The 140287-nt window shown below is 36.0% G+C and overlaps 12 protein-coding genes across 21 annotated transcripts; 4 read left to right on the top strand and 8 right to left on the bottom strand.

Annotated features, from left to right (window-relative positions):
* Positions 1-5946: 5946 nt before the first annotated feature.
* LOC110782437 (gibberellin 20 oxidase 1-A) lies at positions 5947-8501 on the bottom strand. Its single transcript, XM_021986589.2, has 3 exons — positions 7818-8501; positions 7239-7560; positions 5947-6616 (listed from the first exon to the last, which is right to left on the bottom strand). The coding sequence occupies exons 1-3, from the start codon at positions 8393-8395 to the stop codon at positions 6323-6325; spliced, it is 1194 nt and encodes a 397-aa protein (XP_021842281.1). The 5' UTR covers positions 8396-8501; the 3' UTR covers positions 5947-6322.
* Positions 8502-27787: 19286 nt separating this feature from the next.
* Positions 27788-39612, bottom strand: LOC110782438 (phosphoglucomutase, chloroplastic). The gene is made up of 22 exons (XM_021986590.2): positions 39321-39612; positions 38266-38331; positions 37911-37955; positions 37704-37796; positions 37574-37626; positions 36522-36573; positions 36367-36435; positions 35408-35476; positions 33825-33947; positions 33692-33744; positions 33209-33287; positions 33058-33122; positions 32920-32987; positions 31898-32016; positions 31728-31802; positions 31318-31433; positions 30243-30384; positions 29624-29705; positions 29496-29542; positions 29306-29383; positions 28192-28297; positions 27788-28097 (listed from the first exon to the last, which is right to left on the bottom strand). Exons 1-22 carry the CDS (start codon positions 39528-39530, stop codon positions 28030-28032), a joined length of 1878 nt encoding a protein of 625 aa, XP_021842282.2. The 5' UTR covers positions 39531-39612; the 3' UTR covers positions 27788-28029.
* Positions 39613-41853: 2241 nt separating this feature from the next.
* LOC110782439 (probable fructokinase-7) lies at positions 41854-47914 on the top strand. Its single transcript, XM_021986591.2, has 7 exons — positions 41854-42265; positions 43335-43528; positions 44446-44658; positions 44755-44952; positions 45418-45555; positions 45678-45794; positions 47480-47914. Exons 1-7 carry the CDS (start codon positions 42232-42234, stop codon positions 47624-47626), a joined length of 1041 nt encoding a protein of 346 aa, XP_021842283.1. The 5' UTR covers positions 41854-42231; the 3' UTR covers positions 47627-47914.
* Positions 47915-48105: 191 nt separating this feature from the next.
* Positions 48106-49622, bottom strand: LOC130469243 (uncharacterized). Its single transcript, XM_056838292.1, has 2 exons — positions 49488-49622; positions 48106-49201 (listed from the first exon to the last, which is right to left on the bottom strand). The coding sequence occupies exons 1-2, from the start codon at positions 49611-49613 to the stop codon at positions 48338-48340; spliced, it is 990 nt and encodes a 329-aa protein (XP_056694270.1). The 5' UTR covers positions 49614-49622; the 3' UTR covers positions 48106-48337.
* A 5237-nt stretch (positions 49623-54859) lies between these two features.
* On the bottom strand, positions 54860-65964 carry LOC110782440 (uncharacterized). Of its 10 annotated transcripts, none has more exons than XR_008929666.1 (8): positions 65673-65952; positions 64608-64748; positions 61157-61210; positions 60817-60870; positions 58666-58744; positions 58484-58574; positions 57633-58109; positions 54860-55271 (listed from the first exon to the last, which is right to left on the bottom strand). XR_008929666.1 is itself a non-coding variant. In XM_056838297.1 (7 exons), the coding sequence occupies exons 2-6, from the start codon at positions 64695-64697 to the stop codon at positions 58013-58015; spliced, it is 411 nt and encodes a 136-aa protein (XP_056694275.1). In that variant the 5' UTR covers positions 64698-64748; positions 65673-65964; the 3' UTR covers positions 54860-55271; positions 57633-58012. The 10 variants fall into 10 exon arrangements, 6 of the variants coding, with proteins under 6 accessions (XP_056694275.1, XP_021842285.1, XP_056694272.1 ...); XR_002531927.2 differs by having other exon boundaries at positions 64479-64748; positions 65673-65951; XR_008929665.1 differs by having other exon boundaries at positions 60817-61210; positions 65673-65958.
* A 5309-nt stretch (positions 65965-71273) lies between these two features.
* LOC110782442 (uncharacterized) lies at positions 71274-77287 on the top strand. The gene is made up of 7 exons (XM_021986595.2): positions 71274-71497; positions 71590-71621; positions 72490-72587; positions 72983-73065; positions 75587-75664; positions 75745-75843; positions 76787-77287. The coding sequence occupies exons 1-7, from the start codon at positions 71408-71410 to the stop codon at positions 77051-77053; spliced, it is 747 nt and encodes a 248-aa protein (XP_021842287.1). The 5' UTR covers positions 71274-71407; the 3' UTR covers positions 77054-77287.
* Positions 77288-87187: 9900 nt separating this feature from the next.
* Positions 87188-88502, top strand: LOC130469245 (uncharacterized). Its single transcript, XM_056838298.1, has 2 exons — positions 87188-87620; positions 87702-88502. Exons 1-2 carry the CDS (start codon positions 87231-87233, stop codon positions 88500-88502), a joined length of 1191 nt encoding a protein of 396 aa, XP_056694276.1. The 5' UTR covers positions 87188-87230.
* A 12788-nt stretch (positions 88503-101290) lies between these two features.
* On the bottom strand, positions 101291-104792 carry LOC110782443 (uncharacterized). The gene is made up of 3 exons (XM_021986596.2): positions 104269-104792; positions 102950-104163; positions 101291-102351 (listed from the first exon to the last, which is right to left on the bottom strand). Exons 1-3 carry the CDS (start codon positions 104555-104557, stop codon positions 101590-101592), a joined length of 2265 nt encoding a protein of 754 aa, XP_021842288.1. The 5' UTR covers positions 104558-104792; the 3' UTR covers positions 101291-101589.
* An 11366-nt stretch (positions 104793-116158) lies between these two features.
* On the top strand, positions 116159-119170 carry LOC110782444 (uncharacterized). The gene is made up of 4 exons (XM_021986597.2): positions 116159-116387; positions 117701-117948; positions 118567-118774; positions 118897-119170. Exons 1-4 carry the CDS (start codon positions 116301-116303, stop codon positions 119017-119019), a joined length of 666 nt encoding a protein of 221 aa, XP_021842289.1. The 5' UTR covers positions 116159-116300; the 3' UTR covers positions 119020-119170.
* Positions 119171-120137: 967 nt separating this feature from the next.
* LOC110782286 (peroxidase 66) lies at positions 120138-122224 on the bottom strand. Its single transcript, XM_021986403.2, has 3 exons — positions 121938-122224; positions 121180-121368; positions 120138-120878 (listed from the first exon to the last, which is right to left on the bottom strand). Exons 1-3 carry the CDS (start codon positions 122154-122156, stop codon positions 120315-120317), a joined length of 972 nt encoding a protein of 323 aa, XP_021842095.1. The 5' UTR covers positions 122157-122224; the 3' UTR covers positions 120138-120314.
* A 2217-nt stretch (positions 122225-124441) lies between these two features.
* LOC110782445 (peroxidase 66) lies at positions 124442-126416 on the bottom strand. Its single transcript, XM_021986599.2, has 3 exons — positions 126135-126416; positions 125508-125696; positions 124442-125259 (listed from the first exon to the last, which is right to left on the bottom strand). Exons 1-3 carry the CDS (start codon positions 126342-126344, stop codon positions 124693-124695), a joined length of 966 nt encoding a protein of 321 aa, XP_021842291.1. The 5' UTR covers positions 126345-126416; the 3' UTR covers positions 124442-124692.
* A 5175-nt stretch (positions 126417-131591) lies between these two features.
* LOC110782446 (transcription factor TCP19) lies at positions 131592-133778 on the bottom strand. Its single transcript, XM_021986600.2, has 2 exons — positions 133636-133778; positions 131592-133271 (listed from the first exon to the last, which is right to left on the bottom strand). Exon 2 carries the CDS (start codon positions 133245-133247, stop codon positions 132183-132185), a length of 1065 nt encoding a protein of 354 aa, XP_021842292.1. The 5' UTR covers positions 133248-133271; positions 133636-133778; the 3' UTR covers positions 131592-132182.
* Positions 133779-140287: the final 6509 nt, after the last annotated feature.

A 140287-nucleotide genomic window follows, 5' to 3' on the forward strand; every position in this document is an offset into this window, starting at 1 on the left:
GTGTAAATAAAGTTTGACCTGTATTTTTTGACTTATATATAACGAAAAAAACATCATTCACACGTGTGATCTTGTTATATGATTTTTACAATATCAATTTTCATAATTTTTATTCCTTTTAGTACTACTTACATAATTTGAGGTACAAAATGTGTATTGGAGAGTGAAATATAAGGCCGGATTTTCCCGTAATTATTATTTCATAATTTTAGGGTGTGTTCTATTTACCTGATTTTCATTTTTTTTTCTATTTTAAAAATTATTTTACAAACTATTATATAAGGTCTTACACACAAAGACCACCTTGGTGTCATATACTCATATAAGTTAATCAGTGGAACCAATTAGTTAAACAATTGAACCAATTAGTTAAGCACTGAAATAATTAGTTAAAACTGAAACCAGTTAGTTAAGGAGTTGAACTAGTTAGTTAAGCAGCGAAACCATTTAGTTAAACAGCCAAAGTAGTTTTTTTTGGAAAGACAGTCTTACACAAAAATTGTCTAATTATTTTAGTAATAAATTTTACTTAAGTAACACTTATTTTTCCCGAACTTATTTCATCTGAACTTAACTTATTTTTTCTAAAATAAGTGGAAATAAGGTGAGTAAAACAAAGTCTAATAGTAATCTGTACGATTATTTCAATTTTCAAAGTTTTTATAATTATAAAGAGATGGTTCATAATTATATTTAGTTTGACAAAAAAAAAAATTGACCACTCAAAAGAAATGAAGGTCTTGCTTAATTTTCTAGCTTAATAGGGCCACAAAATCAAAAACTCGATACCCCGAACATGAGGGACATTCATCAAGCGACGACTTTGCGTCAAGATATTTTCGTCGACCACATTTGACAGTTGACGCTTTGTGGAATTGTGGGACGATAAACAAGTTTGGGTCATGATTCATGAATTGTCCAAACCTTTTTTAACCAAAGCAGTAACGGATTCGGAAATTATAGGTGGTGGGATTATTATTTAAAAATAGAATGAAATTTTAACTAAAATTTATGTATTCTAAATAAATATTAACGAAAATTTAACTTAAAAGTATTTTATTTTTGCCAAGTGGGTCCTTGACCCATGCCTCTGCCACTAATCGAAAACTAATACTCCGTATTAATAATGCGTGAATATCAACTAGTTTAATACTCCACATTTCAAAACAATAGGAGTAATTAATTAAGTAATTAATCAGTTACACAGTATGTTTGTGACTTGAGATTTAATCTTGTCTACGTCAAGTACTAATCAAAACCTGTAATGGAGAAGTTTTGATTTCAAAAAGTTAATGGAAAAAGCTGCTAATAATAGCTTTTTTTAAGGGGGGTTTGATATAGTTGAAAGGAATTGACTATTCTATTCTAAAATTGGTCAAATTTAGTACATTGTATCTTTTACCAATTTTGCTCAAGAATATAGATAATCATAAATTATGTCAATATCATTATTGGTCAATTTATATATGCAATAAAGTAGTTTTGGTACCAAACACTTTTACACAAACCAACAGTATAGTACAATTAAACATGGATAACCTAGTCAAAACAACTTATACAATCAGCTAGTAATTTCAAATACACAACAAGCATTGATTTCTAAACTCAGGCGAATAACCTGAAATCAACCTTTCAGATGAATAGAATTATTATTTTACTACATTATTTGACAAGAAATGAAGGAGGCGGAGAGGTCAATATCTGATATGTATTTCAAGATCAAAATGACAAAATAGAGATAAGACCAAAATGAAAGCAAAATGAAAGCAAGTGCCATTTTTCAAAGAACATATGTCATTTTGGAAAAATGGATGCCATTTTTCAAAAACCAATGTCATTTTCCAAAAACGGATGCCATTTTCAAACAAAATTGATTTTGTCCTTTAGCGTTTGTCTTATCCCTATTTTGTCGTTTAGTGGGTGATATGTATTCGTGAAATACATATAGATATTGATTTATACTTCCTCAGAAGTGAATCTATCCATCAAATAATTGGTGTATAATGGATAAAAGGATATATCTTGATATATCTAGATAAGAATGCGTGCATTAATTTGAACCTTAATTGTCCCCGCCGCTGGAGAGAATCTCGATTCAGAGACATCGGGGCAAGTCGACCACGTTAAATGTCTTATGAAATAGTACACCTTTTGTTAATTTGAAGGGGAGGGGGTGCATGATGATAGGTGAACATAGGTTTGTTGTTCATTTGTGGCAAAATGAGAGAATATGGCCAGCAAAGACTAAGACATGTCAAATGAGGCTGGTAGAAATCCATGGTGCAATCTTAGCAAATGTCGTTTTATGTGGGATTAAAAGGAGAAACGACAATTGGATTTTTTTTGTAATTATTCTTAATTTATTTATTTTTGATGGAATTTTGTAATTATTCTTAATTAATTTATTTATTTTTGATGGAATTTTGTAATTATTCTTTAGGGTTGTGAAGGAAATGCCAGAGCCCTGAGGAGAAGGGGAATAAACACAAGGTGTCCACGTGAAGCGGGCCTTTTGGAACAAAGGGCACCCTTCCTATCTATCATTGTCTTCATTTTGTGTCCTTCCAAAGGTTCCATTTATTATAGGATAGTACAATTATTGTTTCTTTTTCAATTCCTCAATTGAAAATTGTTTTTGCTTGTAGTTGTATAATTTCATTTTAATCTACTAACTAATTGAGGTGTAATATCTGAGGAAACTGATTTAGGCACACCCTCTGTAAAAAGCATGGAAAAACGTGATATACTCACACGAGGTGTACTAAAATCATCTACGTAGTGTGCCATAATCAATTTTCTAATACTCGGGAATGTATCATTGTACTCATTCTTAGATTTGGCAAGGTGTCGGACCGACCAGAGCGAGAAAAGGATAAACTTAAAGGTGTGATATAATTACCGGACCGAGCAAAGGTGTCAAACGATCAGAGCGAGAAAAAGCTGAACTTAAAGATGTGATATAAGAGAGTTGAATTTGTTGGGTCAAACGTAATTTAAAACGACACTGTTTGAAATTTGGTAGTTGAAAACTTCGAATTACTTTTGAAATATTAGTTGAACTTAAAGGTGTGATATAGTTACCGGTCCGAGCAGGACCGAGAAAGATAGTTGAAGAACGAAAAGTTGTTCGCTGAATCAAACGCAATATTTTGAAACGACCCTGTTGAAATTTGTAGTTGAATTACTTTGAATATCTTTTGCAAAATCAATTGAAAGTAAAGGTAGGATATAATTCTCGGTCCGAGCAGAAACAAAGAAGATAGTTGAAGAATAGAAAAGTTGATAGCTAGATCAAAATCAATTTGAAACGTCGAAGGTGAAATTGGTAGTTGAATTACTTAATTTGAATATGTTTTGCAAAATTAGCTAAAATTGAAGGCGCGACATATATAATGACCTAAACCAAATTCATAGATAGCAAAAATTATAAGTTAGACAAAAGCACTTACAAAACATAGGTATAAAGACCCAACTGAATGGAACCAATGGCTGAAAATTAAGGGAAAAAATGTTTTTTACGCTTGCTAACAAGAATGAAATCCATACACTGGATAAATTTCACTGATGTCACTAAAATACACGGTAAAAGGCCCCAAAATTAAACGCTAACAAAAAGACCTTGCCCCATTTGTTTGACCACATTATGAGGGCACTGGGTCGGGCTTGGGGTGTATGTTTGGGACACACATAAATGCTCAATCCAGCCCGACACCACACAATTATACAAAGGGCGTTAATTGAGTAAAACAAACCTTAAACACGTATACGCGACATGGGGCATGTGTGCTTTAGCGTTGGGCCATACTTTGTAGGTTGGCCCTTTCAAAAATATTGGTAATGTATCATGTATGGTACTATTACTTTGCTTGATTTGCATATGGTACTATTACTACAACTAGTGCATAATTAACATGAACATGAAGAATGTTGCAGTGTTTAAAGACAAGCTCGACGACAAAGGTTGCAAAGTATTCCATGACAATTACTAAATTAGTATAATAATATTTTTGTCACAAAATTCCAAATTTGGTTCAGATATAAATATAGAAAGCTTTCAATAAAAACAAATTACCAAACATTTGCAAGCTAATCACTCTATTAATCTCTAATTGGATTTTAGCTTATTCTCTTTTGAATCATTCAACCAAAAAAAAACTTGGTGGGTCCACTTATCTCTTCTTGGAAGTATATACTAAGTTGTCTTTTTATGTAAATAAATCCAACTAATTTTAACAATTTTCATTGGTTATTTCCAAATATTATGACGTCCCTTCTGCCACCACATTACGTCATTATTTGCCCACCAATAAGAATTCACTACCATGAGTAATACCTAAATTCTTAGTTACCTCTTACCACTTTTTGATAATATATACATTAAGCATGCATAATAGGATAGGATAGATTAAATTAGTAATATTAGTTATATTAGTTACATCAGTTATATATTTATTATTAACTAATTAAGAAAGTTTAATAAATTTTAACCTAACTAGATATTAGGTAGGTATATAGTCTCCAAAAGTTTTTAATTCATTTTAGTTTGTTCTTTTCCGGCTTCTTTAATTTTTACTATGTCAAGGTATTTATAATTCTATTCAAATCACTTATTTACAGGGTATCTTTTATTTATAATAAAATATACGTACTTTTTAACTTACATAGTATATGTGATTATGTGAATTTTTTGCTTAATATGGTATCGACAACAAATTAACATGTGAGTAGGTGAAGTTGATATATATTAGTTAATTAAGTTACTTGAACTCATGGTTTTGCAATGGTAGGGTAGTGGCTTTAGGTAGGAAGGATAACAAGAAAGGGCTTATTGGTTTATGGATAAAAATAGAAAAACATATTTTACAAGGTTGGCTTAAATTAGGGTTGAACGGTTGTTTTTAGATCATTTATTTTAAAAAAAGTACGTACTTTTTAAAAATATATACACGATCACCCTTACATGTATGAAAAGCTTAATTATGCTTAATTTCATTAGCATGGCCAATATATACGTACCCCACTTAGTATACACTGGCCCCGCCTTGGTCGAATTTTTTTCGCATAATTTTAGTTAATTTTTTAATTGATTTTTTAATAGTGACAACACTTTATACAATTTTTGGATCTGCCGTTGCTTGATTTGATAACTTTTAAATAAAGACATGTAAATATGCAATTGTAGGGTAGTGGCTTTAGGTAGTAAGGATAAAAAAAATTTAAAAAGTATATTGTTTTTATGCACAAAAATAGGAAAACATATGGTATAAATTAAGATGCTAATTTATAGTATATATTTTTGGGAGTGTGATATTGGAGGGCACATGAAAATTGGACATATGTTAGTGGTATTCGAATTCAACCAACCAAGCCATGCCCTTAACACTTTTAGTGGGAGTCTCTTACCCCATTCAATATTGGAAAGTCGCATCTATATTAAGGACATGTCCTAATTATAAGGACTTTCTCTTTTTTAGTGGAAACCTATCTTTGTTTTGCTTTTATTAAAATTCCCATATGGCTCTAATTTGAAGAAACAAGTTTCTATCATTTCATAATCGTACGTACGTGCAATAGTAGCATGTTTTGTTGTATAATTAGTACTACATTTATATTAATATTTAAATATTATATTAAGGACATGTGCCCTAATTTTTACTATATTTATTATATTAAGGACATGTCCTAATTTTTAGTGGAAACCTATCTTTGTTGTATATTAATAATTACGACATAAAATTTTATACATGATGAAAGAAAAACTAAAATTTGACACTCTTTACCACTAGATCGTCTCATTTCTTAATTATATCATCATCATAATCTCATATAAACTCTAATCAATTACTACATGTAAATATTTATCGAGGGAAGAAAACTGCGCATGTTTAGTTTTCATTAAAAATTTAGATAATGAAATTCACTCAAGTGAGAACCACATAATTCACATTAATATAAAATAGTAATATATTATTATTACGACATAAAATTTTATACATCATGAAAGAAAAACCAAAATTTGACTCTAAATCTACTACCTTTTTCGCTTCTTATATCATCATCATCTCATCTAAACTCTAATTAATGACTACACATAAATATTAATTGAGGAAAGAAAACTACGCATGCTCAGCTTCATCGTTCAAGTCTTCGATCAGACTGTCTAACACTTCTCTTTCTAATATTATATCATAATAATGCATCATATATTCATATCCCTCTCTCTTTCTCTCTCCTTTTCTTCTCCTTAATTTCCAATATCTTGGTTTTATGCCAAATAAAGGAATATTACTAAATAAGGGATAAAATTCCAACAAAATTAAGGTCACATTTTTTCTACCACTTGATGAGCTTTTTGTTGTTGTTGTTGGACCCATTCAGAAAACACCTTTAAAGTGTTCATATCAGCTCTGTAATGCTTTTGTGTAAACTCTAACAACATTGGCCATGTAAAATCAGGGTAAATCCTTGGGTTGTTCTCATTGTCAACAAGTTCTGTTGGTGGTTTTACCACTTTATCCTTACTTGGACATAGAAAAAATGCTAGTGATTTCCTCGGTTTTTCGGTGTTTACCACCGCCCTATGCAGACAACTCTTGTATCTTCCATTCGATAGAGCCTGTAACACCATTATTAAAAAAATATGAGTCAGTATAAGAAACGTTGTAGTTTTAAGGGTTATTGAAAAGAAACTAACGAAAAAGACAAGAAATAAATGAATTACATGAGAATATTGTTACTAAGAAATTATCGTTCAAGACATTTGCCATCAAAAAGGTGTACTAAAAAAGTTATGTACTTTCCTTTTTAAGTTAACAAAGTCAAAAAAAATTGTACTTAATGTATTTTTAATTTTTTTGTTTTCTAAATCCATCCTTGTATTTATTGAGAGTTTTTATGTAACTTTTTTAGTACGGATTAACGGACAATTTTTGGATTTTTTTTAAACAGGGTTACTTTTAAAACGAAAAATTCTCCTGATACGGAAACAAGGTGTAATTTTGACGATTCTACTAACCAATTAATTTTTTTTTCAATTTACCCATTTTGTAACTATTATTATTATTAATTTTTTTTTTTTTTTTTTTTTTTTTACAAATGTTCCTAGTTGAAGATGAGAAAGTGACACAACACATAAAAGTATAAAACTAGGAGATATGAGGAGATCAATTTTAGGACAAAGAAACTATATATTAAGATAAGATATTAGTGACACATTATTGGATGCTCCATATACGTACCATGAAAGTGTCACCAATGTTTACGACAAAAGTGTTGAAATTGGGTGTAATTGAACGCCATTTTCCATCTGCAAAAACTTCAAGACCACCAACTTGATCTTGATGAAGGATTGTTAATGAAGTCGGGTCACAATGAGGCCCGGTTCCGAGTGTCAAGTCGGGTCTTTGACATGGTGGATAGTAGTTCAACCTCATAACGGATTCATGCCCTTGAAAAAACTCCTTAAATTGTGTTCTTCTTATTCCTAGGCTTAAACCAAGAAGCTCCATGATTCTTAGTGAAAGTTTGCTCATTTCCTCACAATAGTCTTGATACACCTTCCTATATATACACAAACAAATGATGAAAACTTCATGAGTTAACTAGTCATTATCATAAACAGAGGTAAAAACAAACATAGTCAAGTGAGATCTTGTTAAATTCGTATCAAATTTTCATAATTTTTACTTATACGCAATTAGAGATATTAATGTTCAAAGAAGCATGTTGGGATACGTGAAAAAAAAAAAAAATTATGCATCTATTGCGAAACTGAGGAAGTATATTGTTTAAGCAGCTGCTAACGAAGATTAGCTTACCCTAAGTGATCGAAACCAGCACCCAGTTTACTGTGAAAGAAGTCCTGAACACTTGCAGAAGATGATGAACATGACTCATCTGGAGAGAACTGGAAGGAGAGAGTCTCCTTCCATGGAAGATTACAAGAGAATCTACCTGTAAAGCTACTAGCATAGCCACAATGCTCACCTAGCTTCCTCTGAGCCTTCTCTTTCTGGGTTAAGGGTTGCTCAAAGAAATCATCCATTAACTTGTGAGCATCTTTGATTAACTTAGCACAAACACCATGATTTTCCACTAGGAAAAAGCCATGTTTAAGACAAGCTTCACCTACAAGGTTGGTAGCTTCTAGGGTTGCCCCAGCGTCCCCTGAAAGGAAACCCTGGAGGTCGATAAGGGGGACAGATAACTCTTCAGCGCGAATGAGGCTCGGCTTTTCATCATCTGGCCAAATGAATTGTTGTGGTATGTTGGATTGGTGGTTAAGAATTGAAGCATCAAATACAAATGGTGAGTTATTGGTGTTTTTCTCATTGTTTGAGTTTTCACACTTTTTTGTTGTATGAGTAGTTATGTTGCTCATGCAATCAATTGCCATTGCATGCAAGTTTTTCTTTTTTTTCTTTAAGGTTTGGAGAAGATGGAAAGGTTAAAGGGAAACTAGAAGGGAAAAAAAAAAAAGTTGTATGTTTTTTCGATGAGGAAATGAGGAGAAATGTGTGGGAATTTATAGCTCTAAAAAGGGTTTTAAAATTTTTGCAAAAAAGGGGCTTAAAAGAATTTGTATTTACATAATGGGACATAAAAAAAATGAAAAGAAAAGTAGGGAATGGGCCGGGCCAAGTTGGTTTTGTCGTTAGTGGGAGGTTGACAGGGAGGCTTTCCCAATGGAATTTGGCGTCTAATTAAGAAAAGATAAAATAAATAAAAATAAAATAATTAATAAATTGTAAGTAAGTATCAAAATTGCTAAGCAATTAAGGTTTTAGTATCTAGTGATATGTGTCAGGCCTAAATTAAACTTTATTGTTTAGGACTATAATCCAATATTTTCGATGGACAGCCTTGAACTAAGGTGTTTGTTTGTCAGCAAATTCATTGGGCCATCAAATTAACAAATTAGACTAATTTGATCTGCATGATCGGTAAAACTGATTTTTGGCACATCTCTATATAAATAAAGCAAAATTTGGATGTGTCAAAATTTGGTTTACTGGTGATTGGGGTTGAACTTGGTAGGGAGGATTCGTGTTCGATCCCCCGCAACAACAATTTGGATGGGACTGAAATCTGACCACCCAGAACTCGCCCCCTCCAAAAAAATCATTTCATCTTAACTGCATATGCGTAAGCTCTTTTCTTTTCGGGTTTTGGATATATTGAAAAAGAAATCACTGAAAATTTGATTAACAATAACACGATCACCTTCTTTTAAGAGGCCTGCTGCTTTTTACAAATTTAAAAGTACTTTTTTTTACAAACGAAAAGGAACATAGTAAAAACAATATAGGACAGAAAATACGTAGTGTAATGTGACTATTCGAGTTATTGTGTAGACGTGTAGTGATTGATTATGCTCTATTCGTAAAAAAAAACAAAATGGTGAATACAAAAACTTTAAATTCACTTTTAGAATAAGTTAAATTGATTGTTTATAATAATATTTATCAAAATTGAGTTTTGTTGGCTATCTTTTTTCTAATTTGGACACATACATGATGAATCGATGATAATGTCAAGATCTCTATTTGCTATAAATAGCAAACTAGCCAAATTCTATGAATTCAAAACTAATAAAAGATCACTTATTTAACTCCAGCTCACCTAACAATTTTTTCTTATCTCTTACACTTAAATACAAAAAGAAGAGGATTTGAAGAAATCAAAACGAAGGTTTAAATTTTAAAAAGATGGTTGTAAAGGGCTAATTTTAAAAACTACTCCATATTTCAGATAATAATAAAATGACTGTTGTACCCGAAATTGATGTTAAATTAAGTACTCCATACTCCGTTTCATTTTCTTTTTGCTATTTTACCCAATTACGTAGGGGAATAACAATTACTTATCCAACACTTTTACACATACGACAATAATTAGTTAAACATGCTAATACAATCAATCAACTAAAAGGTAACAACTAATGCAAACAACAAATACAAAAAACTAACCTATAATTGCAAAATATGACCATAATAATATCATTTTCAAAACATTACAAGAATCTGTAATAATTTTATAATCAAATGATTTTACGCGTCTCTAAAGAAAATTTAACACGGCACGAAGGATTTTTTTTTTTTTTTTTTAACGAAGTACCTCTTTTATCTTTGAAAACATTAAAATAGAAATGAATTACATAATTAGAAATCAATAATATGGTGTTGGAACCAAAACTGATTGTCTGATCAATACAGAAGAAAAAATACAAAATAAAAGTACTCAAATAATACCAAAATATTATGTAAAAAAAAAAAAAAAAAGTTGAAGGTAAAGACATACTACCTCCGTTCCTAAATGATCTTTACGGTTACTATTTGCACAGTAATTAAGGAATTTTGGTGAACATGTGATGGTGGGGTAACAAATGGAAAATGAGTGGCTATAAATTGTCCAACAATGTGAGTGGGTGGAAACTAATATTAAAGTATTGTGAGTGGGTAAGTTATGGTGGGCCAAATAAGAGTAAAAATGGAATAAAGTAGGAGTGTAAAGAACTTTCAGGAACAGACTAAAACGGAAAGCGTAAAGAACTTTTAGGAACGGAGGTAGTAAATGGAATAGTACATTTTAAATTGCGAACAATATTATTTGGGAGTATTAACAAATGGGCCACCTCCGGCCCACATTAATTACTATTTGGAAACCGGGCTTGCCCCAATATTAACCTCACCACTAACATGGAAACTCTAGGCCTAATTCGTACGGAATACAATCTTAAACATTTTAAACTTTTGTCTAAAAATATAAAATAAATAAGTTTCAATACATCTATCATTCTATCCCCACTTGGATATTGCTTCCAAATCTTGGAAATATAATAATTATGGTATTATTGTTTTTAAAAGAAAAAAACAAGATCTGATGAATTAGGGTTCCCCTCTGTGTACGTTTATTTTGTTGCGAATGAGTTAGGAGGACGGTACAAATTATAAATGGGGGGTGGGGATTTGAGTTTGCGATCGAAGTATACGTACCAGTGTACCACGGTTTTTACCACAAGGCCAAAACGATAAAACATCATTTGTTCTCTCTATAAAATCTTGTGTGTCTTCAAAAATAGTTTATTTTATAATTAAGAAGATTACCATATTTGTCAATGCCTATTAACTCACGTCTCTGAGATGATATATATCCGACCTCTGATGTCGAGTTCGATCTAAAAAAATATTATACAACCATATGTTGAGCTTAATATATCTAGAAAGTACTCTCTCCGTCCTTAAAAGATTGATAAATTGGATGTCCCTTTTTGTTTGTCCCTATCTTATTTATGCCTTGTTATCTTCACTTGATCTGGTCTGATTTTTCTAGTTTATGGTCCAGTTTGAATCTTTTATGTGAGTGTTTTTTGTTTTTTCTGGTCGGATCTAGTCTGATCTAATAAACAATAAGAATAAGGTGAAAAGAATAAAACCTATGTAACTTTTTCCACTAACTTCATCTCTATCTCTCTCATCAAGGGTCCACTTTACCCAACTCATATGCACATTTTATATTCAAATATTAGTGAAATGAAGTTTAATTTATAGAGCAATTTTTTAGGGACGAGCTGGAGTATTAGTCATTTTTTCGAATAATACTCCTTATCAACTACTACCTCCATATCCCATTACATGAATCATTTCTCATTTGAGCACTATTTTTCCATCTTTGACAATCTTTTTTTCACTATTATGTAAGAAAAAATATAATTAAGTGCAATATTGTTAAATTCGTATCAATGCGAGGATTTCATATATCAACTTTTTATAATTCTTACTTATACGCATTTAGAGATGTTAATATCAAAAAAATATGCTAAAGTACGTGAAGAAATGTTACATACATGGTGAAACGGAGATAGTAGTAATTTCTCTTCAATTTATCACTTTACATGAGATTCTATATTGTCTAATCTCTCCCTAGACACCTATATCCAATATCCAATATCCAATAAGATTTTGACACCCAATGGTAGGCCTCAACTCTTCATAGCAGAGTAAAAGATTCTGGGCCCATATGATGAACAAATTAGAGATATTGTTCGTTGGCATGTGAATTTTGTTTGCCCAATTCAAGTGCAATGTTGATGCCTTCAAAACTCCATTCAAATGTCATCATCATAATTTTGGTACCTCTTTATTATCACAAAAGTGTTCCATTATTTATCTTTTTCTTTTAAAATGCAATCAAACAACATGACAAAGAACGATTTTTCTTCTTACTAATAATATCACTCTGATAATATGACACTGTCCCAACCATAAACGAGAATCGACAACTCAAAATCTTCATTTGTGGATATTCTTACATTTGTATTAGAAAAGGAGAAAAAGCGAACTCTCACAAGTGTATTAAAAACCACTCATAAGATAGATCGACTAAACATTAGTTAAAATGAACTCTCAACAGAAGGAGAAACTTATTTTTATAGATCTACTAAATCAAAAGAGAAGAAACAAAAGTAACATCGGAATAAATAATTACTCTGGCGTACAAAATCTAAAAATCGAGGGTATAATTTTGAGAGAGATGCACAAAAAGAACGTGACTACCTGGGAAATTTGAAGTGCATAATGTGTAAACGTACTTGGTTAATTCACATGTTATTAATTGCTAACTTTCTCTGATCCTAAATGTTTGTTGCACTTACTGTAGATGCATAGACTAAGAAAAATAAGGAATAAAAGGATAAAAATAAAACACCTATAAATAATCCAGAAGAGAGATAATGCAACAAGTGAAGTTTATGTAATACTCCCTCCGTCCCAAAATTATCTTCCTGCTTTCCTAAACGAGCGTCCCAAAATTATCTTCCTGTTTCTAATTTTGGCTACTAAGATCCCCACTTTCTCATGTACTATATTAATTAAAATTGAATTGAAAACCCCACCCATGTACTATATTCCACTTTTCCCATGTACTATATTCTCTTTCACATGTACTTTATTCTACTTTTCCATACAACTCAATCATCATTTGTACTTTATTCCACTTTTTCACGTACTATATTCCACTTTTCTTAAAATCCGTGTTTTTTGTCAAACAGGAAGATAATTATGGGACGGAGGGAGTAAGAGGCAAGAAAAAAAGTAGTTTAAACAGGTTTGTGTAATAAAATGGAGAACATAGTTATTAGTTACTATATAATAGACATAATTAAGATGATGAATAGTATTATTAGTTTAATTGAAAAGGTGGAGAGAAGAAGTGATTAATTGGCGAGTTTAATGTCTAAAATAGAATAAACAAATGTATAGAAAAAAGAAAATAAAAGAAAAACTAGGGTGAATACGCGATTTAAAAAATTGATCGAAATGATGATTTCAGATAGTTCACGAAGGTTAAGAAAAGTACACCACTTAAAAAATATGTTGACTAAGAAGACCTTCAAGCTTTATTATGAATAGTGTGTCCAAGCCCAATTGATTTTTGACACATAACCCTTTGCTCTTATTTCCCCTATACTCCATATAGCTATGATCCCCAATGGATTTTTGACACATAACCCTTTGCCCTTATTCCCCCTCACATCACTATACTCCTTATAGCTTAGCTCAAAGGAAGAGGTACTACTACATTCATCCTTTTAGTTTGTCCTACTGCTTTTGCTATTTTCAAATTGGTGGTTTTTCTTGATGTTGATGAGATCTCGACAAAATTGGTAGGACCAAATGAACGTGAGAGTAAAATGTTGATACCTTATATAAAATATTTCGCAGATATTTATAGTAAGGTGAGTTTAAAAGAACAAACCAAAAATAAAACCGAGGCAAGCAAAAAAAAAGAAAAGACAAAGGGACTGGACAATATGATCCTGTCTAACAATTAGTTGTTAGATGATTTTACTAGATTTGGTTGTTAGCTGTTTTTATCAGCTGATAATCTTTCGTCATCTCCAAATTAACACTCTTCTAAAACTCTACTAACCAAACACTTCATTTCCTTTTTGAAATGGTCAAACTTTATTGAGGATAGATTAGGTGTATATGAAGGCAAGTTCTCTCTAATTGGTTCAACGAAGACAAGGTCCAGTTTATCAATGTAAAGAGAAGTACTTAAGGTAAACCACAACTATTAGGAAACCATCCTAAACAATTTTAACTACGTCCTACTCCGTAGATTGCATCTCAATAGGACTTTCCGTATTCACTACAAAATTATGCATCAATTAGAGATGGATTTTGAGACGGATACAATAAACGTCTCAAACGTACTTGAGATGGATTACTAAAATTTTGTCTCTAAATTAAAATTGAGATGAAATTGTATATGGAGATTCAAAAATTCCGTCTCGCATTTGTAATGTATTTGTAAGAACAGTCTCAAATCCGTTTATAAGCATCATTTTGAGACGGATTTAGACTATATAGAGACGAAGTTCCTCGTCCCTATAAAATGATTTATTTGTAGTGATAACATAACTTTCCTTATTGTAACAAACCTCTAATTACCTCAAAATGTTGTTTTTTCTCCAAACCTCTCGCAACCAGACACCCTATTTATACATTTTCGTACATATTGTACATCTCAATAAAATGAAACCGATTATAATTATTTATCTTACTTTGTTTTTTTGTCTGATGATAATTACCAACATGAGCTCACTGCTGACAACATAAAAATTTGTAAGTGAGTGAAAAATACATAAAATCTCCAATGAACGTTGTGTCTTTCTCCCACACAATTACTCGTGTGTTCTGCAAATTGGAATCAAATCAATCAATCAATGGAGCTATCTTGGGTTGTCTTCTGGGACAAATTCAAGATGAACACTTACACCTCCAAAAGACTCTTTGCGCCTTTCCAATGGTGAATTAATCCGGGATAATGATATATATGCAGCTTTTAGGGTTTTAAATAAGCATGTACGAAGTAATGTATTTCCTGAATTGGAATTAATTTAAGAATGTATGACAAAACAAAATCACGCCTCGATCGATATACTTAATGTTTAGCATCAATGAGAGTGATAGATAGCTCAGTTGGTTAGGGCTTCCATCCCGATTCCAGGTGATCCTGGGATCGATTCTCATCCCTGCCCTTGTGGCTCATTTGCACCAAAAAAAAAAAATTGTTTAGCATCAATAAATGTTTCTATTTATAGCCGCTTGCACAAACTATTAAAGTTGCCCCAAAATGTTTATAACCTACCCCAATATAAGGTAAAATTGTCAAAAAAGTTCCTTGTTTTAAGGTTAGTTTAATTTATTGGTTTGATTTTGTCAAAAATTACCTTGAATTAAAAAAGTTGTATTAAAAACGAGACATTTGGCCAACATTCCGGCCAAACATTAACATTCTGTCAATTGTCTTCACTTCCCTCCAAAAAAAAGTGCATGTAACACACTTGACCAAACAAATGGATACGCCCCTAATTATGTTGTAAGAATAAGCATTTATACACCAAAAATCTAAGCTCCAAAGGTGTCATTTAAGTGTTTTGGTTAAAAAAACTTTGAATTTGGTTCTTATACAGTACGGAGTATAATGTAAAAGTTAGTCTTTTTTTTTTTTGACAGTTTTTTTTAACAAAAGTAAACTCTTCATAAGCACTCTTTAAAAAGGTAACATGTAAACCTTTGAAAAGTTTATCTATAAAAAAAATATTCATAATAAAAAGGTTATTCAAAACATGTTACTTTGTCCGGTAAAAAAAAACCGTCAAAAAAAAAAAAAACTTCGTAAGAGTTATCAATATTGCGTAAAATTTATACCGTTATACAATAAATTTATTGTATACCAATTACCAACTTTTGTGTAACACCTTCTACCGGAAAGACCACTTTAATTGTTTAACTAATTAGTTTCATTATTTAACTAATTAGTTTTTAGTGCTTAACTAATTAATTTCAGTGCTTAACTAATTGATTTCATTGCTTAACTTATATAACACCAAAACGATCTTTTGTGTAAGACCGCCTTATATAAAAGTTTGTAACTTTGTACTATATATAATTATGTACGTAGTAGCTCTTAAGATTGGATTGCATATATCAATTTCCATTAATAATCAAACAAATATCAAGTACAAGTATATAATCGACCGAATAATAATGCATGTATGTGTATATAAGAATAGCTATCAGCTATGTTTTATTGTTTTGATCCCCCACGTACTACACATACGACACTCATGCCCATGCATGTTTTTGGATCACCAATCATACAAATTAATAATGTAGTTTCCTAGATGACTATTATTAACCATGTAGTAGTACAATTTTAATGCTGCTGGCATCCATCTCTGGACCCATAGATTGAGCTATAACAATAATTTCCGAGAGCTTATGTTAGGTTAAGATCTGACATATGAAATATCATTCTGTAAATGTCGTCCTGTATTGCTAGAAGAAGAGAGATTGAGTTAACCACTTTATAAAATAAGGTCCCGTTCTATTCGACTTATTATTATGTCTGAACTTATACTATCTGAACTTATTTTATCTGAAAAACTTATCCGAACTGAAATAAACTTATTTGTGTATCAAAATTTCTGAAAAAACTTATTTTTCCTGAATTTATATTATCTGAACTTATCTGAACGTATTTTATCTGAAATAAGTCAAAATAAATCGAACAGAATATAGCACAATTAAGGAGATACTCCCCTTATCACATATGAATTTAAGGTGAAACACAATTTGAACTTGTGAAGTGGACTTTTTCATCTTTCTTGATGACAGGTGTGGCTCACGTACGCCTGTACTCTTAGTATATATAGTGAAAACGTAGAAAGATATAAATTTTGTGGGTTAAAGGGGTAAGATAGTACTTCATACTACGTACACTTTAATGTCCTAAAATAATATCTAAAAAACATTATGAAACATATTAAAACGGAAAATTTATAGATCATTTTGAAACGGGGGTAGTAGATAAGATCATTGTATGAATAATGTTTACTCCAATGTTAAGTTCAAGATGAATAATTTAAAAGTTCGAGTTCTTCATTTGTATAAATGTTTGTGATGCGATATTAGTTTCTGTGCCTCAATGATAAACTACAAGGGTTCAAATGCGGTCCACTAATTACTTAATCATATGGAAAAAACTACTTACATAAATATGCATAAATTATAAATAGATAAACTTGAAAGCAGAAGAAAACCTTAAGAAAGATTCGGCCCCGCTGCGTGTTTACCTTATCTTCACTTATTTCAGGATAAGTAAGAGTTAATCAAATACTATAACTTATAACAAAAATGATTTTTTAATATGTTTCGGTGAACAAAATACACCGAAAGATGATCGACTAGATCTAAATGACTCGATCTTGTACGTTTCATAAGGTAAATTACGAGTTGTACGTGCTTTAAGAGACAAAATATTAATTGTTTGATTGTGTAAAATTAAAGTTATATATTTTCTCTAAACATGTGGTTTACAAATCTATGTTGTCACTGTAGATATCATATGACTGAATGTTACTTATTACCTACTTATTATGAAGTAGGTAGTCACATAAAAAGATAAAACATGTTCTTATCAAAAAATTAAATAAAATCATTTTATGTTGATGAACAACACCCACAAATTTGAAGAATTAAAGTGATGTTAAAATTTCTGTTGTGGGAATATTACTAAGCAAAGTGAGACAACATTAATCAGGGTATTTTACTTTTTAAAGTAACAACTTATATCTGGAACTCTTGATATGAAACAATTCTCCAAACAGGTGAACAAATTATGGACAAAATATAATTATGTTGAATGTTTATCCACTAATATTACATAAAGTGAGTACATATCACATACATATGGAATTATGGACAATATACACGCATAGAATTTGTGCACTGATTTTATTTTGTAATGAAATTTACATGATGGTATTGATCGATAAAGAAGTATGTCTAATGGTTAACCACTCACCAAACAATCTAACCCGATCTCTAACCCGATCTAAAAGCCGACCTGAAAAAATAAGGTAATATTTGCCCGGTCTTCTTAAAACAGTCCACCTTTGAATAATATATTCATTAATAATATAATCTATGAGGGGTATCTTTTCACAACAGTCCAGAACTTTGTTCCTCGAAAGAATAACCCAGGAGTTGTTTTTATAAGATCAGCTAAAGCCTGTCATAAACAGGGCCGGCTAAAGGGAGGTCCAGGCGGACCTCCAGCACCGGACCACAAAATTTTGGGGCCCCAAAAAGAAATTAGGTTGGTTAAACCCCCCAAGAACCAATATTATATATTTAACAGCTGCTTTATTATGCATTAAGTAATCTTTGTCCCAGTTGGTAAGGAATTATAAGTGTGGTAGCCAAGACCAGGTGAACGATTCTTATCATGCCCCCTTTTTTTATTTGCTTTTTTCATGTACATTGAACCTTTACATCAATTTTCTCAAACATCACACACAAAACATTAAACGTACCATATTATTAATTTAACTTTATATTTTGTATAAATAAAACAATATTAATATAATAATTATGTGTATGTCCGTAAAAATTTATAGGGGCCCAATATCTGTATTTTAGCACAGGGCCTCTAAATTACCAGAGACGACCCTGGTCATAAAAATACATGCAATTGCACAAGATTAAGATAGTTATACTCCATATTGAACGAAGTCTCCAGAGTGGTTACTTTAATTCTATTTTTTTGGAAGAATATATCTCCGCACACATTAACCAATTACTCCCTCCGTCCCGGAATACTCGACCCGGTTTGACCGGCACAGAGTTTAAGGGACTTGAATTGACTTATTTAATTTAATAGGTAGTAATTGATAGTGGGGTATTATTTTAATGTAGTTAGTGGGAAATGTGTTAAGAGGTGGGGTTGGGGGAGAGTAGGGGTTGAATTTTTAATTATTTTTTGTATGGAGTAAGGGGTAGGTGGGTTAATAGAGATGGAGTGAGAAATAATATAATATTGTTAGAATAATTCCATTTTTAGAAACAAGTCAAGTATTAAGGGACGGCCCGATAAGGAAAACAGGTCAAGTATTCCGGGACGGAGGGAGTAACCATCTACACATACTTCATGGTACATACTATCTCGATTTTTTTTAACCTATACATACACGTACTCTGCACTCGCTTTTTTATTGAAACCAACGTACATTACACATGTTAAATTATTACTCCGTAATAAACAAGACAAAAAATATTCAAAAGGTCTTGCGCGCACAAGGTGTATAATAAATTTATTGTACACCAAGATAACTTTATTCCTTTTCTTTGTAACTTTAACCTAGTTTTGATTAACTTTTATATTAGTAAAAAAAATTGATAGATAAATATTTTAAATGGTTAAATGATTAATTTTATACATTATTAGTGATTTTGAAGAAATAAGTTTTACTAAAATGAAAAAATTTATCACTTAAAAATAGATAACTTTTACATATATAAGCTTAACTTTTAAGCATTTTGGGTTAACTTTTACTTTGGTGTACAATATTTATCGTACACCCATTGTAAATAAGAATTTGTGAAAAATATTTGATTGAGAAGTAATGGACAAGAAGCAAGTAACATGATGTGTGGATCAAAGATGGTTAATATATAGAGGTGGGACAAATGAGGTCCCTTGCTCAATGGCAAAGGAACCCTAGTTTCCCCTTTGACATGACAATGTTAGACCCAACTAGGTTGGATTATATTGATCTGTATGATCTGTACCACTTTTCTAACATTAGATCATTTTATTATATTTTCTAATTTTTCTAGACAACAATTATTTCACATCATTAATTTCCTTATCCACAAAAAGTTTTATAGTGAATTTGAGTTGTGTGGGGAACAAACATGATTCGATCTGATATTGGTCTTGGATCCTTTTGAAAAGGAAAAATAACTTTAATCAGGAATTTATATTACTAGCTAGCTAGCTAACTTTAATCAGGAATTTATACTTATCCCTAATTTGGACTTAGTCAATCAATTAAGTTATTTCATGGGGGACAAAATTAATCAATGGCTTCTACATGGATGGTTGGTTATGCCCAAAAAAATTAAATTTAAGAATGTATTTACTCGAATAATAGTTGTAATCAATGATTATTTTCATAGCGGAAGCTATAGCTCTCCACAAAGGCATTCAAGAAGCCAATAGTTTCAACATTAAACATCTCCACATCGAAGGTGATAATCTCCTCGTTATCAACAAAGGGATATGGGTTGTTCCTTGAAAACTTCACAATATTATTAATGACATCAATTAGACTCTTCTTCAATCATTCGAATTCTAGGAAATAAATCAGATCTATCGTGAAGCAAATCGAGCAACAAATTGGTTTGTGAATGTTGGTCTTGGTCAATATTAGATTGTGCAGTGCATTGATCCTTGTAATAGTACGCAGTTGCCTTTGTTTGTACAAACGATTACTTAGAAGTTTTCCTTGTGCGGAGGGTTTTTCAAGTTATTTTTCTTACCTTATTAAAAAAAATGTATACTGTAGAGTAATTGTTTTGAATGCCATCGACATAGTTGTCTTTTTATGACTCGGCACTTTCTCACTATATGTCATCTACAAGGTTCATATCGAAGTGTCTAATCAAATAATATAATGAAAATTACATATTTCAGGACACGTTTAAAAGACTCTAAAACAAAGTATAGTAAACTAATAGAATCATTTAATTGGAAGAAGTACAAGATGATGGTACATACTTCATTGTCACATAGTGTTCATGGCAGAGTTTTGGACCCAATCAAGGCTTTATTTCATGGTGACAAAATTAATCAATGGCCTGTATGTTTTTTGGTCTGGACTTGGAAGTCCAAACTGCTAAATGTAAAACCAATTCGAGAAGATTGATTGGTTAAGAATTGAAGAACAACTAAGTTTATTGGTAAAGTTTTGGTATTGGCGTACCTAACACGAATCTAAGACATCATAGAGTATGCTAAAATTATAGGAAATTTGGTGAAATTCTACCTTTAAGTTTGGTGGTTTTGTGAATTGCTACATTTTAAAAAGAAAATTATATTTTACTACTAGATTAGATCCCGTGCACGCACGGATTTTGATAATTTTTTTCACAAAATATTTATCTGATTATCTCTCAAACTATTGCATAGTTACGGAGTATAACATTTTTAACATATACTCGTTTAAATTTATTCATTTAATGTGCATATTTAAAATGCTACTCCCTCTGTCCCTTAATACTCGCACCGTTTTGACTTTTGCACTATTCACATAATTCACTTTGACCCTATTTTATTTCTAGTATATGAAAACAAATGTTAGTATATAATATATTATTGGCTTCATCTTAATAAATATTTTCATAATATTGAAAAAAAAAAAAGTTTTTATAATATGTAGTTGAAGATATTCGTGGTCAAAGATGTGCATTGGCAAGTGTGTCCTGTCAAAACGGTGCGAGTAATAAGGGACGGAGGGAGTAATATGGTAATTTTATCAAAATATTGAGTGATATATTTTCCATTATTAATATAACGATTTGACTAAAATATTACCAATTTAGAATAATTATTATTACATCGTATCTATTATTGCCATAATTTATAAATTTTGTTTCCATACATAAATAGTTTATAAATAAAGGTAGAGAATAAAATAAAATAGATAAATTTTTTTTGGGAAAATGGTTTTTGGAGGGAAAAAATCGCACCAGGAATTGACACGTGTCATTCTTAGTGTCTCTTTTAGTATATAGTAATAATAGATTTTAAAAGTTTGGTTTGTTTGACTAACACTACCATTTGACATTTTTCTTTAATATTTTCCGTCTTTGAGCCCCACTACAACGATTATTTAATATAGCAAATGAACACAACGACAAAGGAACACAACTATTTAAAAGAATAGAAGAAATACACGACGGGAAACATTAACGGAAAACGTCAAATGTTAGTGCATGTTAGTCAAACAAACCAAGCTTATAAGATAGTAAAATTAATTTTTTTTTTTTTAAAGATAGCAATTCACAAAACCACCAAACTTAGAGGCAGTGTTTCACAAAATTTCCCATCTTACATAATCGTTTTATTGGAATTTTTTGGAAGAAGTGAAGTTTGAAAAAGTTGTTGAAAGTTTTATAGACGGCATGAACTATCTCAATCCGCCTTCGATTCTTTGTGTTGAGAAGGAACTCATGAAGAACAAGCTAGTAGGATTTGACAATCTTGCGATATGATTCTCGATCAATCCATATATAAAGAATCACACACATGGAGATAAAGTCATGGAATTTGTCTTTGAAAAGAAACTACAAAGAGAGTTACAAACTTATGATACAATGATTCTTGTGACATGTAAACTATATTGAAAGTTTCATTTCTTGTTTCCCCTTTTTCGATTAGAGAATCTTTGAAACTTAATGATGTAGATGAGATTCGATCAGAAGCCACGCACAATATCCCATAAACTATAACCAACTAAGATTTTTAACAAACACGAGTTCTGTTCTAATTTCGTAGGGAAAACAAGGGCGATTTTTTTTCCACAAGAATTTGGACAAGAAAAAAGAGCATGAAGAAGCTTTAATAGGTGTAGCAGTATTTATCCCATGCAGGGACAAGCTAATAAGGCTTCGACTATTCACCTTATTTCACTTATTTTAGGAAAAATAAGTACATTTAAGTTCAGATAAGATAACTTCAGAAAAATAAGGCTAGCCAAGCACAGTTTATAAAAAACGAGATGGTTTAGCATCGGTAACTTTTGTGTAAGACCGCCTTACGGGAAAGACCACTTTGATTGTTTAACTAATTGTTTCCAACTTTCCATTTCTTAACTAATTAATTTTAGTTTTTAACTTATTAGTTTTATTGTTTAACTAATTAGATTCAATGCTTAACTAATTAGTTATAGTGCTTAACTAATTGATTTCATTTTTTAACTTATATGACACTAAGGTGGTCTTTTGTGTAAGACCGCCTTACATAAAAGTTTGTAGTTTAGCATTTAGTAGTTCAAAGCATAGCTCAAAAATGTATGAAATACTATTTTATTTTTGATTAGGAAAGAAAGACTAGTCTAAAACATCGTAGAGGAAAGAATTGCAAAATCGGGAAAAACTGATATAGCTAGAATCAGTTCCGACTTCCGACACGACCACCCTTATTACCAACCACGGGCCCAATCACGGGTCCAACCACAGATACGGAGATACCTTCATGTAATCCTTCACGAGAGCTAGATAAAACACACGAAAAGATAATAAGCTCTCGAATCTATTCAATGATAGAATTACAAAATCAAGAAAAACTGAGATAGCTAGAATCAGTTCCGACTTTCGACACGACCACCCTTATTATCATCCCCTAGGCCCAACCACAAATACGGAGAAACCTTCATGTAATCCTTCACGAGGGCAAGATAAAGCACACGAAAAGATAATAAGCTCTCGAATCTATTCAATGATACCCCAAATAGATATAATATGGAGTGGATTGGTGACAAAAGCTCATGAATAGACTCTATCAACAGTCGGGCATTGGTGTGGGCTCACAGGCAGGTGGTTCCTTGATGCTAAGAAGATCAAAAGATGGTGTGTCATGAGTTTATGTCTAGTTTTCAGGGGTCCATTAGGTATCAAAAGGCATTACTATGACTTGTGTAGTTGACTAGTTGTGATGTTGTGCATCATTTGCATTGTGACTAAATACTCACTTTTAAAGATGTTTTTGGACATGTAAACTTTCTTTTAAAGATTCTTTTTCTAATTTAGTGGTTTGAATTTAGTATTTTTCGGGTTTCTGGAGTTTAGAGTGATTTATTTCTAGCTCGTTTAAACTTTACAGGAAAATAAATTTAAGGTGTTATTTGGTTGACATGAAAAACAATTGGAAGTGTAACTTCCTAGGAAGTGGAAGGTAGTGTTGTTTGGTTTGCAAAAACATGGGAAGTCACGCTTCCTAGGAAGTTCTACTTCCCTCAAAATAGAGAAAGTTGCAGTTGCTTACCCTAGGTTCCCATAGGTAAGTGGAATTTCTCATGGGAAGTTATTTTACATGTTCAACCAAACAACATTTACTACTTCCTAAGAAATGTTAATGCATGGGTAAATCCTCTTCCTAGAAACTTTTACTTCCTATCGTCAACCAAACATTACCTAAACATGTAATTTGCCATGTGAAAGTAACAATATCAAGATTGGGTTGGAAGATTGGAAGTTTGTATTCACTAAAATCTTTTCAATGTGTCGAATCAACGCATGGGTCAACCTGATCCGAGTAAGCAAGTAAAACCCTTTAAAAGTATAGGAAGAAACATGAATTCTCGTCCCCAAAGTAGCCGTGAGCGAGGTTTATCACACAACCTCAAGGTAGAAAGATACAATTTATGCAAACCCTTTGGCTAGGCAAAATCTTGCTTAATACTTAATAGAAATGTAAGATTAATGCACAATAAGCTGTTCTATAATTTGCATATTTTAAGAGACTCCAATCCAAAAACTAATTCGTGTATTTGAAATGCTATAGAATGCCTTATCCTAATTCATGGATACCCGTCAATTATTTTAGGGATTACTTTTACTGCATCGCAAAATTCACAATAGCTTATTTTAGGGGTTACTTATACTGCATCACAATACTTTTATGCCAAAGCCCGCTTGGATCAGTTCAGCCACGTCGGGCCAAAATTTCAAAGTTGGACCCACGGCCGGCCCAAACCCACGTGCAGGGTCGTCATGTCTAACACTAATTTTACTACATTTATCGTGCTTTGTTGAGTCGAGCCGTGCCATGTCTTGTCGTATTTTTTTCCCAAAAAAATGTGGCCTATGCCAGGGATACGACTTTGTGTCCGTGTTGGATCGTGCTTTTTCAGGTCGGATCGAGTCTTGGTCTGGCCCGAACCGACCCACATCCATCTTTAGTTGTCTTGGTCGGGCCGTCATGTCTAAGCCTAATTTTCATTTATCGTGCTTTATCGTGTCGGGTCAGGCCATACCATGCCTTACCTTGTGTTTTTTTCCCAAAGATGCGGCTTAGGCTAGACCCACAACTTCATATCCGTGTTGGGCCGTGCTTTTCCGTGTCAGATCAGGTCTTGGCCCAACCCGACCCGAACCAAACCACAACCATTTTTAGTTGTCCATAGAACAAAAATAGTGAGGTGAGTTGCCAGTTGTAAAATCAGCTTTGTTTGTCTTACAGTTGAGGCATATACATGTTCAAAACATGAACGTGTCATTTCAATGGAGTAGCAACAATACAGTGAAAAAACATAGTAGCAGCTACTAGTCGCCGCGTGAAGCAATGTGCAAGACACGTGATGTAAAACACCAGAACACTCGTCACTCTGCATGGAAACTCTTACACCAGATGCTACCATCTTCAAACAATGAAACAATCAACTCTGTCTATAAAAATCATCACTCAGTTTAACACAATAATCAATCTAAAAAACAACCAGAAATATCTCACTTTTCAGAAAGAAAAACCATGTTGAAATCCAAGTTAAGTTTGTGTCTGCTGTTTCTTTCAGTATTCCTAACCTCTGCTTTAGCCATCAGTTTCCCTGACCCGTATGAAAACCAGCGTGGTGATCGGAGCGTGTGCGTGCCGCGTTGCGTAAGCCAAGGCCGCGACGTACGCCAGTGTCTAGACGAGTGTCGAGGTCGGGAAGGGGAATGGGGACGGGGACGAGGACGGGAATGGGTGTCGGAAGGTGATGAGGAGTTGATCGATGCAATGATCAACCCATACCATGACCTTGACCGTCAGTATGAGCAGTGTCGTCGTGACTGTCAGAAGGAAGGCAGGCGCGGCCAGAGCACACAATGGCAGTGTCAGAGGAGGTGTCAGGAGAGGTACCAACACGGGGGACGCTACGAGGAGGAGGAGGAGGTGTACGAGAACCCTCAGCGGGACCCGCAAAGGCAGTTCCAGCAGTGTCAGCAGAGATGCCAGAGGCAAGGACAAGGACAGAGAGTGGAATGCGAGCGGAGGTGCGCAGAGGAGATTCAAAGGCAGAGAGAGGGAGGAAGAGGCGGACGCTACGAGCAGGATGATGTTGAGGAGGAATATGAGAACCCTCAACGGGACCCACAACGACGCTTCCAACAGTGCCAACAGAGATGCCAGAGGCAAGGACAAGGACAGAGAATGGAGTGCCAGAGGAGGTGCCAGGACGAGTTCCAAAGGCAAAGACAGGGAGAAAGAGGCGGGCGTTACGAGCAGGATGACGTTGAGGAATCCGAGAACCCCCAACGTGACCCGCAGAGACAGTTTCAGCAGTGCCAGCAGAGATGCCAAAGGCAGGGACAAAGAGTGGAATGCGAGAGGAGGTGCCTAGAAGAGGTCCAAAGGCAAAGACAGGGAGAAAGAGGCGGACGCTACGAGCAGGATGACGTTGAGGAATCCGAGAACCCGCAACGTGACCCGCAACGACGCTTCCAGCAGTGCCAACAGAGATGCCAGAGGCAAGGACAAGGACAAGGACAGAGAATGGAATGCCAAAGGAGGTGCCTAGAAGAGGTACAAAGGCAAAGAGAAGGAGAACGAGGCGGGCGTTACGAGCAGGATGACGTTGAGGATGAGGAATCCGAGAACCCCCAGCGGGACCCACAAAGACGCTTCCAGCAATGCCAGCAACGATGCCAGAGGCAAGGACAAAGAGTGGAATGCGAAAGGAGGTGCCAAGAAGAATTCCAGAGGCAAAGACAAGGCGGACGCTACGAGCAAGATGACGTTGAGGAATCCGAGAACCCCCAACGTGACCCGCAACGACGCTTCCAACAGTGTCAACAAAGATGCCAAAGGCAAGGACAAAGAGTGGAATGCCAAAGAAGGTGCCAGGAAGAGTTCCAAAGGCAAAGACAGGGTGAACGAGGCGGACGCTATGAGCAGGATGACGTTGAGGAATCCGAAAACCCACAACGTGACCCGCAACGACGATTCCAACAGTGTCAACAAAGATGCCAAAGGCAAGGACAAAGAGTAGAATGCCAGAGGCGGTGCCAGGAAGAGTTCCAGAGGCAAAGACAAGGCGGACACTACGAGCAAGATGACGTTGAGGAATCCGAAAACCCACAACGTGACCCGCAACGACGCTTCCAACAGTGCCAGCAGAGATGCCAGAGGCAAGGACAAAGAGTGGAATGTCAGAGGAGGTGCCAGGAAGAGTTCCAAAGGCAAAGACAGGGAGAACGAGGCGGACGATACTCCGAGAGGAGCCCCCGCCCCACTTTATTGGCTTCCTTCTTGGAGCTCACTGGACTGTTCTAAGAAACGACCGGTTAGCGACGTAGTAGCTCGACGGCTAGTGTTTATGAGTTGATGAATAAATTGTAAGTTCAGGAAGAGTGTTGTTTCATAGTAGCTTGAAGTCTGGTGTTAGATGAATAAATTTGTATGTTCAGTAAGAGTGATGTTTGATTTCACTCTGTAGTTTTTTTTTGTTTTTTTGTTTTTCCCTTTCCTAGTATGCGAATGTAAAGACCAAGGAGTGTGTTTTACTGTTTTACCACTCTTGAAATATAAATAAAGTAGTGCTACTAAAATGTAATTTTCAAAATTAAAATGCTGCCATCATCAACTATTACTAATGCTGAAAAAATTACCATAATATTTCGTCAAGAAAAATAATTTTTTACTGACCCTTTTCTTTTACCATGGATTGTTGACACATTTTGAACCATGTAGGAACACAAGCACCTAATAGGTTCTCAATTAACATACAAATCAGAAAAATGATCATTCAGGTTAACATTTAGACCCTACTTTGTTTACTTACGTCCCCTTATTCGGAAAAAAAAAAAAAATTGGGAAAAATAAAGGTTATTCAAGTTCAATTAACGACAATAACGACGCTAAACGATAGTTGTGTGTTACATAAATGGAAAGGTTTGTGAAAAAAATAAAAAACTTCATTAATTTATCAATTATGCATGTTTTACAAGAGCAACCTACATTATACACGGAAATAGCTTACTCTCAAGATTAGCTGAACACATTCAGCAATGATTTTATTCCAATGCAAATAAAATTATGCTTCATACTATATTTCAAACTTGGGGGAGGAGAAGTGGAAAAACCTAACCTAGCTAGGATACCTGAAGAATGCAAATTTACCGCGAATTTCCGGTCTTATGTGATGACAGTAGGCTTCTCTCTTCCGGTGAATTCCTTGAGCTTCGATACAGATAATGCGAGATCTGAATATAAGAACATTTTAGGTAAATAAATAAGATTTCGAAACACACGAAGTCGTATAAGATTCAGCATTAGAATGAAGGAGAAATAACAAACCTATCAATGGTTTTAATGCTTCTTGGGCATCGAGATCGTGTTTAGAAGCATCAGGCTCATATTGCTCAATGTATACTCTAACTGTTGCACCTGCAGAACCAGTACCCTGCAAAACAAGAGACGGTATTCATTTCGGGCCGTCCAAACAGTGGCAGAGCAAGGATTTTTGAATCGGAGTGTCGGGGTCTCGACATTTTTCAATTGGGGTGTCGACATGTTAGTAAAACAGTTATTTAGTCCGTATTAATTTACTTTTTCTAATAAATATAAGGTATGAACGTTTTTTTGTACGAAATTGGGTGGTTGGCCGCCCACCATTGACACCCCTGTCTCCGCCACTGCGTCCAAATCATATGTTCGACAACTGAATATCAGATACTCCATCTATTTTAGACCTGATCAACAAAAGGAGGGTCGAGGTCGGGTCGGACCATTGCCAAGATCAGATACTCCATCTATTTTAGACCTGATCAACAAAAGGAGGGTCGGGGTCGGGTCGGACCATTGCCAAGATCAGATACTCCATCTATTTTAGACCTGATCAACAAAAGGAGGGTCGGGGTCGGGTCGGACCATTGCCAAGATTTCTGCCCGTTATGTCATCCGGGACAAACTCTGGATTGAGTTTTTCTGCCCAAAACCCGCTATTTCGAGGCAAAAATAACGGGATTCTCGGGTCATTTCCAGGTCGGGTCAATTTTATAACTAAAATTCCAAATTTGGAGAATTGGAGTTGTCTAAAACCCACGCAAAAAAGTTAAAATCGGGACGGGCCCGAAAAGGACTTAAAAATTACTCAGCCAAAGGTCTTTCCAGGTCGGGTCGATTTTATAACTAAAATTCCAATTATGAGTTGTCTAAAACACACGCAAAAAAGTTAAAATCGGGACGGTCCCGAAAAGGGCTTAAAAATTACTCCGTAAGCCCAAAGGGCAGAATTTTTGGGGCCGGGGCAACAGGCCGGGCTCAAGATAATAAGGAATTAAGGTCTATCTAGTTTTGATGCCAAAGTGATGGGGCATAATAATAAATGACACAAGTTGAGGCACATAATGGAAAAGAGGATTTCTACTGATTCTTTCCACCCTGCCGCCATGTTCGAGACTGCACTTACCGATAAGCGAAATATTATCCGCGACCCATCAGCAAACACAAAGCGAACACCTTGTTTTGATGCAACACTTCCATCAACCTAAGCACAACACCAAAATATGGTTAAACATAATTGTAAGCACATTTACTTTGTATCTTTTTGAAAATCAAATACAGCAGTTAGTTTAGAATGCATTAGAGCTATAACTTACAGGATCTTGGTAACTGAAGTCATCTGCGTATCGAAGGACATATTCCCCTATTTGAAAAGTAACTTTAGTACGTGTACTTTGACAGAAGCCTCAGATCTGATTTTTTTTAAAATAAAAACAGAATTTACCATATTTATCTCCTTCTTTGCTCTTAGATATCAAATCTCTGAGATAATCAACCATTTTATTGGCACCTTCAGACTCACATTCCTGTCAAGAAAAGCATTATTGTCAAAGTTCTACACCATTGACACCAGAATGTAGTCTTACATCTAATTGACTCACTAATCACTACGGAGTACTACAAAAGATGGTTAAAAAGACCAGCAAAAACAACCAAAAACGAAAGAAAAACGAGAAGGTTCCTTCTAGTGTGATAGAAGATTAGTTTTTCTAGCTTATCTATATATTATACTAAAGCACCATTTTTTTTCCCTCCTAAACTTTACTTGTTTTATTTTTATTTTTTATTTTGGTTAAGCTGAGTTGTACAACCTCTAATAAACTCTTCTTGAAAATAATAATGATTTTAAAATATATATTGTGGAGTAAATTACGAAGTGGTCATATTTTTCTTTTGTTTTTAATGCACCTGAATGCAACTCATTATAATTTTTAATTAAGGTCCACTCTAAAATAAACTGAATGCTAAAAAAAAATTATAGCGGTGCGTTGCACAGTAGCTAACTAGTGCATGAATAAGCTAGACATTTCACTGTTTCAGATATCAACAGATCTAATACTCACTTCATAATCATATCTGGAGAAGAAATTCCGCCCATAAGTCGCCCAATATTCTTTGACTACATCTGAGACTGAAACAAGTTTTTCTCCAGGTTTTGTGTCCTTGTTTCTGTAAGCGATGATCGACATCCAAGCTAAAACAGCCCTGCAATACCGAAAACTTTCAAGTCATTCCACATCAAAGTTACCCTATAAATTAGAAAGATTACCAAAACTGCATAACATGTTGAACCAAACAAAATATGAGCTCGTTTTATTCTGGTATTGACTAAAACACTAAAACATGGGAAATCAACAGAATTGTTTCATTTCATTCATTTATTCACATACATCAATCTCATATATCTTGGTCTATCAGGTTGTCCTGCAGCAAAAGCTTTGGTCAGAAAAACATACTGTCTTATTTTCAATACCTGCAAAGCTAATTTTAACTTTTGCAAAGTAATCTGGAAAAAATAGAGAATGGACTAATGTTACGGTGTTACCCAACTTGCTCAACCCTTCCCCCCTTCTAAATGGCGGGTCGGGTTCGGATCGGGTCGTGGCAATAAAAAAATTCGGCCCAATATGTCAGGCCGGGTCAAGTTTTGGGCCAATTTTGTGTGCCCAAAACCCGATATTTCGGGCATAAAATAGCGGGCTTTCGGGCCAATTTTATAACTAAAATTGTTCTTTTACGTTACCCATACAACAACAACAACAACAAAGCCTTAGTCCCAAAATGTTTTGGGGTCGGCTAACATGAATCGTCGTAGGAAAAGTTACCCATAGCCCGCAAATTTTTAAAAAAGTTCGGGCCGGGCCCGAAAAACAGGCCGAAATATTCTGCTCAAACCCCCCCCCCCCCCTGCAATTTTTCGGGTCGGGCCCATGTTGATCAGCTCTAAGACAAACCAAACCAAACCAAACTCTCAGTCCTAGAGTGATTGATGTCTTTTAGATGCAGAACAGACAATCACTGTACTGAGATATAAGGCAATGCCACACCCAAGCAATTCATAATTAGGGGATTTCAATGTTCAAACTTCAAACATTTTGCAACCAAAAATATTCACTAGTCATAATTCATAAAGTTTACCATATGCCATCCTTTTCACGGATGTGATCAGAACCAGTACCGAAGCTCTCTTCGCCACAAATTGACAAATTCCCAGAATCCATGAGATTACCAAAGAACTTCCAGCCAGTGGGAACCTGAATCAAGAGAACCATGCATTGTCAGGATATTTTGTTAAAATACCAAGGTTCGACCAATTATAAGCAATATATTAAAAATCAGCCGATACATGGAATTCCCAAACCAGATTTTCAGCTTCCTATTCCAAATTTCCAATATTTAGCGTTGTAAAAGGACAATATGTATCGGCACTATAGAGCTTGTACAGCAAATAAAAGGCTGATTCAAGCTGATAAAGTATCGATATTGTAATCAAAGTTGCAACCACGATCTGAAACCATGAGTCCCTGATTACAAGTAAAGAAAAATACCTCAAAAAAGGGAAGATTCAACTTTTCAGCTACACGATCAAGTGCACCACTTGTAGGCATAGATCGAGCCAAACCCTGAGCACATCATAGATAGCAAGCACTAGATGAGCTACCAGAAACAAGTATAAAAAAATAATTGATATTCAGACAAAAGGGTGCACAAGTTTTACCTTAATTCCATCACGGAAGTATGGAATCGCTTCTTGAGCATTGGCTGCAATTATAGCAACTGAATCTGAAGGTGTAACAAAGAAACTTCTGCCCAGAATCATATTTCTATCCCCATCACCTGCGCCATAAAAAATAAATAAAAATTTCCCGTGACCATTTGCTCTGAATTTTTCACTCAAATAGGAAAAGCTATTTTATAAATAGAATATTCACAACTTGATAAACAAGTAATTGCAAACCTATAGAATAAGCACTCGAAAATCAAAATAAGCTAAAAAGATGGTAGAAGCAGACTATTTATTCTTGTTTTTATTTCCCTGGTGAGGGTTAAATAGGCATCAATCTTCCTTGACGAGCACAGGGATGCAAATTTAGCCAATTGATACAAAGACTTTTTAAACCTAGTTCGTGTATACAACATCCTGGACTAATTCACTATTCAAGCTATCAGTTAAACCATCTGATGTCTTCTTTCAGTGCTCTTAAGATACAGAGGTTCTCAGTTAATTAACCAGTTCCATTAGCCAACCATGATAACAGAAGGATGCCTTGCTCATTTTCTTTCACATGAAGTATTAACAAAAAATAAAGGAAAGGGTATTCCAGAGGAAGACTTCCATTTTCCGTAATAGTCGGGTGTAAAATAACAGCCCTTCAGCAATTGAACTGGTCCAACAGGTTACAGAAAGACTATTAAGAAGTCTTCTTTTTAAAGTATCTCATAATGCATTTCGGCAAAAGAAAAAGAAGGTGAAATGGATCTTTAAGATAATTTTTTCCAGCAATTTCCAGCCCGTTAGATAGGCAGTAATATGTGGTAGTAATAAGTTAATGAGAACGATATTATGTGTAATTACGTGGTTTTAACAATAAAGGAAAATATATTTTTGGGAATAGAATTGGGTTACCAACTGCATGGATTTTACCTCAAAAAAAATACACATGAACTCATAACTATAACAGCAAGTTTTTTATCCCCACAAAAAGGCCTTGATCGTCAATTTGAGGAAAGAAGGCATACCGTCACTAGCAGCCCCGAAGTCAGGTCCATTCTCACCGTACATTATGTCAACCAAGTCCTTAGCGTAACTGTTCCAATCACCAGTCAAAACATATCATGCATAAAAACTTGCCACAGTAATGTGTGAATGAAACTTACGTGAGGTTAGGGTCTGGATGGCCATGGCCAAAGTCCTCCAGGGGAACCCCATTTGTTATTGATTCCTAATGAAATTCTCGAGAAATATAATCAATATCGCATAGGAGTTATGATACAATCATTATTCTGATCACTCAGATCAACAACATACCGGACTGGCACCCAGTTTCTCCACAAAGATTGGTTTTGCATAGGCTCCGGCAACCGCATGCATGGCATCAAATGTGAACCTGAGAAATCATACAAAGAATTGATAAAGACATACTAAAATTTAAAGGGGACAATACAAGGATGCAGAGGTACATCAAACAGATTATCAAGATCCAAATTTCATCCTCCAACGAACTAGTATCCTGTTAATCATCCTCTCCATGACATTATTGATAAAAAATTATATGCATCATATTTCAAGGATCACACCTAAGTATACTAATGAATGTCAGATGCAGTACAGCAAGATGATTGGAGTGTTTGGAAATGTTAAAAGTACACATTTCAAGTGCTAAAGTTGGATAAAACGATGAAAGAGGGCCACAAACTAACAGAACAAAATATTAAGCAAATGAAATACACAATAAACAGAAAAAGGAAATTTATCATGTATATAAGAATTTGTCACAAAATATGTGTTCACCTGAAATCTGACCGCGAGAGAAGACTTTTGATAAGCTGAAAATCAAAAACACTCTGTGCATAGCAGACAAAATTTTAGAAATTATAAATAATCAGATAACCAATTAAACTAGATCTTCATACAGTGTATCTACCTCCATCAGCTCCAGGTAGTCAGCAACAGGGTCAATAACTTCAACAGTGAAGTCGCCAGATTTCGTAACTCCAACACGAGAAAGATCTACGTCAGGAATGGTTGCCATCTTAATTGCAGATATCTGCAAAGAACTCCTGATAAATTAAATGGATGCAGAGAATAATCCAGTGTAGGTATCATTCAAATTCTAGGTAGAGAAGAATATCAGTGTCCTCACTCCCCACTTATTCTAGTAGAAAGCAGGTAGAGAGCCATATTTAGGACTTAGGAGAAGAAAATAGAAAATTCATAACCAGAAAGAATCTGTTTAAATAATAGCTGTAGGTAATATGTAGATTTTATATTCTATGATATTCATGCTATTTTTTAAGCACTTTATTTATGTGAAAAGAAACTAGCCACAAGAAGTTAAAGACATACTTGTAGACTGTATCTTCAGAAATTAAGTTTTTATGATAGGATGAGGCACGTCCGAAGACTATGTAGTTAAAAGGAAGAAAAAGGAAGGTTGGGTGTAAAGTGCTTTTATAAAATCCAGAGGAGCTAAGAAAATGAATAAATGAAAAGGGTTGTTACTACAAAAATTTGCAGACATTTGCAGAATATCTTGTTCTTTTCTTTTACTTTTACAATCTATCCCTGAACTGACCATTATTTTTTTTAGTATAGGCAAAAATTATAATTCATATATGGTTGAATGATACACGGACTTTTATTCCCAGAGATGACTCAAGCAAGAATACCTTTAACATGCCATGTTCAAGAATTTATAACAATTTTGGCAATGTTTATCAAAGCTAGAAAATTTTGGCCTCACAAGTTCCAAATGGGCAAACATTTATGGGATGAGTAAGTACTAACGGCCCGTTTGGTAGCCGGCCGTAAATGAGGTCAATGGGAATGAATTTGTATGTAAATTTATAAGGAAAATCAATATTCATTCCCATGGTAATGCTAAGTCACTCAATGTTGTCTCTTTTTCTTTATAAATTTTCATTACCATCCATTACCATTTGGGGAGTGGTATTAGGTGGGAATGCAAATTTATGAAGGAAAAACACAAAGTTTGAGACAAAATTTCATTACCATGGACATCACGATATTATTTTCTTGCAAAATAACACTTAGATTTATTCCCATCCCCACCATTTATTCCCGGCTACCAAACGGGCCGTAAGTACATTTCTAATTCAAGGGTTTCTGGTAAAGACGCCAAGAGATATTGAGAAATAAGTCTTTTCTTCAAGCAGATAACAGAGCTATTCCATAAGTCGAGCATTCCCTTGCAAAGAATGTATCTCCGTGTACTGAAGAAAAACTAGAGTCCTAAAATGCATTGGTAAACTGGAATAAAGAAGCAAGCAGTTGATTCTCATAATCTCATTTCCCTCGCATTTGTGAAGGAAAATTCAGTATATGCAGCTTTTATTTTATTTTAACCACCTTTTATATACCAGAAACAAAGATACCCTGCTCAGGGAAAACTGAGTTGGTGGTGGAAACTCAATGGTGTTTATTCAGACACATAATAATACAAGGAAAACAGACACAGAGTTCTAGAAACACAGATTTAGCACATACTGAAAGCGTGTTGCCGTATATCTTGTCAGTGATGGATTCAGGTGCAGGTTGCCCACTGCTGTAGTTGAACTGAAACATTAAAACAAAAAATGTTACACTTAATTCAGAAAATTAAAAATCTTGACAAGAGAACAAAAAAAGACTACTAGGTTGTAAAATGACAAGCTTGCTACGACTCATGAGTAATGCGGGTGTTCTAAATCAATGACACCATAAGCAGCACAACTAAAAGTGAAAAACTTGGAGAGATTGGAAAATTAAAGTACTTTCCAAGTATATTAGAACCTTTATAGTTTATACACATCTTCACAAAAATAGCAGTTAAGATGTTTAGCTACTCCGTGGCTGCAATAACTACCGGACGGGTTAACAGCAACAGTCTAGACATTCATTCTCATATGACAAAGTGCGCTATCAATAAGACAATCGTAATTGGAAAGCTTTGAAGCAGCATGTATAAGCAGTTACAGTTCTTAGTAATTTGAGCCTGTAAGAACTTACATATGCACAAAAAAAGATGGTACCAAAATCTAATATGAGAACATCCATGAGTAATTTAACATATAGTTGCAATTCATAATGTCTTCCCGTTGAATATAATTGTGGTCATTATTCATGATATTGTTTCCCTTTTCAGGACTTCAGTAGCACCAATAAAGGCCAGACCGCCAGACTAGCATAGATGACACGAGAGCAAATTTTATCAGGAGACACAATGATATTACCATTGTTGACAAAGTGGAAAAGTAAAAATCACAATAGCCCAAAACAAATACTTAGTGCAGACATTGCCAAAAACAAACAATACTTAGTGCAGAGTAATGCGCACTTGCGCAGGGACAAACAGAAAATCTACCAGCAATGAAGCACTATCAAGCCCTGTGAATCATTGTGTAGCAGTGACTAATTTTGCTCAACATCGGCTATGTGACTGTTCAAAACATTAACTCTGAGATTACCTTGATTCCCCAATCATACTCGGGCCCACCAGGATTATGACTCGCACTCATTATAAAACCACCATTGGCCTGCAAAAGTGTGACATCATCATCTGAATCAGTAAGAAATTATGTTGTATAAATAACGCATAATAGGAAACGATAGAGAAGCGTGCCTTTCTCTTTCGGATCACAGCAGAAACTGCTGGTGTTGACAATATACCATCCCTACAATCATTAAACTTCGTCAAACTCTTTAATCATAGAAAGCATCTACATATTTAGAAAGGATATGGTTCCTTGAGACCCACACAATTGTTCACAATAGCCAACATTTATCATGGTGTTGTAGCTGAGATGACAGGAGTTACACAAAAGGATTAAATATTGATAACGTGATTCCAGACGTAGACATGTGATAAAGGATACTTGAAAGAGAGTGCATAGTTTTGGCAAAAAGGAAGATCATTGAGTGATAAAAACTAGCTTAGTTTGAAGCCAAGAAGCCGCTATGTTGATGAAAGTAGTTGTTGGGCACACCAGAACCTAAGATCAATTAAGCAATATGGGCCCACACCCATGACCACAAAGCTAGTCAAGCTCAAAGGCCAGGAATTTTTAAACTAACTCTCATTGGCGTACAGACGTAGTATGGATACAGGTACAGGATACTAGAAATAAAGTTTTCAGACAGGACAAAAATTATGCAACACGACCCGAGAAGTCCCTTGTAATTGTTTTCCTAGAGATTACATATCTGGCCCTATGGTGGTGTCTCAAACACAGGAATCGTAGCTCCACATTCCTCTTAAAGCCTTCCGTTGAAATCAAAATGCATAGATGCAGAAGAACACCTCATTATCCCAAAAAAGGAATAAGTTTGTGTGCGAAATCTAATGGGTAATGTGTTCTAAAACTTAGCTCTATGCCAAGAAAGCAGCTGATGTAAGCAGGTCTTTATTGGTGTTGATATAAGATCCAATTCTTATGGTGATATTTGGAGTTGAACGGCTCAATTGAGCGAGTTTGACTTCTAAATGGAGATGTTTGATCGTCTTGGTTCTTGGCAGCCTCAACACAGGCTTATGAGAAGGACGGTTGAGGAGAATGCGCATATGTAAATGGTGAGAAATATTCCAAATCCTTTCAGAAAAGATACTTATTCATAACATCTGACTATAACACAATAACGAAAAGAAGAAAAAGGTAGTATAAACAAGATACTCACTTTCCAACTAAAATTTTCGCAACCCCATTGGCTGCCGCAATTTTGATTATTATCTGAATATCACACCAAGCAGCACAAATTAATAATATATCCATAGATAATGCTGGTTTTAGTTCTGAAGATGATATACCTGTGCAGCCTCTTTGTTAAAATACCGACCATCGCCACCCAGAACCAGCACCCCATTCACATAGTCCTCTGTCGGCAGTGAATTAAACAAGGCCTGCTCATTCGGGAAAAGAAAAAGAAAAAAAAAACTTTAATCAATGATTTAACCACAAATGCAACCAGCTTCTAAAGTCAACATGGTATGCTTTTTGAACAATGTGCTTCATACCTGTATCCAATTGGCAAGGTAGTTCTCTTGCATAAACAATTTAACCTTAAAACAAAACAAAAAGAGTCAACATCCAGATCAAACTTGCAATACAAAAAAAAAAAAAAAAGTAGTATTCCCTCTCAAATTACTTGCACCATTTCCATTTTCAGGATATTCAAAAATTCATTGCCCCATGCCCTTTATGGTAAGTTTTTGACCTCTACTTTTCTCTCTATAGTTGCGTCCTGCGCGACTGCGCTCATCCAGCAACCTCTAATTTCTTAATCTTCTTAAATAATGCATCAAATGATCCATAAGGCAAGTAAATGAGACGGAAATAGTACTACTTAGTAACGCGCAAATGAACGAGAACCTTCTTCCGGAGACCGCTTGTGCCAGTCTTCTGGCCATCATAAGGTTGTGTTGGCACCGATTTAACCTGTGAAACTCAAAACAATGTGAGTCATCAGACCTAATCCATCCTATTGAAAATTATCAATAATCGACGCAAAATTCCACTACGATCACATTCTTATTCGAGGTTACTCTAGAAAATTCTAGATGTGTAATGAAAAATCAAGTGATGAAGTATCTGGAAATATCTTAGACATGTGATATGAAAACATGTAATATTAGACAATCTAGAAACTAGGATACAACAACTATAAATATGTTGTATGTGCATAAGTTGAGGGGTGAGTCAATCAAGAGAGTCCACAATATGAGATAATTGTGGGAAGGTTCTACCAAAGAGATAAGTGAGAGATATGGGATCTCGCAAATATTATAGTACAATTCTTATTAATAATGTAATCAATGATAAAATTGCAAATTTGTTATATTATTCAGGTCCATCAAAACTTTCGCGTGCGTCCTCAAATTTCTATCGATTCTCAATTTCCACCAAATAAAAAACTTCGTCACGATCAAATACATTATGAATTACTCATCCAACACAAATTTCTGTAAATGCAATTAGTATTAATCAAAGACAAAATTTACATCAAATAACGGTTCTCTATAGATGATCATAAAATCACAACAAACCAAACAAATTTCTAATAAAAATAATGAAACTAAAACCAAAATGTCATTGGAAATTTAAATAAAAATGTCAAACAAATCACAAATTGCAAAAATAGATAAAAGGGAAAACAAATCGATACAAATGAGAGTAGAATACATAGTGAATTATTCATCCAATCCAGAATTATCTAAATGCAATTACTCAACAAATCAAAGGACACAATTTACATCAAATCAGGATTCTGTATAAATGTTCATAAAATTATAACAAAAACATCAACGACAATAGCGAAATTAAAATCGAAATGTCATTTGAAATTCAGATAAAAAAGCCATGAATCACACAAATTTCGAAAATAGACAAAATTGAAAACGAATCGATATAAAATGAGAGAATAATACCGTAAAATTTTGAGATTCGACAACAGTGGACGACGATGAAGAAGCTTTAATGGCGAAAAGAGAATGAGAAGAGTGATTAGTGAGAGAGATGAAATTGTGAGAGTGGATAGGGAGAGAGAATGAGCGAGAATGAGGAGAGAGAAAGTGAGTTGTGGCGGTTCTACGAGAGTGGATAGAAAACGGAGGTTCTATTTTGACTGAGAACGCCATTGTTGGAGCCTTCAGAGGAGGAGAAGTGAAGAGGAGTGAGAGAAACGAGAGGGTGAGAGTGGAGTGTGAGAAATGGAAATGGAAATTTGGGAGATTTTATTTCTGGAATTATTTTATTGGGTCGGGTCGGGTCGGGCTGGGCTGGGTTGGGCGGGGAGAGATCCAAGGTTTGTTTGTTTTGGCGGTATTTTGACGGCATGAAAATGCACCACGTGTCAATGTTGTCATGAAATTTGGTTGTTGGCTTTTGTAATGGCTTATCATGTGGATCGATGGAAGTGTCACACGCATCAAAAATTGGAAATTGGAATCGAAAGCTAGTAGCATTACCAAAACATACGGATTATGATTTAAGTTTGTATAGTTTAGATAAGTCTAGATATAGTATATTTAAATATGTAGATGTTTGAAAAAAGTCAAATGAAAATATAAATGTAGACATATAAGTTTAGATCATGTCACCACCTGCTCATATTAGACAGCTTAGTCACGTATATCTATATTTAAGCAACTCCAAGTATTTTTTGCAGTTGATGGGGATCACACACAATGAAGGGTACGTTGTGTGTAGTACCTGACATTAGACAATATAAGTTCAAATAAATTTAGACAAAATGAGTTATATGATACTCCCTCCGTCTCTTTTTGTTCTTTACGTTTGATGTTATTCACGCGATTTAACGACTATTTAATGTTCATTGAGATTACACTACTTTTTTTTATTTAAACAAGAAAAATTACGTGTATTTATAATGTTTTCACTTTTATCAAAAATATGACATCGGGAAAATGAGAAATATTTAATGTCCAATAGATTTAATTGGTTAAGATAATATTTGGGCACAAATTCTGATAGATTATTAATTCATTATGTGATAATATAAAAGGAAACGTAAAGAACAAAATGAGACACCCAAAATAGAATACGTAAAAAACAAAAAGAGACGGAGGGAGTACATTTTTGTTCACAAAAGGAAAGTAATGCTACATTAGAAATAGGTTTGTGCATACACACAAATAGGTTATGCTAAAATCAAAACATGTTTGGATAAGTATATAAGTTCAAACAGTATAAGTGTCGATAGAATAAGCGAATGAAACAAAACGTTAGTCAAACACAATTGAACAAAAAGCACTTTTATACACACATTTACTATTAGTTTGAACAACTTTGAAGTTATTAAATAAACATGCAATTATCATTGAAATAGTAGCGAGAAAAAAATGTGTTATTGATGGAATAGGCTTTTAAGTGTGTCAACCGCAAAAGAAAGCAATTAAAGTTAGATCAATGCACATTATTTGTTTGTCCATGTCTTCCTTACATAATATCAAATTCCATTAACTAATTTTGCCAAAAGAAAAAGATTTAAAATGACCAAAGGTTTGTTTGATACTGAACTCCCCCTCTTCATGAGTATCATTTGGACTTTCAAGACCACCACTAGTTATTATAGGAGATGTGTTTCTCTATTAATGAGCAACATCTTACTGCTCGATCATCATGCTAACTCGTTTTCCATAAACATGTCACATGAATAAGAGATGACCTGATAATGTTTACTAGACCACTAGTGATACAAATTCGAAAATAAGAAAAACCTAAGCCAAATCAAAAGTTTATATCATATTCTTTTTTATGAGAGGATTCTAGATCATCTCTGAATAAATAAGAAAGACCATAATTAGACCAAATCAAACTTTAGAAAATTGAGATCCAACCACCTTAAACATGGTCATATTTCATCGGATAACCACTAATGATACAAATTTACAGGGTACAAAGCAAAATAATAAATAAAAAAGCAAGTAAAATACAATAGAAGTGCGACGTCAACATGCATTGTTGTGATACAAAATAAAAATTAGGACAACTTCAGCTAAATCAAAAGTCTTAGATCAAATTCTTTTATGCTAGAGAATTTAGACCATCGATCACATAACAAATAAGAAAACTATAATTACACCCAATTAAACTTTAGAAAATTCTCGTGAAGAGGATGGATTAATACGAAGTATTTAACAAACCTCGATCTATCATTTTTATTAAAAAAAAACTTTAGAAATTCCATACTTGAACAACATTGTCAATTTTTTTTTGAATAGTCACTAGCGACACGAATTTACGAGAGACACGATTACACGAACCGAAAAAAACAAAAACAAAAACAAAAACAAAAACAAAAACATGGTCATATTTCCTCGGATAGTCACTAGCTACACAAATTCACAAAGGACACAAAACAAAAGAATAATAAAAAATAAAAAAAAAAGGGGAAAAGGAAAAGTCAAATAGAAGTGCGATGCGCACTGTTGGTACATTCACGAACACGCCGCTGATTTCTTGGTCAGCAAATTTAACCCTCTTCCTAAAAAACGAAAATGGGGTTTGGTTTGGTAATAATAATAGTCAAATTTTAAAGATTTGCAACATTAACGGGGTCATTCATTCATACATTCATCATCAAATTCATACATAAACATAACCCCAGATTTGTTTCTTACGACTCTTTAAAGATCCAACAACCTACCTTTTCTCTCTCCTCTTTTGTCTCCTTCATCCTCCTTTGCTTTACTTACTACCAACAGCGTACCTTCTTTCTTCACCAACAATTTTCTTTACTAGTTACAAGTTACAACCCATTTCTTAAACAATAACTCAAGAACAAGAGGGGTTTTGGGTTTGTTTTAACGATCTTCCATGGCGGCTCTTAATGGACATAATCCCTTGTCTGGTTAGTGTTCTTGATCATTTTCGTGTTTCTGGGTTTTTATTTTTTGCATTTATAAGCTTAATTTGATTCAAATTGGTGTTTAATTGAGTTACTGTGAAGTGGGGTTGCCCTGCTATATTTGCATGTTGAATATCTGTGATTTTTACTGGGTTTGATGATAATTTGGTGTTGTGGGTTTGATTTAGTTCATGTTTGATCTTTGGGTTTGGATCAGATCATCACTAAGTTAGTGTTCTTCCTAATTTCTTGATAATTTCTTACATTTTCGTGTTTCTGGGTTTTATTTTTATTTTCTGCATTTATCAGCTTAATCTGTTGGTTTTTGCTTCAAATTAGTGTTTAATTGACTTACTGTGAACTGGGGTTTCCCTGTTATTGTTGTGTGTTTATCTTTGCATGTTGAATATCTGTGATTTTTACTGGGTTTGATGATGATTTGGTGTTATTGGTTTGATTTAAGTTTCATGTGTGATCTTTGGGTTTGGATCAGATCATTACTAAATTTGTTGTAATTAGTAGTACTAATTATTGTTTTATTTTAAGAGATTTGGTGTTTTTTTGTTGATCTGGGTTGATTATAGTCGGTGCATTTTAATAAAGTTGGATTTAATTGAATTTCAACACAATAAATCATCTCTTGGCTAGTGTTCTTTCTAATCTCTTGATCATTTTCTTACATTTTCGTGTTTCTGAGCTTTTTTATCAGCTTAATCTGATGGTTTTTGGTTTCATATTGGGGTTTAGTTTAGTTTTGTGAGCGGGGGTTTCCCTGTTATTTCTGTGTGTTTATCTTTGCATGTTGAATATCTGTGATTTTACTGGTTTTGATGATAATTTGGTGTTGCGGGTTTGATTTAGTTCATGTTCGATCTTTGGTTCAGATCAGATCAGTAAATCTCTGTTTGTAAGTGTTAATTCCCACCAATTTCTGGTATTTGAGTTAGTAGCAAATCAAGAATCTAAGAACATGAGTCAAAATGATGTTTCAGTAGAAAGATTTCAAATGACAAATCATTTTTTGTTTTGATTTGTAATCACTTAGAAGTTGGAATTTCTGGTTATTTTGTAGGTACAAATGGGAAAATGAAGGATGATAAATCACTGGTTGTTTGTTTCGGAGAAATGTTGATTGATTTTGTGCCCACGGTTGCCGGGGTGTCGCTTGCTGATGCACCTGCATTTGCTAAAGCTGCTGGGGGTGCACCTGCTAATGTTGCTGTCGGCATATCGCGATTAGGAGGTTCTTCGGCCTTTGTTGGAAAGGTAGAATTACTACAACTCTGTCCTTTGCCTACCTAATCCTATATGTTTCTGTCTCACAACCCTGGTTAAGTGCTAAAAGTAATACGAGATAGCATGTGTAAAGACTAAAAGAGGCTCATTGATGGGTTTCTTTGTTGGATGTATGATGCACTTGTGCCAAGTGAATCGAAGTCTTATATAGGGAGATGTCAGGCTCAGCAATTTCACTGAATTAATTGTGTTTGATGCTCATTTTAAGATGATTTTAGGTTTTTTTTTGGACGCTAAAATTCTGTTTAGCAGGAATACTTTCTTAGTTTTTCTTTATTGCAATAGCCGATACTATTTTTAGCCTAATTTGTTACTGTATTAATTGTGTTTGATGCGCAGTTTTAAGGTACTTGTAGGTTTGTTTTGGAGGATAAAATTCTGTTTAGCCGGAGAACTTTCTTAGTTTTTCCTTATTGCAATAGCAGATTATTGTTTTTTAGGCTAATTTGTTACTCTCAGCAGTTGTTATCTGCCTATCTGGTTTATTGGTCAATTCTACTGTAGAAAAGGCTGGTTTCAAACAATATTGGTGTTGTCGTTTGAAAGTAATCAGATCGAACAAGAGAAAGGAAATAGTGATTGTGTTAATGTGTTTAATTAATCTACTGCAAAACAGACAAAAGAGTATGAATACAAACTAATGAGGGAGCTAAACTAACTTCCTACAAATGCGGATAGACCACATATTTGTGGGTATACCAAAGTGATATTACCCGTATACAGTTATACCCTTATATTTATTTACAACTCCCATATCGTTCCAAGTGTTTTATGCTTTTCTGTTTGTTTTTTAGGAATTTGGCTATTTTGCATAGGCTTAATTTAACGGTGACGATGCCCATGAATCAAAATATAACTCGACTGTTTGAAATATTTTTAAAAATCAGGTGGGGAAAGATGAGTTTGGCTACATGTTAGCTGACATTTTGAAGCAAAATAAAGTAAACAGTTCAGGCATGAGATTTGATCCTGGGGCAAGGACAGCACTGGCATTCGTTACATTAAGAGCCGATGGTGAGCGTGAATTTCTCTTTTTCCGCAATCCAAGTGCTGATATGCTCCTTCAAGAATCCGAGCTTGATAAAGACCTACTTGAAAAGGTGTGTTATTAATGGCTTTATGTTTCTTCTAGAAACTTGCTTTTATTGTTTGTTTTTTGTGGTTGAATTCTTACTATGACTATTATGTTAATGCAGGCAAGGATCTTGCATTATGGTTCAATTAGTTTGATAGATGAACCTTGCAGATCAGCTCATCTTGCTGCAATGGGCATTGTGAAGAAGGCAGGTGGTTTCCTTTCTTATGATCCGAACCTGCGGAAGCAATTATGGCCATCAGAAGAAGCTGCCCGGGTTGGCATAATGAGCATATGGGATCAAGCAGATATGATTAAGGTATATAATCTTGGTTGGGATAACCTTGAGTTAATGGGTTGAAAATATTACTCCGCAATGTTAATATGATTACTAACCATGATTAAGGCTCCGTTTGGTAGGGCGTAAAACATTTTCCTCTATTTTCAATTTTACATTGTTTGGTTTGCAAAGGAAAACCATTTTACCTAGCAGTAAAAGTGCTCTCCCAATGATGGAAAACCATTTGAAGGGAAAACTGCTTTCCTTCCTTTTCCTTATCTCTCTTGTACACTCCTCTCACTACCTACTTACTTTCCCTTTCATTTTCCTTTCGTTTCATCATTTTTCTTACATGAAACCAAACAACGGAAAACTAATTTTGGAATTGTGTTTTCCATTGTAAATTGTTTTCCATGAAAATCATTTTACACCGAAAATGTTCTACACCCATCCAAATGGAGCCTTATTGTGCAAACACGATTCTAAGATATGTTGCTGTGACAGGTAAGTGAAGACGAAATAACATTTTTGACTAGAGGTGAGGATCCATATGATGACGATGTTGTTATGAAGCTCTTTCATCCCAATCTTAAGCTCTTGATTGTGACCGAAGGGTCAGAAGGTTGCAGATACTACACTCAGGTAAGCTTGTCAATTCTTTGACATTATATACCTATTAATCCAACATTTTACATCATATCTGTTCTTAGCGCTTTTACAAAATTTTAAGCTGACTAGATCTTTGATTTGCCCATGTTTTGCAGACGTTTAAGGGTAGGGTTGATAGCGTGAAAGTCAAACCTGTGGACACAACCGGTGCAGGCGATGCATTTGTGGGAGGCTTTCTGAATATTTTAGTTTCTGACTTGAAATTATTGAAGGTAATTTATTGCAGGACATGAAAAATACTTTATCATGCTTCATTTTGCTCAACAGAGCTTTCATGTACTGTTTTATTATTTATTTTTAATGCATTCTGTGCTGCATACGTGTATAATAATGTGTCATGTATATTATATGTCTTATATTTTTGATAAAATAATGATGAATACTAGAATGATTTATAGTGGAGATACGCATGAGGCAGGCTGCTGATTACTAGAATGATTTATCTATACAACTTCTACAAATAAGTACAGAGGCTACAGAACTTTCTGTATATGCAGTTGTGAACTTGTGATGTGAATTCTTCAATGATTAGCCTTCTACACAAAAACATACACTTCTACAATAAAATATAAAAAATGTGAACACGAACAAGCATAATTGCCTTGGGCCATTTTAGTTTCCGACTTGAAATTATTGAAGTTAACTTATTGCAGGACATGAAAAATACTTTATTATGCTTCACTTTTGCTTAACAGAGCTTTCATGTATTGCTTTATTTTTTGTTTTTAATACATTCTGTGCTGTATACATGTATAATATTGGTGTCATGTATATTATATGTCTTATATGTTCGATAAAAATAATGATGAATGATGCATCTGCATATATTCGAGATACGCATGAGGCAGGCTGCTGATTATTAGACTGATTTCTCTATACAACTTCTACAAAAAACATAAAATAAGTACAAAGGCTATAGTCCCTTCTGTATATGCAATCGTGATGTGAAATGTTCAATGATTAGTTTCAGTAATGTTCAATAAAATAAAAGACGTGAACACGAATAAGGACATTAGTTTCAGCAGCTTTATCTGTGACAGTTCTAGTTGACAGAAGATTCAGAGACGATTTACTTGCAGACTATGTTATATCTCCCTACTTCACCATTGAATGATTTTGCACTGCCTGTGTTTTCCATGAGATACGGATTCCTGATGAACATAAACTGTAGTCTTAAAGTTCTACTTAGTATTTGATTAAGCTTTATACTCACTAGAATGGCAGTTACTGATTAAGGTTTCTTCCCGTTTGTCTATTTCACACACGGCCTTGTAGCTGACTGATTATTTCACCACATTCTAGCTCTACGTACACTAGACCTGCTCAACGGGCCGGGCTCGGATTAAACGGGTCGGGATGGCTTAGCACTTTTACGGGCTGGGCCCGAACTTAAGAGGCAATAATATTAGACCTGATCAAAATGAGCCCGGCCCCTGGCCTAGCCCGGGCCGAATTTTGGGCAGAATACGTCGACCCGTTTCTCGGTCCCGGGCCGAATTTTGAATTTTTTTGACAGGCTTGGGCAACATAAAATTATGCTTCAGTTATAAATTTGTACCGGGCCTCCCGGCCCGAAAATACCCTGAAAACCCGCTATTTTGGTCCAAAATAGCAGTTTTGGGCACAAATTTTCGGCCCGAATCTTGGCCTGGCCCGACTAGTAGGATGATTGTGTATGCGGTATGCCTCCCGAACCCGGCCCGCTATGTGATCAGGTCTAGGCCATATCGGGCTGAGCTTTCTATACTCCATTCTTTTTCCCGTCCAGTTGGTCCTGATTGCTGCTGCCTTTTTGTGTTTCGGCAAAACTAGATAAATTAAACGCAAATATGCAGTTTTTTGCAATTAGTTTGACATTTTTGTACTAAAAAATTCACGTTTTTTGTTATTCTGGCAGGACGAAAAGCGGTTAAAGGAGGCTTTGTATTTTGCAAACGCATGTGGTGCTGTTACGGTTACAAAGAGAGGAGCGATTCCCGGTTTACCAACAAAAGATGAGGTCCTTCAAATCTTGCAACAAGTGTTGATTACAGAAAAAATCTAGGTTACAGTCATTTTTGAGTAACTTTTGTGTATTTGATGTAATTCTAGGCTGATAGTTTCCCCTTTTTTTAGGGTGCCACATATATAACATGTTCTTTTTGTTACAACTTCCAATAGCTTTTTTCGGGTTTAATTTGATAGGTTTCCTCCTATTTCAGACTGAACAGAAGTTGTTTAACTTGTAACATTGTCAAGCTAATTCTTTTAGCTTGTGTGATTGTTGGTGTATAACACCCCTTTCAGAATAAAAAGGCGCTATTCTTGTGATAGTTGCACCATTTTGACTAAATTAGTATTTCGTCTATTAGAGCGGGTCATGTACCAGGACCGTGTAAGCCCACGCGCCAGTACTCTCATGCATGTGACCTAGTCTTAAATTCTTAATCACTTGTGTAAGATCTTGTTGGTAATACGTAAGTAATCCATGTAATTTGAACATGTTTGAAATGCCGCAAAACTATAAGTATACCATACATGAAATTTGTAAGGAAGCCCAAGGGGCATTAATTCTCATTAGTATCAGCAGCTAAGCAAACAGCAATCTCGTCTGGGACTGATCTCAACCAGACTCTTCTACCTATAGACCATGCTAAACAATGGGCTAATATTCATGTGCTACCTTATTACAGTTTCCTCTGTACAAAAAACCAACTAATACTAGCATGTGTTTTAGTACACTATGCAAGTATGCAACCTAGCACTCCTTTTGAAATTACATTCTTATGAAAACCGTAAAAAGGTCTTTCATAAACCCTTCCCAACGATCCTCAGGTGCTTCCTCAGTTTCAGTTCCTTGCTCAGTTTCAGTTCCTTCCTCCTCAGTCTTGGAACCATCATCCTCAGTGTTGGAACCATCATGTACTTCTCCAGCATCTTCAGGTTCACTCACAATTTCATTTTCACTTGGTTCTTCTGAAGGAGATTCAGGTTCTTCTCCTTCAGGAATCTGGAGAGGTAATCCTGTTGCATCATAACAGTCCATTAGAGCACCTGGCCAGGGAAAGAAAACTTCCCCAGCCATTGGATCTTGCTTCCTGTACGCAGCAAACAAGTAATTGATTGCCCTGTAAAATTTTCTCTCAGAAGTTAATTGGGTCTTCTGAAGCTTTACACGATGTTCTAGGTTTTCTCCTCTGCAGATTTGTATGTCTACCATAGGCCCACTATCAGATTTCACTACTATCCTATCAAGCTGAGGGACAAAAACATCCCAATCCAAGCTCAATGGATCTAAAACAATCTCTATTGAGCTTCTCAGTGAGAAATATTGAGCACTGGGAAACATAGGCTGCCACGGACAGCAGACATGACATAAGCTCTCTGTATTTTCTACCTCCTCAAGCATGGGGTATTCACTTCTCACCTCCCGGGAGAAGGTGAAATACCCCATAGCCTCATACAATGATGAGACCATAGCCATCAAAAAATCCCCTGAAATTGACCTGTTATAAACAGGAACTTTCTTCCAATGGTGCCCTTTATTGTCCTCCATCATCATATTCTGTATTACTTCTTCCTGACCTTCTTCTTCTTCTTCTTCACTAGAAGAATCTTTTGGCCTAAAAAACTCGTCATCCTGAAATACAAAGATAAGAATGTGAAAAGTGAATCCTAGTGTCCCACAATGTAAAAGAGACTTCAAAAATTACTCCACTTTAACATCCTGCAGTACCATAAACTCTGTTTCTTTTTTTTTTTGAGGGAAAGAAATCTCTGTTTCAAGAACTACCATAAACTATACTAATCACCTCCCATCCGAGCAAAAAGTAACAAAAGTGCCAGCCACCAATTAATAAAACATACGCTGGTGCAATATTATCCAACCAATCACCAAAATAAATCGGAATGAGAAACTACCATACCTCATCAGCTTTGGGCTTGACCATACTACTCAATTCAAGAAGAATGGACATTACGACATTTACTGATGATGCCATGTTTGGGCGTGCTGAAAATTCAGCATAAGACTTGTAACCCATTATCTGCATCCATGTACAAAAATGATACGCTCAATCTTTCCCTAAAAAAAAAGTCCTTTCACATGGAGTAATATAAAAAGTAAATTAAAAATATTTTAAAATCATCAAAAGCTAAAAGTTACCTGATGAATAATAAATTTATTGTACATCGGATTTATACAAGACTTTTTTATGAACATACCTAATGATCTATTTTGTTTAGCTAAGACATAAATAGTTTAAATTTACACTAAATTTAAGCCCACGTAATGCACAGTATACACACAGTATGTGACACAGCGCGACCCGTCTTTAAGGAGGTCCAATAAGACCTCCAGCATAGGGCCCCAAAGTAGAAGACACTTAATTGTTTGTAGATCAATTGTACGTACAACCTTGTCTTAATATTCCATAGTTAGGAGGGCGGAGAGGCCCATCTTGGAGATGTATTTAGCAAATACATCTCACCCCATAAAACGACGAAATAGGGAAAAGACAATCATTAAAACATACTTCCTCCGTTCCTCCGTTCTTGTTTACATGACACAATTGGGTTTTTGTCACTATTCACACAAACTCCTTTGACTGTCTTTTATGATTTATGTTTAACAAATAAATATAGTCGTGTGGGGCCTTATCAGATTCGTCTGAATAAATATTTTTTACATATCAACTTTTTATAATTTTTTCTTATCCATAATTGAAGATATTAATGTTTGAAATTGTGCATTGGCAAACGTGCCTAAATAATTTGTCATTTAAAAAAGAACAGAGGAAGTATGCTATATATTTTTCAAAATACGGATGCCATTTTTCAAATTACGGATGCCATTTTTCAAAAAACAGAAGTCATTTTTCAAAAAAATTGATTTTGTCCTTTTGTGTTTGTCTTTAGCCTATTTTATCGTTTTGTTGGCAATATATTTTTGTAAAAACATATCGGACATGGGAATGTACTTCCTCCATAGTTTGCACGATCGATTCTCAATTTGTACGTTTGTTTTTGTTTTTTAGTGTTACTTAATCATTTTCTTAAGAAAAGAACATTCACGTTTTTTTAAAGAACAAGGCCTCCAAAATCCCAGAAATGGTCTTGACACAACGGCAAATGGATACTTTTTGGCCGAATTTCACCCTATCTTGACTAGTCATACTTTATGGCGGGTCGTGGTGCTGTTGTTGTTGTTGTTGTTGTACTTCCTCCGTTCTTAAATAGTTGCACCATTTTGACTTTTGACACTATTCACTTATCTTGCTTTGACCTCAATTTTCTACTAATAAATAAAATTAAAAATTATTATACAAAGTGTTATTAGGTTTGTCTTAATATATATTTTAAATATATCAACTTTTTATAATTTTTACTAATACATAATTATAAGTATTGATGGTCAAAGTTATGCGTTGGCAAACGTGAAAGTCAAAACGGTGCAACTATTTAGGAACGGAGGAAGTATTATCTAAGAATAAATGGTACGGAGTAATTTGTTAAGAATAGCCTCTCTTTACATCAAATTAAATTCGAGTGTGCAATGTAACATGTTCTGTTCACCTTATTTCCACTTATTTCAGGAAAAATAAGTTCAGATAAGTTCAGTTAATTCAAATAAGATAAGTTCAGGAAAAACAAGGGTTGATCAAGTACAATTTATAACTAAAATAAGTTTTGATAAGTTCTAATAAGTTCAGATAAGTTCAGTTAAGTTCAGATAAGACAAGTTTAGGAAAAATGAGTGAAAATCAGGTGAATAGAACGCAACCTAATAGTTTTTATGTGTAGACGAAGTTTAATTCGATTATAGGTATTGAATACAACCTTTTTAAAACTTTACCAACTAAACTAGTTGACATTCTTAATTTATAATTTTTTGTTTAAATATGGATATGCCGTTTATCAATTAAGTACATACAAGTATTACCACTATTCCCATTCTAAAAAAACTTACTTGTAAGTGTTGGTTTCGATCCCGATTTTGATATGGCTTATCCCATATATGATTTCTAATTAGCAACGACTACGTTTTAGGCTCCGTTTGGTAGAGCGTAAAACATTTTTATAAAAAACGATTTTCTCCTTTTCAATAATTTTACGTTGTTTGGTTGGGTAAGGGATGGAAAACAATTTTCCATGACTCCCTCAAAGGTGGAAAACCCTTTTCCATTTGAAAGGGAGGGAAACCACTTTTCCTTCTTTCCTCTTTACCTCCCTCTCCTTTCTTCCCCTCAATCTTCACCATCTTCTCCCATTTTCCTTTAAGCTACCAAACAAAGGAAAACTAGTTTGAAATTGTGTTTTTCTTGAAAAATATTTTCTATGAAAAAACATTTTACATTGAAAACGTTTTACGCCCTACGAAACGGAGCCTTAGTAAAAACGAAAAATATAGGGATACTTTATAGAAAATAAGTACTGAAAAATATTGATGATCATTGAATTTAATTTATGTTTTTTGAAAGAGTACTTTGTATTTCTATACAATAATCATGAAATGAAAGTTCATAATCCAAGCTAGAGAAATAAACAAGGTGATACAACCATCGATTCGATAAAAGAACATCTCGTACGTAGCTCATACTACGTATTCCCTCCGTTCCGGAATACTTGACGTATTTTCCTTATCGGGCCGTCCCTTAATACTTGACCTGTTTCTAAAAATGGAAATAATCTAACAATATTATATTATTTCTCACTCCATCCCTATTAACCCACCTACCCCTTACTCCATACAAAAAATAATTAAAAATTCAACCCCTACTCTCCCTCAACCCCACCTCTTAACCCACCTCCCACTAACTACATTAAAATAATACCCCACTATCAACTACTACCTATTAAATTAAATAAGTCAATTCAAGTCCCTTAAACTCTGTGCCGGTCAAACCGGGTCGAGTATTCCGGGATGGAGGGAGTACGAAATATTTGTTTTTCACTAGTACCGCTACAAGTAATCATGCATTCGAGTGTATTCAACCCGGGGATGGAGCTTTGAAGCCTCTTCATCATCTGGTACCTCAAAATTAGTAAGGCAACCTTCATAGTAAACGTAATATAACCATTTGAGCTAGATTTGACATGTGCTTTTGTAATACGTAGTACATTTTTAATTTTTAAATATATCATGGGGGTCATGGCCCTCCACCAACCCCCTAATTTCGCCCCTGTTGTATACTCGTAATTGTTCTAGTGTACGACACTAATATATATATTTAAAAGAAGTTATTATGTGATCTGATAATGTTTCTGCATCCTATCTTGCAATGAATCTTGCTCAACATGATTGTAGCAAACATATATATCAAGATAGATGATCATTTTGTTAGTGAGTGTGGGGATTTAGGTGTAAGTTATGTCCCTAGTCCCTACTGAGTTACAAACCTCTAACATCTTTACGAAATGAGTCTCAGACACCCGTATTAGGATAAGTCGTATCATAATCCCACGTATAATGGTAACCTTACCTTTTATAGGGGCAAGAAAATCCTCGGCGGAGATTGTGTGTTTGTTAAGCTCTTTTCTTGTGAGTTTCTGCCCAAACCAAGTCACTTTGAGACAATATATTTGCCGGCACAAATTCTTATTTACAAAGGTTGTACAATAAATATTGTACACCAAACTAAAAGTTAATTCAAAATACTTAAATGTTAAAGTTATATATGTAAAAGTTATCTTTTCTTTTTAGTGATAAATTTTTTCATTTTAATAAAACTTATTTCTTCAAAATCACTAATAATGTATAAAATTAATCATTTAATATTTTAAAATGTTTATCTATCAACGTTTTTACTAATATAAACCTTAATCAAAACGAAGTTAAAGTTACAAAAAAAATGGATAAAAATTATCTTGGTGTATAATAAATTTATTGTACACCTTATGCGCGCAAAACCTTTTGATTTTTCGGAGGTCCGATGTTAATTGTCTTGATTAGTGCACGACGAGAGTCATCTATAGTTTTGACAGCAATCCGTGGACTATGGACCATGGTGCACATAGAGCATGGTGCACCATGTGCACCAAAAGAACACATGTGCATAAACAAAAGAACATGATACTACGACAAAAGAACATGCAATATAATATTTTACTTTTTGTTATAAAAAATCACAATTTATTAAAAATATAAAAAAATATATGTCCATGTTCTTTTTACGTAACCAGATGTTCTTTTAATTATATACTAATATTCTTAAGGTGCACCATGCTCTATGTGCACCATGATCCACCTTCTAAATTGCGTTTTGACAGCGTATGTTGTAACATCATACTCGTCCATGAAACATGCTGTCATATAATTAAGTTTAGATCATCAAATGTACTGCGAGTACTCATACTATTACTACATGTACTACATTACACTATGTGTACTTTAATCTGGACTGTTTAGTAATGTGATCACTAAATATGCAAAATTTGAATAATACACTCTGATAAATATTTATTGGACACCTAATTAATATGAAGTATTATTTTAATGTACACTTACAAGTAGAATATTTTGCCATATGTTCTTTGATCTGAATTACTACCTCCTTTTCTTAAAGTTCTTTGCACTTAATTTTCTCACAGACTACGGTGCAATATTAAACCACTAACATACCCATTTCCGTATGTGAAAAAATTATAAAAAAAATTGATATTCTAAAAATACATATCGATGTCAATCTAATCTTACCTGATAAGTTTTATATACATAATAGTGAGAATTTACAGTCAAAGTTTTTGTACCTTGAACATATATTTAAAGGTGTAAAGAACTTTTAGAACCGAAAATAGTATACATTTTCTGAATTTGAACTATAAGCTCATTTAAAAATAAGGTGCACAATAAACATTGTGCACCTGAGTGCTAGTCATATTGAAGTAAACAATGTGTCTCAAGGCGGATAAAACAATGTGTCTCGTAGTATAATGTGTGACTTCAACAAGGCGGATAATCATGATATTAGTCCTGAATGTAGTCGATTAATGGTTAACTATAAATGCATTGACGGACCTACATTTGAGAGAGTGATGATTAATGATAGAGGGGTGTTAGTATAAGGGTGTGTTCTATTCAACTTATTTGACATAACTTATCTTAACTTATCTAAACTTATTTGAACTTATCTGAACTCAAGGTTGCATAGTGTACTAAAACGCATAATCCATATTTCATTTGCGTCTAATTGCACTAAAATTACTCTTACAAACTACAGACCTCTATATAAGTCTGTACTGCTTTGTAAACTAATACTGTAATACGTTATGAAACATACAAAGAACAAAGATACAACTATACAAGAATAGCGCCTTTTTATTCTGAAAGGGGTGTTATACACCAACAATCACACAAGCTAAAAGAATTAGCTCGACAATGTTACAAGTTAAACAACTTCTGTTCAGTCTGAAATAGGAGGAAACCTATCAAATTAAACCCGAAAAAAGCTATTGGAAGTTGTAACAAAAAGAACATGTTATATATGTGGCACCCTAAAAAAAGGGGAAACTATCAGCCTAGAATTACATCAAATACACAAAAGTTACTCAAAAATGAATGTAACCTAGATTTTTTCTGTAATCAACACTTGTTGCAAGATTTGAAGGACCTCATCTTTTGTTGGTAAACCGGGAATCGCTCCTCTCTTTGTAACTGTAACAGCACCACATGCGTTTGCGAAATACAAAGCTTCTTTTAACCGCTTTTCATCCTGCCAGAATAACAAAAAAAAAATGAATTTTTGAGTACAAAAATGACAAACTAATTGCACAAAAACTGCATATTTGTGTTCAATTTATCTAGTTTTTGCTGAAAAACAAGAAGGCAGCAGCAATCAGGACCAACTGGACGGGAAAAAGAATGGAGTATAGAAAGCCCAGCCCGGGATGCTAAAAGAGAAGTTCCTCTCTCCTTCCCTGTCCACGTGTCGCTCCTAGAATAACTGTCTCCACATTTTAAATTTATTATATTATTGAATTCATAAAAGTTAATTATAGTAGAAATATACTACAAGTTAATTACGGAAAAAAATATCTTGTCATTGTCAACTTAGTATAAAAAAGTTATGAACTTACCATATACTCCGTAGTTCAATATGGTATATTATTATCTTCATTAGAGGAATGAAATAATTTACCATAATTCATATATTACTCATAAAATATACTACACGTTAATTACGGAAAAAACAAATATCTTTTCATTGTCAACTTAGTATAAAAAAAAATATGAACTTACCATATACTCCATATATCGTATATTTTTATATCGTATATATCATATATTCTTATCTTCATTAGAGGAAAGAAATAATTTACAATACTTCATATATTCTCCATAGAATATTCCAAAGTTTAACATTTATATACTCTGACCAACTTTTATCAAAATTTAAAAATACATATTTTAGCAAATTAACAATATATATAGGGACCGTGCAATTACTCTGATTAACTTTGGTATAGAAGTACCACAAACTTGTCCGTACAACATCCCTACGCAAAGTGATTATATATATATATATAATGTGAATTTTATTTGACAAATGAGTGAGTTTTTATGAATGACAATCATCCACATCAGCAATACTGCCAAAATATTTAAAAAGATAACGTTTAAGTATATAGTGCAAGTATATGCGATGTAATATATATTCGTACTTATATAATAATAATATAGGAATTGTAAAGTACACATAAAAAGTTATATTTTTGTTTAATGCAATAACAGTTCAAATCATTCCATTTTAGCTATAGAAAATATGTAAATTAAAATCCTCCATCCCACGTCAATGAAAATATGTATTCTCAAATCCTTATATATATATGATCACTTTACGTAGGGATGTTGTACGGACAAGTTTTGCTATAATTAATTTCCTTTAATTATTATTATTATTATTATTATTATTATATTATTATTATTATTATGGGGTTACCATGTCTAAAAATTTTGGTGTTTAACCTATTATAGTCACTTTATGGACAATAAAGGTCCCTATGTGGAGAAAATTATTGGTTTTGGATCCGCATAATAACACAAGTATAATCCTTTACCTTGTGAGAAATTAATATATTTTTTTATTGCAGGAATATACTATATGATAATGAAATTGAGTCTTATTGTGAATTAGTGAAACCTAAGACTTTGGAGGAACATAAACTTATTTTGGCTCTCACGTGAAGTAGGTTCTCTACACACGAACCATTAGAGGTGTTCGAACCATTCAAAAATTATTTGCCATTAACCATTAACAAAATTGGAAAATTCAATCAATAAAAAATTAAACAAAACAATGTCACTAATATCAAATTTGTAGGATCGTAATGATCTGATATACCGATTCGATCATACCCCATCAGTGATTTAAAATAGGATATCAATCCTAAGAATCTTGATGTTGATTATCGATAATAGTTCTAGATGGTGCTAAGGTAGTATAAAAAGAAAAAGTAAAATAAAGAGCTAGAGGACATCTTATATATGCAACCTTTATGCAATCCGTCACTTTTAAAAATTATATGCAATATGTCACTTTGTAAATAAAAGAGTAAGATAACATCACACATTCAAATTATTTGATTTTAAATATTAATATAAACTTATATATCCGTGCAATTGCACGGGTTCTATACAAATTGCACGGGTTCTATACTAGTAATAAAGTATTTTTCATGTCCTGCAATAAATTACCTTCAATAATTTCAAGTCGGAAACTAAAATGACCTAAGGAAATTATACTTGTTTGTGTTTGTGTTCACATTTTTCATTTTAATATGTTAATCATTGAACAATTCACATCACAATTGCATATACAGAAAGTTCTATAGCCTCTGTACTTATTTTATTGTAGAAGTGTATGTTTTGTGTAGAAGTTGTATAATTAAATCATTCTAGTAATTGGCAGCCTGTGCCATGTGTACCTTCACTATATGCAGTTGCATCATTCATCATTATTTTATTGAACATATAACGCATCAAAAAATAAAAATAAAAATAAAACAATAAATGAAATCTATGTTCAGGAAAGTGAAGCATGATAAAAGTATTTTTCATGCCTGCAGTAAATTACCTTCAATAATTTCAAGTCGGAAACTAAAATGTTCAGAAAGCCTCCCACAAATGCATCGCCTGCACCTGATACAATCCCTAAAAGGCATGACCTCCCTCATTGTTACAGGTGACCCCAATCTGTCAGTGAAGTTCAGAACATTGTTGAAATCACCCCAAGTGCAAAGAGAAAAGGCGCGGCTTGTCTTAGTCCTTTTTTTGCTGGAATAGGATCAGTATGTGTCCACAGGTTTGACTTTCCCTCATAGATTGGTGTAATTTGTTTTGGAGCGCTTCTTTTTTGGATTGTCTAGATTAGACTTTCTGGTTTCGAGATCTTTCAGGCACTCACTTGTTGGTTCTGAGCTTCCAAACACACCCCCAATCCATTTCCAGTTATGTCTAATAAGCTATACAAGCCTTAGATGGTGCGTTTTCTCTCGAACATTCGAGCTTGAAAATTTCTTTTTTATCAAAAATGATTCCTGGTTCTGCTAATCTGTAATCATGCGCCCTTCAGAAACTACACGAGTACATAATAAATACAAAACTACACAAGTACATAACAAATAGAAACTACACGAGTACATAATAAATAAGAACATCAATTCTAAGAAACTCCATATACAAAGCCAGGCTTTCATGAGATGGATATTTGATGATTAGGTATTAAATAAGGCATTTGGAATTGTATGCAAGGCAGACAAAGTTTTAAATGTTCATTAACACGGAAAATGGGATACCATATCTAACTGCATAATTGTGTTTCATCTGCAGTTGATGGTATAAGTTTTAGGTCGTCACTCGTCAATTGAATTTTGAAATGATTGTTTAACACAAAATATATATATCTATTTCTATAGTTACACGAACCTTCCATTAGGGAGCATTAAACACCCCAAAGCCAGCTTTCCAATGATTTTCTTTGCAGCTTCTGGAGTTTTGAAAATAGCAAAAGCGTGTCCTACAAACAGGAAAATACAACTCAATAACAAACTGCAGAGCAGTTGTTTTTAATAAATGTAAAAAAAGTGAAGTAGTAATGGGTGACTTACCAGAATGTGGGCTAGATGTAGCAGTACCGGGCACCATATTCGCCGTGCAACTATATCCAAGACCACGCCATACTATGTTCTGACATAAAATGCAGAGATAATCCGATATTTAACGATATACTCCAGAAACAGACAAATTCAGGGACAAACTATATCATGCAGCTAATTTCCCTTCTTTATTTATGCTAGCATGTGTGTGCGGGTGCATGGAGGAGCAATAACAAAACAGTACCCAGTGGATCAACAAGAAGGATCACATTTGTTGCGCTGCAGTCCCTATTGTTATTACATCAGTGAAACAGGGTCCCTAATTGTTCATAACTCACTTCATGACTTTCAATCATGTGTGAGATTTTAGTTTATTTAGATAGGTCTTTCATAATTTTCAGACCACACCACACACACAAAAAAAAAATTGAGGAAAAGGAACATAACAACATCATTCACTGAACAGGTCACACCGGATAAAAATTATAAGAAATCTACCATGACAAGATGAAATTAGACCATCGATAGACTGGATAAAGTAGAAAATATTGGTTGTTGCAACTCACTTGGGCTTAATTGCTTAAGCCTAGAACTCATTGACAAGAAGACAAACTTAAACTTCTTACAGAAGCCAAATATATAAACGATCAAATTAAAATATTCAAAAGATCATTACCTCAATTTCGAATTTGACTCTCGACTTTGACCTTCCAGAGAGTTTCTATCCACTAACAGAGTAACAGTCTAACATCATAACAACGAAAAGGTACGCGAAGTCTTATATGCTATCTTATGAGAACAGCTCTGATCAGTGTCTATTCACTAACAGAGTAACAGCCTATCATCTCCAATGAAGTATGTAGTATGTTTTAAATTTCTCAAAAGAGACAATTAAGTTAACATATCTATAACAACATTCCTCACTACACAAAACCGTCTGGAGATCTCAAACATAAATCTTTCTTACAATCCAATAAAACAAAGGAACCAACCAATATATAAGATTAAAATCATTCGTCTAATTATTCAATCCCAATTCACAAGTATTGACACACAATCACAAATGAGCAACAATGTGCATCACCAATCTAACACTGCTAGCAGGAGAAAATGATATCTGCAAGCGATCTCGAAAGTGCCATCGGATTCCGAATTGGTCCAAATTCTCCATTTCATTCAAATATTCAAGCATTAATTACATTAACCAATTCAAACTCCACCGTTCCAATTGGGATCTAGTTCTCATAAAACAGCGAAAAATCAAGCTTGATTATTGAAAAAAGCTCAACTTAAAACACCAAATTTAGACGCCATTAAAACAAATAAAATACACGTAAATTATCCACATCAAAGATTCAAAATTACGAACAGTCTCAATATATCCATCAGATCAAACCAAAACAAAACTATTAAAAATCAAAATTAAACTTCATTCACCTCAAAAATAAATTAACCAAAAAAACAAAATAGATAGATCAATGCATGGGTGAAGTTGAGAAACCGGATAAGAGGGAGGAAGAGATGGAGAACCTAAATAGACTAATTTTAGAGTGTAATTGAGAATGAGATTAAAAAAAACACTTCTAAGAGATTTTTAAAAATTCAAAAAATCTTTAAAAAAAACGAGAGAAGGAAAGAAAGGGAAAAGAAAAGAGATGGGGAGCAAGTATAGAAACACAACAATTGGGAAAGAGGGGAGGACAAAGAGATGAACGCTTTCAAAAGATCTTCTATATTCGCAAAACGACAAAAGGAGTGAGAGATAGACAAATAGGAAGAAGGATAGAGATTAAGGGGTAGGGACATATGTTTAATCTAGAGTTAGGTTTGGTACTTTGACAGCGTAATGTATGCATCAATGAACAATCTAATAAGAAAGTGTACCTTCTTGGCCATGAAGCTATGTTCAGTGATGTGTGATGTACTACTTCTAATCTTATAATAAGTTCGGTTTTTTTTTACACCTAATTATGTAGGAAATATTCTAAATGAAGACAATGGTCATTCAATTCAATTACCATATTGATTTATCATATAATTAGATCTTGGTTGGAGGCTAGAAATGACCTAAAGATATAGGTTATGTAGGAAATATTCTAAATGAAGACAATGGTCATTCAATAAGTTTTTTGCAGGGGTTATATGACATAAAGATATAGGTACCTGATGAGTACAGCCTCATAGAGATGAATTCCTCCAGCATAGTATAAACAGCATCTAGAGTAAAACAAGAAGTCAGCAGAACAAAAGTCCGGTGAACACATGTAAATGCTAAGAAGTTAGGGGAACCTGCTTCACTCTCATAGGGACAGGTTTATTATCTGGGATTATGATACAAAGATAGCCTAAAAGACATATAACAAAAAAAACTAGGACAGATCATGGCTACAGAATTCAGAAATGAAATAAGAAAGGTTAATTTTTGGTTAACTTACTGAACTATCTATGTACAGCTAATCGAATCATACAAGTTTTGTGCAGGGGTTATATGACATAAAGATACCTGATGAGTACAGCCTCGTAGAGATGAATTCTTCCAGCATAGTATAAACAGCATCTAGAGTAAAACAAGAAGTTAGCAGAACAATAGTCCGGTGAACACATGTAAATGCTAAGAAGTTAGCGGAACCAGCTTCACTCTCATAGGGACAGGTTTATTGTCTGGGATTATGACACAAAGATAGCCTAAAAGACATATTATAAAGAAACTAGGACAGATCATGGCTACAGAACTCAGAAATTAAATAAGAAAGGTTAAAGTAAAGCCATGATCTACTCAATATGAATGACATGACCTACAATATATGTAACTAATTGGGCATTTAACTCAATTTTTTTTTTAAAGGTAAGATGAAGGGGACTCACTTGAGGGGATAAGGGGAAATCCTCAAATGAGTCCCAAGAGGTTTGATCCCTAGACCTCAAGGACATGAGGTGGGAAGCCACTACTCCACCACCTCAACCTCGGGCATTTAACTCAATTATCCAATTTGTTTCCTGAACTTAGTGTATTTGTAAGCATCATCATTATCATTACCCCATGGCCTCAAAGAGGCTCCCGCAAGAAGCGGGGTAAGGGGGGGTCGGACGTAGGCAACCTTACCCCTGCAATTGCAGAGAGGTTGTTTCCAATTGACCCCAAAAGCGATAACGGGACGACCATCTTCTAATTCATGGGGTTTTAAGAGTCATTTTGATTTAGTCCATTACATCCCACAGCCAAAAGAACAGAGGTTGTTTCCAATTGACCCCAAAAGCGATAACGGGACGACCATCTTCTATTTCATGGGGTTTTAAGAGTCATTTTGATTTAGTCCATTACATCCCACAGCCAAAAGAACAAATGAATTTCTGACTCTATCGGAAATGGACAAATGTATTTGTAAGCATATACCACTAATATTGGAGTTAGTACCACAATTCGTATTTATGGTAGTACTAATGAAAAACAAACTAACCGGAGTTCATCAATAACAGCCAACATTCCAAGTCATAGGTTTGTTCGGTTCATCAATAACAGCCAACATTCCAAGTCATAGGTTTGTTAGGTTACTTGTCTAGTCTACAGACCAAGCTAAGAAGAGAAAAAACCTGCAACACTACCTCGAAACCAACAAGAGAACCAAAAGTAACAATGCAACAAAAACACCAAACTTCCTAACAAGATGCCATTCACTCATGATTTAAAGAATCAGGATTTTCAACAAACTCAGAAACAAACTTAAAAACAAGAATTTAATCAAGAGTTAATCAATCAAAACCAACTACACAAGCAATTCACTATAGAATCAGATGCAAAAGCTATAATTGCAGAGAATATGAGAAAATTTAGGTGGAAGAAAGTGTCTCAAAGACATTGAAAGGTAAAATTATAATTGCACAGATAGCCAAAATTTCTACTCCCTTCTTGACAACCTATCTACTCTACATCCAAGATTAATAAGAAATTGATATGATACTTTGTATTACAATTAACAAGAAGATGGGACTGAGCATGACCTCATAATAGACAACCAGAACTACGATCGTCCTACTTCAAGCAAGACAGCTAAAAATATAGAGGGAAGCACATGTACCCATTAAAATTTCAAAATATATGCTAAAGAGAACACAATGGATGTTCACTAAAAGGCAAACAAACTATGCTTAATCGACTGCACATTACACCTGGGTGTACAACAAGCATGGTACACCCAAGGTAATTTTTCTGTTTATTGTTTTGCTCATGAACCAAAATGATATTCAATGCAATCGGTCCATTTGTTAAAGTAGTTAAAAAAAGTATATAGTAAAGGTATTTTCTAAGCGGAAGAATGAAGTAAGGCATTAACAACAAAACAAAAAAAAATGGATTATGTTCGTAATAGTATAAATATATAATTATCGGAATTAACAAATAGAGAATGCCGCCAGACACATCACTGTGTGGTCACATGCTGGTGCCTGGTGGATACATAAATAAGTCAACTAGGCTCTATTTCACCAGGAAATGACACGTGTCATTTCTGGTGTCTATTTTAGTATATATAATAGATTGGTGTAACGACCTATAAATATTAGAGGGAGAACCACAATGAAAACTCAGAAATAACTGCCTGAATTTCGACAAATTTTACTCAATAAACACTTGCAAGTGTTGTGACTCCTTACACAGAAGTTGTGGATAAAAAACATGTTCATGCTTATGGAGGTAATGCTGTTGGGAGCCCTCGGTGGTGCAAGAGCAGTGGAAGTGGTGTTTCAAAAGTGTGAAAACGACGGTTAAGATTCAGTCTATAGTAACTCTCAAGTATCCCTGTCCTCAGGTTGAATTGAAAGACGTCATTACGTATGTTCACATATACTCTGTCCCCGTCGTAGGGATGAAAAGCCATGAGCCTGAAGTTATAATTGTACTTTTTAAGAGATGCCTGATGAAGCAGCACCCTGTGTGCCAACTGCCACACCCCCTTGTGATAGTCCACCAAATCCCAAACAAGCAGGACATGGCCATCAGTCTCCTCATAAATGAGGCGAGCCACCCGAAACTGACCTTGGCACACTCCAAAGACACAGGGATGCTCAAGGGATAATTCCTTGGGTAGGTCAACTGAATGGCTGAGGTTTATATGTGCATCAAGAGAAACAAGAGAGCGTCCATTTAGCCAATGTAACATATTCTCATGAAATAGAATAGGGGTAAAGTTCAAATAAGCATTCAATGACAAGGGGTACCAATCAACTGAGATGTCCACCCACTGTCTCGACTCGGAAGAGAAGATTTGAACACTAAATTGAGAGGCATAAAGTTGAGGGGGAATGTTAAAGTTTGGATAAGGGTTTAAAATGAGATCGCTACGGACAGCAGGAAGTACAATCACCTTGAATCTACACAAGCCATCTCCATTACTAATATCCCTCTGATCATGGGAACAAAAAAGTCCAGCTTTTGGAGAAGTACATAGTTCTAAAAGAGTTGGTCCAAGGTCCTGGTTGTGGGTAGGAGGAGGGGGAACTTCTATCCAACACCTCGTAAGCAAGTTGACCACATAATACAAACCAATGTGAGAGCAAAGTAGCAGGTCATGGCATGAAGCCACAACACGTATCTCCTCAGGCTTATTCCTGAATAACGGGACGAAATTCAGGTCAAGTGGTTGGTTTTTCAAAGATTTAGATAACACAGGGTGGTTAGAAATGGCTCCGACTGGATACAATGTGTCCCAAAATCCATCACCATACATGGAATATTGGAACACTAGGGTAAAGCGACAATGGCGATCATGGTTGATAAAACGACTAACAAAGTAACGACTAGAGAGTAAAGAGAACCACCACTTGCTCACCAACTTGAATCGACACACAGAATCATCGGGAAGACATATTAGGATTTCAGTCAGCAATTGGTCTGTCATGATGCAGCTAAATAACTCAAATTCAAAATCAATCCCGGACTCCTCTTTCACTTTCAGTACCTTGCTTTGTTTCGAAACAACCAATTCTGACCTCTTCGCGGTCTTACTTCGTTTTCTCAAGCGAGAGCAAGGGACCATGTTGCTACCCATTATTATGATAACAATTACAATTATAATTGTAAATTGTAATTATTAATCAATCTGCAAATCACAGAAATCCCCAATTCAAAACTCAATCCAGCAACAACCATGTAACAGATTCAATCCCTATATTCTAATTAAGCCAAGGAAAATAAATAAAGAGATAATCAAACAACAGCGATTTCCTTCGATATTGTTTAAAGAACGTCAAATTCCCAAAATGCGCCACTTTTTAACTTAATTCCCACCATACCGTCCACGTCAGCATTAAAACCGTTTTTTTAACGAAGCGGCACTAAACCGCTATCTCAGGTAGCGGTTGACTTATAATCACTATTTATAAATGGTAAAAAAAAAAAAAAAAAATAAGCGCATCAGGTAGGGGTCGGGATCGAACTCATGACCTTTTGCTTAGAAACACACTCTATCCACCACTGAGCTACAAACGCAATTGATGTCACAAGATGTTACTTCTAAGTTATATTTCTATTTAAAATGTAATTCGTATTAAAAATAATTTACAACTAATAAAATCACCTGAGACAGCGGTTTATAACATTGAACCGCCATCTCATGCTTTAAAACAAAAGCCCTATCTCATATGGCGGTTCAATGCTGAACCGGAGAAGAAAAATTACTTCTCTTTCTCCCTTGCTTAAGTAAGGTATTTAGGGAACTACCGGATCTTTATCCAATATTGAAGGAAATCGCTCGACCAACCAATATCCAGTTTTCTTTTAAATTAGTTATAAATCATGAAAGCAAAAACATTAGCATCAATAATTATAACTATAATCTGAATAAATTGCGTCTTAAAATCCAAAGTTCTTAACTTTAACTGAAAATTTGTCTCATAACAGCTATATTTGCAATTCAGAACAAAAATTAAAGCAATATCAACAGAAGAAAATTAAAAAGGTCTACTTTCATAGTTCTATACTAACATTGAATATTCGAATATCTAATCAAACAAAAACATCATACCTCAGAAGCTGCTTTAACAGAGGAGACGGGAATCAAGTGCAAGTGAAAATAGAGCAATGAGAAAGGTGGGGAAGAAATATATAATGGGTAGACATGGATCTGGGTCGGATCAATCCTTTGAACGATTGATATCGATCTGTTGAGATAATTTAGGTATATCACTTCACTTTCCTAAGATAGAATTGGGATTGTGTTAGGATTGTCATTATAGGTTTCCTTTTTACCAAAGGATTTCACTTGGTTTAGCTTTCGTGGTAATCTAGGTTTATTACTTACATTATTCAGTAAATATACTCTTCGTAGAATAATTACCATAAGTTCCTTGGTTTCGAATGAAAATTTGTGCTTATGCTTGAGTACACAAATTATAAGGTACACCCGGTTGTATGTAGTTTTACATGTAACCGGGTTAAAAGCACATATTTTTACGGCTTAAAAGCACATTTACATACTTAAAAAGCACATTAGCGATTTAAAAGCACATTCTTGTATATTTTTCATTTCCTTTTAATAGCAAAACTTTGCTTTTCATCTGTAACAATGTGCTTTAAAACTGTAAAAAGTGCTTTTAATTTGTAAATATGTGATTTTAAACTATAAAAATATGCTTTTGAGGGTTTAAAAGTATAAAATGAACTGGTTGCACGTAGAACTACGTACAACCGGGTGTGCCTTCTACCAATTGGCTTGAGTAAGTCACAGGATGTTGGAAAATGAGTTTTAGTTCTATCATTTTATGAAAATGTCCCACGTTGATAGAAATGAAAAGTGGGGTTTTTAAGTGTAGTATTTAATGAAAAGTGTTTTCTCCCACGTGGAAAGAAAATAGAGTTCTCCCTTTGTTTAAATATAGGGAAGTAATAGTTATATTGAAGAACTTCTCATAGTGGTTTGGGCTAGAAGGGGATCCCTGGTCAGTTTGTAGCATGTTGTGGGGGTGGGGGCCCAATTATTTATTATGACACTATATTCTTATTATCATTTTAGGGCCCAATTATTTATTATGAGATTATATTTTTGTCTACAATTTATTATCATTTTCAGATTTTACGGCATTATTTCCTACACAGGATATCTTTGAGGATGCACATGCTTCCCCATATTTTATACTTCCTCCAATTTTTAATACTTGCAACATTTGTGATTTCTACACTATTCACATATTATACTTTGATCATTGTTGGTGATATATACGTAAGGTAAAACATAGTCATGTGGTATCTTGTTAGATTCGTCTTAATGTGTATTGTCAAAATATTGACTTTTTATAATTTTTGCTTAAAGAGAGTTAAAGATATTAATTATCAAAGTTGTGTATTGGCATGCAAAAAGTGACAAACGTTGCAAGGAAAAATAAACAGAGGAAGTATATGGGAACACCATATCTATTTTGGTTCTTTGTCTCTAAATTCGGTTGTATCTTGACTATACATAGCTCAAACAAACAATTGACTCATAGCATGAAATTAAACCTAAGTTTGACAATGCTTAGTAAATAGAATTTTATTTAGGTGAACCCATGCCTATAACGCATTTAAATAAATCATTGAAAGGATGTTAGTGGCTCAGTTGGAACTATGAATAAGGACATTAATGGTGGTAATTCTTATTGAGAAAACAAAAGAAACGAGTGAAAAGTATAAAGTGAGAAATGTCCCTTATTGGTAGAATATCAAACACTTTATTTATTTATATGTTGAGGTATAGTATACTTAATTTTTAAGAATGGAGTAGGGAGTCTCGATGGACATACTCACTCGCGCATATAGGCTGATCGATTTGGGCTCTGGCCTTGGTAGACGCGGGTGGGTTGTGGGCGTACCTATTCCTTTTCGTATCCAACCATTTTGGCTAAGTCATTGTTACAAGAATCTATTGATTTTGTAACCGTTGGATTGATTAATTCCTTAAATGTGCATTATTCTCTTGGCTTAATTGATGTCTTCATATGCATTATTCTCAATTAATTTCTTTAACCGTTTTTTACCGTTAGGAGTTCAAAGAGTTCATGATTATATTAATCAAATTTCTTTGCATCCATAAGGGACGGAAATACATACACAATACATGTACACGGTTCTAGGAAAAAAAAATCAAACACATTCTTCCCTCTCTCAAATTTCTCTAGTTTTGGGCATATATTCAGACTCCATTCGGGTTTATGAGTGCACACAAATTTGGAGTTGTGTTAATCCTGGAGGGCGACCGCTTTTGTTCTACTGCACCAGGAGGTAGTGCGAAATCGTCTTCTAGGACAGTGGTATCCCACGGCGCATCAATTGTTCCTTATACGTTCATCCGATTGTTCACATTTTCCAGATAAGTCTATTCTACCTACACTCTTGTAGCAACATTATTATTTTATTGTGCTAATATGCAACAATCTAAAAGACGACTTTATTAATGTTCATCCCAAATAAGATAGACAAAGGAAATACAAATAAGAAATAGACAAAACTTCGTCTGGTACCCGTGCGATACACGTTTTATTTTCATCCCCATTCATCACATATGTCAAAACTAGCCTAGACGGCTGGACCCGACATTATTTTTGGGTAAGAGAGTTTTGAATTTTAAAATCTTCACATTTTGGTTATCTGATTGCACTTTAATTTGGATACAAATACCTTATAAATATTCTTTTAATTAAAATTAATGATGGATAAATTTGTTATTTGACCCATTTGGTGTATTATTTATTGAAAAAAGAAAATCAAATAAATGTACACAAACAAAATTATTGCCATCCTCATTCATCACGTGTTAATCATATGTTATTCTCATCCACCATTCACTTCGATAGTCATACCTACTTAATCAGTTTATATTTACATCATTACCAAATCACTAAACACCTACTCCACTATATATTTACTTTATTCAGTTAATCATGACTTTCAGATTGGTTGGGGTCTTCACACTCGTACTCGTCTAAAATTCTTATCCCTGTTCATGTAACCTACGATAGGAAATGTACTCACCCGTCCCAATCTCTTTCTTAACAGGTAAAAATAAAGCTCATCCCCGATCTATTACCCACCCGTGTAACTACACTCGCCCCAAACCCACCCCCGGACTCAACATTTTTTTTTTTGGTAAGTGAGTTTTGAATTTTATAATTCTACTACTCCCTACGTATTTTAAAAAGAGATACACTTTCCTTAAACGACCGTAATTTAAAAAGCGATCAACTTTCCTTTTTGACATATTTTGGTCTCCACTTCCAATTATTTTAATATTTCTTTCTTTCTTGTGGTCTCAGTATCTTATTAGAATAATTGTGTAACACCCTAGTAATTTCTTGCTTTTATAAAATCATTTTAAAACTTAAATAAAGGAATCATTAAGATATTACCGTCACGGTGATAACGGTTAAGGCTATTTACCAAAATTACGCATCGGAATTTAAAACTAACTTTCAAAACAAGTAAATAGTTAATGGCCTCCATACAAATCGGAACCATTACGGCCCAAACCAAAACATTTAGAAAACCATTAACTAACAATTAAATAGTTTATGTAGTCATGACTATGAAATAATGGAGTTTATAAATGCAGAAGAGAAAACATCTCTCAAACTTCATCCCATGCTCGATATAACTTCTCCCGCAAGTTATCTCTACAAACCTGTTAATAAAAATCAATTCCCCAACAACGCAAATGCAACGATGGATCATCATAGGGTCATTAAGGCAAAGGCCACGACTAAAGGAAATATGAAACACGAAGTCAGCGAAAGCTGAGTACGAACAAGCTAGAACGACATCCTAGTGTAACATGCTTCACTCAAACAATATAAGAATCCACATGCAAAAGCCATTTAATAAACAAGTCATCATGGAGACAAGATTCGACACTTGACACGACTCTTGACTCACATATTAATTAAGAATTAGCTTCGAGCGGGTAAAAGAAAGTATTCATAAAAGGAAGGGTGTTGGGAGCCCACCAAACACCGTTTTTGGCTGTTGCAATCTTCATTGATTCAGTCGTTTCTGTCTGTTGGTTTGTTTTCATTCTGATTACTCATAACCCAAGTCATGAACATTGGGATGCTTTGAAGAGATTATTTAGGTACCTTAAAGGTATCATGGATTGGAGTTTGCACTACTCCAAGTTTCCAAGAGATAACCAGACAAGAAATATGAGTTTTGTTGCATTTTCATTATACCTCTAAAATTTGTACCAACAACTCTTTCCATAAACAAAATTGGGTGTATAATATAAGTGACGATAGAATCATAGAAGGGAAACAAAATTGTGAAATTATATCGTAACCAATAAACATAAGATTTGGATCCAGATTGCCCCTAAAATCTTCCAGAGCAAAAGTTCACAAGAAGTGATCATGCATCTAGTTTATAATTTTCTCCACTAATATTGTCATGTCGGGCCGAATCGTTTTGTGTTTGATCGTGCCGTGGTATAAGTGTGCCGACAAGCGGGCCGACCCATCGTACTCCTGCCGAGTTGGTACCAAATTTCTAAAATGATATCCATGTATGACACATGGCCCATCATTCGTGCCTCTTGCAGTCTTGCGACTATCATGCCATCCCAAATTTTCAATGGGATCGTGCCAGACCGGACCAATTTACTAATTTAGTATCGGGCTCGGGTAACCCGCATGGTGTCCCGACCCATGCCTAACTCTACTATCTATAAGTACTAATATCATTTTCATTTTATATACTCCATTTTAAGTATAGTTAGGTCCATCACATTATAAGCACGGACATGAACTTAGTATTAACCCGAATATGAATCACCTATTCGGCTATTCCCTCCGTTCTTAAACAATACTTCGCAAATTCGAACTCACCTTTCTCTGGCTCCCGCACTTGATGTTAGAAAAGTTGGCCGTCCCGACCCGGTACGTAAAAGCCCGACCCGACATGGGCACGAAAAAAGCACGACCCATCACGAGCACGAAGTCGTGGGCCGAATTTTTTGGAAAACACACCACAAGGCACGACACGACAAATCACGCTACATTTAGTAAAATTAGGCTTAGGCCCGACCCGACAACACGTAGGCTTGGGACCTGCTTTAAACTTTCCGACCCGACCCGATACAGAATGGGCCTGACTTGAGCCAAACCCATTTATTCCCATAGTCCGTGAACTCGGCCAAAATTCAACCTGGCCCGGCCCGGCCCAACACCACATTTAGATGTTAGGCTCCACGTGAAGTTTAACAAAAGGTCTTGCGCGTACAAGGTGTACAATAAATTTATTGTACACCAAGATAATTTTTATACAGTTTTTTGTAACTTTAACCTATTTTTCTGTAACTTTTATATTATAAAATTAAAAAATTTATAGATAAATATTTTAATGGGTTAAATGATTAATTTATACATTATTAGTGATTTTGAAGAAATAATTTTTATCCAAATGAAAAAATTTATCATTAAAAATAGATAACTTTTACCTATATAAAGGTAACTTTTAATCATTTTGAGTCAACTTTTACTCCGATGTACAATATTTATTGTACACCCATTATAAATAAGAATTTGTATAAGCTTAATTCCTACAATACACGGACCACGGGTCCACGTCACCACCTCCCATGATCAAATTGCTGCATCAGTAATCTAGCCCACTGGATCTCACACACTTACCAATTACATTTCCTTTTTCTGCTTTTCCCCTATATCTTCATCTTCTATAAATTAAGCGTCAGATCTACCGCCATGTTTTTTCCTCAACTGAACATCTGAGTAATCAACAATGGCGAACAATGTAAATCCGTCGCTGGTGTCGGAAATTGGTCCCGACGGTCTATTTCGAGAAGCTCCGGTCATCGCTTACACCGAAAAGGTTTTTCTCTCTCTTTCTATTTTCTCTCTTTTAGTTTGTTGCGGTTTTTCTGTCACTGTCTAATGTTAGGTTTTCGGTGGTTTTGATGATAGATTATCGAGCAGGAAAAGGTTCAACTCCGGAAGTAAGTTTCGATTCTATTTTTCTTGATTTTAACGTCTTTAATTACGTTTATAGAAAAATTCTTTCGAACATTTGTGAAATGATTGAGAATTGTTCAGAAACTTGTTAAGAAATCGATAAGTTTAATTATTCTACATTTGCTTGTGTTCCTTGAATGATCATTGAGTAGCGATTACTTTAGAGGATTCTTGATATTTGATTAGGTTCTTGAGCAAAATTATTTTGAGCATTTCATCAAAATGAGTGAAATCTGTGCTTATGGCAGTGAAAATTGAAAACCTGAACTGATTGCTTATGATTATAGAGGATTGGCATATTATGTCAATTTTACTTGAATTTAACATCAATCAATTACACTATTGCGCTTATTCTGGACCTCTCTGAACATAATTCATTTGAGCATTTAGCATAATGAGTGAAAATTGAAAACGTGATTGCTTATTATTATGTTGATTTTACTTGAATTTAACATCAGTTAGACTGTTGTTCTTACTTATTTTCGACATTTTGTAAAATGCACAAAGTTTGTGATGAAGGCAGTGACAATTGCTGTTAATTTACTAAAGTGGATTGGCTTATAATATTGTTTAGAGGTTTTGTGATCTGATTTATGCTAAGGCTAGATTTGCAGAGTATTAGTTGTTTATAGGCTTTGTGATATGACGTTGGGAATCGTGATTGCAGACTCAAATAATTGCTATTTTCACTGTTAATAATCTTTATGTAAAGAGGAATAGCATTAGCCAGACATGTATTGATTGATATTCTCATGATTTTACTTGTTGTAAGTAGTGTATTGTTGGATACTTGCATGTGAAGATGCTGGTCTGTTCGTACTTATTGGATCTTCTTTTTGCCGAATTCTTCAGATACATAGAGGAAAATTATTCAAAAATTCGTGATGTCGAACGTGAGTTTGCTAACTTGAATTTGGAGCTGAAACTTACGGCAGGATCAAAGCATGCAGGTTAGTTTTGTTTCTTACGAAGTATATTGTTGACTTCAAAGCATTCCGTTAGCCTTCCCTCCTATTTACAGTCAACGTGTTGCATTGTGTCGAAGTACATTGTTGCATTGCTGTACAAAATTTATAAGCATAAGAATGCACATTATTATATATTTATACAATATAAATCCATCTTAATACAATTGAATTTAGCATAAAAACTTGCATTAAATAAAGGTTTAGATCAAAGGAGGATGCAAGAGTAAAAATAATGCAAGCTTGTGCATCTACCGACTATTTACACCAATCACTTTGGAACATCTCGAAAATGGAAAGAAGGACAAATGTTGTAAAGCAGAGGCGGTAATATATTTCTTTGCAAGTCATTAAAGTTTCGTATTTGGTGGTGATTGCAGCATTTGAACACTTGAGAAAGAAGATTGAGCTTCAAAATGAGCAAATTAAAGCGGCTAAGATCAAGGAAGAACAAGCAAAAAAGGTCCGTTCTTCTACACTTGAGTTGGCAGTGCCACTTTTAGTTGTTCTTTAGATCCTACCCTCCTCCGGTCCTTTATAATTTCAGTCTGTAAGTAACCTCTTTTTTGACTGCTACTGATGCTAGAACCTTGATTTCTGTTAGTTTATGAAAGAAGGACGAGATTCATAGAGCATTCAATCGTTAATTTGTTATCATTACAGAACACTGTATCATCCCTTTAATGTGTGACTAGACATTAATTTGGAGCTTGGACTTGGAGATACGTCCCTTTTAGATGTAATCATTTTTCATCTCAAATTGTTCCTAACTTCTAATCTTTCAATGACTTACCTTAGTGGTACGTGGACTCAACTTCGAGCATTCAGAACATGTCGATTTACTTGTTAGATTAAACGAGTTTCTTAAGGTTTTGGTGTTTCTAGTCTGATTGAAAGTGTCCAAGTGGGCCAAGGAGGATACATACTCTATGACCTATGCTCAAGTATCAAGTAGGGTTTTAAGGAGTGAAAAAGATTCTTTTTAAAAAGAGCCCAGTTAGCAACTTAGCATAATTTATGGCCCAGGTGCATTAGTTCTGTGTTTTTGAGTGTCTATGATCTACATTTTCATTTATGTTAATTGGTGCAATAGTACTTTCATTTGGTTTGTACCTGGCAACACCGCGAAACTATGTAAGTGGGTGATAGAGAGGAGAATGTGGAGGGAGACACCTATCCCAAAGAATCTATATGGTTTAATACTTGAAAGATCTACAATGGAAGTGTTACACCTCTTGAGACGTTTAATGGAGTACTGTAGTAGACATATAGTAGGCTTCACTTATGGTTCTGTAAAAAGTTTAGATAAGGCTTTCGATCAAGTGCTATGTGAAGTGCTATCGAGTTGCTTAGAGGCAAGGGAGGCTTTTTTTTGAATTATTGTAGACCTGAATGAGGGATGCTGGAACTATTGTAGAGTGAGAACACCAAGGAGATACCATTTTCATAAAGAATTTAATTTGAATTCATTTCTTTTGTTTCGTGGTTATGTATATATGTATGGGGTTTAAGGATGAGAGTGGCTTATATTTTGCTTTTTGTTGTGATAAGATGGGAGCTGTGAATGATAAGTTAGAACTTTGGAAGGAAACTTTGGAATCACAAAGTTAGTCAAGTTTCCAGCTGTATAGGACTTAAATGAGTTCTTGTAGTGTAAGTTCAGGAAGGCCGGGTTACCTGGGAAGAAAAATCTATACAAAAACTAGGGCTTGTCAAGTATTTGGGGTCAACTGTTTACGGTATTAGTGAGATTGATGAAAACATTATTGACTGTGCTAATGCTAGGTGGCTTAAGTGGAGGAATGACTCGTGAATTTCTGTAATGAGCAATTGCCATTGCAATTCAGGGGAGATTTTTATGGGGTAGAGCTGTGAGTATTTATGTTCAATGAGCTCAATTCCTTAAGATTATAGTGGAAAAGATGTTTATAATTTGCTGAATGTGGATGATACTATAAAATTGCAAATATTGAGGCTATGTTGGTTACTTGGTTTTGAAAATGTTAAGATTGGAAAGCTGGATGCCTCGATGCGGAGGTAAGATAGGATCCTCTCAAGGAGGTTATAGGGAAAGATTTGGCCTTCCGTCTTGTAGCTTAAAAAGAAAATTTCCTTAATAAGTTGAAATAGTAGGGGAGGGGGTTTAATTTCCCAGTAGTTGACCTGGCAATGAGTTTCCATTGTCCTATTTTCCTTTCCATCATTCTTTTTATCTTTGACGAGACTTACACTGACACGGTGTACCTATGTTGACTTTACCTGATTCGGGTGCTAACACGGTATACGGGTCAGACTAGACAAGAAGATGGATATGTTATGCCAAGAAGCAGGGTAGGAAAGACAGGACATGCGGTGATGCGGGGAAACAAGATTTATATGGAAACCATAATATAAGAGAAAAACCTTAATACTCTAGTTATCATGATAACAAATTTCTACTTCATATTTAGTTACACATTATATTGCGTTTTACAATTTCCGCACAAGATTCCGTTTTTGTGTCTTTTCAAGAACGGTACTGATTAATTAGTTTTCTAGGAGTCTTGTGAGATCTCAAAAGTGTAATAAAAACAATTATTCATGATCTCTTTATATAAATGCCATGATTTGTACTCCTACCCAACTTAGGAGACATTATTTATCTACCATAATCAAGAATTTTACATCTTTGGATACCAATCTTAAAACACCCTTGCTTAATTAGGAAACAATTGTATAGAATCCTGAAACAAGTAAGCTACAGGATAAGACAAATACAGATCTGATTGGAATCCAAACAAGGTTGCTGTTTTTTTATCGTTCTGTTGTATTTTGGTTACAGGTTATGTATACAAATACACCATGTTTTGGCGTGGATGAGCTTAAATAGAATATTCGTGTTTTCACAGATGCACCATGTTTCTGCATGAGTTCTTTTGATATGTTAGATTTAATTTTAGGAATGTGTTTTATTGAACTTATTTGTATTTATTTAATAACGTCAGGTATGGGAGGCTGCTCTAAAAGTTGTGCAGGATGAGGAAGCAGTTAAGCAGAGGCTATGTGAGGACTTGAACCAATTGGTATGTCGGTATATGTCATGTTTTATGTGCTTAAATACATGGATATACGTGCTATCTCCTGACACAGCTCTCTATATTAGGTCCAAGAAAGCAGTAATTCCCAGTATGCAAGACTTGAGCAGTTAAAAAGGCGACTAGAAGCATTGAATCCAGGAAGAGCATCAACGTCTACTATGCATGTATGTTGTTTCCATTATACATATAGTTTGTAGCTATTTCTCTTTGTTGGTTATGGAAGCCTAAAATGGCACCTGTTCAAGGTCTTCATTAAGCAGAATTTTGCTTTATTGCTTTTATAGGTATTGTGAGCATTCGGATAATCTCCGTGCTTCCTTTCACACAATCAAAATAGATAACTGACAAATCGATGAGATTTTTGTCCATTTACATGCTAAATAATACGCGCCCTTGGAAACTAGAAGAAGCTTCCACTTCCATCCTTTTTTTTTTTTTTGGTGTTAGCACCCGGTTCACCCTTAGGGCTAATTCGGATTCGGGGCGAGTTCTGGGTGGTTAGGTTCCATTCCCCTCCCAATTGTTGTTGCGGGGGATCGAACACGGGTTCTCCCTACCAAGTTCAGCCCCAATCACCATTGAACCAACAAGCAATTGGTTCCACTTCCATCTATGATTTACATGATCTTTAATATTTATTTTAATTTAGGGATGGGTGAGTTGAAGGTGAAAAAAAAAGTAGTCTTGCCTCTAATGACTCCTTATGTCCAATAAAACTGGTCAGTATTCCTTGTCTGGGTGTCCCAATGAATTGCCAAACCTTCTTTATTTGAGCCATTTGCTAGTTCGCTAGAAGATGTATAGGGGTAAACTGCATGTATGATAATTATCGAGGAGTAATCACATTAATCGAGCGAGGATTCTTAAATAACGGGATCTAGAGTGTTTATAGACAGTAGTCAAATCTAGAGTGTTTATAGACAGTAGTCCAAATAATAGCTAGTATAGACAGTAGTCAAATCTATAAATTTTCCTTCAAAACCTATCTGTTATGTGATGTTGTTTTTTGGATGAGGAAGCAAGATATATGTTCTATTATTGAGCGATGGATGAATATACGGAGGCTAAGACTGAGTTTCTGTTTGATATTGTGATGACATTTTGCAGAATGGCACGCCAACTAATAACACATCACCTGCTGCTTTGACGCCAGAAGTAAATGGAGTAGCTTCAAACACTCCGAGTCAAAGCAGTGGTGATACCGTTCCAACTGTTAGTGTTAATAATCTACCACCAAGTGTTGACGGAGAAGGAAGAGGAAAGAAGAAAAGCCTGTTACAAGGAAAAGGAAGGGGAATTGGGGCGTTGCCGAAAGGGAGAGGGACTGCGACTGGCTGGACTGGTGCGGGATTCGATGTAGAAACTGGAAGCTGAGAGGACCTCGGCGATGTGTCAAGTTTTTGATGAGAAAATGTCTCCAGATATGTCTAAAAGGTACTCTTATTCATTTAGATTCTTTACATCTTATTATAGGTTTGAATAGATCTTCATTTGTGAATAGTTTTATTTATTCTAGTTGTTAGTAGATCTGAATGCCAGTTCAAACTCCAATCAATAAAGTCAGTTACTCATGCAAGAAATACAAATGTATTTCATTATTTCTTATAAGTTATGTCTCTACTGTTGGGCTGTAGTTCATTTGTAAACTTTGCTTTTCTGTTGGTCAGACTTTTCTCAAGATGAATTTACTTGAATGCTCCGTACTTCAGATCAATTGATACTCCGTTTCTTTAGTTTTGGTGGTTACCGTTGACTCCTTGAGCTTTTCTCTTGCCGCATTCTTTCCGCCTTTAGGTCTACATGAGCCCAAAGTTGGGCAAGTGTTTACAAGAAATAAACGTTTAGGCTGACATGTTTATTTCAAATTTAAGAAGTGGTCACATATTGGCTGTAGTTCACCTTAGTTTAAAAAGGTGCAAGGTGCACTGTGGCGCAAGGCTCAGGCGTGTGCCTTTTGGATATGTGGCGCACATAAATTTCTAAAAAAACTTAAAATTCGGTATAAAACAAAATAACACATATTATACATCATATTAACACATATTATGCTGCAAGGATCCGGCTTTCCATATTTTTTTGCCGGTTCATAAGCACCAGATGATCCCGTTGATGGAGTGCCGGAATTAGAACCTTCCATGGTAATTAAACAAGCTGAAAATGTTAAAATTAACAACCTCCCATGGTAATTAATTATGCTACTGCACTACCAAAAACAAGCTATAGCCTTTTGCCAAAAGAAAAGGACAGAGTATAAGAAAAACAGAAGTAGTGAAGAAAGAAAGAGCTTAAAAAAAGAGAGAAATAGCAGCCTTTAAAAAAAAGGGAAAACCAGAAAGAAAAATAAAATAACAGAAAAAAAAAACTAAAGGCACAAAAAACGCTGCGCCTTTCACGCTGCGCCTTGCGCCTCACCCAAGGCGCTGAAAGGCGCGCGCCTGCCTGCGCCTATTGGACTGAGCTGCGCCTGGGAAGTTCTAGGCGCTTAAGGCTGCGGCTGGTTGTGCCTTGTGCCTAGGCGTGCCTTGTTGCACAAGGAAAGGATTACAAGAAATAAAAGTTTTAGGTCGACCTTCTGGGCTTGTATGATCATGCATGTAAGGGTTTCTGTGATTGAATCTGCAATGCTATCAAAATCTTTTTGTTCTTGAAACAGGGGTTGGGATAGCAATATGTTCCTGGGTGGTATTTTTTGAGTTTCTGTCTTTGTTAGTCGTATAATGTGTTCATAAGGTGTAGGCCTCATTGCAGGAAAACCCTCTTGGCCATCCTTCAAACCATAGAATATAGAAAGAACATAATTACTTCAGGATGAGCTTAGTTTCTGTTACCAGTATTGACTCTCAGTTCTTTCTGCATGAAGATGATCTTGGATTACACTGTCATAAACCCCTTTCTACAATGAACTGTAAGAGCATGTTTGGTATAACATTTTTCCAGTGTTGGAAATGGAATCAATTAACTAATTCCATTACCTATTGTTTGGTATGAGAGATGGATAACACATTCCATTTCCGAAGGGTAACCCATTATCACCAATTTGTTACCATTGCTAATCTTGAGGTAACAAAGTTTTACCCTCCTCAATCACTTATTTGATGTACAAGAGATTGCTTTCCTCGAGTATACCAAACAACAAATAATGGCAACACTTAGCATTACCATTTCTCTTTCTTAAATGTTTCTAATCCATTTCATTTCCTAAATTCATACCAAACATGCTCTAAGTCTGTAACAAACTAAAAATGCATGAGTTTGGTATTGTTACTTGTGTAGTTGTCTTTACTTTGCTCTAGAATACTGGCAGATCTATGGTAGACTGTGGTTGATTGTGATTTGTATAAGATAAATTCACATCACATCCTCTACTGCTTTAAAGGAGGATTTTTGTGATATCTATAAAATTAGGGAGTATGAGGTGAACATTAACAGGTCTTATCCAGAAATGAGGAATTTTGAGATATGCTTAGCTGGTGTATATTAACAATCACATCAAAATCTGGAAGTAATTGTTCCAGCAAAAGTCTTATCCATCATAAGGCTCTGTTGTGTTCGGCTTATTTTGACTTATTTTGACTTATTTCAGACAAAATAAGTTCAGATAAGTTCAGTTAAGTTAAGATAATATAAGATCAGCAAAAATTAGTTTTTTTTCAGACATTTTCACACACAACTAAGTTTCTAAGTTTATTTGAGACAAAATAAGTTTTTTTTTTTTCCAGATAAATTAAGTTTAGATAAGTTTAGATAATTTAAGTTCGGTAAAAATAAGTCAAATAGAACGGAGGTTGAGGGGGAAATCCAGACTTTAGAAAAATTGGAGGGAAAATTAAAATCCAAACTCCCCCCCAAAATAAGAACCCAAAAAATAAAATTTCCAGGATGGAAAATAACTGATGGATATAAATATATAATGATGGGAGTTTTTTGAATGCTGTACAAAAACTGGGACCTTTATTTCTGTTTTCCCATACTGAAGTTTCATCACATTCATATTTGGCAGCTTCTATCAAAAAAGGTCCACCACCTGCTATAAAAAAAAAAAAAAAAAAATCAGAGGACTGCAAAAACCTTAAAAGGACATTACAAAGTTAGCCTCACAACCTACAGATGGGTGAATGTGATAGTTATTTTTGTTTCTCCTACCCCACAAATAACCCATCTCTTGTTTGGAAGTTAACTCAGATTCAGTTTTAAATACAGTTTCAACTTGCGTTAACATTTTCAAATTTGAGCCAAACACCATCACTTTCACTACTTATTCTTTTTCCTACCGAGCGATTTGAGTCGGGTTTTGTGGGTTAATTTTTTTTTCTTTTATCTATTACTCCCTCCGTCCCAAAATTATCTTCCTGCTTTCCTAAACGAGCGTCCCAAAATTATCTTCCTGTTTCTAATTTTGGCTACTAAGGTCCCCACTTTCTCATGTACTATATTAATTAAAATTGAATTGAAAACCCCACCCATGTACTATATTCCACTTTTCCCATGTACTATATTCTCTTTCACATGTACTTTATTCCACTTTTCCATACAACTCAATTATCATTTGTACTTTATTCCACTTTTTCATGTGCTATATTCCACTTTTCTTAAAATTCGTGTTTTTGGTCAAACAGGAAGATAATTATGGGACGGAGGGAGTAGGAGACTTTTTACCATTATTTCCAGTACCGTATATTGTAGGTTTCCTTTGCTTGGAAGTGTGGTGGAGATCTGTTAAATGAAGTGGTTTTAAGTAGGTAACTACAGGCCGGGTTAATTTTGGGTCGTTTTTTCAGATCAAATACCCGTTTTAATTGTATTCAGTCGGCTTTTTGGATTCTTAGTTGAAAGACTGTGTTCAAGACCCACTTTTGGGTCGATTTTTCTGATCATATACCCGTTTTAATTGTATCCGGTCTGCTTTGGTTTGTGGAAAGACTGTTCAAGACCCACTTTTGGGTCGGTTCAGATCAAATACCCGTTTTAATTGTATTCAGTCGGCTTTTTGGGATTCTTAGTTCAAAGACCTTGTTCAAGACCCACTTTTGGGTTGTTTTAATTTAAATGAAGTGGTTTAAGTAGGTAACTACAGGCCGGGTTAATTTTGGGTCGATCTTTCAGATCAAATACCCGTTTTACTTGTTTTCAGTAGGCTGTTTTCGGGATTCATAGTTCAAAGACTGTGTTTCAAGACCCACTTTCGGGTCGTTTTAATTTAAGATACAAAAGAGGTGTGGTAATTGGTAAGTCTACTAGGCTTAAGCAAGAGGTTGCTAATTAAGTGGTTGTTTCGTTGACAAAAACGAGCTACATTTCCTATTCCAATACCTACAAAATAGGGGAAGTTGCTAACCTAGTTCCGCACTTCCATTAGATTAGAGTATTAGACTAATCTTTCCATCAATCAATTTAAATGGAATTTATATTAGGATATTTTCCTGCACATTGAGGATTTGGAAGCATTTCCCTTTTCTTGAATGAATAACTTGTACGGAGTGGCAATGAACAGTCTAAAAACAGAGTCTTTATTCTTTAAATGATCCTGGACAAACTGTGTGGGGGTGACTTACTGATGAGACGAAATGATGAAAGGGCTCTATGAACTGTGAAAGATGGCAAAAGTAGAAATTTTTCAGAAAATAAACCTTTCATTTATTTTTTTGGATCATCATAAGTTTTTTTTGCTGGTAATTTCTCTGCATTTGACTGTGAAAGATGGCAAAAGTAGAAAATTTTCAGAAAATAAACCTTTCATTTTTATTTATTTTTGGATCATCATAAGTATTTTTTGTTGCTGGTAAATTTCTCTGCATTTTCCTGCTGCTGAATGAATGAATGCAGACAGCAGGATTTGTAGTTTTGTACCAATTTCAAAATAATAATAATAATAATAATAATGATGATGATGATGCTGTAATTTACTGTGTTTCACATATTGAGAGTGATAGTTGTTCCCCTTGTTATTATGCATGCCACAATTCCAATCATTTTATTGCTGACAGTTACGTACCTGAAGTTCCCCCCTTTTTTAGGCTCCAAAGATTGACTCCCTTTTCTGAAATAAGGAGTACTCTGTATTTTGATTTTCAATCTCATCCATACTGAAGATTAGAGAAGAGTAGATAGCATCAAAGGATTACACCATTATTCGATCAAATGGAGTACCTTTTTTTTTTTTTTAATAAAAAAAAAGCTTTGGTGAATATATGAAATAATACTTTGCTAATTAGAGGTTTGCTCACTGTTACCTGATTACCTAGTTGGAGACTGAATAGGGGATCGCAGTTTGCTATTTATGTTGTACAACTTTCATGGTCATAATTCGCCTTTTCGGTTCACGGTTCGTGGGCTGATTAGAGAATTAGGTGACACTGGGTTTGTTATTAGGTGTTTACATAAAGATGGTTGTGGGCCTAATCGGGTCGGGCCCACTCCAGCCCCATTATGCATCGGGCTGGGTTGTGTTGAAAAGTTCAAAATAGGGCACATGTCTATGGGATGTCGTGCCGGGCTAGGTCAGACCGTCGTGCCTAAGCCTAATTTTATTAAATTTAGCGTGTTTTGTCGTGCTTTTTTTCCAAAAAAATGTGACATTGGCCCGACCCATGATTTCTTGCTTTTTTTTCGTGTCGGGCCGGGCCGATCACAGCCATCTTTATGTTTACATTAACTGTTGTTTATTGGTTGTTTTTGGTTGACTAACGGCTTGTATGAGCTGTATCATGAAGATTGGTAGTTGATTGCTAGTGTTTTATTACCAATTGCATGTTGGTTCAGTGGTGATTGAGGCTGAACTTGGTAGGGAGGAATGGAGTATCCCGTGTTTCGATCCTCCGTAACAACAATTGAAAGGGGACTGAAACCTATCCACCCAGAACTCTCCCCGAATCCGGATTAGGCCTAAGGGTGAACCGGGTAGTATACGCAAAAAAAAAAAAAAAAAAATAGTATTTTATTTGGTAAGCTTCAAGGATATTGAAATAATTTTTTTCTAGGGGAGTTTTAGAATCTTTGTTAAATATAGTAATACTTTGTACTCCATATACTCTAGTAAATTTGACCACCTTTGGCACATATAGCCATTACAATCACAAATCACCCTTCCAAGACCCTCTTATAAGTTATAACTAGTTTTTTCGAAATTAGCCTTTTGTCTAAAACATCTGTTTTATCAATCCTCTAACAACTAAACACCCGCCTTAGAAATTTAGAAGAATGGGCCCGATATACTTCTCTTTTCACCCTAAACTTTTCTTAACCAAACACTTCCATTATAGATTATAGTTATTAGTTTGTTTTCTTAACATAAACATGGGAAAGGGTAATAGCTTTAGATGTCATAAACAAAATATTAGTTTTTCTCAGAGTAAGACTATTATAAACAATTAATTTGACTTCCAACAGAAAACTGTAGTAAACTACTGTTCTTGTATGATTTCAATATACTTCTTTGAATTTGAGATCGATCATGAACTGCATTATCCAACTTGTCGAGCAGTTAATGCTAACTCGCATTAATTGCATGGCAATCCCAATATTTGATCTCAATGTTTTCAAAGATTAATTTTTCTATAAATATTTATTATTACAGTAAAAAACTGTATATTATTTTCTATAAGTCACTGTAAGTTTGTAAACAGAGAATTGATTTTATCATACTGCCTGAACTTATTACTTCGTACTCCCGTCCCGGGATACTCGCAACTGTTTGACTTTTTGCACTATTCACATAATTTATTTTGACCCTATTTTATTTATAGTATATTAAAATAAATGTTAGCATATAATATATTTTTGGCTTCATCTTAATATATATTTTCAAAATATTAATATTTTTATAAGTTTTTATAATACGTAGTTAAAGATATTGGTGGTCAAAGTTGCATTGACAAGCGTGCCTAGTCAAACCGTTGCGAGTATTCCGAGACCGAAGGAGTATTATTTATTGACAAAAGAGCCTGAATTTTATATTGAGTTCTCCGTATTCGAAAATATATTATCGTACTAAAAATTTAATTTACATGTATCAAATTCTGAAACAAGTACGATTATCATTTTGGAAAATTTATACTTGTACTATATATCTGATGCATACAATTGAGGTTAAGCATAGTACTCCAAAAAATCCTAATAAGTACGTGGTATGAAGTGCGGAGTAATTAGTGTAAACTGATACTTCGTATTTTTATATCAAAAGATCTTGCATGCACAAGTTGTACAATAAATTTATTGTACATCAACATAACTTTTACCCATTTTTTCTAATTTTTACTCAATTTTCTTTAACTTTTATATTATTAAATAAAAAGTTGATAGATAAACATTTTAAAGGGTTAAATGATTAATTTTATACATAATTAGTGATTTTGAAGAAATATTTTTTATTAAAATGAAAACTTTTATCACTAAAATATAGATAACTTTTACATATATAATGGTAACTTTTAATCATTTTACGTTAAGTTTAACTTCGGTGTACAATATTTATCGTATACCCCATATAAATAAAAATTTGTGTTTTCATTTTGGGTAGAAATAACTTGATACTATAAGTACGAAGTAACTAGTGTAAAATGATACTCCATACTTCGTGTTCCGGTGTTGTAAAGATGGAAACAATGGGCTTCGAATGAAGGCCCTTTTGTATGTGTTGAAGATCTTGCTTGTTTGAATGAGTGGAGTCCGAATTCACCTGCACAAGAGCAAAGTCACTGGCCTCGGGGGTGTTTCCGAGGAAAGCCCCTCCGATGCCTAAGTAAGAATGATGCTCGGATTCTAGAGAGAAGTTCTCTAGAAGAGTAGTCTTAAGGCGATAAATTGGACGTACCTTGAGGTGTGAGCCTTGGCGGCCTATTTATAGTGTTTGCATAATAAATGCCCATAGGTCACTTATTGTTATTGGGCCTTGGGCCTTAATGGATGGCTGAATAGCCATTGGTAGGTTTGATGTTGTTGTTTAGAGCCATTGGGCTTTGGACTTAGTGGCCCAATTGAGAATCAATTGGGAGCCCAAACAACATGCCCCCCAGACCCGGTCCATTTAGAATTAAATGGGTGGGTTTCCAGCTGTCAGAAGTCCGAAAGTTCCCTCTCTTTTTGAAAAGGGATGATTTGCATTGATGACAAGTGTTGGGAATTGTACTGTGTCATGGAGATCGTGGGTTTGAGGAAGTTGATGCGCCCTTTCTCTTTTCTATAAATACTGGGTGCCTTGCTCCTTTTAAACTTTTTACTCCTTATTTCAAACCCATTCTCTCTCTAAATTCCGGCGATCGCAGTGCAATTTGCTTCTTCAGATCTACGAAATTCGGCCAACTTTAGACTTCGGGAACTTGTGTTGTTCGCTTTATCGGCGAATTCCGCTTCGGAAAAAGGTAATTTGTTTCTGAGTTCTCCTTTTTTCTTCGTTCTTCCTTCTACCCCTCAATCTAAACCCTAGATCGAGATTTCGCGACCATGGCAAAGAATAGGGGCAAAAACAAGTTCGTTGTTGGCTCCTCTAGTGAGAGAGAGAACGTGCCTTCGGGGAGGTTACCGAAATCTTCGAGGGGTCGACCTTCGGAGAGGCCGTTGGAGAAGAGTTCGATTGGTTGGGATGCTTCCGAAGATGAACGTGCAACCTCTGGTGAGAGAGCTGGTTTTTCGGGTGTTCGTCGTCGTTACTCCGAGTTTCCAGTTCATTGGTCGGAAGCTGATCCGAAGGGCAAGTATGCCTCAATTTTGCATGAGACCACGCAGATCGACGGTCCGTTGGAGAAATCGGTCAGCGGTGACTGGTTGGTGGAAGCGAAGTTAGGGAATTATCATCGGAAGGCCGAGGAGCTATACGGAATTCAGCATGCCTTGGGGTACTGGTGCGAGCTTCCTGAACAAGAGCGTCCTCGGGTGACTCATCCACCGAGGGGGTTCATTTCCGTGTATACTCACCATTTGGAGAATGGTCTCCGCTTTCCTTTGGATCCGTTCGTATCCGAGGTTTTGGTGTCGTACAACATTAGTTTGGCCCAGCTCACACCCAAATCTATGAGGCACATAATCGGATTTAGATGGGTGTGTGACTTCGTCAATTTCCCTTGCTCTGTCGCTATTTTTCGGGATCTTCACGATCTGGTTCTCAACCATGCTTCCAAGGGTGATGGGTATGGTTGGTGGACCATTGTCAACAAGAAGTCCCGAAAGAGGGGGGATCCGAACTACATCACGGCGTACCCCTACCTTAGCTCTGACCACAATTGGAAGACGGAGTGGTTGCTCGTCCGTGTGCCGACGGATCCGAAGCATCCCAACTTTTATCGTCCTCCGAAGTGGTTCGTGGCTCCTGATCCTGATATGAGGGGTGTGGCGGCTCCAGATCGGAACCATCGCCACTATGTGGACCTCCTCCAGTGGTTCTTGGCTCAAGAGGATAACCACCGACTGCCGTCTAGCTGGCTCCCGAATCTCAATTACATTCTGAGGGAGGACATTCTTGCTGTTGCCGGTCTCAGCAGGATTTTTGACAGGGGTAGGTGTCTTTCGGCTGAGACCGTTTTTTCAGTGAGTTTGTCCTCTTTCCTGTTTCGTTTTGCTGACATGTTTTGTGCTTTGTTTTTGCAGAGTACGGCTTTAGCTGCATTGATCCTAAGAAGTTGGGCATTTCTTTGGATTTGAAGACTATTCACGACCCGGCTCCCGAGTACAAGTTCGGAAAAGATAACCCTCGTAATCCTCGTCTGAAGGATTACGTGTTGTCTCCTTTGGGGGTTGCTCGGATATCCGAAGTTCGAGCTGATCCGTGGGATTCCGCCTCTTCTGTTGAAGCTGTTCCTGTGAAGGTTGTGCTTCCTGAGTTGAAGACGACTTCGGATCCGGTGAGTGTTCATTTATAGGCTCGATTTTCTGTTTATCTTTTTCTTTTCGGTTGGCCGTCGGCTAACGTCTTGGTCCTGGACCATCTTTTTAGGGTCCTGGGACTGACGCTGTGCCGCGTGCCGTTCCTTCGGTTTCATCTCCGGCTCGGATAGATATCTCTTTATCTAGGAACCGGGTATTTCCCGCTTTTTTCTCTATTTCTTCCATTTTCTTCTTTTACATTCGTTGACCCTTGGTCTCCCCTTTTTAGGATCAACGCAAAAGGAAGGGTAGCACTCTTTTGAGGCCTTCCACGCATCCGAAGAAAGCGAAGGCTTCTCAGCCCTCGGAGAAGGTATTTGTTCTGACTTGGAGTTTTTGTAGTTCGTTTCTCCCCTTTTCGGAAACTAATCTTTGAATGCTTGCTATGCAGGAAGCAGTTTCGGAAGTCATGCCTCCTCCTAAGAATCTTCTTCACTTCATGCCCTTGCCAGGGCAGAAGTTAAAGAGTGTGGTGGTTGCTGAACCGCCGGCCGTGGATCAGCCGCTGATCGAGGAAGATATCATCCCTTCTCCCCTTAAACCATCTGCTGCTTTGGGGATCGAAATCCAGGATATCACCGAGGTGATGGAGGCGATTGAAGCCGATTTTGTTCCTGGTTCGGATGTCCCTGAGGTAGCTGGGGAGAAGGAGTCTGCTGATCTTCCCTTCGAGAGGGAGAAGAGTCCAGACAAGGAGATGATAGATCTCTCGGGCCCCGAAGCTGCGGTCCCCGAGGTTCAGAAGGAGGTTCCCTCTGCTGGAGAGGAGGAGCAGCCCGAGCAAGGTTTGACGAGGAAGAGGCGCCACTCAACTTTGGGTTCTACTTCTACCTCGGCCCTGGATAGGCTGATCCATGCTGATCCCTGTTCGGATGTTCCGCTAAAACGGATCCCCGAAGAAGTAAGGGAGGCGATGGCTCGATATGCCAGGGCTCCGATTTTGGGAGAGGACCCTTTGGCTCACGTGGGATCCTTGGTGGGCCCCGAGGCTGCTCGGGAGAATCTGCTTCGTGCTAACCCGCAGTGGAGGGTTCCTGGGGCCGAAGAGAGGAATCCGGCAATGATGGCCCAGTACTATCTGAACGAGGTAATTTGCTAGATTTTTCTCTTTGAGTTGTGTTTTTGTTTTATGTTTTTCCTATTTTGCTCATCTTTCTCTCGTTCCCAGGCTGTTTTCTGGTCTTCGTTCGCTTCCGAGTGTAGCTCGGTTGAGGAGAAACAACTGAGGAAATATCGTGAGGCTTATGCTCGTGATATTCCCATTTTGGACCAGAAGGCTGGGCAACTCCTCTCCGAGCTTACGGAACTCAAGCAGCTGTACCTTCACTATAGTCGCGAGGCTAGAGAGTCTGCTGAGAAGATCGGGACCGAGGTTGGCCAGCTCATCTTCCGAGTTGAAGAGGATGCTGAGAAGATCGCTTCCTTTGCTGAGGAGAAGAAGGATATGGCCGCTAAGTTCGCTAGCGAACTTGAGGAAAAAGATAGACTCTTCCAGGAGATGAAGTCTAAATTTGAAGCGGCCGACAAGGAGCGTAAAGAGGCGGAGTTAAGGCTCCACCATTTTGTCCAGCATCGGGAGCTGATCCAGCAGCAAGCTGATAAGGTGCCTGTCCTTCGGCTGAAGCTTCGGGAAAAAGATGACTATATTCGGAAGCTGGAGCAGGAGCGAGTCAACCTCTACACTGCTGATCAGTGTAGAGAGCAGTACTGGAACGGCATCCTGGGTGCTCGGCGCATGTTTGCGAAGCACATGCCTCACTTCCCTTGGAACGAGAAAGTTCCTCTATGGATGCAGGCCGAGGACCACTTGGTGGAATGCCAAGCTGATCGAGATGAAGCTGAAGCTGAACGCCAAGCTGCTCTTGCAGAGGCTCGGGCCCAGAAGGCAACTTCCGAAGGTGATACCACTGCTGGGGGTTCTTCGAAGGATGCTCCCCTAGGGGCCGCTTCTGAGACTCCCAAGAGTTAGGGATTCGGGCAGTCGTCTTCTTCAGAGTCGGTCGGTTCCAGTTGAGGACTTCCGAATATGTGCTTGCTTTTCCCCCTTTTGCCTCGGCGCTGCGTTGTACTCATTTCTTTTTGCTTTCTTTAGTACTTCGGTAGGCCGGTATTGTCTGTTGATGGCTGCCGATTTTAACTTGTTTCATTTTGTTTTCAATTTTTGAGGTTTTCGATGTGTTTGTACTTCCCCCAAATATTGAATAAAAAATGAATGTTTGTTACTTGGCTGCTTCTTTTCAACTTGTTCTTTCGCAATTTTTAGGTCTTTAAATCCGTAGATTTCTCGAGCTCCTCTTTCTGTAGACTTGCTAAAAACCTTTTGATCTTGCGAGCTCTTTAAATCCGTAGATCTGCTAAGAGACTCTTTAGTTTTGCGAGTTCTTCAAATCCGTAGATCTGCTAAGAGACTCTTTGACTTTGTGAGTTCTTCAAATCCGTAGATCTGCTAAGAGACTCTTTAGTTTTGCGAGTTCTTCAAATCCGTAGATCTGCTAAGAGACTCTTTAGTTTTGCGAGTTCTTCAAATCCGTAGATCTGCTAAGAGACTCTTTAGTTTCCAGACTCTTCAAATCCGTCGATCTGCTCAGAGGTTTGGATTGTTCTTCCGATCTCTTGTGGTTCGGAAACCTGGGCAAGAGATCGCTAGTCTGCCTCTTTAGTTATGCCTTCGGCGATCCGTGGATCTGAGCCGGAGTTTTATAACTTGATTCGAGCGACTGTTTGTTGCGAACAAATTTTATTAGGGTACCGCGAATCCGAGGATTCTGGACGGTTCCCTGAAGTGTATGATTTGGTCATTTCTTGCATTTTATCAAGGAATGGGCAAAGTCAACCTGTTTTTGGTCTCGGATTGATCAGATCCGAGGCTGCATATATATATAAAGGGACAATAAATGTAGAGATAAGTTTAATGAAACACATGGTGCCAATGGCTTTCCTCTTCTCATTAAACAACTTACTTGGTTTACAGACAGAGATCATACAAAATATTTCTTGAGAACATCGGTATTCCAATGGTTCTTCAGAATTGTTCCATCTAACTGTTTCAGCATATACGTGCCTGGCCTTTTTTCGGAATGGATGATGTATGGTCCTTCCCAAGTGGCTGAGAGTTTGCCATGGATCCGTCCTTTCTGAACCGAGGCGGCGTTTCTGAGTACTAGATCACCGACTTTTAGGGGTCTGGCGTTGACTCTTCGGTTGTAATGCTTGTTGACCCTCTGCAAATAGGCTGCGTTGAGTGTCCTTGCATCGTTCCGAGCTTCATCCAGTAGATCGAGAGCTTCGGATAGAAGCTGGTTGTTGCTTTCTCCTTGGAGCCCATCATACCTGTTGTATGCCTGGATCCTCAGGCTTTCTGTTCCGATTTCCACAGGAATTACAGCTTCGGATCCGTATACAAGGTGGAACGGTGTTTGTCCGGTAGCTTCTTTTTCAGTGGTCCGAAGGGACCATAGCGTTCCGGGTAGCTCTTCTAACCATTTGTTTTTGTCATCCTCGACTCTTTTCTTGAGTGCGTTGAGGATGAGTTTGTTAGCGGCTTCGGCTTGCCCGTTGCTTTGTGGGTGACAGACTGCCGAGTATGCTAGGTGTATGCCGAACTGTTTGCACCACTTTTGCAACGGGGTGTTGTCGAACTGTTTCCCGTGGTCGAAGACCATCAGTCTTGGTATGCCGAACCTTGTGATGATGTTCTGCCATATGAACTTGCGGACCTGAGGTTCGGTGATGGAGGAGACAGCTTCGGCTTCGATCCATTTGCTAAAATAGTCGACTCCTACAATCAACCACTTCTTCTGGTTCGTCGCTGAGGGGAAGGGACCAATGATGTCTAACCCCCACTGTGCGAATGGTAAGGGATACAGTGTTGATTGTAGGGCTTGAGCTGGTTGATGGATGGCTGGTGCGAACTTTTGGCATTTCTCGCATTTCCTTGCCATCTGCTTTGCCTCGGAAACCATAGTGGGCCACCAGTACCCAGCCCGAAGGGCTTTATGTGCTAATGTCCTACCTCCAATGTGGTTTCCGCATATCCCGAGGTGGATTTCCCTTAGGATGTAGTCAGCGTCTGTTGGACCCACACATTTTAGCAGCGGAGCAGAGAATGATTTCCTCATGAGCTCTCCTTCGGCGCTGATGATGAACCATCTGTTGAATCTTTTCAGTTTTCTCGCTTGCAGCTTATCTTCAGGAAGTTCTCCCCTTTCTTTGTATGCAACTACTGCGTCCATCCAGCTCGGTTCGGTGCGTAAGCTGCATACTGTGGTGGGTAGCAAGTCGATGCTTCTCTCCTGGTGAACTTCCACGTGGACCGACCTGTTTAGGTCGATGAGTGTCGAGCTTGCGAGTTTTGACAGTGCGTCTGCTTGCGCGTTCTGTCCTCGGGGAATGAGGATGACTTCAAAGGATCTTAACTTTGACGTTAAGGATTTAATCTTTGCTAAATAGGCTGTCATGCTGGGCCATTTGGCCTCATACTCTCCTCGGATCTGGTTGGCTACAAGCTGGGAATCAGTTTTGAGGCGAACATGTTCGGCCTCCAGGGATAAACAAAGCTCTATCCCTGCGATTGCGGCCTCGTATTCGGCCTCGTTGTTGGTTGCTTTGAAGCCGAACTTCAATGCATACTCTATGCTTTTCCCCGTCGGGGGGATTAGTACAACTCCTGCCCCTGAGCCGTTTACTGTGCAAGATCCGTCAGTGAAGACCTCCCAAGTGCTTTTCGTATCATCCAACATTTCCTGGTATGAGCACTCGGCCAAGAAGTCTGCCAATGCTTGTGCTTTGATTGCTGTCCTCGGCTGATATTTGATGCCGAACTCTGATAGTTCGAAGGCCCAGGCAGCCAATCTTCCTGACCTCTCTATTTTGTCGAGTACTTTTTCGAGCGGTTGGTCAGTTAGCACTGTGATCTGGTGGGAGTCGAAGTATGGCCTCAGTTTTCGTGCAGCTACCACTACTGCATATGCGACTTTCTCGATGAGTGGGTACCGGGTTTCGGCTCCTGTAAGTGTTCGGCTGGTGAAGTAGATTGGCTGTTGCTTCTTTTCTTCTTCCCGAAGAAGCACTGCGCTGACGGTTCCAGGGCTAACTGCGACATATAGGTACAGGGTTTCCCCCTCCTTTGGTCTGGCCAGTGTCGGCAGTTGAGCTAGGTGGGCTCTGAGTTGCTGAAAAGCTTCTTTTTGCTCCTGTTCCCATATCAGTTCGGGATCCACTTTCCTCGGGACCCCCTTTTTCTTGACTGGTTCTGCTTCTCCTCCGGGGAGGTTCTTTGGTTTCAGTGCCTTGAAGAAGGGGGCTCCCTTGTCCGAGGCTTTTGATATGAACCTTGTTAGTGCGGCTAACCTGCCGGTTAGCCTCTGCACATCTCTCTTGGTCTTCGGCTCGGGTAAATCCAATGCCGCTTGGACTTTGTCTGGGTTCGCATCAATTCCTCTTTCGCTCACCATGAATCCGAGGAATTTCCCTGACTTCACCCCGAAGACGCATTTTTTTGGGTTCAGCTTCATGCTGTATTTCCTCAGATTTCCGAAGGTCTCTGCCAAGTCTTTGACATGGTCTTCCTCCTTGATGCTTTTTACGATGGAGTCATCCACGTAGACCTCCACGTTCCTCCCTTTCTGGTCGGCGAAGACGTGGTCAACTAACCTCTGGTAGGTGGCTCCGGCATTTTTTAAGCCGAAAGGCATCATTTTGTAGTTGAACACTCCTGCGATTGTGATGAACGCTGTCTTTGCCCTGTCATCGGGGTGCATGAATACTTGGTGGTAGCCTGAAAAGGCATCCATGAAGCTGAGCAGTGCATGGCCGCTGGTGGAGTCAACCAGTTGATCTATCCTTGGCAGGGGATAGCAGTCTTTGGGGCAGGCTCGGTTCAGATCTGTGAAATCTACGCACATTCGCCATGAGCCGTTCGCTTTCTTGACCATCACCACGTTGGCCAGCCACTTCGGATACATGCATGGTTCGATGAATCCGGCCTCTTGCAACTTTTTAACCTCCTCGGCGATGGCTTTGTTTTTCTCCGAGGAGTAATTTCTCTTTTTTTGCTTGATTGGCCGAGCTTCAGCGTTGACATCCAGCTTGTGACAAATCAGCTTCGGATTTATCCCTGGCATATCTGCTGCTGACCATGCGAAGATGTCTTTGTGATCCCTGAGTAGTCGGATCAAATCGATTCGGAGCCCCGAGCTTAGGCCCTTGCCTATTCGGACGCTCCTGTCTGAATTATCTTCGAGGAAGATATCCTCCATTTCTTGATCTGGTTCGGGAGATAGGGTTTCGGGGCGAGCATCAACTTCTGCGGGAGACAAGCTGCTCGTGCTTGCTCTTCTTCTTTTTGCCTCGCTTTCTTCTCCCTTAGCTCCTTTTTCTTCCTCGGGGCCGTCCTCTAGTTTGGGCTTTCGGACAGCAGTGTGGCAGGTTCTTCTCGCCACTTCTTGATCACCCCTGATTCGTTCGGCGAATCCTGCATCCGAGACGTATATCATCAGCTGGTGGTATGTGGAGGGGACTGCTTGCATCTTGTGAATCATGGTTCTCCCCATGATTACGTTGTATACGGAGTCGCAGTCCATCACCAAAAATTCGTCCCGAAGGGTTTTTGCTGCCTGGCCTTCGCCCACTGTGACTGGCAGGGTGATCTTTCCTCGAGGGATAGCTGCGGATCCGTTGAATCCGATCAGAGGATAACTGACTTTCGTCAGTGCTTCCTCTGGCTCTTCGAGGATCAGCTGCTCGAAGCAGTTTCTGAAGATGATATTGACGGCACTTCCTCCGTCGACTAATACTCGATGTACGTTGTGGTTATTGAGGTCCATGGAGATGACCAGAGGATCATCATGCTTGTACTGGACTCCGAAGCAATCATCAGCAGTGAAGGTCATGTTCGGGGGGTGTGGCTGGTTGTCTCCCACCGCGCTGAAGTTGACCCGATGGGAGAGGGCTCTTAGGTGTTTTTTGCTGGCCTGGCCAGACTTCTGTCCCCCGAACACCACTAGGATGTCATTTTTCTTGTGCCCTGTTGCTTCGTAGACCCTTTTCTGGGGTTGCTCGTGTTGTTTGCCGCTTGCGGCCTTTTCTTTTTCCTCCCTTCGGTCTAACAAGTATTGTTTCAGGTAGCCTCGGCGAACGAGGTACTCAATGTTGTCTTTCAGCGAGTTGCATTCTTCGGTATGGTGACCGAAGTCATCATGGAACTCGCACCATTTGTTCTTGTTTCTCCGAGCTGGGTTGGACTTGAGCTTCCCAGGTAGTTTCCACTTTTCGTCATTTCTGTTGAGGCTGAATATCTCCTTTCGGGGCAGAGCTAGTGGAGTGTAGTTGGTGTACTTGGGTTGAAGTTCACCCCTTCTCCCGTCTTTCTTCGGGCTCATCTCTCTAGCTCCTACTTTCTCTTTCCCCTTCCTTGAGCTACCCTCGGGCTTGCTCTGGGTATTCTTTGTGTCTCTCGGATCCGACGATCCTTTCAGTCTTGCAGCGGCCTTGTTGAACTCCTCGGTTCTGATGAACGCGTCAGCCATTTGGAGCACGTCAGCTATTCTGGAGGGGTTCTTCATTGAGAGTTCGTCACGGAACTTCCCTTCCTGGAGCGCGTGCTTCAAGGCGAAGATGGCCACGTCTGGCTGCAAGTTTGGTATGTTTGTTGATTCCATGAATCTGGCCATGAATTCTCTCAGACTTTCGTCTCTTTCTTGTTGGATTGAGGTCAGTTCTGCTGTGGTTCGCTCGGGGCGATTGTTGCTCACGAACTGTGTGCAGAATCTCTTTTTCAGCTTTTTCCAGCTCTTGATCGATCCCTTCGGCAGCGATCTAAACCACTCTCCCGCCACTCCGGTTAGCGTGGTTGGGAAGTATTTACACCAGCATGCTTCGGAGTAGGGACTCAAGAACATTTGCTGCTCGTAGGAGATGACATGATCCCTCGGATCTGTGATTCCGCTGTAGGTTAGGTGAGCTGGCAGTCTTACCTTCGGTATTTCTTCCATAATCAGCTCGTCCGAGAAAGGGGATGACGTAGGAGTCATGATTCTTTTCCCGAGTCTAGCCCTGATGCCTTCGTTTGCCGAGGTTCTATGATTAGAACGTTCGGGCGTACGATGGGGGCTAGGGGTTCGATCATGCCTCCTGTCTCTTCTTCTTTCTCGGCTACTGACCTCGGGTCGTTCGCCAGATCTGCTCGACTCACCTACCCCGAGTCTCGTGTGGATCGAAGGTCTTAACCTTGAGTGGACCGAGGGCCTCAACCTGCTGAGCACCGAGCTTCGGATCCGAGTGTTACGAGTAGTTGATTCGCTTTGGAGAGCTGTTGGAGTAGGCGATGGTCTCGCAAACCAATCTGGTTGCTGTTGTGCCCTTTTTTGGGTGTCCCACGTGCTTTCCGTCCACCTCGACGTCAAGTGTGTTCCTGTCAAGGGAAGGAGTTCTCGTTCGGGTCTGGACACTTCCGCACTGGGTGGCTCGTTCAGCCTTCGCCTGGTCCTCCTCTCTTCTCTGCGGTCGTTTGCCAGTCCTTGCTGCTTCTCATTGAAGAGGAAGTTTTGCATGATGGTCATGGCCGCAGTGAGCTCTTCCCTAGTTGGAATCGGAGGTCCTGCATTTGTGGCGGTCGTAGCTCTGCTTGGCTGTGACCTCGCCATCGATTGAGGGTGCCCCTCTTGGTCAGATTCTGAATCTGACCGCACCATCATATCGTCGTCATTGTTAACAACATCATTCACCATTTTCGCGGAAAGAGGTGGTTGATGTCTTCCAAAGGCTTTGAAGTGTTCTTCCCCACAGACGGCGCCAAATTGTTCCGGTGTTGTAAAGATGGAAACAATGGGCTTCGAATGAAGGCCCTTTTGTATGTGTTGAAGATCTTGCTTGTTTGAATGAGTGGAGTCCGAATTCACCTGCACAAGAGCAAAGTCACTGGCCTCGGGGGTGTTTCCGAGGAAAGCCCCTCCGATGCCTAAGTAAGAATGATGCTCGGATTCTAGAGAGAAGTTCTCTAGAAGAGTAGTCTTAAGGCGATAAATTGGACGTACCTTGAGGTGTGAGCCTTGACGGCCTATTTATAGTGTTTGCATAATAAATGCCCATAGGTCACTTATTGTTATTGGGCCTTGGGCCTTAATGGATGGCTGAATAGCCATTGGTAGGTTTGATATTGTTGTTTAGAGCCATTGGGCTTTGGACTTAGTGGCCCAATTGAGAATCAATTGGGAGCCCAAACACTTCGTATTTTTATATAGGTCAGAAATAAATTGATAATTAACATTCTACAATCAGAATTAATGAAATTATGATAATACTATTGTTTGCTTCATACTTTCCCTTCTCTTCCTTTCCACTCTAAGAATTATTTTACTGGGGCCTTTTTAAAAAAGATTAAAATAATTACTGCATTCTGGAAACATGTTGAAGCCACTATCTTATTAGCCATTTAATACCCAAAATAACCTCATAAATTTTTTTCTCCATGAAATTTAAGTTATGGCACTTCTTACTGACAAGTCAATGGGTCAGTAACCCAGTTACCTTCACTTTCGGCTTTCATAGAAGAGTCAGTTCCAGCTTAGGAGAGAGAAAATGAGTCTGATAGTTGCCTACTGATAGTGTCACTTTTAAGTTTTATCTCATCTTTATGATTTTGGTCGTACATGTTATGACTTATGAGAGTACAGTTTTCTTTGCTCTACTATCATGACAAAAAAAAATTAGTTTCCCTTATTTTCCCTTTCATTAGTGCTCTTATCTGAGCGATTTCCTTCAATATTGCTTGAAGTTCCGTAAATTTTCAAAATACGTCACATTTGTAGTTATTTCCCACTCTACCGTCTATGTCAGCAAGAAAACCGGTCTAATTTTTTTTAATCAATTACCGTAAAACCGCCAACGCAAATAGCGGTTAATACAGGAGATGGCGGTTTACACTTACATGAACCTCCAATTGAGATGACACTTCACTTAAGTGTAAACTTCTACATAGTAATCTTAAACTGCCATAGTAATCTTAAAACACGATGTTTTGTGACATAAACCGCCAATTCAATTTGCGGTTTTGTTTAAATTTAAACCGCCAATTGAAATGGCGGTTTAGAATTGAACCGAAAAAAAAAATTACTTTTCTCTTTCAAATGCTGACGTGGATTGTAGAGTGGGAAATAAGTTATAATTGACGTATTTTGGGAATTAATGTATCTTTGAGCATTATGGACGGAAATCGCTCATCTTACCTGGATGATTAAGCTCAAGAAACTATTCATTTTAGTCTTGGGAGATATCAAAGACCTAGACCTATTCAATTATAGCCCGGTCTGACCCGACTCGAAAAAGTACGGGTTTAAGAGCCTAAAATATGCTTTTTAAGACCAAAACCCAAGCGCAACTTGAAAAAGCCTGTTTCGACCCGCAAAGCCTTCACCAAATTTATGGGTTTGGACATGATTCTTTTGTGTTAAAGCCCGGCTCGAATTTTGATCACCTCTACAAAGACCTGATCAAAATGTGGGTCGGGTTCAAGCACGGCCGTAACAAAAAAAAATCCAATCCATCATGTCGGGTCGGGATCATACCAGCTATTTCAGGCCAAAAATAGCGGACTTTTGGGTCATATAGTTGGTTTGGGTCAATTTATAACTAAAATTTTAATTTTGAGTTGACCAAAACCTCCCCATAAAAAAATTAAAATCGAGCCGGTCTGGGTCCATAAAAACGGACGTAAAATCTTCCCTATCCCATCGGGCTTGAGATGACCAGGTCTAAGATGCACTACTTGGCTATGTTACTCGGACTCTTCATTTTACCTCAAGTACCCGTGTCGGATCCTCGACACTCGGACATGGGTACGGACTCTCCAACACTTAATTTTCGACTTAAATCATGGAAAATTTTAACAAGTTAGCCGAGTCGGCACGTACCCGTGTCCGACACTAGTTCCCGAGTCCAAGTGACATAGCCAGTTGGTATATCAGAGGGGGTGTTAAAGAGCCGATAAGTCGAATTTTTTACCAGAATATTTCTACTCTATTTTTGGACAAAATCACTCACAAATAAAGAGAACTTATTATAAAATAAAAAACGGAGTAAAGTTAAAGGAAACAAAGAACAAAAACAGGGTCTGTTAAACATCTGAAAATTTAAACTGAGTACAAAAAAACTCCCTTTTACTAAAAATACTCTTCTGGGAGCAATGGAGCATCAGCATCTACACTAAAGTTTTCCTTTAATTTTTACCTCCTTTTTATTTATTTTTATACTGACATCTGCAAAATTAGAGTGTTCTTTCTGATAAATAAAATATATGGAGTAAATAGGTAAATAAATGTGGGATACATGTAAGAATCTCTCTGCAGTTTTGTCTCTCTAATTTTCAATTCAATGCTCTCAATTCTCATTGAATTCTATGAAATGACCTTACATAACTCTGTGTTTTATTGTATTTACTATGTCTTGCTATTTAGCATGACAATGGTAGTAATGCCAATGCCCTAAATCCCCCGTAAAATTCTGACTTCTTTGGCATTAGTAGTGGTGGTGTACTATAGGAGTAATGTCCAACTTCAGAAACGTGAGGCGTTTTATTTGCCGGATGAAATCTGAACTGATTAAACCTGAATGGAACTTATAGGACCTGATTGCAAGAGAGTAAATTTGAGAGATTTAACTTTAGGATCTGATTGGAACTTATTGATCTGATAGGTCCTGATTGCAACTCATCTAAAACTTGTTAACTTGTTAGATCTGAAACATATTTGTCTGAAGTCAATAGAACGCACCCTAATTTAGATGATAGAGTATAAAACATATTTTTATGGTTGAGTTGTCCTTTGACATGGTATCGGAGCCAGCGTCACACAAAGGTTACGGGTTCAAATCTCATCCACCCCTCCTTTCAAAGTGGAATATTTCGCGCTGGGTTTGATGAGGCATATGTTGCATCCACACTTCAACAAAAGAGCTTTCATGTGAGAGAGCGTGATAGAGTACAAAACTAATCGTGGGACTTCAATCATTAGCTTAAGTTTTTGGTTGAGTTGGTCCTCTGACATCAGAAATATGTTCTTATGGTGCACCATGCTCTATGTACACCACGGTCCATAGTCCACGGATTAGTGTACTATAGGGTCCAACTTCAGAAACGTACGTTCTTCCATCCAAACCATTCACGTTAGGATGATGAGAAAAACACGAGTCTGATGAAAGGATTATAGTTCGTTGATTAGCATACAATAAGCCGCCTTCTATTCTTTTTTAAATGTGGGACAATTCTTCGACACATTACACACTCTAGAACTCGGTAGATTCCCTATAAGCAGGGGAGAAAGGTTTGACATTAACCATAACCATTCACGTTAGAAAGAGGAGAAAAGCACAAGTCTAATGAGAGGATTATAGTACGTTTGTTAGCATACATTAAGGTCATGTTTGGTTGATATAAAAATCAGTGGAAGATTGTAAGATTGTTTGGTCGACAAAAATATTGGAAGTGGAGTTATTTATCCGCAGTAGTGCACTGTAAGGTCCAACTTCAGAAACATACGTTCTTCCATCCAAACCATTCACGTTAGGATGATGAGAAAAATAAGTCTAATGAGAGGATTATAGTTCGTTGATTAGCATACAATAAGTCGCCTTCTATTCTTTTTTAATGTTCGATAATTCTTCGACACAATTACATACTCTAGAACTCGGTAGATTCCCTATAAGTGAGGGAGAAAGATTCGACATTAACCATAACCATTCACGTTAGGAAGAGGAGAAAAGCACGAGTCTAATGAGAGGATTATAGTACGTTTGTTAGTATACATTAAGGTGATGTTTGGTTGATATGAAAAACCATGGAAAGTATGACTTCCTAAGAAGTGGAAGATTGTAAGATTGTTTGGTTGACAAAAACGTTGAAAGTGGAGTTGCTTACCTAAGTTCCTCTGGGTAAGTGGAACTTACCACGGCAATTTACTTCTCATATTTAACCGAACAATATCATCAGTCCTATAAAAATGCTTATACATGAGAAAAACTTATTCATAGAAAATTCTAATTCTCATATCAACCAAACGACTCCTAAATCGCCTTCTTCTATTCTTTTAACGTGGGACAATTCTTTCTACACACTACACACACTCGAGTACTCAACAGATTCCCTGTGAAAAAGATGTGACATTAACCATAGCACCCCCTACATTGTACTAAGTACTTCTTTCAATTCTGCATGCAAAAAAAATTGAGGATGAAGCCATAGAAAAAGGCAAAAATAACAAAAAAAACCAAAAGTAAACGAATCATCCTTTTTAATTTTTTTACTGCCATTTGTTGTCTTTTCCCTTGCCAATAACAACCGTTATTGTTGGTTAGCCACATTACTTAACTGTCCCCAAAGCTTTTGAACTCAAAAAAGAATTTAAATAATATTATTATAAAAAAAAAAATTAAAAAAAAAAGAAAATAAAAGAAAATTCGAAACATCCCACGTGTAATATCCAAAATATATCACTCTCCATATGGGCAAGGTTCCAAGCATGGGCTTGGGACCATGACCAACAAAATATTTTGCAGTAGCTTGTCACGTGAATGGCCCATGTGCTTTTTTTTTTTTCCTTTCCTTTTTTACTCTCCCTTTCATTCAGGTGTATAATGTATTTCATTCATCTCTTTGTCTTATGCCATTTATTTGAATGGAGATTAGGAAGAATCATTCTTTGCTTTCATTATTGTTTTTCTAATCTGAATGAGTTACAAGGACAATACAGTATCACGCTGATGAGGTGCGTAGTTTAAATCCATACTCCCCTTTGTTCGGTTACAATCATATTGAAAGAGGGAGTCAATATATAGGCCGTGTTTGGTAATTAGCAGGGCCGGTCATATTGGTAATTAGCAGGGCCGGTCATAAGGGTGTGCGAGGTGAGTGACGGAATAGGGACCCCAAATATTCATAATATAATATAATATAATTAGTTTCCTTAATGTAAACAAAAACAAAGTTGGAGTAGTGGTTAAGGCCTTATTGTATGTATTATTCAAGGTCCTAGGTTCAATTTCTAACAAGTTCATTTTTTTTATTCTGTTTCCTTTTGTTTTTATTTAAACCTCATTTAGAAAACCTGCACAGGGCCTTATAGTCATGAGTCATTATAGCCCTGGCACTACTCCGTATTAGCATAGGCACTACTTCGTATTAGCATTCATATATTATTAGGTGGTTTGACTACCTATTAGTATTAGCTGGTTTGGTTTGACTAGCTGATTGAATTAGTTGTTTGTGTAAAGTATTTGGTAAATTAGATATTAGTTGTTTCATGTGTAAAATGATCATTAATAACTTAATGGAGTAGTTGGGTTTCTTATTCCAATTTTCAAACTATTCAAGTATGTTTTTTTTCAACTTTTAACTAGCTTTACAATCAATATACATAGAGCGTGTTTAATCAAAACCTATCCTAAGTTTGTGGTTGGCATTTAGAGTATAACCTCTCCATTATGACATTTATAAAAATTAGTCATCTAATTGCTAATTCCTCACATTTTCCAAGAAATTAAATAACTCATTAGCACCTTAATCACCTTCTAGGAATAAGGACTTGTCCTAGAAGGTGTGACATGAACATGAACATGAACCATCCAAAAAAGGCCCTTATAGGCTTATAGCTTACTCTATAATATCATACTCAACTTGCTGTCTAATACACACTGATAATCGCGATTAATAATGTAATTAATTACATTCCTATATGTCCGAGGTTAAGGCACACCATTGTTGAAGAAAGATTAAGCTTAATTCAAACTTTTATTAAGGTTAAAGATATACTAACAAGAGCTACCAACAAAATACATTAGTATTGGCTTCATAAAAAGAGCCTTTTTTACTTACTACTACTACTACATTTTAGGCCATTATTTACATAAAATTCATAATAATGTTAATAATAAAAAAAAAACATCTAACAAAATCACTAATTAGTAATTACCTCCCCTTTAACTAATATTTACATGAATCAAACAAGAAAAATTAATCTCTACTAACTAATTAAAACAAACATTTTCTTTACATTTATTATTCATTAACATCAAATGGAGCAAATTTCCTTGATTAATGACTCCATAATATGACGTTCAATCTCTAATACAACATCCTCACCTTCATCTTGGTAATTAGCAACCAAATTACTACTAACTCCTCCAATTCTTGGCAAATCTTTTTCCACAAGAGCGTCAATATCTTGAAGTGTCTGACAGTCTGCACTAGGAAAACCTCGAATTTTCGTGCACAAAGTTTTCACTAATTGAAACCCGTTCATCTGTTGATCTTGTTTATAATAGTGTAATTTGAGTTTAACATAAGGTTTTAACATATTAGCTAACATTTCATCGACGAGATGAAATATTAGCTTTCTGTTAATCGAAAGGTGGGACTGTTGTTCGAAGGAAAACTTGTCACTTGTTGTAATATAATGTGTGGCTTCTAAAGTGTGGTAAATTGATGGGTCTAAAGGGTGAGATGGTAAAAACCATCTCATAAAAGATACAGGGGTATCTCTGTCAATTCCAGTACATTTCAGTATTCTACTGATGTACTGGAATTCCATTACGGAGGTTCCGGTTCCGGTTCCGTTTCCCGTTCCTGTACCTGAACGTACATCTTTCCTGCTCCGCCAACGGTGGTGGTGGACGGTGGGTGGTGCATGTGTCGCTTCTTCTTGTCTTTTCTCGTCTATCCGTTGCCTCGGATAACGGGATAACCGTGTCGTGGTGGTATTGGTGGTGGTGATATTATTATTGTTGTTGTTGCTGATGATGGGTTTCGAAGGCTGAGCATTTGACGACAGTCCCTATAAATTTTTATTTCTTTTTTTTGATTAGTATGACTACTATCTTTTGACCATGAAAAAACCTCAAACCCAACACAAACTTTTAAAAAATATACGAGCATAAAATATACTAGGAGTAACTCCGTTTCAAAATAGTCGTGATTTTGACACTATTTAATTATCTTACTTTTACCATAATTTTATATTAATAAATAAAAATAAATACTCTGTATTTCGTATTATTATTTTCATGTTATTTGGTTTTTTCTTAATGAACATTTCAAACAATTTCATCTATTTTTTCATTTCCAGGCTGTAAAAAACAAGTTTAATTTATTGATTTTAAGGTGGTAAAATACCAATTTTAGTTTTTTAAGGTGGTAAAAACAATTTTTTGATAAAAAACGATTTTTCCTTTTATAATTCTTTTATTTTTTAATCTTACTCCGTACATAATTATAAACAATGATGTTCAAAGTCGTGCGTCAACAAACGTAGAAAAATCAAAGTGATGCAACTATTTTGAAACCGAGAAAGTATTAAAAAAATATCCAATGCAACCGTTGTATAGAAAAAGAAAAAGAAAAAGAAAAGGCTTAGCAAAAATTAGTTAGTTTACCTGATTGTCAAGTAATTTTGTAGGAGAGTAAGAATCCTTCTTGAGGGGGACAACTGAAGGAACTGTCCCATGAAGAAGATCACTAGACAACATCGTCTTTTTACATTTCTTACTCGTCGCCGCCATCGCCGCCGCCGTCGTCAAAGGATGAACAAACTGCTCCTCTTTCTTGTTCCTTATCGAGTTATATGACTTCAATGGTGGCAGCTTCTTACTACTCATTTTACTACTACTACTATTATTATTATTACCAGTATCAGACTTCTGATCACCTCCTCCTCCTCTTACGGTGGTGGTTTCCTGTACTGTCACCACCGTCCTCGGCGGAGGAGGGAATTCAGTAACAGCTGTTGTAAACTTATTCTCGTCGTTGTAAGTCTTTGGTGAAGAGGATGAAAGATGAAACTGTTCTTTTTTGGATCTTTTGGATTTTGATATTGACATTTTTTGTTGTGTTGTTGATGATAAGAGATGTTCGTCTCTTCTTCTTCCATCAGAAGAAGAGACTGTATTTGTAATGTCATGTCCGACTCTCCGACTAACAGTTTCCCTCACTTGTTTCATGATCTGTCTAGCATAATAGCTAGGACTTTTAGCAACTTCTTCATTATTTTCATTGTTTCTCCCTTCTCTTCTTTTGGTAGTTATTGCAGAACATGATGGCCGCGACAATTCCATCTCTTTCACAATACTGTTCTCTTTGTTGATCTGGAGTGACAGTCTATGGTGTTCAACCACATCCGTGGACGTAGACCGCCTCCTCGTAGATGGTGATAGTCTTGGTGTCTCGGGTAAAGACCGTAGGCCCGAAACACCATGAGTAATAGTAGTAGTAGTACAAGATTTCCTTGTTCTGGTGGTGGTGGTGGTGGTGGAGGTGGAGGTGGGTGGTGGTGGGGTTGAAGAAGAAGGTCGTATATATGGTGGTGTTTGAGAATGAGATGATCTTGGAGTGGTGGTGGTGGATTCAGGGAGAATGTCTAACCCCATAAGTCTAGCTACAAGGGTTGGTGTTCTTGCACTTGCAGGTGAACAACTACTACTTTCTGATGAGAAATCCTCCATTTTATTACCTCTTGGTACCTGGACTAGTTTTAGCCCTGTGTCTCTTCGATTCGTTTTTAACTGAATAATACCCTTCTTCGTCTGATAATGATGATCGTCCTTTTCTTCTTCTGTTATCGACTCCAAACTGTTTCTTGGTGCTTCTAAACCTGAATTTACATAAATTTTTTAAAACAGAGATTAGCAAAAAAAAAAAAATGAATGTTAAATGTAGTTTAAGGAAAGAATCTGTTAAGATTGTTACTAAACTTTACCTTTTAGAGGGGTGGGGTCATCTGAAAGAAAAGAGCTATCCTGAGGATGTAAGCAAAGCTGAAAATGCTGAAAATCAAACAGGTGAAGTACAGCATTCATGCATCCACCTGCTGACACTGCAGCCGCCGCCGCCACCGTTGCCACCGGTGGCGTAGTCGGTTTAATATCCCCTCCTCGACTACTACTACGACCATTACCACCACCTCCGCCGCCGCCGCTTACGGCTGCCTTTGCTATCTTGGAGGAGGACTTGGTACCCCAGTTTAGGTACCATTCTCTTCTACCCATAACTACTACTCCCTATTTTGCTTCTTGTTCAAATTTTATTTTCTTTTTGTTGTGGGTGGAATTAGAGAAGTACTTGTACTTGTACAAAAAAGTAAAGTGGTGAATATATGAATGTGTGTGTTTGTGTGTCTGAAATTGTTTGTTGTTTTTATATGAGAAGCACTCACTCCCAAGCTGTGTTTACAGCAGCAAAGACCGGGAAAAAGACCAACCTTACTTTTTCTCTCTCATTGGGAATTTGAAATTTTAAGGATAGGATATTAATCAAATAATTATAATACGTGTTACTCAGACTTTTCATTTTAGTAGTCGATACTCGGATACATCCACTGAGCAGGACATGTGGCACTTTGACCCTTCATTTTGAACTAAAGCCGTGGAAACTTTCACAATAGCCGAGTCGGATACTTGACACACGTGCTCAACACTATTATATATCTGAGTCCGAGTAACATAAAATAGATTAATTGTTGTAATCATCTTTTTGTAGGAACCTTGGAATATTACTGACAATAACTGTGTCTGGTACTCCACACTCGGACATAGGTGGCACTCCGACACCTCATTTTGGACTAATTAAAATCGTGAAAATATTCACAATAGCCGAGTCGACACTCGGACATAGGTGGCACTCCGACACCTCATTTTGGACTAATTAAAATCGTGAAAATATTCACAATAGCCGAGTCGGGTCCTTGGACCTGTGGTTGTACCCGTGTCCAACACTAGAATCTAGGTTCAAGTAGCATAAACTCATAAAGTAGATCGTAATTATCTTTCCGTAGGAACCTTAAATTAGTACTAACAGTACCCGTGTCTGATCCTTGAACTCAAACTTAGGTGACACTCCGACACTTTATTATAGACTTAAATCATGAAATTTTTCTCAATAATTAAGTAGGACACTTGAATACGTACCCGTACATAATACTAGCACCCGAATATGAGTAGCATAAAGTATATCATAATTATGTTTTTGTAGGAGCCTTAGATTTACAACTGACAGGTCCATGAGGCTTTACATTCAAAAAGGTTGGGTGGGACTAATATATTTTAATTAGTTTTTGGTTAGTAGTTAAGATTGTTTAATTGGTGTTTCATGGACCACACTATATTATTATTAATATTAATTTATTTTAGCTATTTTCTGAAACTATGAAACAAAATGTGTAGCTATTATATATATACAGTATTGTACATTAATTTGATCCAGACTTTTTAAGGCTTTTGATTGATTGCTAGCTGGTCATAAATATATTTGAGTGAATGAATGAATTTAGAATTTATTCATAGTTGTAATTGATTTCTCTCTATTTATGTCTACTTTGACTAAGTTTAAATTTTGTTTAAAGAGAAGAATGAAAATGAAAAACACTGTTAAAAGTATTTTTGATTCAGAAAAGTTGTCACATCTTGTCAACTGCTTGTAGTTTTTAAGACAAATTCACCATTTATTATGTTGTCTAATAATGAGAAACCATAAAGATCAACTAGAACTAGGTGTAGAGGTAGAGTATGACTATTTGGTGAAAATTTAAATAGTCAAATGAGTACAAATTAACAAATGAATCGAAATGTAATATTGGACTTTATTAATCTTATTAGATTTTTCAGAGTTGCTAATTTTTTTTTCTAATTAGTGTCGTGTTTTTTCGTAACTTCATTAGATGTAACTTCCAACAACCTCTATAAGTTCATTAGAAGTCAATTTAACACAAATAGCGTTAAGATTCTTAATCTAGCTATCTATGCCCTTTTGAATCGGTAATCAGAATCACCCCATCGACCAGGAGATAATCAACCTAGTGAACACGTTAAGAACCCTGTAATTTCTTAATCTATCAATGGTTTGTCATACATTTTTGTAAAAAGATTAAGTTATACTACTTTTTGTAGTAATGATTATGAAATATAATTGTACTTGTTTTAATCTTGAAAATGTTCTTTGGCAATTTGTATGGAAGTAAGCTAATTAAGCCACCTCCATGCAATGCAATAGTAAAAGGAGATAGTAAAAAGGTCCAATCAATGGTTTTATTTCTAATGGTACACTACTTAGTAGGAGACTAGTTGACAAGACAATTCCTAATATGACTACATCAAGGTAAAAAGTACTAGTACTTGTATGTTCTACTAATAGACACACTTGATCACATACAAATACAATACAAGCAAATCGTGTAAACATTTTTCACCCTCCCTCTATGAAAAAAGTGAAATTAATTACAATGGTAAAATCTTTCACTTACATTCGTTTTGTGTAGTTTTGCCCGTTCTTTCGTAATGTCAAATCATGGATCAAGTGTCCTTTAAAAGAAATTTTCCTGAGAAATATTTCGAGTGTACTAAATTACTAATGTACTATGTATTCAACTTAGAGCTGGCAAAAATTGACCCAACCCACCAACCCAACCCGAACCCAACCCAATAATAAAGGGTTGGGTCAAGATTTTCAACCCGTTTAATTAAATGGGTCAACCCAACCCAACCCGTTTAATTAAATGGGTTGGGTCAGGTTGAAATTTTCAACCCGAAAACAACCCGTCTAACCCGTTTAAGTGCAAGCAAGTATGTAATATATATATGTATAATGTGATTTGAAAGATTTTATTTCTCATTTTCCCTTCAAACATTGAATAATTATTTGACGTTTTGATTCATGTCAAATACATATTGAAAAATTACTTTTTGCAATGAGATATGCCATAACAAAATCACCTCGCAATTCTATAGTCAAATCAATTTACAATTAAAAGTGGGAAAAAAAAATTAAACGGGTCAACTTCAGGTCAACCCGTTTATAGTTGGGTTGGGTTGGGTTGAAAATCTCAACCCGTTTAATTAAACAGGTCGGGTTGGGTTGGGAAAATCTCAACCCGTTTATAAATGGGTCGACCTGATTTCGACCCAACCCAACCCATTGCCAGCTCTAATTCAACTTACCTTACTGAGAATACGAGTACATAACTTTAGTTCAAAATTTGAGCTCTTACTTCAATAAGGAAAATCCCTCCAAAAATTGGCGGTGATTACATAAAAGAGTTATACGAAGTATAACATTTTCACCTCTCCTATGAAAAAGAGGAATCATATAATTGTAAAATCTTTCACTCGCATTCTGTTGATGTGTTTTGCCTCCTCTTGCGTAATGTCAAGTCATCGATCAAGTCTCCTTCAAAAGATTTTTTTTTGAGAAATATTTCATGTGTACCATGTATTCAACTTACTTCATTGAGAGTACGAGTAAATAACTTTAGTTCAAAATTACTATAAGAAAAATCCCTTCAAAAGTGGGTAGTTATTAAATCGTTTTTTCACCCTCCCGCTATAAAAAGGTGAAATCAGAACGGCAAAATCTTTTACTCGCATTCGGTTTATGTATTTTGCCTCCTCTTTCGTAACAACGGATCAAGTCTTATTTAAAAGTAACTTATTTTAGAAACATTTCATGTGTACCATGTCCTCAACTTACCCCATTGAGAGTACGAGTGCATAATTTTAGTTCAAAATTTGAGCTCTTACTACAATAAGAAAAATCCCTCCAAAAATTTGGTAGTGATTATATAAAAGAGTTGAACACAATAAGGTGGTGGTGTGATGTTGGGGATCTGCAAAAATTAAGTCCAAGCAGCAAGCTCATGTGATGTCCTATAAGTACATATTATCCCTTAATAAAAAAACTTAATGACATTGATTAATTAAATTAAAAATTATTGATGATCTTGGTAAATTCATTAAGTATTTTTTAAAAGAAATTCTTTTGAAAAATATTTCGAGTGTATTAAACTCCCTCTGTTCCATAATGATGTTACAGTTTAAAATTTTGACAATATTCACAATTGAAGATAATCTTCTAAATTTTGTCCAATATATATGATCGAAAAAACATATTCACGTTTTCTTGTTTGATCGTCTCGCTGATTACTTAAAGTAGTATCAAAATTTTATAATTTTTAATATCGTGTAGTTTATGATTAAAATTAAAAAAAAGATGCATTGAGAAACGTGAAAAGTAGAAACTGAAACATCGTTATAGAACGTAAGGAGTACTAATATGCTATGTAATCAGCTTACTCCACTAAAAGTACGAGTACGTATGTACTTTAGTTCAAAATTTAAGCTCGAGTAAAATCCCTCCAAAAATTTACTAATGCTTATACCATTATATAAAAAGAATTGAACACAATAAGGTGGTGTTGGTGGTGGTGGTATGGTGTTGGGGATCTGCAAAAAATTAAGTCCAAGCATTAAGCTTCATGTGATGTCCTATTAAGTACATATTATCCCTTAATTAAAAACTTAATTACATTGATTAAATTAAACATAATGATGATCTTGTATATAATTATATATTGGTAAACTCAAAAAATATATCCGTTAGTAGTTGTTTGTTGGTTTGTTGATGATATTAACATAATCATGGGTGACGCAAGATTAAACTGAAGGTATTCTTCTTGGGAACATTAAATCAGGTGTACCAGTTGATTGATCAAAGTGTCCATACCATAATATTTTTGCTACGTGTCGTTTTTACATTTGTGTTACTAAAACTTGTTGTTAATTGTATCACGTATGGTTGTGCCCTTGTCATTCCTTGGTTCCCTTTTCCAAGAATACTATATGGACCATTTATGTACAAGTGTTACAAATTTGATGATTGATCTAGGGGTCTGATTCAATCTCGTCTACATCTTGTTATTGTAGAGTTGGGCATGGGCCGACACGTGGACTTTCTGAGCCTGGCACGAAATTGGTCCGACACGACACGGCGTGAGAGGTACGACGATGGGTTATGGGTTGTGTATGGACATCATTTTAGAAATTCGATACAAGTCTGGCACGAGCACATCTATCATGTACAATACAACCTAGTTATAAGTTTGATGATAGATCCAAGCGTCGGATTCAATCTCGTCTACATCATTACTCTTTTCATCGTTAGGTTGGGTTGGACCTGCAGAACGTCTGCTGCCCGAGTCCAACCCGAAATTGGACTGACACGGCAAAGGTCCCTTATAAACCCGACACAATACGAGATACACAACGATCAATCATGAGCCGTGCATGTACATCATTTTAGAAATTTGACACAAAGCTGTTACGAGCACAACCTTTGGGAGTTGCATGCAACTCTAGGTAGAGTCAAAAGTGTAGTTAAAAGATATACTAATCTTGGTAAGTTGCATGTAACTTTAAGTAGAGTCAAAAGTACGTATTGTTAAAATAGATAGAAGTATTTATACGAAGTTGTTTAGTGCATTTATAGCTATTAGCGAAAATATCTTGGATTTAATCTCGTTTTACATCAAATAAAAAAAAAAAATCTCCCTTACAACTTACAAGTGGAGTTGTTAAGAGGTTGGAGTTTAAGCTCTATTTAGAAATCCTTGTAAAATTTCAAAAGTTTTGAAGCCAAATTTGGAGTTGTAGGCAAAAAGTACGATTAGCTTTTCTACTATTTTTACTTGCACATACTATAATTGAAAAGCTTATTTTTAAATAAAAAATAAAAAATTGAACCATCTTTTTCAAATTCATCTAATTTATCGTACATTTCAGGCAACTCAACTATCAATTCTCAATTGCGAATGCGATTATATATATTAAACTATTTTGATTTTTAGCCAAACGGGAAATATAGCGGCTCATCTTATTACGTTATTGGATGTCGATTGATTTTTAGCCAAACGGGAAATATAGCGGCTCATCTTATTACGTTATTGGGTGTCGATATTGATTCTGAGCGTGTTTATTTGAATTGCTTTCCCCCAAAATCTCAATACTTTAATGGAGCTTGATTTAAGTTAATAAAATTTGTGCACATTTCTTCCCTAGAAAAAAAAAGGGGCTAACATTTACAAGTTTCTCAAGACACATACTTTAAACTTTTCAACATCCACTTGTCCCTCCTCTTTCCTTCTTTTTTTTCTTCTCACAAAACACTCTAACTTTCGAGTATTCAACTTATGCAGTCTGCAATCTATACTTATTTTTTCCACCCCTGAACTTAACTTATCTTGACTTATACACTGTGAACATATTATAAATGTAGCTAACGTAACTTATATGTCAATTATACAATCGTCAATGTAACTATGTAAGCGCGTACGGACCCGAAGAAGAATGACCTATAGTTATGAATAATGCATAAACTGTGCAAAGGAATTCTGTAAGTAGTACTTGGTTAGTTGTTACATCGTGGAATTTGTAAGTAGTAGTACGTACATACTTGTAGCTAAGCCGTTAACGTTATAAGGTAGTCAGTCAGTCGACTAATGTACATTATTATCGTACGGCATATATACAGCACACAATTGTTATATTTGTATTCATGCAATCATGCAAGAGTAGTACTTGTTGGTTTTATATGGCCCGGCCCGGCCGGCCCGGCCCGTAAGCCACTACTAATCTACGTAAAATGTTACCCCTTTTTTCAAATATAATGGTCCTCAAAAGATATTTATTCATATTTTTTATGTAACTTCAAATTTCTACTATCCCTTTCAAGCCTTTCATTCTCGTTTCATGATGTTACATGGTAATATAGACTTACAGAGTACGGATATATAGTGATTGTTTGGTTGATATGAGAATTAAATTTATATGGTAAATTATATTTTGCGGGAAATTATATCTTTTATGGTTTCAGGGATATGTGCTTAAGTTGTTAAATTAAGTGTTACGCATTATAGAGGAATTTGTCATTCATGGACGGGAGTTTTAACTTAATTTTAAGTAAGGTAGTGTTCTCTTCACCTGAATTTCACTTATCTTATCTTATCTTATCTTATTGTCCCTGAACTTATCTTATTTTATCTTATCTTATTGACCTTTATCTTATCTTATCTGAACTTATTGACCCTTATCTTATCTTATCTTATTGACCCTTATCTTATCTTATTGAAACTTATAGTATTACCTTATGTAATATTTATCTCACCTTATCTTATCTTATCTTATTGGCCCTGAACTTATCTTATCTTATTGACTCTGAACTTATCTTATTTTATCTTATCTTATCTTATTGGTTCTGAACTTCTCTTATTAACCCTTATTTTATCTTATTTTATTTTATCTTATCTTATCAGACCTGAAATAAGTGAAAATAAGGTGAAGAGAACAGAGCCTACCCAAAATGGAAATAGGTAATTTATTTCCCATATTTGTACATAAATGCATATGTTATTGACGGATTGGATCGTTATATGAACCAAATATTATGTGTAATGACATGCAAGTATTGACAAGACAAAGTGTGTAATCAACTCGTATCTCCTAATTAAGCTCACAACATCATGTATTGGCACGATGAAGTGTGCAATGTTCGATATTTCACTCCTTTATCAGGGTGCGTTCTCCTTTCTAGATGAAACTTGCACTTATTTGAACTATAAACTCATTTGAATTGAACTTATATAAATCGATTATACCCAATTGATCTGATAGAATCTGGACATACCTTATTGAAACTGATTGAATCTGAACTTCAAGAGAGTTAGCTTATAAACCTTGACTGTAACTTATTAACGTGATAAGATCTTATTGCAACTAATCTGGACCGGCGATTAAGCCTAATTTATTTTTATTCCTTTTAAAGTGATCGAATCACCCTTAGTTGTGTTAATGTTAAACAATTTTCTCGATCCCTCTCTCCGAGCTAGCATTACTCAAATAGTATACGTAGTTTCATGTATAGCCATGCATTAGAAACAAAAATAAAAAGTAGATCAAAAAGTAAAAGAAGAAGAAAAAAGGCAGCAAAATTATCAGAATCTAAACAGTAAACATATGGACTACTTTTGAGAAGATTTCTTCGCTAAAAGAGAAGAACAGATTACAGAGCAGCTCCAAAAGAACTGAAATTATTAACCTTTTTTCACGTTAATTAAACCACTTTTTCATTTATTCACTAATAAGTCCGTGTTTAACGATTACTACCTCCGTTTCAAAAGATCTTTACAGTTATTAATTGTAATGACTCCAAAGTAATATTTGACCGCTATATAATATATTCAACTTTGTATGGTAAAAAATTATAAAAATTAATATATATTATAAAGTACAGACTAATCTAATAAGATATATCATTATAATTTTTTATAGATATAATAGTGAGAATTCATGGTAAGAGTTTTGATTATTGAAACATTATTCAAAGCGTAAAGAACTTTATGAAACGGAGGTAGTAGTTGTTAGCGGTTGGGTACTTTTTAGTAGTCAGTTTGACTAGCAGGTTAAATTAGTTGTTTGTGTAAAAATGTTTGGTAAATTAGATGTTAACGCTTGTATCAAAAAAAAAAAAAAAAAAAAAAACTAGATGTTAACCGTTAGTTATTTAATTAGCCTATAAAATGACCATTAACATGTATTCCGTAGATTTTTACTCGCAACGTTTGTCACTTTCACGCATGCCAATGCACAATTTTAATCATTAATATTTTTAGTTCTCTTTAAGCAAAAATTATAAAACGTTAATATTTTGAAAATACACATTAAGACGAATCTAACAAGATTTCACATAACTATGTTTTATCTTACGTATAAATCACCAACAATGATCAAAATATAATATATAAATAACGAAAATGATAAAGGTCGCAACATGCGACCTTTAAGCCGTGTCACAATGATGACATGGCATGCTTACGTGTCATGATTTAAATTGGAAACTAAAATATTTAACTTATATAATCTATTATATACCTTTCAAGAAAATGTAGGAAAATCTTAATATTCTAATTTGTTTCCTTCTTTACATTGATTACCTTATTTATATATTTTTATAATAAAAATATTGAATTAATAGTAAAAATATTCTGATGACACATAACCTACGTGGCGCCTATATGCATCAACTTGCAACCTTTATCATATCGAGTATTAAAAATTGGAGGAAGTATGATAAAGTTGTGATTTTATACTCACTTCTTCAAAGAGAAAAACAAAACAGCTCCAAAAGAACTGAAATTGTTAACCTTTTCCACGTTAATTAAAACACTTTTTAATTAATTCAGTAATTAAAAAACTCCATAACAGTTAAATTTGGTGCAACGGCTAGATTTTGAAGGATGAGAGAAAGAGATTAGATTAGATTCTAAACAGACGCTCAAAACATTGAAGATTCCTATCAACATGTATGATATATTCCCTGACCCTTTCTACACGACAATCAAGGCCGCCCTTCTCTAATCTGACAAAAAACCATCAGAGGAGAGAGAAACCATGTACAGAATGAACACTGTTTCAAAATTTGAAGTTTAGGGAAGCTGAATATTTTAAAAAACAGAGTACCCTTAATCCATAATGTTCAAAAGGATAATGTCTTATTTTTGAAATTAATAAAAAAAAAATAACAAATTTGATAATAATACATGTACTATTATGTATGTACAATGTACGGTGTTTAAGGTTGTATAATGTACGAAGTGAAGTACGGAGTACTTTTTTTTAATAGGTAAGAAGAAGAGGTTCTACTGAACCAGCACTTAACACAGGTTATTTAGCTCAGCTGCGCAGGTTTTTGCTTAAGTCACTCCCAATCATTTCGCAGTTGATGGGGCCTGACCTTGTGACCTCCAAGTCACAAGATGAGTTCCCCACCAACTCCACAAACTTATGTTGGTTACGAAGTGAAGTACTTCATATTTCGTATTGTTGCTGTAAGCTATCGTACACAAGCCGACTCTTACCACTGGGTTAATAACTCATTGGTTGTTGTGTATTAGAATCCACATCCGCGCACGTACAAGGATAATAATGGTAATGGTCGGGCAATAGTAAAGATGGTACTGGGTCGGGTCGGGCTAGGTTGAGGCACGACATGAACCAACATGAAAAAGCACGGCCCGACACAGACCAACATGAAAAAGTAAGTCCCGACACGAGCATGAAGTTGTGGGTTGGGCTCGAGAAGTATTTTTTTGGAAAAAAGGAACCACAATACACGACACAACAAAGCACGTTGAATTGAATTAATGAAATTAGGCTTAGGCACGAAGGTCTAACCTAACACGAGGGCACGTGGGCTTGGATCATGAGTCGTGACTAGACCACCTTTTTGCATTTTTTTCAAGACCCGACCCGACACAAACTAAAACAAGTGGATTTGATGTGGACCAGACCCATTCAGACCCAAAACACGTGAGCTCGACACAAAACATGGCCCTACAATAACCATCTTTATACAATAGTGTATATTAGGATCATGAAATAAAATACAAAACAGTAGAAGAGGACAATAGTAAGGAGCGTGTGTTATAAGCTTAGGCAACAGAAAAATAAGAAAATAGATAATACATGCGCATATTATTAATTTGATTGTGAAAACCAAATAAGTTAAATAATGGGAGTCATTATTGAGGTGTAGAAAGTGAATAATGGTGAGTAGTGAAATATACTCCATGTATAGAGTCAGTTGTCGCCATTATTTTCATTCTGAATAAATCACGCATTCGCCATTATTCTCATTCTCAATTATGAATATCATGCAATCTCCATTTATTATTCTTTTCATTTTCATTCTAAATTTTAACTGTCTCAAGAATGTAACGTGTCTTTTGAAACATGACAATCTTTTTTTTTTTTTTTACTTCCAATACTTCATATGTCCTAGTGTCCTATGCAACGGGTGCTTTCGTCGCATAAAACCTGGACTTATTTGAACTAATTAGAATTAATATAATCCTGATTGACGTGATAGAACCCGATCAGACCTAATAGAACTTGATCATACCTGATCAGATCTGATAGAGCTTGATCAGACCTGATTGAAACTTATTGAACCTGATCAAATTAACCTAAATGGAACTTATTGAACCCGATCAGACCTAATTGAAACTTGATCTTGATCATACCTAGTTTCAAGAGAGTAAAGTTGGCTAGAATCAACTTATAGGATATGATGAACTTATAAGATATGGTTGAAACTTATTAACCTAGTATGATCTTATTGCAACTTATCTGGACTTATTGAAATTGAAACGTAAGGTGAAGAGAACATAACCTTCCTATATTATCTTTCACAAAGTACTCCATATTCGTTCTATTTTGACTGGATACTTAATAATACAGAGTAATTAGAGCCATTTTTTTTATCAGAACTGAAATTAGACTATGTTCTTTTAACCTTATTTCTATTGCTTATTTGATAAAATTAGACAATATCATATCATATAAGAAAATTTTAGAGTAGACCCAACTAGAAAAAATAAACAAGACCAAACCAGAAAAGGCAAAACACACTCACATGAAACATTCAAGCTAGACCAAACCAAAAAAAAAAAAAAACACTCATGAAAAAACATTCAAACAGACTAGAGAAATTCAAACTAGACAAGGAAGAATCAGGCAATATCAGACCACAAATTAAAAGATCAGATCGGACCATATCAGACCAGACGAAGAGAACGAGTGTTAGTGATTCACTAGTATAGTAGTATTATTTCCTATTTGCTATAGGAGACTACTAATGAAATTTCGATTTTGACTAAAATTCATTTTTGACGTGAGTAAAGTTTTCAATCAAAGTCCCAAAACGATGATATTAGAGATGTCCAAACCATTTCTCTCAATACGAACTTGTACCAAATTTCATTTGGGTTCAATCACAAAACCAGTTGGGCCAATTTATTTGCAAAGGTCCAAATTGGGAAGATCCGTTTCGAAATTGGGCATTTGGAAATCTGGAGAGAGAGATAGAGTTGTCGAAAGCAAAGTGAAAGAGGGCGCCCAAAACGAGAGGAGAATGGGAGATCAAAAGGTGGAATTTCCAGTAATCAAACCTAAGCATAAGCTTCAATTCAATCATCTCAAAGGAATCGATCTTATTACTGTAATTATCTTTCTTCTTCCTCGTTTTCTGTTCAGTTTTTGTTTGTGTTTGAATTTGGTTTGTTGTTTGTGAACTTGGATTTTGCTGATTGTATGTTCTAATATGTGGAATTGGTGTTACAATTTATTCAATTTGGGTGCAAATTACTGGAATCCTTAGGGTTTGAGCTATAATTTAGTGAATTGAGAATATCTTGTTTGCGAATTTTGACTTTTCAAATATGGAGGATTTATGTTCTATTATGTCATAAACTCATAATTGGTGCTAGTATTTATTCAATTTGGGTGAAAATTACTGGAATCCTTAGGGTTTGAGCAAAAATTTAGTGAACTGAGAATATTTTTTGGGGAATTTTGCCTTTTCAAAATTGGGGGGATTCCGATTTTGAGGGTAAGAAAAAAGGGGATAGGAGGATGGTAATTGTTTTGTAGTTAGAGGGGGTGATCAGGGGATTATTTTCGCGGTAAGAGAAGTAGTTTTGTTTCTGGAATTCTAGGGTTTGATCGTATAACTCGTAAATCAATTCATTTTAGTGTTAGTTGATTCCCGAATCACCTCAAGAACTGCGAGTAGAAAAGGCGAACTATAACATGAAAATAGTATATTTTTGGTGTAACTTAGCAAATTAGACAGCGAATTGGAACACATACCTAGTCTCATACTAGCAAATCAGGTAACAATTAGTCATGCTCACAGACCCTTCAGCATGTAATAGAGGTGTGAAAACGCGGTTTTCGTGGGGATGAGAATGGTATGAAGACTCAGGCACCCCGTTTAGGTATTTATGTAGGTTGGATTATATAGTAGACCAATAACAGATGTAGTCCTTGAAAGCAACCATGTCGAACCCATGGAAGTTTTCGGTTCCTGTGTCGAATATATTACACAAGCTCTTCAATTTACTTATCCCGTCATTTTGGACCAATCATGCAAAATGGCGGATTTTGACTTTTGGACATGTACTCATGTCCAACATTAGTTCCCGAGTCTGAGTAGTGTAGGTGGCATTTGTGGCAACTAGCAAGTGACTAATAAGTAATAACTTACAACCATACCAGTACATCTTAATTAAATGCTGGTCTCATGTGATTGTTGTCATGCTTATGCTGGAAGTTTCAAGTGCATTAGCCATGTAGCCAAATGGATATTCATGATTGACGATTTTGTTCATGACTTACTTATTTCCCGATGATTGAACACGGATTTTAGCATAGTAATTGATTCATGCATTTGGTTTAGAAACTTTTAGAACGGTTAACATCTGATATGTGCTAGGAGTTATCCATTATATCAATCTCATTTAAGATGTTCAGGTACCAAATTTCTTCACATCTTTTGAGTCAGAGGCATTTGTCAAAGCTGCAGAGTCACTTGGTTTTGTGCACCAAGGGAGTCTTGGACCAGCTAAAGGTGAAGCTTATAGAGACAATGACCGGATATCCGTGAATGATCCTCATCTTGCTGGTGTAATTTGGGAGTCGGGACTTAACAATCTGTTTAGAGATATCAAAATACGTGGAAAAGCTGCCGTTGGGCTTAATCCAAATATCAGATTCTACAGGTTTGTTGACAATTTGCTTCTGATTAATCGACATCTAAGTTATACTTTTTTATGGGATGATTGGGCTTTTCCTAATCACTGATACGTGGCTGTAAGATATTTTCATGAATGTGATAGGTCCACTTGTTGATCACGAATTCCACTCTGTTAATCTTGCTGCTTAACTGATTAGACACTCAAAATCAACTTAGAATTTTCTTATTATGTAATTATTGCAGTAAAGGCTTTGTCTCTCTCCTACCCCCCCCCCCCCCCCCCTCTCTGCGGCAATACAACAGAATATACATAAAAATCAATTATGATACCACTTCCTATCAACTGCACTGACATTCTAAACAAGAAATTAGTTTTGCCTCTGAGAAATGTAATTAGTTGTTGTGCAACTTGATTTTAACAATGACTCAATGATTTGTGTGATAGCCCTTCGTTCATGAAATGTCCATTTCTCTTGGTTTTGCTTGCCTTTTGTTTTGGGAAGGGAGATGGGTATTCACGCTATTGGGGTTCATGGTTTGACCCAAACTATACCTATCTATGATTCTGAAACTTCTGTCAATATCCTGGACTAACTCATCAAGTACATCATCCTAACTTGAAAATGGTCTCTTACTTTATCAGATACAAGGCTGGTCAGCGTTTTGGGCGTCATATTGATGAAAGTGTTGATCTTGGTGGTGGGAAGCACACACACTATACACTATTGATATATCTAAGTGGCGGTCCTCAACCTAAAGGCAAAAGTGATGTCAAGAGCCTAGGTAATACAGATCCCTTAGTTGGCGGTGAGACAGTATTTTATGGTTCAAGAAACAAAGTGGTGGCTGAGGTGAGTTCTTTCCCCCCTTTTACCTGACTTCATAATGTACAGTTTATTTCACAGAAAAGGTTATCGTATGTTTGTGCAATTTTCGGAAGTATATATGACTGACCAAAGGGTTTCATATGCAGGTGGCTCCTGCAGAGGGGATGGCGCTCGTTCATATTCACGGAGACAAGTGTATGTTGCATGAAGCTCGGAATGTCACTAAAGGGGTCAAGTATGTATTTCGTTCAGATGTAATTTTTGCTTGAACCAGCTAAGCATCATAATTATTGTTATTATCACGCAATACCAAAGCCGTCTGTTGCCTTCTAATTGTCATTATAGTATCATGATTTACAATGTATATGGTGATGTTGTACATTATTTCAACTTGAGTGATTGATTTTGAATTTTGGTAGACATCAATGCTCAACTCACGAAGCACCCCTGTAAAATTGTCCTTTTACTTGATAATAAGCTTCTGTCCCAAGTCCTTCCAAATTTTGTGTTTTATTTCTTCCTGAAATGGCAAAGCTCATCATCTCTAAGTTCTCTGATCTTTAGAAGTTTTAGCAAGTTAGAAACTAGCCAGAACATATATCATCACTTGTACTTTTATTGGGACAGCTTTTCCCTAAATAATTCTGTAGTATAGTAGTAGGAATTAAAATATCCGAAATAACCCTTTTACCGTGATGGGGAGAGAAGGAATGATGAAGTAGTTACAAAGGATATTTGAGTTTAATTGCACTAAGCCTAAATTGCAAAGGGTTTATACAGCCTGGAAATTATGTATTTATGTTGAGTAGGGAGTAATAAAAGGCGAAAGAAACAAAAATAAAAGAGGATGAAGTTTCTGCAAGAACTAACTTAGTATTTGCTCCAAATCCTCGAGGTATTTAAGTGTTCTACGCCAAGCTCGCTGCCATAAATAGACTGGTTAGATAATATGGCTCTATTGACTAAGTTATAGTTAAGGGGCTATCTCAAGTTTTTAGGAGAATAAAAATAAGTATATTTCCAAGGATTTACCATTTATGAGGTTGAGAAAGTTATGAAGGAAGAATAGGACATAATCAATCCTAATATAAACCAGTTTTAGCCAACATCAACATTACATCAATACTGTTAAACAAGCAGAATTGGACATGCACAGTCAAATTTGGTTTACCATTTCTGTTGCTTTCTAATATTACCTCCAACAAGCTTTTTTTTTGCCTCTTTCTGAGTTTCAATATGATCTCTTTTGCTGACAGTGTTCTGCATTCAAGTTGTTTTTTGTGAGTCTTTTCATTTATAGTTTTCCCTATTAGTAAATTTGAGTAATTTTGCCCGAGTGTGAAAATTATAGGTGTTGCATTTTTAGACTTTAGTAATTTCGTCCGAGTATAGGAAAAGTATGAATGTTGCATTATGGCAGTCAAAGTACACAACATAAAACTCTCACATTATTACATCTCTCAAGAATACAAGAAAATAAGGAATGACTTAGTTTCTCTCTCTCTTCTTTGTTGTCTATCTCTCTCTCTCTCTCTCATGTGGCGTGTGATTCCTGCATCAACGCTTAATTCATTCTTCTACAGTTCAGTCTCACTTCTCCTACTTCGTTAACCCCCACATTTCCAAGCTTTATCATCGAGGCAGCAAACTCTCTGAAGAACAAGTTTTGATCTTTAGCAAATGCCTCAATCATTGATCGAGTCCTCTGATCATTATACATGACTTGGTCTGTTCCAAAAACACCCTTTCCAGCTATGATCTGTCTGTAGTAATCATTATCAAACCGTGATGCAGTTGAATCTAAAAATTGTCCTGCATCTCCGTTATTGTTTGATCTTGAACATTTCTTCTTCAGCATGCTGGCAAATTCAGCGTTCATGCTAGGATCAGTTTCATGTATGGTGCTGAAATTATGGACACGAGCGACAAAAGATGCACAATGTGAGAACCCTAGAGTGTGGGCCCCAGATAGAGCGACTAGTTCCTTAATCCCTAATCCTCTGTTAGCAAAGGTCTGAATTAGTTGATCCGCATTCAGGAATGGGGGTGGAAGATTTGTAGTGTCACTAGCTTTTGACAGCCTTCCATCTTTTCTTCCTTTGAGTACTTTCCAGTAAGGTCCTCCGGTCTACAAATAAGAACCCAGAATTAAACAGTGAATGAGTGAAGATCCATCAGGTACACACACTACAAAATTATGCATTATTAGAGACGGATTTTGAGACAGATACTATAAGCATCTCAAACTTGAGATGGATTACTAAAATTTCATCTCAAATTTATAATGGATTTGCCAAAATTCCCTCTCAAAATCTTTTGGGACGCCCTATTTCCGTCTTAAATCCGTCTCTAATCATTATTTGAGACGGATTTGGACTATTTTGTAGTGACATCATAGAATGAGAGAGTTGTGAATGGACAGAACTTACCATAGTGACAACATCTCTGGCAGCCATAGCAATTACGTCCGCACATGAAACTGTGTGTGGACATGCCTTCTCAAGCTTAGCCTTTGCATCATCAATGACATAAAATGCTCGGACTGAGATGTTTGGAGGTCCATCCTTCTCTGCTTTGTTCCCAGGTGTTGAGTCCAGTAAAATCGATGCATCACATCCCTGATATTATTTAATATCTTAGTTAATGTATCAAAGAACATAAATAGTCCTTGATTGGTTAGATTGGTTTTTGGTTAAGACTTTGCATATTAGCATATGAATAAGTTAGTATATAGATAGTGTAAACAGTTAAACTGTAACTTAGGCTCCATTTGGTTTGGTGTAAAACGTTTTCAGTGCAAAATGATTTTACGTGGAAAACATTTTCCAAGGGGAAACGCAATTTTAAACTAGTTTTTTTTTGTTTGGTTCCTTATAAGAAAATGGGAGAGATGGTTAACATTGAGGGGAAAAAGGGAGAGGGAGGTAAAGGAGGAAAGGTGGAAAAGTGGTTTCCCTCCCTTACAAATGGAAAATGTTCGTCCACCTTTGAGGAAGTTATGGAAAATTATTTTCCATCCACTGCCAAACGAAACAACGTAAAATGATTGAAAGGGAAAACCCGTTTTTCATGAAAATCGTTTTACACCCTACCAAACAGAGCTTTAAAGAAACGGAGGGAGTATAGTGCAAATCGTTTGTGCATGTTTTTAGTGTATTCTCTAATGTTTTGGAGGAAAGATTCTTACCCTGATGAAGCAGTCATGGAAGAACATGCGAAGGAGGCGAGCAGGGACTTTGGGATCATATATAGAAGCATTAAGAACTGTCTGTGAGATAATATACTCAGCCTGTGGACATGTTTGATCGTAATAGTGATTATCGAGTGCTGCTTGAGAACCGAAAACTGCAACGGAGAGAAGAATAAAGGCCGAAAAGAAGATGATTTTGGAGTTTTGAGCAGCCATTTTAGTTATTTAGGAGGGAAGTGAAGTATTTTTATCTAGGCTTGTTAGTTGTTATGATGGAAATACCATAAACTTAGAGCTTCTATTTATAGTTAATGTAGTACAGTGTTAGAACCAAATTTAGAAATAGCAAAAGACTGCGCTTTTAAGGCACTCATTGGACTTAAAATCCCTTGGGAAAACCACCTGTCCTTTACTGTACTTTTAAGATCAAGTATTCTGTATTCCTTTTCTAACTTTTCTTGTAGTTCTATTCACTTACCAGAATGTTTAAGCTCTGTTATTTTCGAGTTTAGTAGCTAATCAGAAACGTAACTGTGAATGTGAATGAACCAACAGTTGAAACCATCACCCTTCTAATTAGTATTTCCTAAGATTATATGAACCCTAGATATATAGTTAAAGTTCTGCTAACCATAGTGCGCAGTTATGCGTTAGTAACTAATTATTAATTATACTAATCAGAGAATACAAAGTTTAAGCTCTGTTGTTTTCGAGTTTTTTAGCTAATCAGAAACGTAACTGTGAATGGAACTAACAGAACCAGCAGTTGAATCTAACACCCTTAAGTATTTCCTAGATTATATGGACCCTAGATATATAGTTAAAGTTCTGCTAACCTTAGTGCGCGATAGGTAAGTAACTAAGTCTTATTATTATCATAATGATAAATTGATAATTATGATAATAATAATACTTAGTTACTTACGCATAACCGCGTAAGTAACTAAGTACGGAATATTAATTATATTAAACAGAGATTACAAAGTTTAACTCTTAAGCAATAAGACTGTTGGTTCATACTGATCTATCAGATCAGGTATATAGGAGTACGGTTGGTGATCCTTAAAGTACACGTGCATGTATATTTGTACTACATCTGTAGAAGTGTAAACCCATTCTAGATTTCCAGCCCTACGATTGGTTAGTTGAAATTCTATTTATTCTTATATTTCCTCTAAATCCCCCCTCCTTCCAAGTTCGACACCGCATTGTCTCAATATCTCATAAATAAATGTATCACAATTTCATGTGAAGATTAATAAACTTTAGGTTCGTTTATTTATCCTCTCCATCAATAAATTTTAGTGGAACGTTGGAATATAAAATCAGAAGTCTTATTATGATAGAAAAAGGGACTAGAATCCCGCTAAAATATCAATTTTAAAGTAGTATACGTGAGTACGTGACTATTAATTTCAGATAGACGGAGTGGTATAAAAGCTTAACCATTACTCTGTATTCCGTAGAGCACTAGAACCCGACTAAAATTCTTGGTTATGCTACTAAAGTAAAGTGTCGGTTAAGCTTAACAGTTACTCCGTATTCTCTAGAGCAGTAGAACTGATCGATGACCAGATTTGACAGCCCTATGTTCAGGTGCTTTGATCCTTGTTTTATACTTGTAGCCTTCTAGGCAAGAAGTCTTGTTTGTTTTGTTTGTTTTGTATTCTACCTGAATCACCTGATTTGCACCCAAAAAAGGCTGGATATTAAGGTTCATATTCGTGTTGAAACAGAGTTGTTTATACAATATGACTAGTAATCTGGTATAAATTTGTGAAAGACAATTATATAAAGTACTCTGTGTTAGGTTGGCGTTATATCGGGCTAGCCACCAGTCCAACAGCACGGCTCGGGGTGGCAAGACTCAACCACACTGTACCGTAGACCGTGCCTCGGACTGCCCTTGGCCGGCTGGCATGGCTAGCCCATTTAATTCTCTACGCGTATCACATAACATATGCACATGAAATGTGTATGGACAAACATACATTGAACCATTACATGCATCATGTGTTCAGTACTATAGACACGTGTTTCACGATGCACCAAAAGAACACATGTGCAAATGTAAAAGAACATGATAGGAGTACATGTGTTTTCTTTATTTATCTACTGAATTTTTTGTTGATGCTAACACAGTTCATAATTAATAAAATGTTTTGGGTTGTGTCAATCCTCCAATGATTCTGGAGTTTTGTTTATTTATGGTTTAGTAAGTTGAGCTGTCAGTTTCCCTAAGGATTCTAGAGATTTTGTGAGAGTTCTTTCTAAAAAAGTTGTAGCTTATAGATTAGCTCAAGAGTTCTTTAACCTGTTGTTGGCCCGTTGCCGAAAACTACGTTACTCAAACTCTTCATTTAACCTCAAGTATCCATGTCAGATCTTCAACACTCAAACATGGGTATAGACACTTCGACACTTCATTTTAGTCTAAAATCATGGAAATTATTTACAATTTAGTCGAGTCATACACTTAGATACATACCCGACAAGTAACATAGGCTGAAAACCCTCTTCATGGTTCATACATATAACAATAAAATTCACCCAACAAATATTGATTTTGGCCAATATACCAATCTTATAGGATTGAGTTACAATAAGAAAACGCTCTATTACCATGTCAAAGAGAATACAAAGTTACAAACATATAAAAAAATCTTTACATTATTCCATCTCTCAATAATCTGAGGAACTTCATAACTTATATCTTCATTTTTCTCACACACTCTCTTGTAATTGCTCAAACTTAGTTCGCTCTTCGGCAATTCAGTCTCACTTCTCCTACTTCATTAACCCCAACATTTCCAAGCTTTATCATCGAAGCAGCAAACTCTCTAAAGAACAAGTTCTGGTCTTTAGCAAACGACTCAATAATCGGTCTAGTCCTCTGATCATTATACATAGCTTGGTCAGTTCCGAAAACACCCTTACCAGCAATAACCTGTTTGTAGTAATCATTGTCAAACTGTGCTGCAGTTGTGTCTAAAACTTGTCCTGCATTATCACCATTGTTGTTTAAACTCGGACACTTGTTCTTCAGTAAACTGGCAAATTCTGTGCTCATACTAGGATCGGTTTCATGTATGGTGCTGAAATTATGAACCCGAGCTACAAAGGAAGAACAATGTGAGAACCCGAGAGTGTGGCCGCCTGATAGGGCGACAAGATCCTTGATATCTAATCCTCTGGTAGCGAAGGTCTGAATTAGTTGGGACGCGTTCAGGAATGGGGCTGGTAGGTTGGCGGTGTCACTAGCTTTTGATACTCTTCCGTCTTTTCTTCCCTTGAGAACGTTCCAGTTCGGTCCTCCGGTCTGAGATAAAGGTGAGATAAAGGCGGGAATTAGAGGATACAGTAAGTAAGTTGGAAAACTGATTTTGGCACACCCTAGTGAGTAAAGCACGAAAAACTGTGTCTTGCTGTTGTGTATCGATAGAGGAATAGCAAGAACTTACCATAGTATGGAAAATGATTTTGGCACACTCTAGTGAGTAGAGCACGGAAAACCGTGTCTCATAGTGGTGTATAGATAGGTGAATTACGTGAATAGCGTGAACTTACAATAGTGACAACGTTTCTGGCAGCCATGGCGACAATGTCAGCACAGGAAACTGTGTGTGGACATGCCTTCTCGAGCTTAGCTTTTGCATCGTCAATGACGTAGAATGCTCGGACTGAGATGTTAGGTGGCCCATCCTTCTCCGCTTTGTTCTCAGGTGTTGAGTCGAGTAAAATTGATGCATCACATCCCTGATATGATTCAATATAATCCGTTGTATCAGTGCAAAAGAAAAGATAATAGACACTACTAGACCTGATCTTCTTGAGTTCTGACCGAAAAACAGCAAGCTTTGGGCATAATTTTAAGGCCCGTTTTTCGGGCCCGGTCCGACCCGACCGATCTTAAATTTATGGTGGATTTTGGGCAACTCAAATTGGAATTGTAATTATAAATTTGGCTCGTCCAAAAATGGCCCAAAAAACTCGCTATCTTTGGCCTGCAATAGTAGGGTTTGGGCATAAAAAACCGGACCTCTGCCAGGCCTTGCATAATGAGCAGAATTGTTTTGGTCGTGGCCGGGCCGGGTTTTTTGATCAGGTCTATGTCACTTACCAAGCATGAATTCAGAGAGAAAAAGATTGAAGAACGAGTGCTTTTTTTAATGAGAGTTCAGGAAGAGTGCTTACCCTAACGAAACAGTCATGGAAAAACATACGAAGGATACGAGCAGGAACTTTCGGATCAAAAATGGAAGCATTTCGAATTGTCTGTGATACAATAAACTCAGCCTGTGGACATGTTTGATCATAATAGTGAGCGTCGAGTGCTGCATAACAGCTGAAAACACCGAAAGAGAGAAGAACAAGGAAGACGATTCTGGTTGCTTGAGCAGCCATTTTTTTACTCAGTCAAAAAGAGATGAAATGTATTGATTAAAAGGATGATGCTGATGATGGAATTAGAATGGCTTGAATTAGGAGAAGTATTTATAGTTCTGATGAATGGATTATGAGCTTTCAAGGCACTCATTAAACTTGAAATTTTTTGGGAAAATATACCAACTCTTTTAGTGTGCTTTAAGATCAAGTATTCCATTTTAATCCTATGAGAGTTTTTAAGAGAAAACTTGTACTCCTTTTTGAAGTTATTAAGGTTTTGTGTTTTAAGAATGAAATAGTGGAGTTAGCATTGTTTGATCACTTAGAGTGCGTTCTCTTCAACTTGTAGGACATGAACTTACCTTTCAGTTCGTATTCTCATCCCGTCAGTATTCTTCAACTTGTAGGACCTAGACTTATCTGAACTTATCCATTCTCAACCCGTATTCTTGTTTCGTCTGAATCACTCATTAAACTTGAATTTTTTTGGAAATAAACCAACTCTTCTAGTGTGCTTTAAGATCAAGTATTCCCTTTTGATCCTATGAGAGTTTTAAAAGAAAACTTGTACTCCTTTTTGAAGTTATTATGGTTTTGTGTTTAAGAATGACATAGTGGAGTTAGTATTGATCAGGGTGCGTTCTCTTGAACTTGTAGGACCTGAACTTATCCCTTTCAGTTCGTATTCTCGTTTTGTCGGTTCTCTTCAACTTGTAGGATCTATACTTATCTGAACTTATCTCTTCTCAGCTCGTATTCTTGTTCCCTCTGCATCACTCATTAAACTTGAATTTTTTCGGAAAATAAACCAACTCTTTTAGTGTGCTTTAAGATCAAGAATTCCTTTTTAATCCTATGAAAGTTTTGAGAGAAAACTTGTACTCCTTTTTGAAGTTATTAAGGTTTTGTGTTTAAGAATGAAATGGTGAAGCTAGCATTGTCTGGTCACTTGATTGTATTATCCCTTCTCAGCCCGTATTCTCGTTCCGTCGAAGTGGGTAGGGTCGCGGATCAAGAGTCAACAACGAGTGGGTCGATAAACTATTAAGGAAAAGGATCGAAAAGAGACGATCCATGTAAATACTAATCTATTCATATGTTTATTTGTACCTATACCTAGTTTCTTTATTAAATTATTTGGCTAATATTCTGGCCATGTATCGACCCTGTCCAGTAAAAGTCATGTCTACTAATGTCCCTAGCCAATAAAAATCCTTTTATATGATCCAAGTCCTAACCCTTAATCCAACGAGCTAACCTGTCAAATATCCATGTCTATTCCAGTAATATTTCCGTATTCGTTAGCGCAATTAGTTCTATAATCTTCGTTTTTTCGCTTAATTATCAAGGGTTGGCAAACATATACTCCAACCATACATAGTACACAAACTGAGTTGCTGAGCTTGACTAATGAGTAGCCAACTTTTGAAGCTTTCAAGTTGTTTTACATACCAAGAAATATTACGTTAAGTTATGAATGTCATCAAAGGTAAGACTATTTGTTCATACTCATCTATCAACTGTGATTTTTTTGGAGTACGGTTGGTATGAGTATGAGCCGTGGAGTACATTATGATTTATGCCTCTTGGGCTCTTGTACATGACCTTTTTCATGGGCTCATTTTGGGCCAATGAAATGAGCCCATGAGGCAAGTGGCCATGCCAATTTTATTGCCCAAGCCCACTCAAATTGAGTTGACCTGGGGTTTTTTTTTTTTTTTATAGGCTTAGCATACATAAAAGAAAGAGTTCAATTACAATCCTACTACTAGTCTACTACTATTAGGTCTATAAAGACCATAACAAAATCTAAACTAACAACCCAAACATAACTTATTGTAACACACAAATACATTAAGAACATCGCATAAATAATTAGTCTTCTTGCAACCACTTGAATGTTGAGTAGGTTCTTGCCTAAACATAAACAATTCTATTTTATCCAAAAGTTAAGTCTTAACTGGGAGGATAAAATAAAATATATACAGAGCTACTTTTATAAGGTATTGTATCTAAGCCAACCAATGGGATTCGAACCCGTGACATGTCGTACATACACCCTCTATAAAGCTAAAGGCATATACATACACATATTTCATTATTTGTGTGTATTGTGTAGTGTGTAGTGTGTAGACGTGTTTTACTGCACATAAATTGCAGCCTTGCAAGAACTTAGAGAGATTTGACCATTGTGTTATTATGGTCAAAATACAATAACAAATTACTCGATTTCATATTCTCCAACTTAACTTAGGCCATGTTCTTCTGAAGTTTGTTTGGTTGAACTGAACTGAACTGAACTAAATGGAACTGAACTGAACTGAATGAATAAAAAATAAAAAATAAAATATAAATTTGTGTTGTACTTAGGATGTTTATATAGAAATATTTACATCGTTGTTTTGCAATTTTACTCGCGCATATGTCAATATTGTAGTAGTGATAATTTTAGCAATATGAATAATAATTAAAAGATTAATAGTAATAATTATAATGTTAATACTTATAACAACACTCATAATAATAAATAATAACTACAATAATCATAATTATTTATTAATAACAATAATTACATGTAATATTAATATAATAGTAATATTTAAGTAATAGTAACAATATATATATATTTAATTTATACGAAAAATTTACTTGGAAATTTATTAAAAAACAAAGAGTTTTTTTTTGTGTTTTTTTGTACGAGAGATGTGCAAGCGTCCCAAAATTAAAAAAAAGCTGCAAATTTAGATAAAAGGTGTTTATCTGTTTTTCCAGTGTTTGTCGTGTCGTGCCGACTATACTTAACTTTCATTAATTTCATTTTCTTGTCGTATACGATTTAAATCGTTTTGTCATGTATTGTTAGCCTTTTGTATTGCATATATTGCTTGCATTAACTTTCACATTACTGCGGAAATTTTAATAAGAAACTAAAGTAAAAACATGCATAATATTGCTTGAAAACTCTTTGAAATATGATTAACACTTTTGAAATTAATTTGATAACTACGTAGTAGTTTTTAGCCATTGTAACGCACGATTGCGTGTCTTTTACTAATATGTTCGTATATATTTGATATTCGAAAAAACATCCATCCAATACTCATTACAAAGCGGCTTAACTAAATGCGGGAAAAGTAATAATAGTTACTTATTATAGGGTTGTAGTATACAAAGATGTTGATGAAAGAGTTGAAGAAGAAAGGAAATGAAACATAGATTAACGAATAAATGTAGTTGTGTAGGTACTACTAAGTGTTTTATGAATTAAATCTCATGAAAGGGTATTTATATATCTTTGAAGTTTTAAAAATATCACAAGTGGCGTGAAATCTGTTAAAATTGATGAATATAGATTATGAATACTAGAGTTTTCTCAACAACCAAAAAAAACAGTAACTTAAGAATAGTCTATTACGAAGTAATATCTTTGTTTTAAAAAATAAATGAAAGTTTTAAAAATGTTACAAGTGGCAGGTAAGTTTTTATGTATTAAAACGTTGTTTCTTAGGCCCCAATTCAACACAAATAAGTAATAACCAATACATTTGGCCCAAATTCACTGTTATTCGGTTATTCCTACACTTCACCTTACATGTGTGATGTGTCCAGTGGCTTATACTTCCTCCGTCTTTTAATACTCGCAACGTTTGTTAGTTTCACGCATGTCAATGCACAACTTTGATCATTTATATCTTAAATTTTATTTATGCAAAAATTATAAAAATTTGATATTTTGAAAATACACATTAAGACGAATCTAACAAGATCCCACATGACTATGTTTTATCTTATATGAAAAGTACTAAGAATAGTCAAAGTAGATTATATGAATAGTGACAAAAGTCCAAACGTTGCGAGTATTAAAAGACGGGGGAAGTACAACATTTGCTTCTTCTATCACAAAATAAAGTCGGCGTGACTTGTAAAACAATCGTCAGTACTCTGTACATGAAGTTTTGACTCATGTAAATCTACCAATACCAATACATCAACTTTGACACTTCGTCTATATGAATTACTCCGTATATCATTTTCTCATACTAAGTTTATACAAGGGGAGTATCAGAGTATGAGCTTAATAAGCTTATACCGTTTTAAGAACTATAATTAACTCAAAAATTTATTTAAATTTACTCAAAAATTTATTTAAATTTACGATTAACACTAATTACCCTCGCCAAAAAAACTCACAAGTGCAGATTTTGTCCACGGCCTCCACGCTCATATCTTTGTGGGAATTAAGGGTCCCACACAAAGTGACCAAAATCCTAACATCCAGCTGTCACAAGATGGTTGGTTTAGAAACTACAAACGGCTGTGAAATCAACACGTGTCGAAATTTGGAGGTAGACCCTTACCAACAAAGTAGGGTGTCGGGACCCACCTAGAGTACAGAAATTCCAAAGAAAAACAAAAAAATAAATTAAAAATAAATGGACCAAATAAATCATATGGCGACCCCCACAAATCGGGTGGGGCCCATATCTTAAAACCACTCCGCTAGGTCCACGGGCCACCACCTTAGCTGGTTGACCCACCATAATGTGGGCCCCCACCCACACCAAGCACAATCCCCAAAGTGGAGTATGATGGGACCATCTCACACGTGCATTACTCAAAGCTCACGTGCGAACTTTTTTTGCTTTCCCCAAAAGGACCACCCACTAGAAATGGATCCCACCATAAATACACACACTTTTTCATTATCTTTGTATGGGTCCTATCTCTTTTTCATAAGGGTAAAACGGGTATTACACTTTATTTGTTGAAAATATGTGCTCATTATTTACATAAAAAAAATGAACTTGTAAAAGAATATGTGAAAGGATCATAATTCATAAGCTAAAGATACTTTATGGTTGTTTTTCTGTTCTCTAACCTACCATTTATGAATTGACCAACACAATTTTCGTGCACAACAATTTAGTAATATAGGCTAATAGCCCTAATGGATAGGAATTATCCACTTGAACCACACTATATTGAGTGTTCGGATACGTATAACCACGAACATAGTTTATAATATGTGTTCTATGTGAAATCATGAGTGTTTAAAGTGAGGTCGTATACGAAAAGGTCTTTATATTTCGTTCACATCCAAGTATTGTTAGAAATATGATTGTTAAAAGGTCTTTATATTTCGTTCACATCCAAGTATTGTTAGAATATGATCGTTAGAAAATCTGTAACACTCGGTAATACGGAATATGAGGTGTTAAGAAGAGAAGAAGTCGCGAAATGAATCAACGCGTGCAAAAAAAGATGTGGAGGTTAAGATGAATGTTCAATAACCATAAATTAGTTGCATAAAAAGGAAAATAGAAACATCATTGACAATGGGCAATTGGGCATAAAGATGGTAAGCTAAAACTTTAGATAAACTTTAGAAGTTAGAACTATCCCTCATAATTTGCATCACTAAATAAAACTTCTAAAATAAAACCTAACTCAACTTTTGCACAATCACATAAAACAAAGCATCCCAAAAGCTAAAAGGAACATGCTAAACATAATCCATAGTAGCTACTACTAATAATAACTAATTAAAAGCCCTAAACTTGCTAAACCACCCAATTAAACCACCTTCATGAATCTAATCACCCAACACATTGTAACGAGCTAAACAAGAAACTGATTTCGGCACACGACTTTAATTTATTTCGACACAACTCCGCTAATGAAGTACGGAAAACTGTGCGAATATCAGTTTTTGGTGTGCCAAAATCATTTTCCGTTTAAATGACATCTAACGCTTTCTTCGAGTTTGGTGTGTCAAAAGAATCCATCTTTACTTACAATTTACATGACATCATTAACATGACATCATGATTCATGATCATCATCCATCAATCAATCCTAAACTGCTTGTGAGGAAGAAGAAGGTGGTGTTGGTGTAGTATTACTTCCTCCTCCTCCACCACCTCCTTGTTGTTCATGAGAGATTCCTTGATGAATACTGTTCATAGGTCTACTACTCATCAACTGTAACTCTCTTTTGTTATTATCATATATCTCCAACGAAAAATCCAGTAAATTGGTTGTTGTTGTTGAAGCGGTGGTTGGAGGGGCGTTGCCACCGTTGCTAACGCCAGAGCTAGCCTGCACAACTTCGGAAACAAAGCTCGAGATAGGCCGTGCGGCGGCGGCTAAGCCGAATACCGGGGTGGCCCAGAACTGAGGCTGCTGTCCACCTCCACCAATACCGGCGGCATTGGGTAGCATGAAGAAGTTAGCTGGCCAAATCGGCACAAGCCCCTGTGGCGGCGGCGGATGATGACCAGGGGCTTGTGCGGAGCTGAACCCCAATGCCGCCGCCGTGTTCGCCGCCGTGATAGGAGCCAAACCACTCGATAGGGAGACCCCACCACCACCACCACCAACAGAAACATCAGCTAAATCAACAAAATCACTGTTGTTAGTCCTCCTACGCTTCTTCCCACCATAATCATCGTCTCTCCCACCAGCAGGAGTCGTCGGAATCTTTAAAGTTCCGTTCACTGAAACGGCGATAGCCGGAATCGTACCGGTGCCGGTGGCTTCAATAATAGCCCCCTCAGCCCGTTCAAGAAGCCACTTGATTGTCTCACCATCAGACTTGTGTCCGAGTTCCCGGGTCAGCTGAAAGATCCGAGCTGCGCAAGCTGCGGGCATTCGGATCCTCCGACCTCGGCCTTCCACCTTTGTATGGCGGTCCTTCGACGGCCGTTTACGCACCATAGGTGGTGGTAGTGGTGGTGGTGGCGCAGCAAGTGTTACTGCATCAATTGGTTCCACCTTTAACGCCGCCGTGGAAAACGCTGTTGATTCTGATTGGTCAACCGGCGGGAACGGGTCAAACGGAAACCCACCGGAGTTTCTACTGTTGTTGGTGTTTTCGTTGTTGCTGCTACTGTTGTGGCTGTTATTCTCTTCGTCTTCCATTTTTTCCGGTTTCAAGAAATTCAACTGTTAAAAACAAAATCCAAAACGACCCAGAAAAATTCAAGAATTGCCCAGATAAAATTGAGTAAAACCCATTAAAATACTAAAGAAATTAACAACACCCAGATTCAAAATTGAAATCCAGTTTCTTTGCGGAATAAGAACGAACAGGTGGTGGGCGGGGGAAAGAGCTCAAAGAAGGAGGGAACAGAGCTTTAATTTTGTTGAATTTCAATTTTTTTTGACTGGGTTTGGATTTATATTGCACTGTTACCAGACTGTGCTTATAATTTGATAATTAATTAATCACAATTAATAACAATAATCAAACAGTAAATGTGAAAAAAACAAAGAAGAAAGGAGGAAGAAGAAGAGAGAGAAAACAAACCCTAGAGAAGAGAACCCCACTTATCCGCTTTGGATGGCTTCTTCTTCAAAAGATTGGGACCCACTAATTAAGTTTAATTTCTTTGTTATAATTAATTTTTAATTAAGAATGTTAATTAATTGTGTTAATTGGATGGGTCTCCACACCGATAAAGGAGGAGGGCTCCATATAAATAGAAAGGGGGAAATCAACGGTTGAAGAGTATGAGTGACCCCTCAACTTTGTGGGTCCACAAGATAAGAATGCCTTTGTGGAGGAATGGGACCCACCAATATATGTGGGGGGAGAAGATGATGGGCCTCTTTATTTGGTCAATTTAGGGTGTTTCGTTTTATTTTCATTTCCTCTTATTTTGAAAGTGATGATAGCTAAGTTGGTTAGAGTTTTTATTCCAGTTTCAGGTGATCCTTGGATCGATTATCATCCTCGGCTCTTGTAGCTCATTTGCACCCAAAAAAAAAAATCTTTTGTTTTTTTTTTTAAGTTTTTAGTCTACTTTGATTTGGTTTGAATATTTTCGTGAGTGTTTTTTAATTTTTCTTACTCCGTATATGATTTGGTCTGATTTTTCTGCTCTGAACTAATAAGTAGTAAGAAAAATCAATAATGTGAAGAGAACATAATCAAACTATTCCTACTCTTGTGTAAAATGTAAGCAAAATACTACGCTTAATTTGACTCAACATGGAGAAGCTTATCAGGTACATAAAAGAATTGACAGAATGATAGCTCTTCTTGATTATGTCGTGGTGCGGTGGTGGTGCATGGTCGTTCTTAGGCTACGTTCTATTCACCCGATTTCCACTTATCTTATCTGAAATTATCTGACTTGTCTAAACTTAACTGAACTTATTAGAACTTATCCAAAGTTATTTTAATTATAAATTGTACTTGACTAACCCTTTTTCCTAAACTTATGTTATCTGAACTTATTTTTCTTAAATAAGTGAAAATAAGGTGAACAAAATTAGTTGGTGAAGCGTTTTTTTTGGTAAGTTACGTTAGAAGAATTCTTAAATTTGTGGAGAGACCTTCAATACCCAAAAAAAACCATCATGAAAAAGATTAACAACATCCTAGTTCAAGTTCAATCTTAGTGAGTTATACAAGTACATTACTAACCAAGTCAATATATGACTCACCTTCTCATAATCATAATTGATGCAACCATATTCTCTAACTCCCGAGAAAGATGTATGCCATTCTTTAACCATCGGGCCAAATCAGCGGGTTTTTAGGCAGTTATCGGATTTTACAACTGAAATATTTTGAGCCATCTAAAACCCATATAATTTAAAAAAAATTTGGGCTTGGGCGCAAATATTTTGCCCAAACCCGAGCATTTTGTATTTGAAACGGGCCAAGATGTCGGGCTGCATATGATCGGGTCTACTTGATGGCAATCCAAACTAACTTTACATAATTAGGAATGATTATTGGGTCTGGGCTCATTAGTCCATTAGTGATGGGTTTCCACAAATGGATTTAACTTTTCAATCCTTTCATATCACTCATATTGGGCATGGTGAATAGAAGGTTGCCAAAAGAGCCATGGTCCATAGATGTTTCAAATGTGAACTATCCAAAATTAGCAATACTAGCAAACAAATTACGATAATTCACTACTCCGTATTTTTATTTTTTCACCTAGAAAGTACTTAACCCATAGTGGTTTCTATTTAAAATAGACGCAATGATTCTTATCACTGTAGTTTTTATTGTTGCTCGTTAAAATTAATAAAGTGAATGTTGGTTTTAATAAAAACCAAAGTCAAATTGGTTTCTAGTGGGGTGCGGAGTACAAGAAAATCGTAAAGACCCTAAATCGACGGGAAATGATTTTGGCACATTAAAACTTTGATTTTGACCCACTACTGCGAGATACTGTTTTTCGTGCTCTACTTACAGAGTTACAAGGTCGTGTGCTAAAGTAAGATTCCTAAATCGACCCTACTTACCAACGAGATACAGTTTTCTATACTTTACTTATAAGGTGGTGCGCCAAAATCAATTTCCTAAATTATCCCTAATTGCCAGATAGGTGAAAACTCTACCTATAGCTTTTCCCTTTGTCCCCAAGAACACAATTTTCACTCCATTTTGTTCTGGTTTGCGAAACTACCGACCTAAAGGAAAATCGAATTTTGAACTACATCGCGCCACCCTGATCAATTATGTGATGCGGATTCTTACCATTTGTCGAATTTGTTAACCCTTAATATCTTTTTTGATGGGAAAATTTGAACAATCATGGTATAATTTTGGTGATATCTGCAATTTAGAACTTGGAATTTTGGGAGAAATTGATCAACTGTAGCATTATTTTGTTGGCATCTGCAATTTTAAACTTGTGTTTTTGAAGAATTTTGGGAGTCTTCCAACTGTTTGATAAAATGCCTGAAAGAGATTTTGCTGCCTGTTGGGGCACAAAAGTTTCTTGTTTTAAGTGGGTTTCACCATCAGCTTGCATTATGAGGGAATTGGGTAGGTGTAATAATGTTCCTCGATTACTATCATTAATTATTTTTATAATCAAACATTCCCATTTTCTTATCTTTTTTATTTGATCAAAATTGACATGAAAAGTGGTTAATTTGATGTTTTTTGTATTTCTTGTTCCTTATGTGATTTCAGGGATTGGCAGCTGACCCTATGAATCTATGATGTGTGTCAATTTGACAGGATTGTTCTTGCTATCAGCCTATCAGGTGGTTGTTTTCCTCTTCAGCTAATTACATCATTCCATAATTCCATTTAGCATTTTTGCTTGGTCCTAGCTCCTAATCATTTGATGTTTAGATTTAGGCATATTATAATACGAAGTGGAAAATGTCACCCCATTTCTCGGAAATTGTTTTTGTCATAACTCATAAATTAACTAGGGAGCGAGGGAGAAAAATGTGATGGAAAGTGATTTTGGCACACCTTATGTGAGTAGCGCACAATTTTTTACTCTCTCGCATAGGGTGTGCCAAAATCAACTTAAAAAACCAGTTTCCTAATGAGACACATATACAAGTTCTTGTTCTAGAACTAGCAAATGCTTTATATGTCGACAAAAACTACATTGTGTTAAAGATAAGGATTGATAAGGTCTTCTTATACATTTTCTCCTTGTAGTATGTTGTTTAATGTTTATACCTTTGGTTAGCTAAATATCTTAGATACATCTCTATCATAGATTTAGCTTGTTCTTAGCCTTGGATAAGCTTAGACTTAGTCATTGGTTGTTATACTTCAATGCACTTATACATGTAAGTATATTATACACTCTATAATGAAATATTCAAGCTTCCCTAAAACTATCACATTGTTATTAAAATTGCTCATAAGTTTAGGGTCATTTCTTGTAAAGTTGTATTAAACTAGTATATATTTTTGATTCTATAAAAAGCCATGACTTCAATTCACAGTTTGTCCAATCTCATGGGAATTTAGTGAAGCATGCCAGAAACTTATAATGCAGGCCTTATTGGTCCCTAGATGGTGTCAGACCCACCATTACACAAACTCCATTGTCTTTTAAGCAGCCTGACCTCCCTTATGCCTCTTTCCTTTTTTTATATGTTACTAATTTTGTTTTTATTTAGATGATATGTAGCCATTATTGTAGGTGTGGAGCCTTTTCTTACAAGTAATTAGTTTTTGTTTAGAGTCCCTTTCTTAGGCTCCTTTCCTCAACAATACGTCATATTACATACTCCGTATTTGACAGCTATGTCGGTCTTGTGCCTTCTCTTGTTTAACTGAAAGTTGAATTCTGTTTACTGTTATTGAGTTTTGGAGGGGAAGGGAAATACATTGAAGGAACAAGACATGGTGACATACTAAAACCCTTTAAGGTTCAGATAGCATTGTTAATCCAACATCTTTAGGGGGCGTTTGGTATGTGAGAATGAGAATTTGGGGAATAGAGTGTGAGATTAGGAAGAAAATTTGCGTGTGAGAATTCCTTGATATTTTTTCCGTTCACTTGTTTGGATAATGATGCGAAATATATTGAGAAAATATTACAAAATTACTCCAACACCTTTATAATATAACTCATTTTTATTTTTCATTAATGGCATTTTGGACATTTTGCTCATTTTCTCAATTCCTACCCCCTCCCTTGTGAATAAAATGAAGGGAAATGACTCAAATGAGTCATACATTTCTCATTCCCAAACACGTAATTATTTCCATCACATTTCCCACTAAACAAACACACTCTTACAGAATTAAGAACGTATAAACGAGAGTCTGACTGCTGATTGTAATAACACAGCATAATAGTGTGTCTCAGAGTTGGCTTTAGAAATTCTGCTCCTACTGAACATAGGCTTATTATTGAGAGCTCTATTACTCTTATTATCCACTATGTGCTTCTTACTGGAAATTTGTAACCAAGAAAACTTTTTTTCTCAGCAGTTGCAGATTTGCAGCTGTACACCTGTGTTCAACTCATATCAATGTGGTGATGATTTTAATATCATAAATCCTGCTGAAGTTGTTCAATACTTAGCTTCTGAAAATGTAGTGGGCTCATTCGTTAAGTTAGTTATATTATGTCTAGGGAGTAGGCCCGTAGGGAGTTTTAGTTTCTCTTTGTAGTTATAAACTTATAATATACGTAATCGGACCATTTCCGGAGAGGCGGAGACTTCCGAGACCCGGTTTCAAAAACTCTTGAGATTATGGGGGATGCATATTGGGGTCATATGAGGTTATTTGGAATCATAAACGCCCATTAATCAGTTGCATAAAGCCTTGGAAGGGATTGTTTCAATAAAACGAGGCGTGAACGGAAACCGGCTAAAATGACATTTAAGAGGCGAAGTAAATGGTTCTAAGACCCTAATATGCCTCCCGGGGACTCATGGGGTATATAAGGGAAGCATTCGGACCCCAACCCTTTCGGGGTCCAAAAAAGTCCAAATTATCCAAAATTGAAGGCTAATACACGTTTTTTGACCAAATTTGGAATTTTCGGGGGCCAATGATGGAACCAAAATTTTGGGGAATGCCTTGAGTGGTCATATAAGGAATATAGGAACCTTAAAAACCCACTAGTTAATCTCGTAAATGCTCGCAATGGATCTTGATTCAACAACATGCGTTTTGTAAGAAAACCGACTAAAATGTCATTTAAGATGCGAATTAGATGGTTCTAAGCACCTAATATGACTCCCGGGGACCCATGAGATATATGGTAAGCACCCAGACCTCTAACCTCTCGGCGTCCGAAAAAGTCTAAATTATCCAAAATTGAAGGCCTTAAGTCAATAATACACCGTTTTGGTCATTTTTCAGGCAGAATTCCGAAACTTAGGTGAGGGTATGAGATGCCTCCTAGGGTCATAGAAGATGGTTTGGAACCATTCACGGCGTAACTTCCACCCTCTAATGCCCTGAAAATGAGAAGTTTGTTGGTCATTTCATAAACTGGTGATCAAGAGCCGCAAGAAGTGACCCAAACTTTTAACAATGGGGTCATGTGAAGGAAAGGTGGTTTATCTGGAACCTCTGTACTTCTGTAGCTCAGGCAGTTTATCATTCATTCTTCCTGAGTGCCTGTCACAGTGAGAAACCCATGTAGAACTGCAAAAGTGAAGGAAAAATGGAAAGTTTCCACTTTGGCTGCAATCTTGTTTTTCTTTTTTGGATTTGGCTAATGCTAGTAGTCTGTTTTCATTATCATTCCTTGGAATTCTCAACCAGTTAGCTTCCTGATTCCTGAGAAGCGCAAAGATGAACTTAATGTCATGTAGAGTTTATGCTTCATAGGAAGTGCAATGTGCAACACTGCTACTGGATTGTTATGTACAATAGCTTATTCATTAAGAGGCTTGATTACGGAGAAAACCCAGAACTTAAAGGCCACATAGAAGTTCCTGAGAAGCGCAGAGATGACCTTAATATGTTAGCTTCATAGGCTCAATTTGAATTATACACCCGGGTGCACAGTGCTCATTGTGCACACTGATGAACACTCATTGAGCATCTAAAGAACATGGAGAATGATTTCAATGTACATCAAATGGTTAGATATCTGTTTCCTTGGACATCGAATGGCTTTTACACTATCTGATTTATGGTCAGAGGACACCCAGAAATTGATTTATGGTTACGACCTATTTTGTTTCCTGCAACTCTTTCAAAACATGGAAATCCCAGTCCTTTTTTTTATAATTCACAGATTGTAGATTATAAATTTGGAGATAGCATGTATTTTGACTTCTAAAACAAATCTTTTCTTCGATATACTCTAATGAGCATATAAAACATAGTAGTATTGTAGATTAATATACTTACAAATATCAAAATATTATAGACTGACTAGTCAAATATGTTACTTGTAGTCAAATTTACTCTTGTTCCTTGCAACCAACTCTTTAGCAGACATTCTCATGCAGACTGTGCTGGCATCTGCTGAAATATCATTGCTGTGTTTGCATATGTACACATTATTATGTCTAGTAGTTTAATTATTATCATCTTTTTCATCATGATATGCAGGGAGCTTTCTTGTTTGTACCACTGGCTTTATAACACAAATACAATAAACAAAGATTTCGTGCTATTCAGCTGATACTAATGTCATGCAAGCCATAACCTGCATCACATGAGACTGGTGTTGAAACACCTGAAGTGCAATGATTGGGTCGGAAGC

The sequence above is a fragment of the Spinacia oleracea genome, chromosome 3, assembly GCF_020520425.1.
Source record: "Spinacia oleracea cultivar Varoflay chromosome 3, BTI_SOV_V1, whole genome shotgun sequence".
Classification (NCBI taxonomy): Eukaryota; Viridiplantae; Streptophyta; class Magnoliopsida; order Caryophyllales; family Amaranthaceae; genus Spinacia; species Spinacia oleracea.

Bases quoted from the DNA above. Each gene is read 5' to 3' on its own strand.
- LOC110782437 (XM_021986589.2), bottom strand. From the start codon at position 8,395: ATGGCAATTGATTGCATGAGCAACATAACTACTCATACAACAAAAAAG. The intron at 7,561-7,817 runs GTAAGCTAATCT...GTGTATATATAG, and splicing joins GCTGGTTTCGATCACTTAGG to GAAGGTGTATCAAGACTATT. The intron at 6,617-7,238 runs GTACGTATATGG...ATGGTGTTACAG, and splicing joins ACATTGGTGACACTTTCATG to GCTCTATCGAATGGAAGATA.
- LOC110782438 (XM_021986590.2), bottom strand. From the start codon at position 39,530: ATGGCGTTCTCAGTCAAAATAGAACCTCCGTTTTCTATCCACTCTCGT. The intron at 38,332-39,320 runs GTATTATTCTCT...TGAGTTTCACAG, and splicing joins TCGAATCTCAAAATTTTACG to GTTAAATCGGTGCCAACACA. The intron at 32,988-33,057 runs GTAAGTTTCATT...TGATTGGAACAG, and splicing joins CATCCAGACCCTAACCTCAC to TTACGCTAAGGACTTGGTTG.
- LOC110782439 (XM_021986591.2), top strand. From the start codon at position 42,232: ATGGCGGCTCTTAATGGACATAATCCCTTGTCTG. The intron at 44,659-44,754 runs GTGTGTTATTAA...ATGTTAATGCAG, and splicing joins ATAAAGACCTACTTGAAAAG to GCAAGGATCTTGCATTATGG. The intron at 45,795-47,479 runs GTAATTTATTGC...TTATTCTGGCAG, and splicing joins CTGACTTGAAATTATTGAAG to GACGAAAAGCGGTTAAAGGA.
- LOC130469243 (XM_056838292.1), bottom strand. From the start codon at position 49,613: ATGCAGATAATGGGTTACAAGTCTTATGCTGAATTTTCAGCACGCCCA. The intron at 49,202-49,487 runs GTATGGTAGTTT...TTTGTATTTCAG, and splicing joins TCAAGCCCAAAGCTGATGAG to GATGACGAGTTTTTTAGGCC.
- LOC110782440 (XM_056838296.1), bottom strand. From the start codon at position 64,697: ATGGGTAGCAACATGGTCCCTTGCTCTCGCTTGAGAAAACGAAGTAAG.
- LOC110782442 (XM_021986595.2), top strand. From the start codon at position 71,408: ATGGCGAACAATGTAAATCCGTCGCTGGTGTCGGAAATTGGTCCCGAC. The intron at 72,588-72,982 runs GTTAGTTTTGTT...TGGTGATTGCAG, and splicing joins GGCAGGATCAAAGCATGCAG to CATTTGAACACTTGAGAAAG. The intron at 75,665-75,744 runs GTATGTCGGTAT...TCTCTATATTAG, and splicing joins GTGAGGACTTGAACCAATTG to GTCCAAGAAAGCAGTAATTC.
- LOC130469245 (XM_056838298.1), top strand. From the start codon at position 87,231: ATGATAGATCTCTCGGGCCCCGAAGCTGCGGTCCCCGAGGTTCAGAAG. The intron at 87,621-87,701 runs GTAATTTGCTAG...TCTCGTTCCCAG, and splicing joins CCCAGTACTATCTGAACGAG to GCTGTTTTCTGGTCTTCGTT.
- LOC110782443 (XM_021986596.2), bottom strand. From the start codon at position 104,557: ATGGGTAGAAGAGAATGGTACCTAAACTGGGGTACCAAGTCCTCCTCC. The intron at 104,164-104,268 runs GTAAAGTTTAGT...ATGTAAATTCAG, and splicing joins TGACCCCACCCCTCTAAAAG to GTTTAGAAGCACCAAGAAAC. The intron at 102,352-102,949 runs GTAAACTAACTA...AAAAATTTATAG, and splicing joins CAAAATTACTTGACAATCAG to GGACTGTCGTCAAATGCTCA.
- LOC110782444 (XM_021986597.2), top strand. From the start codon at position 116,301: ATGGGAGATCAAAAGGTGGAATTTCCAGTAATCAAACCTAAGCATAAG. The intron at 116,388-117,700 runs GTAATTATCTTT...TAAGATGTTCAG, and splicing joins AAGGAATCGATCTTATTACT to GTACCAAATTTCTTCACATC. The intron at 117,949-118,566 runs GTTTGTTGACAA...TTACTTTATCAG, and splicing joins CCAAATATCAGATTCTACAG to ATACAAGGCTGGTCAGCGTT.
- LOC110782286 (XM_021986403.2), bottom strand. From the start codon at position 122,156: ATGGCTGCTCAAAACTCCAAAATCATCTTCTTTTCGGCCTTTATTCTT. The intron at 121,369-121,937 runs GTAAGAATCTTT...AAATAATATCAG, and splicing joins TCCATGACTGCTTCATCAGG to GGATGTGATGCATCGATTTT. The intron at 120,879-121,179 runs GTAAGTTCTGTC...TCTTATTTGTAG, and splicing joins CCAGAGATGTTGTCACTATG to ACCGGAGGACCTTACTGGAA.
- LOC110782445 (XM_021986599.2), bottom strand. From the start codon at position 126,344: ATGGCTGCTCAAGCAACCAGAATCGTCTTCCTTGTTCTTCTCTCTTTC. The intron at 125,697-126,134 runs GTAAGCACTCTT...GAATCATATCAG, and splicing joins TCCATGACTGTTTCGTTAGG to GGATGTGATGCATCAATTTT. The intron at 125,260-125,507 runs GTAAGTTCACGC...CCTTTATCTCAG, and splicing joins CCAGAAACGTTGTCACTATT to ACCGGAGGACCGAACTGGAA.
- LOC110782446 (XM_021986600.2), bottom strand. From the start codon at position 133,247: ATGGAAGACGAAGAGAATAACAGCCACAACAGTAGCAGCAACAACGAA.